Source organism: Manis javanica, chromosome 6 (genome assembly GCF_040802235.1).
Source record: "Manis javanica isolate MJ-LG chromosome 6, MJ_LKY, whole genome shotgun sequence".
NCBI lineage: Eukaryota > Metazoa > Chordata > Mammalia > Pholidota > Manidae > Manis > Manis javanica.
Window position 1 is genome coordinate 21518595 of NC_133161.1, and position 121896 is coordinate 21640490.

Sequence of the window (121896 nt, forward strand, 5' to 3'; positions counted from 1 at the left end):
GTAAAGGACTCTCAGATCCTCAATGTGTCAGATCATCCCTCTGCTGGCTTCTCAGATGGCCCCCAAGATGGTTGACCCAGTTCCAGAGTCACATGCAGACTCAGCAACATCTCACAGAAGAGGAGGTGCTATTTCTTCCAGGGCATTTTAAGAGCAAAAAAATCTTTCCCTAAAGGTCTGCCCTTGTCCCTTCACGTCTCAGAGGTCAGAGATTGAATCACATTTCTGTTCCTAAAGAAATTTCTAGCATGGGGGAAAAGATGATTGTGATTTGTTTAAAAAAGCACATGTCTCTATGGAAAAGATGGATTTCCCAAACAAAATGAGTTATTCTAACTTGAAAGAAAAGAGACTGTGTGCTTGGTACTTCCTGCTTCAAGGGATGGCTTATACTTTGAGTAGGTCGACCTTCAGAGGAAAGTGGGAGAAGAAGTAGTTTGGGAAAACTCCTGAGGTCACCTGGCCTACCTCCAGACCCTGTGGAATATGGGGTGTGGAACCTCTTCTCTCAATCCTCCTTCCCTGCACTCCATCCACACTGAACCACCAGTTCATCTCACACATTGAGCTGTACTCCCTCCAAGCACCCCATTTTCTCCCCTCCTGCCCTTTAACTTGTGCTTCAGCTTCTTTCCTAAATGTCTTTTCCCCTTCCCCCAAACCTGCCTTAGCCAGGCTCACAAAGATGTTCTTAGGTCTCAGTTCAAGGGTCACCTCCTCCAGGAAGCCCTCTCTGAATTCCTCACTTTGGGGTAGGTCTCCAGACTGAGCATCTCACTCATGCAGCAGGTATTAACTGTTCAACTACAGTGAGGGTGCCAATTATGTTACTTAAAAAAAAAAGTTCTTGGCATTAATTAGAACCACTCTAGTCTAGTCCCTGGATTGGAGAGACATCTGATATCAATTGTTCCAGAGGTAAGTTCCACTCCCTTCAATCATCATGCAACCCTAGAGTGCTTAGGAGTCCCCCAGTCCCAGTCCTCCAGCAGGAAGAGGCCCTGGCTGGCTCTGCTGTTTCTACTCTGTGAGCCAGAGTTGCTGCCTGAGGCTGTTCCCTACCATCTCTCTGTCACGGCCTTTCCCCGGGATCCAGCAGCCTCCGGTTAGGTTGCCTGCTCAGACTTGAGCCTCTCTACCCCTTCTCCTCCCCAAGGCCTTTACCAACCTAGTTCCTCCTAGTCTTTGATAACTCTCCTGGGGTCTGGCAGCTGTCCCTTTTGAACCCCTGAACATACCACCCCTTTCTGAGACAAGAAATTCTAATCTCACTGATGAGAGATTATACAAAGGACCCTCACTCCCTCTTACTGTCACCTCTGAGAGGTAAACATTTTGTAGGAATCCAAATAGATCCCTGCTTACCATACTTGGTGGAGGGGGTGGGAAATCCCTTCCATTCCCTCCCAAGCATTTGCAGCAGCAAAAGCTAACACAAGTTGATTCTCAATAGCTTATACTCAGCCACATATATCATGCATTTACATCTCATCCTAACCAAAAAACGAAAAAGAAAGATTTGCCTGTACTGTAATTAGGTAGGCTTTAGGCTACCTAGTAGCCTTAGAAATATCTTGAGGACAGATACCCCATATTACAAACCTTTCTATTCCCAAATTGAGTGCTTAATAAATGCTGGATCGATGAATGAATTGCCTGTGGAGTTCAGAACTCTCAGAACGATACTGTACTTACTGGCCATGTTACAAGGCTTAAATATCAAGGCCTCTGCTTATCATTCTCTTTACAGAGAGCTCCTGATTTTCAGAGCGTGATAGCAGCTGTATACCAGGGACAAGTTTGTGTAAGGCTGAATGTTTGTACTGGGATCTTCTATCATATTTGTACAAATCTTTGCCAGCTTGTGAAGATCAGTTCTGTGGACAGTGAGTAGACTTCACCTTCCTGCTTCCAGGTAGTTAATAGTCAAAGTGTTAATAACTCAGCAAATACAGACTAATTTGAGAACATTTCCACTCAAGGAAAACATTGGAAGGCCATTTGTGTGATTGGGTGGGTTTTTTGTTTGTCTGCTTCTGTGCGTGGGGGTGGGGATTGTTTTTGTTTTGTTTCTGTTTTGTTTGGGGCTTGCTCCATCAAAACCTTGATTGCAAGGTGTTAACAATAAATAACAAACAGCTGAACGGCACTGCTCCAGCAACTGAGGTGTCATGGGATGAAATGTTTCTGCATGTGCTGAAAATGAGCATTATTAGCACAACTGACCACTGCAAGCAGGGTGATTCCATTCCCCAAGCAGGCTGCCAAAGGAGGGCTCCTTGGCACAACCTTCTCAGTGCTTTGACTCAAGATCTCCCTCCCTTCCCCTAGACACAGAGGAGGGCTTGGAAACGCACTCAGGTACCTCAATACCAGACACATTGTTATCCCTCAGTGAGAGAAATTCAATTCCAGTGATCTGTGTGGAGCTCAAGGGACACCAGTCAAAACCCAGCGGGGTTTGAGAGAAAGGAATCTAATAACCAACAAATAGTTATTTCTCCAAAACAGCTCGTACCAAACACATTTACAGATTCTTTTTTTTTGCTCCCTGACTTAATTACTGATCTGCTAGATAGCCACAATGCAGTGGGAAGCTGACCCTCTGACTATGATCAGAAATCTTGTCCTCTCGATGCCAACACAGCCAGGTCCGGTGGGACGTGAGGTTGTCCTACATAGGTGACAGGGGCGGAGGAGCACCAGCTGAGGCTGTGAGCAGAGGCTTTCCCACCGAAAGGGCCATGTGGGAAATAAATTCATGGTGGGGACGCTGTATATCTGGCACAGACAGAGTCCAGTGGTGAGGAAATGGAGTGGAACAGGGAAATGGAAAAAGGATGGGAACCAATACTGGGGGATTGCGCGCCTGCGTGGTGCGGGAATTCTCAGAGGCTTCCTTAGGTGGCAAGGAAAGTCAGGAGAAAAATCTCCATACAGACCTCACCATGGTTACCTGGGACTGAGATCTAGAAATGAAAAAGGAGGTGAAAGACACCATCTATGCCTTTATTGACAAATCGTTGTTGAGACTCATGTATACAAGCCAGGGACTCTGCTGGGCACTAGGAATACGTTGTAAGAGAGATCTGATTTTCACCTTCATGGAGCTACTCATATGGTCAGACAGATGGACATCATCAGTTAATTCCACAAAGACAAGACAACCATGACCTTTGACATTCCACAGACACTGTCATCTGCTGGCCTTGCCTTGGCCACACGCTGGGTGTTCTCCAGCCACGGCCAAGGACAGTCAGCTCCAACACAGCATTCCCAAGGTCTCAGAGGATGTACGCTTTCCTCTCCTAACATCCCAGATGGACACACTGTTGTTAATGAGCAAGGTTAAGTTCCCTTGGGGGCAGGGGGTGCTGATGATTTATTTCAATTTTATTTAAACTTCTTGTAGCTGTACAACCTTTCTGAGAATCAAGGATCTTACAGGGTTTCTACCCTTTGCCCAGGAGAAGTCCTGCCTTATGTGGGATATATCCTCATAAGTTTTTAAAAATAAGAGTGTTATTTGCAAACACGCAGTGTTAATTATAACAAGAAAAAAGGATGCAATGAATATCCATAAATCTATCAACTGTAAACACGTCATGGTGCAGTCACACAATGGAATAGTTGGTAACAGCTAGAAACAGTGATGGGGCAGGTACTCGTGATTTAGTGAGTGAAAAAAAGTTGATACAAATTCTATATACACTATACTTCAATTATGTGAAAGTATGTGAACATAAAAATTAAAATATGCCAAATATTAAGGAATTTTTCTCTGGGACAGAGGATGATGGATGACTATGATTTTCTTTACACTTTCTAAGTCTTCACCCCCTGGGGAGATACTACTTTTAAAATCAGAAAAGGCTTACTACAAATGGAAAATAATAATTGCAAGCCTATGAGCAGCTATGGTTGGGTTTTGAATTCTAAATTTTTCTTCTGTAATCCTGCGCATCTCCCTCTTTGTTTTGTTTCCATTTGAGGAACTAAAAACCTACAAGGTAGGTGTGAACTTCTGGTTCATTAAGGTTCGAGGGGCCTCCTGGCACCCCTCAAAAATAACGGCTCCCCCAGCTTTGCCCTCCCTCCAGGGACTGGTAGGCACACAGGTGAACTTACACGTGGCAGGAGCCTGGCAGGAAGCCTTAGTTTTGTGGTGGCCTCAGGAGGAAGCCAATAGCTTGGAGACTAGCCTGGGAGCAGGGGAGGGACTGCAGGATGGGGCGGAGAAGTGTCTGGGGCTTGAGCAAGCAGAAAGGCCTCTGAGTATTTTGCCTGGCACCTTTCCTGTACTAATGACAGGCATTCCCAATAGCTGCTGCACACCTTTCCTCCCTTTCAAGTTTGGGGAGGAATATTTGAGAATTTGGGGTAACCTGGAGGTCAGGAGTATTACAAAGGAAATATCAGTGAAGACAGAGAAGTCCTGGCTGAGTTTAGGCTGTGCAAAGCATCATACCCAACTGGGTAACTGATAACCAGCCTTGTGGGTAGGAAAGGGCCCGCCAGTGGTTCTGAGACTTCTTAGCATGTTTCCGGAGCTCCTGGGTAAAAGATGTTGGAGGTTTGTCTCCTGTATGTGCATTGGTCAAAAATCCAGGGCAAGGAGGGAGTTTAGACAACATAGCACATGCTCATGCTGGGGTCTTTCCAAGCTGCGAAAGTGTGTCCTGTCTTTCTCTGGTGCCAGCAAATACCAGGCAGCAAATACTTGAATTTTGGAGTTCAAAATTCAAGCAGCCCAGAGGAGAACAGAGTGGCAGACAATGTAGGCACTTGTGGGCATGGCACAGCCCTCCACTGAGGGGAGGGGCCTGGGGCCCTCCTGGGGACTGAAGATCATCTATTTCCAGGTGGGGGGAGAAGGGAAATGGCCTCTCAGGACCAGGAAGCCTACCACTAACTTCAGAGAAGGCAGGGCCAGACTCTACGTGAGATAACAGATAATGAAGGAAAGGAGGAAAGGTCTCTTTAGAGCCTGGGGGGGAAACGCCCACATTCTCTTGTCCTTCCTTGGTGTTGTCCTCTGTTCCAGATGAGCTCTTAGATACATCAGGTTGATTCCTCACCTATTTCCCTGCATGGAGCCACAGTAAGACACAGGGTGTCCTCATTTCATTGATTCACTGATTCATTCAACAAATATTCCTCTGACCTTCTCCGTACATCAATAATTTGCAAACATTTTCAATTAGCAGGCCACTTCAGAGGAGGCAAAATATCCCTTATTAAAAGCATGATTTCTATCAGCACTTTTCAGACTTTTTCAAGTCATGCTCATGTCTGGTGAACCATGCTATTTATATGACAGGAAGGATGAACCGATTGTGTAAGCCTGGGAGCAGTCTCCAGGCAGCAGCCAGTGGGAGTCCATCTCTCGTGCACACATCTGTAACCCACATCTTGGCATGCCATTGGGAATCCCGTGGTGACTCTTGGAGCCTAGCCACCAAAAGAAAAAAAATCCCTAGAATTAGTCAACATAAGGCCTGTTAGTGATGCTGTGATGACCTAAGCTATATGTCTTAAATATTGTGAACACATTTAAATGTATGCCCCAGGTGAAATCTGGACATTTTAATAGGATGCTGTCATCCCTATTGCTGATGTTATTCCTATGGAGTCCCCACCTGCTACACCTGGATTACCCTTGGAGAGCCACTGGCTAGAGGCAGCTGCTCTGGGCCACCAGAAGACTTTGGAGTCTTTAGATATCTACTCTAGCCTGTGGGGGTACAAGGGCTCATTATCACTACAGTAGGACTCATAACAATATCCTCCCCAACTGCCACAGGTTCTGAGCCAAATGAGAACAGTGTTCAGGAATCAGATACATGGAGATGGAAATAGCTCTATCACCGATCAAGCTGGATTTCAAATGGGATTCCTATTATTTTCCTCCCAGAATTGAACTTCCAGTCCTTGGCAAAGCAGCTGGATAACTGCAGGGCAAACACCCCCATCCTTCCTACCAAGCATTGGTGGCTCACCCCATGGATTGCGAAGGTCAGGAGAAGGAGGACAGTTATTTTTCCAGTACCATTCCCTGCCAGACAAGTGAGCAAAGTTTCTATTTATTGGGCAAGGTAGTAATGCAAGATGATGAAAATAGCCCAAGGAGCCTCTGAGGGCTTATAAACCACTTACCCTGAAGTAAATGCAGAGTTTGTCTTGGTTTCCTAGAAAACAGAGCTTGAGGCAAAGCCTAAGGGTTAATGTTTCATTGCAGAGGTGCAATCCCAGGGCAGCCGGAGTAAGGAAAAGAAAGGGAGGCAGGGAAGGAAGGAAAGCAAATAGAAGTTTGTGCATTATCAAGCTGGCTAGGGCGTCGGAAGAAAATACACATGGTTGCCGCTCACTCACTTGGGGTGACTCCCAGGACTGGAAGAGTCTGCTGGGGAGAAAGCAGGGCCAGCAATTGGCAGTTCCTGCTGATCTGCCCCTCCCTTTTTGGTCAAAGTTTACCCCTTGGGTGTTAACTCCCCATGTCTAGGTTGTGGGCACCTCTCTGAGCAGCTACTGGGAAGCCAGAGGCTCCTTGAGTTCAGTCGGGTTGGACTTGGGTGCTAGAGCTGCTGTGCCCTGGTTCCCCAGGGGAGACTGAGGCAGCGCCTGAGCAAGAAAGAGTGACAACCCCAGCTCTGATTGCAGGGCCACAGGAGGAAGCTGGTGCTACCAGGCCGCTCTAGCGGGGAGGCAGAGCAAGCCAGGGACTGGGTGGGGCCTAGCCAATCTAGGCAGGTGTATAAACTGGGTCCAGAGCTCTAACTTGGAAAACAAAGTGTTGATACCGAATTTGCTCAGGACATTGAGCTCTGGGCTTCAGGTGTCTTGTGTCCACAACTTTGGTAAGCAATGATATTAAAAAAGATGCGAACTGAGAGATTTCTTGTGCTCTCTCCTCATAATGGAATGATACCACTGTCTGCAAGGGCCCGAGGCCTTGCAAATTTGAGCTGGGCCTTCAGTTGTGCCAAAGGCCTGGTTCATTGGCCTAACCACTGACCAGAGAGCCAAAAACATGGCACTGGAACAGCATCATTTTTATTTTTATCTTTTCAAACTGTATATGCATTATTATTTTTATTAATTATTGAGATATAAAATTCACAGACCCTAACATTCACTCTTTTAAAATGTAGAAACCATTGGTTTAGTATATTTATTCACACAGCTGTACAAACACTGGCACAACTAATTTTAGAACATTATTATTACCGCAGAAAGAAATGCCATACCCATGAGCAGTCTCCCCATTTCCCACTCCCCCAGCCCAGGATCCACTCTCTATCTCTATGAAGTTGTCTATCCTTGGCATTTCAGAGAAATGGAATCATACAGTGTGTTGCCTTGTGACTGGCTTTTTCAATCAGCCTGTTTTCGGGGTTCAACATGTTGTGGCACGTATCAGAACTTCATTCCTTTTTATGGCCGATTAATATTCCATCATATGAATAGATCACATTTATTTTCCCTTCACCAACTAATGGACATCCAGGGTGTTTCAGCTTTTTGACTATTATGAATAATGCCCCTATGAACATGTATGTGTGAGTTTTATGTTTTCATTTCTCTTGGGTACCTACCAAGGAGTAGCATTTCTAGGTCATATGTTAACTCTGTGTTTAAATATTGGAGGAACTGCCAGACTTTTTTCCAAAGTGGCTGTGCCATTTTACTTTCCCACCCACTATCTATAAGGATTCTAATTTCTACATAGTCTCACAATGCTTGTCTGTCTTTCTGATAATAGCCATCTTAGTGAGTGAGAGTGGTACCTCACTGTGATTTTGATTTGCATTTCCCTAATGAAGAATAATGTTGAGCATCTTTTCATATGCTTAATGGCCATGGAGAAATTTCTATTCAAATCTTTTGCCCATTTTTTAATTGGGTTATCTATTTATTATTGAATTGTTAGGATTTTTTATATATTATGGGTAGTAGAATCTTGTCAGACATAGACTCGCAAATATTTTCTTCACTCTGTGGGTCGTCTTTTCACTTTCTTCATGTGTCCTTTGAAGTACAAAATATTTTTAGTTCTAAAAAACACATTGGTGATATCTTTTTATTACATTATGTCTGCATATATCAATGTATACTTTTTAATTGAGATATAATTAACATACAACACTGTATTAGTTTCAGAAGTACAACACAGTGATTCAATATATGTATAGATTACAAAAAGATAGTTTTTAGCCAAGAAGAATGTGACTGAATCAGAGCAATCACCATAGAACTCCAAAACAATCCTCTCCCTTCTCCCCGCCTGCCAGCATGGGCCAGTCAGCTGAGGGCACATTTCCTGGACCCTTTGCCATGTGACTACTAGAGTAAGGCCAGGGCAGCCAGCATACCCTGGGGAAAACCAAACTGCCTTTTGAGCCACTGGGAGATAAAGTCAGAGGAGAGAAATTTAGGAAGGAAAAGGCACCAGGAGTCTCAGTTTCTCACGTTAGCTCTCTTCCTTTGCACAGAAAAAACTAAGCAAGTCCACGTATCTCACTTTCCCCTAGTGCAACTCCATTTCTCCTCCAGCTAGAGGAGCAGAAGAGCTCTGGCTGGCATCAAGAGGAATAAGAAAAATCTGGTTAAGACTTTTCACACTTAACCAGTTTTTAAAGTTCCAGATTCAGTGTAAACTATCCTATGTGTAACCTTCCTAGTATGAACCAGTTTTCCCCAGTCTACCTGGAGTGAGTAGATGAATTTTCCATGTGATAGCTGGGATTAGAATTAGAACCCCAGATTTTGAAGCCATCTCCTTCAGGGCCAGAGCCTCCCCATTCCTCCCCAGATTGATGAGGTAGGTGAGGAAGCCCTGGTTCCACACATTCTGCCTCTTAAGTGCAAATGTCTGTTTTAGGCACAGAAAATGCCAAGATGAATAAGACAATTCCTGCTCACAGTGCAGTAGGGACCCTAGATGGGAAACCATGTGACACCCACAAAATGGAAGTACTGTCTACACGTGGAGTCTAGCAAGGCTGCCCTTGACTCTAGCTGATGTTCTCGGATGGGCAGCTGTGTCCCCTTGTGGGGGACCTTGACCTGCGACAGCCCTGCAGGCTGGGGGTAAAGAGCTAGCCCCACATTTGGTGGGACAAAACAAGACTGCCCCTGAGAGGGCAAAGAAGTACATTTAGGGGAAAGAAAAGTTGTGATTCTTTTCAGTCAGCAGACCGGAAGAGTTAGGGACTTCCCACCAAAGCAGGTGAAGCTTCCTTGTCTCCACTCCTCAACACCCCTGCCTGTTCAAAGGGGTGGAGAGATCAGAGGAGCTGGGGAAATGGGAGCAGAGGGAAGAGGATGTTTGGTAACATTTCTTCTGTGAATCAGAGCAACAAGAGAGAGTAGAACTTTAAAAAATAATGATAACACATTTATTGAGCTATAATTCACATACTATACCATTCACTCCAAGTGTACAATTATGCGGTTTTTAGTATATTCACAAAGTTGTGCAACCATCACCACAGTCAATTTTAGAATATTTTATCACCTCCAAAAGAAACCCTGCACTCCTTAGGGGTCACCCCCATTTTCCTATTTCTCCCAGCCTTAAGTAACCACCAATCTACTTTCTGTCTCTGTAGATTGGCCTAGTCTGGACATTTGCTGTAAAAGGAATCATACAGTATGTGTTATTTTGTGACTGGCTTGCTTCTCTTTGCCTGATATGTCAAGGCTCACCCATGGTATAGCATGTATCAGTAACTTGTTTCTTTTTATAGCTGAATGATATTCCATTGTATGGATATACCACATTTTATTTATCTGCTTATCTGTTGATGGACATCTGGGCCATGTTCACCTCTTGATATTATAAGTAATACTTCTTATAAATATTCATGTATAAGTTTTTGTGTGGAGGAGTAGGGCTTTTCAGTTAGTCATTATTAATCATTTATTCCCCACCTATTGTGTACATAACATGGAGATGAGAATAGGGGTTAGGGAAGGGATATCAGAGGGCTGAGAACTCAAAAGAACAATACATTCAAAATGTAATTTCCCAATTGTCCTCTGACTAGATGGAAAAATATAAAATAAAAATACATTATATGTATCTGGATTTGGGATCAAAAAAAGCCATAGAGGGGCCAGTTAAGATTATCTGATTATGGACTGGAAATAAGGTGACATTAGGGAATCATTGCTCATTTCATTATGTCTGATAACATTACAGTTATAATGGAAAATGTCCTCATTTGTAGGGTATGCATGCTGAAGTATGTAGGACTGGAGTGTCATGGTGTCTAAAGGGTATTTTCAAAAAGTTTAGCAAAAAAAATAAAATACACATACACACATGCCTACATGTAGGTAAAGCAAGTACGACAACATGTTAATAGTTGTTAAATCTGGATGGTGGGTATTGGGGTGGTCACTGTCATATTCCCTCAACTTTTCAGCATATTTGAACATTTCTAAAATAAAAATCTAAAAACATTACCATAACTCAACAATCTAAAGCAAGACATGGAGATAAAAGTAAGGCATGTACCTTTTAAAACAGGGAAGGCCTTTTTGAATAAAGGCCTGAGCGCAGAAAGGAGGGAACTAGCCTGAGGACCTAGGGGAAGGGCATTCCAGGAAGAGGGAAGAGTCGGCTCAGAGGCCCAGAAGTGGGACGAGCTTGGTGTGTCCAGGGACTCTCAGCTGTGAGGGAGACAGGAAGTGAGGTTGAAAAGTAGCCTAATCCTAGGTTATGCATTGCAGAGGCTGCAGAATCGAGATTTAAGTCTGAGTTTAAGGATGTCCCACTGAAGGACCATGAGTGAGGAGTGACTTGGGCTGAATTACTCTTCAAAGCGTCTCTCTGGCTCCTGGGTGGAGAACAGCCTTTGAGGTGAGGGCGAGGGTCATGGTGGGAGAGAGTGGAAGCAGAGCAGTCAGTAAACAGATTCATCGCAGAGAGGCAGGGATCTCAGTTTAGGTGTCAGATATGGAGAGAAGGGCTTGCTTGGGTTTGGCAAGCTGGGTTTGGAGAGCTCATGGAGTTGTTGGTGAACTGGGTGTGAGAGTGAGAAAAAACAGTCAAGAGAGACCCCCAGGCAAGTCTGAGCAACTGGCCAAATGGTGGTGCCATTTGCTGAGATGGGGAATGCTACAGGGGAGGCACAGACTTTTCTTTTATTTTTTCACTTAAATTTTTTTAAATTTTGGTATCATTAATATACAATCACATGAGCAACATGGTGGTTACTAGATTCCCCCCATTATCAAGTCCCTACCGCATACCCCATTACAGTCACTATCCATCAGCATAGTAAGACGCTATAGAGTCATTACTTGTCTTCTCTGTGCTGTACTGCCTTCCCTGTGCCCCCCACAGACTTTTCTTTTTCAGAGGAACATTCATTTGGTTTAGGATGGCCTAGAAGTCTTCATGGTCACAAAGGAGGTAGAATTTGGGTGGAGCCATCACAATAATGACTTCATCAATGTCCACAAATTAAGGTTTTCATTTGAGTTCACTTGCAGAGGGGCACAGCAGTCTCAAGTGGCATGGACTATGAAGTTGGGGACCTGGATTTGAATCCTGATGCTACCATCTACTGGCTATGTGACCCTGGGCGAATCACTTAACTTCTTTGAACCTGAGGTTCTTCATCCACAAAATAAGCAAAATAACATCTGTCCTGCTAGGTTGTTAGGTTGTAAGTAACACACCTTGGCACACAGGAGGCGCTCAGTAAATAAGGTTTCCTGCCATTCTATGGCGACTGTTAGGAAGAACTGACTTGTGAGCCTCTAAGGGACTGTTTTAAGCTGTTGATCTTCTGTTGCCCTTTCAACTAGAGTCTTCCTTCCTCCTTTTTATTCATTCAGTATTTGAGCACGTCGTGTACACCACATGCTGATCTAGGCATTGGCTGTAGAGAAGTAAATGAAACGGATAAAATTCCTGTCTTCGTAGAGCTTTCATTCTGGTAGAGAGAGGAGAGAAACAGATAGCTAAATAGAATACAGTATGTAGTATGTGACATGGTGGTAAGTCCTAGGGTGAAAGGCGAAAGAGGGAGGGAGAAGAGGGAGTGCTGGGGTGGAGTTGGGATTGCCACTTGAAATAGGGTGCTCAGGGAAGGCTCTACAGAGAAGGTGACATTTCCACAAAGACTTAAAGGAGATGAGGGAGTAAGCCATGCATTTATCTAGGTGAAGAATGTTGCAGTCTGAGAGAGTGGCAAGCACAAAGGCTCTGGGGCAGGAGATGCCTGTTGTATTTGAGGAACAGCAAGAAGGTGGCTAGAAAGGAATGAGAGAAACGAGAAGGGGCAGCTCCTCTAGGGCCTGGGAAGCCTGTGATGGCTTTGGTTTGACAGAGAGTGGAATGGGAAGTCCCTGAAGGGCTTTGAACAGTGGGGAGGCAAGACGTGATTTGTGGTTTAAAAGGATCACAGGCTTCTATCTGAGTAAATTTGGGGGTTGAAGAAGGGAAGCCAGTTGGGAAGCAATTATAGTAATGATGATAGCTTGGTAGAGGTGGTGAGAGAAAGATTCTGGATATATTTGATGGTAAAGCCAACAGGATTTCCTGATATATAGGATGTAGGATATTAGAGAAAGAGAAGGGTCAGGGATCCTGGTTTCAAGCCTTTGGTCTGAACAGCTGAAAGGATGTGTTGGATTGAACCAAATGAAGTTGCCAATATCTGACTATTCTTAACTTAAAAAATGGCAATTTCATATATTTCAACGTAATAGTTGCTATTTACTGAGATGGGAGACACTGAGAAAGAGGGAAGGAGGGTGTCAGAAGTTCAGTTTTGGACATGAGGAGATGTCGAATAGGTAGCTTTATATATGTGGCTGGAGTTCTGGGGAAAGGGGCCCCAGTCAGAAATGTACATTAGGGAGTCAGAATATACATAGCAGTTTCGGCTCTGAGACTGGGTGAGATCACCTAGGGATAAAAGTTGATAAAGAACAGAGGCCTGAGGACTGAGCTTGCAGCCTCCATTTCCAGATCATGGAGATGAAGATGCAGCAAAGGAAACAGAGGAGGTCACCACTGGCAAACAAGGGTTCCAAACAGGCGAGCTAGCCCAGGGGAGGGCTCTCTGCATGTAGCTGTGAACGGTGTTGAGCTTTTGTCCTTCCCTGAACCTTGGCATTGGCGAGTGTGTGTGTATGTCTGTGTTTTGGTGGGGAGGGCTTTAGGGGGGACACGATATATATGACTAGCGATTTGGACAGCTCTTCTCCTATTTGATCTACATAAGGGCAGTGCAGGTGCTGGCATCCTATTTTACAGATGAGTAAACCAAGGCACCAAGGTTGAGTTACTTGCCCAAATTGTATCAGTAATATGTAGCAGACCTGGGACTGGAAGGGGTTGTCTGTCCCCAAGTTCCATCCTCTCACTGAATCCCGCTGCTTTTTGAGGGCTGGTCTTTGCTCAAGGAGCCTGCTGCCAGAGGTAGCAAGCACAAAAATCTGTGAGAATGATAGTGGTATGGGAGATGAACTCCATCTGTCTTTGCTGCCCTGCAGCCTGCATGTTCCTGAGCGACCACTGACTGCTTCTGTGCAGACAAACTGTAACATGGTCCCATGCAGATGACTTGGAATGAGGTTACACTTTTATTTCTGTAGTAGCAAGGAAACTGCTGGTTTTATTGCCCTCTAGAAGGGTTTGGACCTGTGATCTCAGATGCCAAGAGTGCCAGCTTAAATAAACCCATTTCCTGATAGAAATGGTCAAACAGAAGCAGGAAGTCTTATCTGGGGGACTTTTGGTGAAGACAGTGCTAAATTCATTTAAGAGCTGTTGGGTTGACCAGTACCTTCATAGATAGAGCAGCTTCTGGTCTGGGCTCCCCCACTGGCTGCACCACATGAGGGTTTCATCTTACTCCCTCTTAGTGTCTTGCTCCAAGCATTATATTCTCTCAGAACTTATTTTCTCACCTTTGAGAAGCTGTTCCTGAGATCAGAGGATCCTTTGGTCAAGCTTGGTCCTGCCCTAGGGAGAGATAAACAGGCCTGAATACATTTCCCAGATTGCAATACTCATGAGTCAGGCAGGGTCAGACAGCTGTTCCCTCACAGAGCCCCTGGTTGCACCTGATAAGGAAGAACGTGGCTCTTTCCAGAGGACTGCTGTGTGTGCGCACATATAAACAGACACTCCCAGTCCCCAGTGTTGTCTTAGAGTAAATTATTGACATTCTGAATGGCTGAAACGTTGCAAAAATGGTGAGTGCAAACTGATTTAAGAAGAGCACTGGGTTTCAAGCCAAAAATACTTCAAACCAGGGCTGTCATTTAGCACTATTGTGAAGCCACCTTTTGAACCTACCTGGTCAAGGGCAAGTTCAGAATCCTATGAAACTGTAAAGAGGAGAGGAGGTTTTCAATGGAGGAAGGGGGAGGAAGTCAGAATAGGGGAGATGGATTTATGAAGGAGTGAGTGGCGAAATGCCCAGAGAGAAAAGGCATATCATAAAAAAATCTGAACATACCCTCACCATGAAGAGAAGTAATTGATGATATATCTTAAAAAAAAACAACAAAAGGAAAGTAAATGTCCTTCTCCTTAAATGATACATACTGTACAAGGAATGGGGTGAAGGGGGTTTGATATTAATACCATAATACTGCCATCAATATCATATTATACCTTATAATCAACATGTCATGTTAGCTTTATGAAAAGCAATTTATAGTTTACAAGGGGCTTTCACATTCATCTTTTCCATCTGCTCTATCAAGCTATTCAAGTGGGTAGGGGATTATGAGCCACATTTTGCGGTTGAGAAAACTGAGGCTCGAGAAGGGTGTATGCAGTTAGTTAATGCCAAATTAAGAGCTGGGGAGGGTAGGTTTGTCCTGAGTAACCTAGAGGTAAGATACTTGCTGGACACAATTAACTCTTCTCTAGGGGATTCCTCTTCAATGATTGCTCAGAGGGCTAAATTCCCATAGCATTTCTAGGTAGAACAGCCCCACCTTCTCGAGTGTTGTCCAGAACAACTTTCTTTAAACACTTCTCTAATTATTTTGGCATAGGCTTTAGATCACAATGGCACAGCATCTGGAAGATTAAAGCACCTTTAACAAAGTGGCCAAATAAAGGGGTTAGAAATCTCTTCTAACTCCAGTGCATGCCCTTCTTTCTCAAGCGTCCCATCCTTGATCAGTTTTTTCTGTTCTTGGAACACCTTTGGGTCCTTGAAATGTGCCATCTTGTTGGCAGGTGGGGAGGAAATGTCCTTATTTGCCTAGGGCATTAAGGAGGCACAGAGTCTGCCCAGAGGGGTAAGGCAGGTGTTTTGAAAGTGCTGCTGCCTACTGGAATTTTCAAGCACTGGTTTTCAAACTTTGGCCTGCCTCAGAATCCTCTGGGGAACTTTTTAAAGACGTGGACAGCCAAGCCCCAACCCAGGCCTTCTGAATCAGAATCCCCAGGGCTGGGGCCTGGACTTTGGTGAGCTTAACAAGCTCCCCAGGTGATTCTAAAGCAGACCAAAACTTGAGAACCACTGTCTCAGTGTGGGAGTGGGAGCTCCTCAGGTGAGGGAGAGCAGAGTGGTGCTGGGGGAGGAGGCGGCAGCACCAGCAGCCGCAGAACCTGGAGGAGACAGTCAGAAAAATTCTCTTCTCTGTGCTTATCTCCTTTTAACAAAGTGGCCAAAAAAAGGGGGTTAGAAATCTCTTCATTCAGACATGACCTCCTTCTGACAGAATTGCTATGTGCAGTAAGAAAGAGCAATGCACCCCTTTGAGAAGCAGTTAAAACAGTGTGTCTTTTTCAGAAAGTACAATAGAAGTTACCAGGGGCTGGGAGGAGTGGAGAATGAATGAGGAGTTACTGTTTAATTTGCACAGAGTTTCTGTTTGGCATGATGAAGCAGCTCTGGAAATGGATAGTAGTGATGGTTGCACAACATTGTGAATGTATTTCATACCACTGAATTGTATGCTTTAAAATGTTTTAAAAGGCAAATTTCATGTTATATATATTTACCATATACACACAAAAAATAGCCGCTTTTTGAGGGGTGAGTGGCGCAAACAACGTTCGACTTGAGGTGATTGTTGCTGCCTCAGGGGTGTGTGTGTGTGTGCGTGTGTGTCTGTTATGGGAGGTTATGTAAGGGTGCACAACTCATAGCACACAGTCTGGCAAAGTACACGTGTATTCATGGGAACAAGGGAATAGAAGAAAATTTTGAGAATAGAAGGCAGGGAAAATGTGATGTAAATATAGGAGATGCCAGAACACTTTTTCCCAACCCCTTAGTGTAGCTGACTCCTGGGTTCCAAATCACTTCTTTAGGAGTGCATTGTACAGCAGTGTCTCTCAAACTTCCCTGTGGATAGGAATCACCTGAGGACCTTGTTAAACTGCAAATTCTAATTCAGTAGGTCTGAGGTGAAGGGCTAGCCAGCATTTCCAACAAGTTTCCAGCTGATGCTGACACTCTAGATCCCCAAACCATATTGGGAGGGCCGTGAAAATGTAGTCTTTTTTAGTTCACCATGACTTCCTCATGTCTAGCAGTGGTTAGCATACAGTGAGTGCTCAATAAATATTTATTTGAATGAATGATGAAGTATATAGGGTTAGTATAGGAGTTTGGAGGGCAGAATAATCTTTTGTCTTGCACTAAAGCATATTTGGGGTGTTTCTGCTTATATCAGTCATTCACTTTGTGAAATTAACTCATACTCAGTGGAGTGAGGATGTTAGCACTAATTTATTTCTGGCCTTGCCTCCTTGCTGCCTCAACTCCTAATCCTTGAAACAGTGGCCTTATACAAATGGAAGGTAATGAATCCTAGTTTGCAAGCTCTGAGTAAGCCTTGCTATCTATAGTCTACAATCGCTGCAAACAAATTCTCTCTATTCAAGGGAGCAGAGTGCAGGGAAACTGCTGATCTGGGAGTTTCCAGATTTGATGCCTGAGTAATTGCCACCTCGGCCTCCCCAAATCAAATAAACTGCCTTTTCACAGTGAGAAGGAAGTTCATTACCCTAAAACACATGAATGTAATAATATTGCCATTATTTGCTGTTATTGTGTATGATGATGATAACACTGGCAGTTGAGCGATTAGGTATGTAGGGGTTTGGGGGAGGGGCAGAGGGCCATGAGGACAGGAGAAAGAGGAACTACATCTCCCAGAATCTCCCGGGAAAGTCCACGCCGCCGCCGCTGCGGCGCCCCACCCCTTTCGCCAGCTGAGCCCACCCCGCAGATGACATCACAGAGGTGACATCACGGCGCCCAGAGCGAGGCTGGGGTAGAGAGGCCGACTGAGCAAGAGTCGCTCGCTGGTCGTGGAGGCTGCTAGAGAGCCGGCGAGAGGGTGAGCGGGCAAGCAGGCGAACGAGTTAGAGCAGGCAGGAAGGAACGTCGTGAGGCGCAGAGAAGCGCCGGGGCCGGGCCGCGGCGGAACCCACAGCCGGAGAGGGGCAGCCCGAGTCGGGCGCCGCGGGGTCCCCACCCCCACTCGGTTGGACAGTGCTCAGTGTTCCCCCGTGTGGGGGGCGGCGGTGGCGGCGGCGACTGACGGGACCCGACAGGACCGCGGGGTGTTGCCACCTCCACCGAAGAGCCGGCGCGGCCGCGGGCTCCTCAGAGCCGGGGCCCGGGGCTCGTGACAGACGGACGGAGGAAGGGAGAGAGGCGGCGGCGCAGGCGACGGGGAGGCAGCGGCGACACCATGTCATCCCCCAGTCCGGGCAAAAGGCGGATGGACACGGACGTAGTCAAGCTGTATCCTTCGTGGAGGGGGATTTTGGGCTGATTGTGGGGGGCAGCGTGGGGATGCCCAGGGCACCTCCTGAAACTAGAGCAGGGGCCCTGGGGCACTCCAGGCCACTGTCCGAGGCTCCCAACCCCCCTCCTTCCCCCTAGTGCCTACGGCGGCTCCTTGGCACCTCCTAGGAGCCTAGAGCCTTTTCACCTCCCCCTTTATCTGCAGCACCCCGAAATGAGCATCGTTCCTCGCTTTTCCTGCTCCCCCAGTGCCTATGACTCTCCTCCACGACGTTTGTACTCCCAAGTCGTGCTTTTTTTTTTTTTTTTTTTTTTTTGCAGGACCAGCCACCTTTACCTCTCTAAACCGAGCCCACCTTCAGGGTCTCTGCTCGCTCTAGATTTAAGGATTCGAGATAGAAATTCCCTAGAGTGAAACCTTTCTCCCTTTCTTGAGTTGCTCTCATTCCTTCCACTCACAGTGTTTCTTGAACTGGGGTAACTCAAGTGACCTCCTTTATTCCTAATTCCTTTCTATATTAGGAAGAGAGTAGTCTGCTCAGTGCCCCCTCTCTGAGTGTTTTAAATCAGAGACCCCTGTTAAGCTTTCTGGTACCTGGAAGAACCCCCGGTTTTTTTGTTTTTGTTTTTTTGTTTTCTCCACTGACAAAGCCTATCTCACCCATAGCTGTATGTGGTGAGGACCCCCAGGCCCTCCAGCAAGTCACCCTCCATATTGTGGCTATGACAGCTGGGGGGAGGGAGAGAAAGAGGATCTCCTTCACAAAATAGCCTGGTATTAGACACTTAAGCAAAGGTTCTTGGGGAGTGATTGCCCAGATCTTGCCAAGTGACACCCTTTATTTTCCTGCCCCCACCCCCAGCTTTCTGTGCTCTAGAGGTAGCAGTGGGAAGCTGTAACTGATAAGAGTCCTTCGAGCAGTGGCTTTGGTTGGAATCCAGACTGATTATTTCATGACCAGCGAGAGAAATTCGCGAAAATTCCTGTGACAAATGGAGAATTTTTTTTGAGGGGTAAAGGGTGGGGGAGAGAGGAAATGAGCCCAGTGTTCTGAACAACTAATCCCTGGGGATAGGGGGAACCCGGGGTGGGGAGTGGTAGTGTGTGAAACGTAGTTAGAAAGTCCTGTGCCCTGTTTCTTTCTCCCTCACCCCCATCCCCCAACCATTTCCCCCTGTTGCAGGGTTTTGTTTATATAACTCAAGTTGTTTGGCCAGATTCTTCAGGTGAATTCCTTCTTTCTTAGCTTTTATTTGTTAGTGTTTTTGGATTGGGTGTCTTACCTCTTTTTAGAGATAGATGATTATTGTCAAATACTCAAGTTACGGAATTCGCTGAAGTTTTTAAAAAGTAGTTTTTGCATTTGGTTTGGAAGTGGGGGATGGGAGGGAAGTTGCCTTGGCAAGAGAATTTTTTTTTTCCCCATAATCTGTTAAGGAATAAGGTGTTTTTTCTTCCGGAAAATTTGGCCAAAGGAATTCTGAACAGTAGATAGCTTCTAACTTTAAGGGTTTGAAGTTTAGAATTTTGGAGAGGTGGGAGTGAGGATTAGAAGAGCAGATAATAAAGTATATTTTATGTACCAAACATATGTCTAGGCACAAGTGAAACTGACTGAGCTGTGATTGAGTTTTGTAAATGTGTGAATGATACAGTACTGTTGGCTTTTCATAAGGTTGCAGGAAGACTTGTAACTGTAGCTCTGTACGTTTTACACAAAGCAGTTTCTGGTTTTATTTTTGTTTAGAAACTAGGAAATGACATGGTGGCAGAACCTGAGTTATTTTTGTCTTGAATTGAGAGTTACTGTCACACCTAATGCAAATTTCTACCTAATGTTTAATTGGGATGGAGGTGGGAGAGAGAATTCCAGCTGTTTTTGATGAATGTCAGATTCTCAAATTCTATACATTACGTATTTTTAGAAGATTGAGGATAAAGGGCGAGGCCTAACTTGACCTGATGCCTTTTCCATACAGTGCCTTTTGTTCATTTAGTAGTTGTGGCATCTAGAATGATTACCGCATTTAGGAGTCAGGGTGTGGGGGTTGGAAAGGGAGAGGAAAACAGACAAAGAACAGCAGGGTGTCTTTTTTTTCTTCCCCTAAGTGGCTTATTTCATAGCTTATTTTTAGTAGAAGATGAAGAAAGGCAAAGATGCTTTGGCCTTCTGTTCTTTCCCCACCTTCCTCCTTTCTGACAAAAGAAAGCAGAGGCGCTTTAAAATTGCAGATCTTTGAGATAGGAGGACAACAGCTACAGAATTTGAAAGCCAGAGGTTATCTTTGTTTCATGTTTTTTATTTTCTGGTCTAGTGTAGTTTGGAAGTTAAAATTTTCGTATTTGCTTTTGTGTGTGCATGTGTGTTGTGGGGGTGAGAGATTTTGTGGCTTCTTTTCTCTATTGAATTCACATCAGTAGGCCCAAATGGAGCCAACAATTTTTCAGCAAGCTATATTTAGCAAAACATTTAAGGAAAAATTCTCCAACCCACTACTAAATTGTGTGTACAATTGTGTGACAGGGCCGCCGGGGGTTGAAAATGAAAGATGGTGGAGAGGAAGTAGAAAAGGTCTGAAGGAATGTATTTGCTTTTTGCCCCTCTGTGCCCCTTGATGGTTTCTTTGGTGTAGACGGATAGCTGGTTTCATTGCAGTCTCCTGTTTCAGCCCATTTTTGGATGTCTCCTGAGTGTAATTATGCCACCACGATTTACAGCTTGGCAAGGAACCTGTGTAGTAGGAAAGTAACGGTGTGGGGGTAGGGAGAGAAGAGGAGTGTAATTCCCACTGCCTTCCAGCTCACTAGGTTCTTTTGGAGACACGGTCTTTGGTTGTTATTTGGAGGCAGTGATAATTCTTTTGTGACGGGTTGGTAGAAGGAGAGCTGACTCCCAAGTTATGCAGGGAGTGAGTGATTTGCACCAATGCACTTAATAATCTGCTGGGTGATTATGTTCTGAAACTCTGACTCATTCATTGTTTCTCTTCTGATCCTTTGCTGAGGGTTGTGCAAACCTCTCCAAAACCCTAGAAACTGATGTACATGACTTTGGGGCCCTGTAGGAATGTGGCCCCATCAGAAAGCTTGCAGTTAGCCCAAATCCTGTGGAATGGTGGAATGGTCTTGAATAGTGTGACCGTTTGTTTGCAGTCAGGTAGATTGGTGATAATGTGCTGTTCCCAGCCTGGCACCCTTTGAGGTTTCCATCTCAAACCTGGCTTATTATTTAGGTTGTCTGAGAACTGGGACTCTGGTGACCTTAAAAAGTGATTTGCCCTAAAGGAATATCAGTTTAAGTTCTCCCTGTGAAGGAACAAACAGCTCAGATTACACGGGTTTCCTTGTTGGTGGGGGTTACTCGTCTCACCCTGTTGCACAGCCTAGTGATCCTTTTATCTGTGAACTAGTGGCCCTTGCTGAAGGCTGGAGCTGCTTGTTTTGGAAAAGCATATGCAGGGGAAAGGCCCCAGACACAGCTCCTCCCAGCTCATTGGCTGCTCTGTTACTACCCGGAAAAGGAGGAGGGGCGGAGCTACCAAACAGCTGATGGAGTGTGTGACCAGAGTGTGTTTATATACGAAAGAAGTAGGGGCTGGGGAGGCCTTGTGAGTGGTGTTACAGGATGAAGTGTGTTTTCAAGGGGTAAAAAGAGGAGAGGAAAACCCGACCTGTTATAACTACAAGAAGTGTTCAAGGTTAAATCAGAAAAGTGGATCTGATAACAGTGGGGACCTGGCATATACTGTATTTGTAACTGGTGGAACTTATTTGATAATACCAAAAGTTTCGACGATTCCCTTTTTCTGAGTGAGTGCAGTAACCTAAAACGGAGTATACTGCCACTTTAAATGTACTTAACTGATTCATGCCAGGATTCAAAAGTACAGTAGAAATGCAAGCATCTTCAAAAAAGTTTAGGAGTGAGAAAGGAGGGGCAGTGTCTTATACTAAGTTCATTAACAACATTACTGAATCTTAACAGAATCCTGGGTGTCTGCTCTAGGGTTTCAGAAACTTTCAATAACAAGTTCATCCCCTCCAACAACCTCTTTATTCTAGGCTCTATACTGGGGGTTTAGTAGTGAAAAACTCCAGTGTGAGTGGTCATGATGCTTATGTAACTAGTTAAACAATTTTTAAAAAATCTAAGTGCAGGCTGTTTATAGCAGGTCATCGCTGTATCACTTTATAAATAACTTGTATTTACTTTCAGAATTGACTTTTCAAGGAAGAGGAAGGTTAAAAAGTGAATTTTATGTGATGGGATATATAGGGACCTGTATTCCTGTTATTTAGAAGGTTGATGTTAAAAAGAGAAACAAAAATACTAAAATGTGTAGCTATTTATCTTTGATATCTTTACTATTTTGCTGTTAATCAGTAGTTATTCTACTTCTTAGTAGTCTTTGTTACTCTTTAATTTGTGCTCAAAGTGTAGACAATGCTGTAATCTTTTAACTAGCATCGGTGTCAGTTGGGAACCTGTGTTTTGCCTTTTATTTCCTGTGATATTTTTTTTTTTTTGCTATGATGAGATGGAAGGTGGAATGGTTTCATGGTTTTCAAGCTAGAAGTTAAAGCTTTGGTAACTCCCAGTGCTCTTGAATTTGTATTCTCTCCCTAGATTTTGGTGACAAATGTAATAACATGGTGGTACACTTTCCTTAAGCAGGAACCTACATGAGTAAGCATTCGCAGCTTCAGAATATCTTGTTCCTGCAGTACAGTTCTAGTGAATTACATGCAGGCTTAAAAATTCAGCTTTTAGGAAAAATACCTTTAACAGATGTGACCCATATATTCCTTATTGTGTATGAGAGAGAAAAACCTGGATCTGTTGGTTTTCTAGTGTTGTGCAGTTTCCCCAAGACTGGTATGTGTGTGTGTATATAAATATGTGTAATTTAGTATCTTGTTCAGTCTTAAAGAGATTTGGTGGTCCCAAGAATCATTGGGTTTTTAGGTATGCAATTCAGACCTGCAAAAGTGCTTATAACAGCTTTTTAGCTATAGACCCACATTATTCAGTGTATGTTTTAGTAAACTATTTTAATAAAAAAAATTTAGTTGGATTATATTAGTAAGATAATTGAGGATAGTAGAGGTTACAAAAAGGGAAAGAAAATAGTCATCCATAGTCCTGTCCTTTAAACAGTGGTTCTCAGGTTTTAGTGTGATCTTAATAATGTGGAGGGTTTGTTAAAACAGGTTTCAGGGTCCGCCCTTAAGAATTGTCCGATTCAGTAGGTCTAGAGTGGGGCCCGAAAACTTGCATTTCTGAGAAGTTCCCCAATGATGCTAATGCTCTTAGACCACAGCTTAAGAATCATTGTCTTCAAATGTTAACGTTATGGTGTTTTTTGTTAGTCGCCTCCTGCCATACAGTATTTTCAACCTGTTGATCATACTGTATATGCCCTGTTTTTGCTTAATTTTTTGCAACATTTTTCCCAGTTAAAAATATCTGACATGAATCGCTTGTGTAACACACCATTCCATTCCATGCCTATGCCATTGATTTAATTCTTCGCTGTCTTTCTGTGTTAAGATTGAAATTAACATCTTGTACGGAAAGCTTTTCTTGTATTTTTAGATTATTTACTTTCCAGAAATGGGATGTTAAATCATAGAAGATAAACATTTGAATTAAAATATTTGATTAAAAGTCTTGGGGTCCCACATTCTGTAGGCTCTCCTTTTGTTCTGATGTGTTTTAGTTGGTACCCTTTCGGCACTGAAGCAGTCCACCTTTAAAGTGATGAAAGATGAGTTCTAATCTCTTTTTGAAAGTGTAAATTTGCATGTTTTTTTGAAATAATGGTGAGCCTTCAGTTTGTACTTTGGACTTCTCAAAGTGCCTACTGTGAGTTGGTAAGGTTAAATATTAGATTCATGAGCAGATAGACCTGACTGGCAAGAGCTATAGACTTAGTTTAGGTGTCCTGCATTTTATTTATTTTTCTTATTGAGGTGTAATTGACCTAAGATAACTATACATATTTAAAATGATAAATTTGATACATTTGACATACACATCACCAGTAAAGCCTATCACAATTAAAATAGTGAACATACTCCTCTTCTCTAAAAGTTTCTTGTGCCTTTACCTAGTCTTTCCCTCCCTTCTCTGCAACCATTGATCTGATTTCTGTTACTATAAATTATTTTGTTTTCTAGAATTTTATATAAATAGAATCATACAGTATATACTCTTTTTATGTGGATTCTTTCATCCTATTTGAGATTTCACCCATGTTGTTACCATGTAGTTCTTTCTTTTTTAGTGCTGGGTAGTATTTCATTGTATGGCTATACCACAATTTTCTTATACATTCACCTTTGTGGACATTTGCTTTGAGATTTAGCTAAGAGTTTTATAAAATGTAAACCATATATGTATCAGGAAGACTGTTGGTCATTCATAAACACTATAATTTCATTTCACATATTTCAGTCTATCTGGTTATTTCCAGCTTCGGGCTACTGCAAATAGAACTGCTGGGGACATATGCTTTCTTTTCTCTTGGGTAAATATATAGGAGTGGAATAGCTGAATCATGTGGTAGTATCAGCTTAATTTTTTTAACAGGCAGCTTTAATTTAACTTTACAGATGATGGTCTGTATTTCACACACAATTAGATTGTGACATTACACTGTTGTTGCAGTTGTGTTTTTTTAAAGGAATCCTATTAAATGTCATATCCTAAAGCATTGATTTTTAACCTGACTTTGTAAAGCTAGTTTTATAGCTACTCTTCCCTCTCACCCATTCAAAAATTAGGGAATTAAATTTTCATTCTGAAATATTTTTGGTTTTATGGCCCTTTTGAAATGGTATTTCAGGAATTATGGTCACAAAAACCTTTTATTTTGGCTAGTAAAACTATACTTTTTTGAAAAGGTAACCACACTTTCTGTTGATGGTACCCTTTTCTTTTTGTAAAATAGTGATAAGATTTTTAACATTCAGTCTCCTCCAGTTATGTTGATAACAGTGTACAAATATTTTCATAGAACTCTATTGTGGACCAAATTCAGATAAAAGGAACTAACAGCACCTCAGTGGCAGAACTGGAAACAAATTCTGAGAGTTAGAGTATCCCTTAATGTATTTTCCCTGGGATCTTTTTTAAAGTTAATTTCTAACAAAATGGTGGGGTTTTTTGTTTTTACTTTTTTGGCATCCTAGGTGAGTTATTTGATAGGTTAATAGATACTGCCATAATAAAAAATCAGACATTGTAATAGTTACTATCCTATTCTTTCTCTTTCTGATAAATTACAAACATTTGAACTTACATATAAGTGTTCATGTGTGTTTAAAAAATTAATATCATTACTGACAGCTGAAACTTTTAGCTAACAAGAAAAAAAGACCTGGTTTATGCCTATTTTGAGTTGGAATCAATAGTTTATTCAGTGGGTAGACTTTGATTCAGTCATCAGACACAAAGATGGTGCTCTGAGCCTATATTGCAGAGTGTAGTGTTTTCATAAGTATAATTCAAGTGCAGTGTTTAGAAACCTTTGAAAACACAGAAAAGTCAGAGTGTACTTCTGAGAGGCTGTCGTTACATTAGTGATTCTTGGGTGGTCTCACATTTGAGAATTGTTAATATCTTTATAGGTAAGTACTGTGGTTATTGTCATTTTTTCTTTCTCTGTACCTCACCAGATGCCTGGGATAGTGGTTAGTTGGTATTCATGCTCCAGGATGCCCTGCCAGGCTAGAACCAAATCCTCCAGAGCCAGGTGGTGGAAAGCCTGTCAGGGCAGCTTTATGCACCCAAAGGATGAAGGATGCTTTTTTGCCTTCCCCTATTCCTTAGGTATCTAGGGTATTAGGTAAGATGGCTTTTAGGTATTACTGATCTTTTACCTTGCCGTCCTGCAGAGAAGTCAGGGAGGAGTAGGAAACCTGTATGAAGGGGAGAGGCTTGGGTGGACTTTGTCATTCGCAGGAAGACTGGCATGGCTGGTGGGTCTGTCCTTGGACTCACAAAAAGTGCCTGGGCTATAGTACTTGGAGAACTCTATTGAGGGATTTAGAATCAATTACTTATTGGGAGTAGAATTTGTATTTCTTTTGTTCTACTTCCTGGTTTCGAGCTCATAACTACTTTAGGGAGGCATTATGTATAAAAGTAAGTCCCTACTATGAAACTGTTATTAATATTGTGAATTATGTATTTTCTTTTCAGTATTAGGCAACATGTTTCTTTTTCCATGTTTCATGTTTTTATCCTGTATCCTTTTTAAAATTTCTTGGATTATCAAATCTGAGTTGAGGTAATATAAATAGAAAATGAGATACACAGTGTGCCTGGTTTGTGTTATCTCAGAGGAAGTGGGTTACTACTCTGCTTAGTGAAAATAAATTTAGTTCTTTTGTCCGAATGATGGCAGTACAACTTTGGTTATCTGGATGTTGCCCGTCAATCAGATGACTTTATATTGCATAGAAAATTTCTGAAAGGTTGATTTATTAAAAAATTCAAAAACGTGGGTAAACATTTCCATTGCAGTGTCTTACTTGTAGGAGGTTGATTCACTTAGAACTGTGTCCATAAGAGATCACCAGGTGAAATATAATGGGATATATTTTACGGTTTTACAGACTACTTAATGTTTAGTATCCTTTTGTTACTCTGTCTAAATCTGTAAATAATAAGTCTCCTTGACAACAAAGCTTAAAGTATATACCCTTCTTGTTTCACTCCAAAGGAAGGAAACTGGATTTGCTTTTTTCAGTAGAAAATAGTCATTTTCATATGGCCTTCAGGGTTGCAGAACTGTAAATTCATACCTGATCATATCACTAATCCAAATTTAGGCTCATATAATGAAATCATCCTATGATATAGATCTTGGACATTTTGTATTTTTATTATAAATTATGTTTACATTCAAATGGATGAACACAGGAGGGAAATGCGTTTTAAATGCTTGTGGCATTTTCTGGCAAGAGGAGTTTTAGCTCTTAGTGGCTGATCTCAGTGTTGCATTAGAGTATATTTAAGTAAGTATATTAAAATGTAGAACATAATACATTTGATAACATAATCACTGATCTTGGCAACACAATTTGATATTTTTAGCATCTGTTAATTTTATCAACTAACTCACCCAATTCACCACAGCCACCATCTTGATAATGCATAAAGGAAAAAAAATCCTGTATTTGGTTTCTCTATTCTTTTGTATCCTTAGAGATTAAAATTTTTCTTTAATGTCATTGTTTTATGGGTGGAAGAAGAGGAAGTACACCATTGAGTGTGTTCTTTAGTCTAATTATCTGGATTGCTGCCCATATCTCTTGTCAGTAAAGAAAGGCAGCTTTTGAATGATGTCTTTGATCATCACATGACATATATTTTACTATACCTGTATTTAGTTATTCATGTTCTTGCGAATACTTTTATCCTTTCTATAGGCTCTTGGGGTAGAATAGTTAGGGATCAGATTCTGTCTCTGAATAATTAATATGGCTTTTACTTTGAGATTTAGCTAAGAGTTTTATAACATGAAAACCTATTGGTAGCTCATAAAAAGACTGTAATTTAATTTCATATATTTCAGTCTGTATGTCTGTTTTCTATTAGTGTTCCTAGCTTATACTTTGACTAATTTCTAGAAATCAAGTAAGACGGTTAAATTCACTGGCAGGGAAGTACACAAAAAAGCCTTTGGAGAGAAGGTATTTCCAGATCCTTTACAACATCTGACATTCAAGTTTAATTAAAAGTAGTAGTGAACCCAGGCCCTTTTTTCTGGGAGTTTGGAAATCCAAATAGACTTGGATTATTTCACTTTGTATAGTTTGGCAATAATTTATCAAACTAAGAATTTACTTAGGCTAAAAATGTTTACTAGTTTAGAACTTTGCTTTGTATCCTCAGAATGTAAAAATAGGCTACGCCTTAGATTTGTCTTAACTCTGTTCAGAGGTGAAGTCAGACATAATGGAACCTGGTACCTGAACATTGTAGTCTTATACTTAGGTCCTGGTCTCTCCTTGCTTCCGAAGAATTTGTTTTTTCTAAACTAGTTTTACACAGTCTGATTAGGGTATCTGAGATTCCGAAGCTGCTTACAAGTTTTAAGTCCTCAAGGTAGGAAGTTTAGAGGCTCTATCATCCAGCATCCTCTTGTGCTGTTCAGGCAAGGTAAATTGGGGTAGTCACTGGGCCCTATGGGAACTTAATCCCAGGGTTAAGCCAGTCCCTCTGCATCTTGTAATTCAAAGAATGACAATGAAATACTATGTCTACTTGTGTTTATTTTCCATTTTTGGGGTGACCCAGTGTATATACTCAAGCCTTTGAACTGGATTATCCTAATTGACAGATACATGGCTTACACATTTTTGTTTAATGGAAAATAAAATCAGAAATTAGTGTATGACTTGTGTTCTTTTAAATTAGGGTGGGGCTTATCACTCATTTGAAAGAATTGGGTAAAATGTAGTGATTGTAGTCTCAGTTTTGCCTGTTTTCTTCTTAAATTTCATTCCTACAATGTTTTATCAGCTCTGATGAAATTATGACATTTTAGTATTTAAAGTTAAATTTTAGTAGATAATTACACTTACATACGGTTCTAGCATAGATTTTTCTCTACTTGGGAGAAAACCTGGGATGCAAATAGTTGTATAACAGAGCAATAGCTTTGTGAATAAAGGCTCTTTGAGTTGAAATTAAAAATTGTATTTGTGGGCAATAATGTTAGTGGCCTGAAGTAACAATTTGAGAAATACTAATACTTGGCTGTACTGCTGCAGATCAGGAGAGTAAACTCTGGTAACTTTGTTTTTGATAGAAAAAATAGAAGCCAAAGTTGAAGTAAGGAGTCTGCTTTTCATTTGTGACTTAGAAAATCATTTTTGCTACTTAGTAATCATGGAATTTGTTATATGAAAAATAGAATTAAAACAGTGTAGTCTAATGCCTTATTTAATATAAATATTCTGGTATCTCTTTAGAACAATAGATTTAATGGCGTTACATTTTGTATTCTTGAGGTATCTGAATTGTATGTGCCTGTGAATAATTTTAAAAATTACATAAGCCCTGCTAAGTGCCTGATTTATGGAAGCTTTTATTAGGATAGAGTGGCAGTATGCTGTTCCTTTCAAAACTTTATGTAGTTAATTAATAATATTTATGTGTTACAATATTTTGATTTTTAAAAGGTAAATTTAGGGAATGGGAATATAATTGAGTAAAAGAATATGCCCAGAGCCAGGGTAGGATCCCATTAGAGTTTGAAACAGTTCAGTACTTAAGCACTTAAGTATTTTACCTTTGTCTTTTAGTACTCTCAGGACATTCTAAATGCATCTTTCACAGAAAATTTAAGTTGCCAACATTTTTATTGATGTTTACACTCTGAATGTCTACAGTGGATCAGATTTGCTCTGAGTTACAGTAATTATAATTTACTAGTCTCAAGGCAGCTTAGTATGTATAAAACTTTAGATGCTTAATTAGTTTTAAAATTGGGATGATTTTATAAAAGAAGCCATGTGGTGTAAGCAGCCCTTTTCATTTTCTACCCTTTTTGCCTTAATGTTTGATAGCTTTTTACTTTTTTTAGCTAAACTTTTCATTGTAGGTTTACGGAGAGGCTGCAGAGGTTATACAGAGAGTTCCATCCTATACCTCACCTAGTTCTAGTTATGCCTGTGTCCTCATTTTATATGACCATGGCACATCTGTCAAAAGTAGGAAACCGCCATTGTCATGTTACTATAAACTAAACTCCAGGCTTTATCCAGATTTCACCAGTCCTTCCATGAATTTTCTTTTCTGTGCCAGAATTCAATCCAGGATAGCACATTACATTTAGTGGTCATGTCTCAGTATTGTCCAGTTGGTGAGTTTTTCGCCTTCTTTATTTTATAAAACTGACAGTTTTGGGGTACTGGTCAGGTCTTTTTTGGAGTGTTGCTCATTTTTTTCCTTCACGAGTAGACCTCATAGTAGTAAGGCATTAAAATTTGGCCAAACTCATTGTGGATTTTTGGAAAGAATACCACTGAGGTGAAGTGCCTTTCTCATGACATACACGGTGTTTGTGGGAGATACATGTCCTCATGATGTCACTGGTGATGTTGACCTTGATCCACTTAGCTAAGGTAGTGCTTTCCAGGCTTCTTTACTGTAAAGTTACAGTTTTCCCCTTCTGTATTCTATTTTGGAAGCTAGTCACTAAGTGTAGCTGACTGATAAGGGGGCCAGAGGAATTGGGCTCCACCTCCTGGAGGGAGTAATTGTTTTAGGCTTTTGATTATAACGTATTAGTGCATTAATCTTAGTTTTTACTGGCTTTTGTATGGAAGTTACCTTTGATTTTGAATGTAGTGTAAGTTGGTACTGCCTTTTTGGAAACAAAATGGGTCGTACATATATAAGGTCTAGGAGCACATAGAATTGGTGAATTGTTTATTAAGCAAATTGCATGGCAAATTTAACTTCCTACATTTGGCTATTTTTAGGTCTATGATAGCATTTATAATGTGAAAATGAAGATAAACTTAGGATGAGTTGCATAAGTATAGTTAAGAGCCCCATTAACTCAAATAATTCTGGAATCTGAGAAGTTTTAGACCAGAAAGAGAACTTGAGGGTGGGGTAGTGATAAAATGCTGTTATGTTTTGCACATCTTGCTATTAACTTGTTATAGCATTAACAGAAAGGGAGGAGAATATATGATCAGCTACTAATTCTAGCAAATTATTTTGGCTCATAGAAACACTTTATTTAAATAAAGGTCTTTTGCACCATTTTGCTATCTTTTTTTCCTTTTAGTAATTCTATTTGTTAGTTTTGAAAATCTTGATAGAATTGTACTTGTCAGTTTTAACTAGAAATTCACTTATTATGGAAAGATTAACTGTGTAGCACTTCATTTTCCTGACTTTACAGTAGTCTAAGCAGTTGAAACTTGTACCTTTAAATGAGAAAACTGACTTTGAAGGTTTTTGGTATGTTTTTATTTTGGCTGATATGTTTGCTGTTTTCAACTTTCTCCCTAGGATTAACACTGACTGATGATGAAATGTATATACAATATGTTGTTTTCTTCAGCAGAGTATATTTATAGTTGAGGCTGTGGGTATGTGACTTCTAGAAAAATAATAGTGAGATATTAAAGTTTGGCCAAACTGATTTGATTTCTAGGCTACGTTAAGCTAAAGTATCTCTCAGGGGCTTCCTTGAAAGTAGTGAGGAAGAAAGGTGGAAATGGAATATATTAATGGCAATATCCTGCTAGTTATAACTATAGTGGTAATAAATTCTTTAAAGCTTGTAGAGGGTAGTTTGGAATTTATATATCAATTTATGGGGACACTTGGGTTTTTGTGTAATATATAAGTCAGAAGTGTTTGTAACCAGCTGTTTATTGGTGGTGCATTTTTAGACCTTTGGCCTTAAATAATGCCTGCACCTGGATGTCATATAGGTGCTAAGAGTCAGTAGTGTGGCGCTTGGGCCATCTTTCTGGCTAGACGACTCTGAGCCAGATGTTCAACTGAATCTTTTATACCCCCGTTTCCTTTCCTCACTTTCTTAAGTTTGAGTGCCCCAATGGGACTTTTCTTTTTTAATAAAGACCTCATTTTTTTTTAATAGCAGTTTTAAGTACACAGCAAAATTGAAGGGAATGTACAGAGTTCCCGTAGCCCCCTGCCTCATATCCTTATGCATAACATTCCCCCATTTATCAGTATTCCCTACCATCTTGATGCATTGGTTACAGTTAGTGAATCTACATGGACGTATCATATCACCTGAAGTCCATTACATTAGGGTTCACTCTTGGTGTTCTGTATATATATATAATGACATGTATCTATCCATCATTGTGGCATTATACAGAGTATTTTCTGCCCTCAAAATTCTCTGTGCTCCACCTTTTCATTCCCACTCTACCCCACTTCTGGCAACACTGATCTTTTTACCGTCTCCATAGTTTTGCTTTTTCTAGAGTGTCATGTACTTGGACCCATACAGTAGTTTTTTCTGACTGGCTTCTTTCACTTAGTCATATGTATTTGTTTCCTTTATGTCTTTTCATGGTTTGATAACTCACTTCTTTTTAGCACCAAATAATATTCCACTATCTGGATGAGTGATACCTATTCACCTTGGTGAGTCATTTTTTAGTGAACAGAGCTAACCCAAATACTCTTAATGGTTTCTGATTTTTCAGATTTGCCTTCATACTTTTTTCAGAAAAATCTTAGTAGCAAGTAGGTAAATACTGGCCCATTCTATCATCAGTTCTTTCTTATCCCCTGACAGTTGTTCAATAATGTGCTACTTTTCATTCTAATATATTTTATAATCTTGTAGAATTCTTACTTTGAGATGTTATGGCCTACTTTCTATGGATTAAAAACCTGGACTACACACATTGGTTGAAAGTGCTGACATCATAGAGTTTAAGTCCTTCTAGTGATGGGTCTAAGGCTGGTAAGGGTTTCTCATGCTTTTGTCCCTTATAACACACATTTAACTTTGCATATAAAAGTGCTCAGGAGACACCAGTTAACTGAATTTCAGTAAATAATATGCCACAGGCTTTCATTAAGTCCTTGGATCAGTTTTAGAATAAACTTTGGCATTTATATAGAAACAGTTTGAAATCATGCTAGAGAGGAGCAAATCTGCCTCAAATTACAGGGATTTAAGAATATTTTATGCGTGGATGCCATTTGCCATTTGTGTTTTTCTACGTGTAATGTCTGTTTGTCTTCTAAAACTGTCCTAAATGCTAATACTTTAGTTTATTAAAACATTTTCAGATGAATTCACATTGAAGATTCTTTGATGACTGGTTTTATTGAGATCAAAGGAAATTGTTAAAATTGTGGACTGCAGGAAAAAAACAGCTGAAACTTCCATTACTTTACTTGTAAAATAGAACACCTTAGAATCATCAAATCATATAGCTTATTAAGTCTGTTTTGTGCTTAGTCAAATGTCTTATGTTTCCCCTTACAAATTAGTGGTTCTGAAGGTGGATTGTACTAGTTTTAAGATTTGATGCTATGAACTTCTAGGTCTGTTCAGGACTTCACTGGGGACTGTTACTGATTTTCTATTTATTTTTACCTTTCATCCATACTCTGGAAGGAAAGGGAAGATTTTATTTAAGAAATACTGCAACAGCTCTCATCTTCTGTAAAAATTATATGTGGCCTATTTTTAATTATTCATAATGGGAAAATAGCCAGATATTAATACTTGTAATTGCCAGATATCTTTTTATTTTATTAAGGTATCATTGATATACAATCTTATGCTCAGGTTTCACATGAGCAACATTGTGGTTACTACATTCTTCTCCCCTATTATCAAGTCTCCATCACATACCCCATTACAGTCACTGTCCATCAGCATAGTAAGATGCTGTAGAGTCATTACTTGTTTTCTATGTGCTTCCTTCCCTGTGCCCCACCCTATATTATGTGTGCTAATTATAATACTCCTTAATCCCCTTATTCCTCCCTTCCCACCCACCCTCCCCAACCCCTTTCTCTTTGGTAACTGCTAGTCTATTCTTGGGTTCTGTGAGTCTGCTGCTGTTTTATTCCTTCAGTTTTTGCTTTGTTTTATACTCCACAGACAAGTGAAGTCATTTGTTACTTGTCTTTCTCTGCCTGGCTTATTTCACTGAGCATATACCGTCTAGCTCCATCCATGTTGTTGGCAAATGGTAGGATTTGTTTTCTTCTTATGAATAGCAGGATAACTTAAATCACATTTTACAGATGCAAAACTTGAGGTTTGATTGTGTATTTAAACTGTGCATACCTGTAAGTACAGCTCTTTTCTTTGTGCACAATTGAGCTGTTAGGGAGGAACATATTTGTGCTTCTTGGGTTATTGGTTAGTTCTTTAATCATTTGAATCCTGTAACACAGGAAGATCTGTGTTAGTGAGGCAGTATTTTCCAAACGGTTAGTGGATGAAAGTAAATCATTCTTTGGTAAAAGATTCATTCAAAATGCAAGGTAGACCAGTGTGTTTTAATGTAATAGTATGAAAAGTTCATTGGTGGTAATTCAGATTCCACATTGTAGTTAACCTTTAGGTAACTGTCAAGTTTTCATGTAATACCAATGAAGAATGTCCGGAATTATCTGAAAAGTATTAATTGCTCTTCTAACTACATTCAAAACACATTGTGCCAGTTTGAATGCAGAAGTGCATGTGAGAATCCAGCTCACTTCTATTAAGTCAGACATTGAAAAGATTTGTTAAATTGTTTTAGAAATTAATTTTCATAAAAATGATATGTTAGCATGCATAAGATTATTACTTTTAAGTAAATTAATGCTTTTAATTTCTAAAATGGTAAATGTTAATAGATATTGCCAAATAAAAAAGCTCTTTGGAGTCATCAATTTTTAAGTGTAAAGGGTGCTAAGACAAAGTTTGAGGATCACTACTCTTAACACACATATGTTGGAAGAGAAGTTGTCATGTTATAAAGTCTAAGATGTGCTTTATTTGTATCTAACATAGTATTGACATAATGCTAGGTTCTTTAATAAAATATTTGAGTCAGATTGAATTATACAGTAAACAGTGTAAATACACATTTAGCCAAGAAGAAAAATTGATGTTGTATGAAGATGTCAAGTGTTTTTATGTTAGTAAAGAATGTCAGTCTTATACCATATTTTATAGATTCTAAGACATTTTTTCCCCACAGCTTAACATCTTTAAAATTGAGATGTCTTGTAAATTGGTGGTGAGTCAGTATGATTGTCAGCTTTTTTTCTTTCTTGGAGTGTTGTAAAATAATGGTGTATCATAGATATGATAAAATAAGGGAATGCGTCTTTTTATGTGGAAAGGAGGAGGAAATGCTCTGGATAGCAGTTTACTTCTTGGGCTACAGGATATACTGCATTAAATATTATTTTTATCAGGCACTGAGTTGACTCTGGGCAGTTGACAGTGGGCCTGTTATTAAAATATTCCATCCATAAAGCAGTTACCAAAGCTAGAAGACTAGACTGTAATGTGGCTGGAAATTCAGGCTTTTAAAATTAAATATAAAACATAAGCTAAGTTTTGTTTTTGTGTATGTAAAGCTTTTGTTTTTCGTTCTATCATATTGATGGGAACACAATGGTGAGTAGTGAGTTACTCCCATATCTGTTGTAAAGGAGGCTAGGGAAGTCTTACTGTTTAGCGCTTGGAAAATTAATGAAGAGTAGCAGAATTAAAAATTTTTTTAAATTTCTTATAATTAAAAAAATTTAAATTTATTAATACTTCACTGAAGCTTGAGGAATTCACAGCTTTACTTTTGGCTTCTGTTACTCTGAGTCTGAGCACTGTTAATATTCTACATGGCATTTATGGAGGATTTGGGAGGCACAGATGCTCATTTCTTCATCTTTTAGAGTTTTTTCTGTTACCTTGAATAGGCCTCTTGAAAGATAAGTTAGGATTTTATTATTAAGGATTTTATTATTAACCTTGTTCCTCTGTTTAATTCTTTATAAAAACAAATAGGACCATAACATAGAGATATAAAGATGCTGTATAAATAAATATCTTTGAAAATAAGTTTAAAAAGAGGGTAGGACCTTGGAAAAGTATGGAGTTGAGTCTATGAGAGAATGCTGCCTTGAGGAATTTGACTGTCATAGAGACAGGTGGTAAATAAGTAAGATGGCACTCATGAGGTTGGGAGGCGGTTGGTGTCTTGATTTGACTAAAGGATCAGAGGTTGTCCATTAGTCACTGTAAGTGTATATGTACTACAGTGATAATTTGGGTTGCTGTGAGGTGAATAGGTTGAGCATTTTGCTTTTTATGATCCAGTGGATACTCTAGAACCAGTAGGGCCACAGCTGATACTTTGCTGGAGGTATGATTTCTCATCATCTGTCAACCAAAGTAGATCTCTTGGTAGAATTTACCCATAGAGGTTGTTGAAATCTGATCATGGGTTGGCAGAGTTTTAATGGTGTTTGTGAAAAGGAATGTATGGATTTGTGGCACATATGGGAATGATTAAAATAATATTTTGAAATGCATATACCTTTTCAGTTATATACTACATTTGAAAAGTTAAATATAGTGGAATGACCATAGGCTTCAATCACATATTTGGCTTTGCTTCTGTGTTTGTTTTCCTTATCCAGTAAATGAATAAAACACCACATTATAGGATTGGTTGAAGGATTATGTGAAATAATATATGTGACAGCATTTAGTAAATAATTACTTAGTGAATAATTCAGTTAGGAATTGTAGTTGGCTGCTAGTAACAGTTCTGAAATAATGTAGCTGTAACATGGCGTTAGCAGGTAGGTAGATAAGGGCAGGGCTGCCAGATCTCTTCTTTTCATCCAGTTATCTTTAATATATGGCCTACTTCCTAAAGGGGTTGCTCCTATCATCCCATTAATGTTCCCTGCAGGAGGAAGAAAGGGGTTGAGTAGGGCAAGGTATAAGAACTAGCTAAGACCACTTCCCCCCACAACTCTAAAGGGGTTTTTTCTGAGTGTCCTTCCCTACAAATTCCACATACATCCTGGCAAGAAATGTTAACTGACTAACCCTAGTGCAAGAGGCTGGGAAACATCACTTTTTGACTGCTGTTAATAAAATCAGAGTTTAAAGAAAGGAAGGGAAATAGATACTGGGTTGTATCATTGGCAGTGTCTGACATAGTAAATGTAAGTTTTTTTCTTTTATTTACGTATCTGGGAGCATTATATTATCATTTAGGCCTGGCTTTTCATGCCTTAAATTTTGGTTCATAAAATTTATCCCTTATCTTCATCCCACATCTTCTAGGTTTTCTGCTTTGCTGGAGGACTGGCCTCACGTGATAAAATCACTTACTCTGAAGCATTAAGGGAGAGGAAAAACCATTAACTTGGCTCTTTTCTTTTATAGTTTAGTATTTCCAGACTTCAACTCAGAGGGTGGAATATGGGAGTTTGATACCTGTGGGAGGTTGGTAGAGGAGAGGCAGCATGATTGTGTTACCCGGGAGACCACCTGGGGTTCTTGCCCTTGGCTCTGCTTCTCAGTGTTGTGGAGACCTTGCACCTTTCACTTTCTTCTTGGGTATTTGTTTCCTTACCTATTGAATAAGGAGTTGGCTTAAACGATTCTAAGACTTAGCAATTTGGGTATTCTGATCTTATCTGTAGACATTGTGCTTGTAACTCTTAGTATGTGTGTGTAATCTAAAAGACCTTCACAGCTATATGTATAGCTGGCATTGCCTTCTAGGGGATAGACAGTTAAAAATAGCTTTATAACATAAATTTAAAATCTTTTTTGTATCTTATCTTTGCAGATAGATATGGATAGTAAAAATATAAATAAGTTCTGCAGGTTTTTACTTTGTGTGAAATTTTACTAGGGCTTTTACAAGTAGGAAATAGGAAATCTTGACATCTTCATTTCTGACTTTGAAATATGGTGGTAAAATGTTTCTTCATATTTAGAAACCTACATTAATGTTAAGTCTGAGTGGGAAAAGCCTTTATGTTATGTAACAGTTGTTGCCCTTTCATTTCTAGAAATGGATCCCTGGAATTAAGTGATGTATTATGAAAGTATAATTTTTAAAATGCTATCCAGTGTTAACTCATCACCGGCGTACCTGAGGATTCAGACCCTTTACCATATTTAAGTCAAACTTTGAACAACTCTGTGAATGAACCAGTTACCGTTATTAAAGGTGGTAGTGTTAAAGCAAGATGTGTGGTCCTTATCTGGTAATTGGAAGCCGCCAAGTTAGGAATGCCTTCTGATTTTGTTCTCTGGAGTGAGTGTATCTGTACTGTGTATTTCAGGCAGGAGAGGGAAACTTGTGGTCCCTCATGTCTTGTTTCACTTTCGGTTTTTATGGAGAGTTTATCTCCATAAAATTATCAAGCAGTTAGTTTCTCTTTGTTCCCTGGGCCCTAGTGTTACAAACAATAGCTTTGAGAATGCTTTCATGTTTTAGAACCAACCCTATCCAACATCTGTTGTCTTAGGTCTTTGTAATTAGTAATTGGGATATTTTAGCTAATTATTAGATAAGAAATTATAGATCCTTTTACTGAAATTCGGCTTAGTTGGAAATTTGATTGAGGAAATTAGTTATCAGTTTTGTGATTTTTTTGAATTACTGCATAACTTCTAACCATGTAAGAAGTGTCTAAGCTTGTCCAGGCTGCTTTAAATTATGATAAATAATATTGCAGAGCCAGTTCTAGATTGGCAGTAATATTTACTGTTTAAAATATAGTGGTAAACCTTTTTTAACTTGGCCATTTTGTAGATCTTTGTCTTTCAACTGCCACATTTTAACTACAAAAACAGGTACACTTCATTTTATTCTGGAAATAAGTTGATAAGGGTACTTCAGATAGAATGGCATACTGTTGGCAGTATTAAGTTTTTTGGTCAACAGATATTGACTGGAAAATTTTCTTCATAATTGATTGAAAAATCTCAGATGTGGAAAGGTGGAAAGAAATAATATAAATGAGTATACCTGTGTATCTTGCACAGTGTAGACTCAGTCATAAATTTGTCCGTATTTACTTAATCGTGAATATTTTTAGTTGTACCATTCATAAGTTGCTAATGCCATGACACTTTAGCCTAAATACTTTAATATACATCTTCAAAGAGTCAGAACTTTTCCTATATAACCACAGAACTATTATCACACCAAAGAATATAAATAATAATCCTGTTAATATCATGTGATGTCCATAGAGGAAATATTTAACTGATGAGATTGTTAGTTTATCCATTTTTAGAATTAGAAAGCATATGTTCTTACTCTTTAAACAGCTTAACACAGTATTAGACAAAGTTTGTGCCAACGTGATTTAAAATCCATGCTATCCTATTAGGGAAGATATTTTTCACACATTCTAATTTATGAACTCAAGCTTTTAGGTTAGAGTTTAAATAAGCTCTGACAGCTGCAAATATTTTTTAAGTTAGCAATTTATGTAGAATGAAATTGGAGTGGACCCATATTCGTGAATTGATTTTTTTTTTAAAGCAAAGTGATCAAAGGGAACCTAGAATTAGCATTCACTGTGTATGTATTTATTTTATACAAACTGCAAAAGTAGGATGCATTAATAAAATTTCAGTTTGTTATTTTGGAATAGATTTTTTGGATTAACTGAAAATTGAGCAGAAGAAACTCTTTTGATTCGAATCCAGATTAAAATCTAAAAACAGATAAGCCCATTTTTCTGCCCTTAGAAAATGTGAAATGAGTATCACTGGACCCTCAAGATTAAAGACCACAAACAATGGTGCAGTCAGTCTAATGCAGTCAGAAAAATAATTGAAAAATAACCTGCCACAGAAGGCCATTGGACTAATTGATAAGCAAGATTGTGTATCTAGGGCTTAACATGGTATCTGACACATAGTATTCAAAATGTTTGCTTAAAAAAAAGTGGAGTTTGTATTGATTTGGAGGTATAGACATCAGGACATTTTCAAGTTCACTTAAAAAAATGGGGTCTAGTTATTTGCTCATTTAAAAAAATGTTTTTAAAATGAAATATTTTGAGCACCACAACAAATCTGAGGAATAACATAATAATAATAGAACAGGATCCATTACCAAGTTTTGTCAGATCTTAACATTTTACCTTGCTTGCTTCAGAAATTTTATTTTTTAAAAAGATCTAAAGTTAGAGGAAGCCCTCAGTGAAATCCTCCCTAATTTGACTCCTACTCCCCTCCTTCTCTTCATGAAGTAGAGGTAGCCACTTTCTTGAATTACCTTTCCAGTTTTTGTTTTACTTTCCTATGATACATTACTGTATCCATAAATAATATGTAGCATTTTTTGCATGTTTAAATAGTACCACAATATTTTCAGTATTACTTTTGAGATGTGCTAATATTAATAGAAGTAGCTCATTTCATTTTTGACTAATTTATGTACCATATTTTACTTACCATTTTGTTAATGTACAATTAGGTTATTTCCAGTTTTCACCCTTACGTATAGTGCTGTAAAGAACATTTATGGATGTCTTTTTGAGCCCATATGTGTTTCTCTAGGGCAGTGTTTTCTCAGGGTTTTTTGTTCATTAGATACAGTAAGAAATGTACTTTCACATTGAGACCCAGCATCTATCTTGTGTGTGTATGTGTATGAAACAATAGTTTAATAAAAATATTTGCCCCCCAAAATATTTACCCATACAATGTGATGCACACTTGATATATCTCTCTATATAATCCCCTCATTTACAAACTGCTAACCATGACCCACATTTGACAAATAATTTGCCTAATGTATGTAACTGGAAGTAGAATTGCTGGTCTTAATCGTGCTCATCTTCAGCTTTACTTCAGATGAAAAAATTACTCTTCAGAGTTGTACCAAATTTCATATTTCCATCAGCATTTGAGACTTCCTGTTTATTCATATCCACAAAAACACCAGTGTAGCTTTCTAAATTTGCCAATCTAATAAATGTGAAATGATATCCCAGTGTTTTCTCAGTCTGTTTTCTAATCAAATACTTGGAGTGCCTTTTCTTTGTCACACCCTTTGCAAAGTTTTCAAGATGCTACCAACAGAAGCAAGACATGGCTTCTGTATTCTAAGAGAGATTGGTGAACTTTGTCAACCTGTGAATGGCAGAGGGACACAGAGGAGAGAGCAATGTACAGCCCACTCGGAAACACAGCTGTTGCAAGAGATGAAGCTTGACCTCAGTCTTGAAAAATGAGTAGACAGCACATAGATTTGAAGGACATTCCAGGTGGAGAGGATGGAGCTAGGCATAGGCATGGAGGTATAAAACCACATCTTCCAAGAACTCAGTGTTAATGATGGTGCATAGAGTACTAGGACTGGGGGAATCAAGAGAGAAGTAAAGGAGAGTCTGCAGACTGAAAAGCTTTGTGCTTCAGACATCAGAGGTCACTGGTGAACGTTTTAGGCAGAGTATTGCTGAGATTTTTTAAGTCTAAAAATGGATTTGGGTATTGTAAATCAAGGTATTCATTGTAAATCAAGCTTTTTTTAAAATTTCAGCTTCAAACTCATTAGCTTGGCTCTTTATTATTGCCCTTTTGAAACAGGTAGATGAAATTGATATTTTCCTTTGAATTGTAGTGATTTGCTTTCCTAAATAGAAATAATTGCAGTCCAGCATGTGTGCTTTGTTCTCATTCGTGCTCCTTGGTTTTCATGGGACATCAGATGAAGTCTTCACAGTATTTTCCATCAAATAGGAATAGACTGAGTTTTGTACAGGGTTGATAATTTAAAGAGTTTGTGTTTGGGGGCAATGTCTTTCAAGAGGATATTTTCAGTCTTTGTCTCTCTTGCTATATTGCAGCAATATGAAGATAATTGAAAGGACTTCTTTAGAAAGTTTGAGCACATCTTGGTAATCAATTCTCTGTGTCTGTGTAGATCATGATATGAGAGAGCCCTAGGGTCCTTGCCACTTCTGGCATTCCAGAGCTGCCAGTCATTTTTAATATAGGAGCATTTGTCTTGTTTTAAAGCATGGAAGTTGAGGCCTGCCAACACTTAATTTAAATAGAAGCAGTTGCAGAGACCAAATTGGAGAGACTTGTGGTATTTTGAAATTCTCAGTACCTTAAAAGAATAGATGTTAAACATACAGCACAGAACAGTAAACACTTGTTGGTGAGTGCTTTTTTGGTTTTAGCGCTTGGTGACAAATCTCACACCTGTGTTAACTTTTAAGGAGGGTATTCAAAGGTATATTCGTTGAGTTGTTGGGGCAACACTGAGTACTGCATAGATGTTATTGCAAATATAGTTGACTTGGTTTATTTTGGTATCAGTGTACAATCACATGAGCAACATTGTCATTACTAGATTTCCCCCATTATCAAGTCCCCACCACATAGCCCATTACAGTCACTGTCCATCAGCGTAGTAAGATGCTATAGAGTCACTACTTGTCTTCTCTGTGCTATACATACAGTTGAGTCGTGAACTGTGGGGTTAGTGCTGTCCCTCGTGTAGTTGAAAATTTGTAATTTTGGGGGGAATCAGATGTTACCTACTAATAGCCTGTGGCTGACTGGATAACTTAAACAGTTGCTTAACACATCTAGTATGTTATATGCTGTATTCTTAAAGTAACTAGAGAGAAGGAAATCTTATTTCAAATTGCAAATCTCCAAAAAGTTTTCCAGTATAGAAGAAACTCTATGTGTAAGTGGACTCATGCTGTTCAAACCTGTGTTCAAGGGTCATCTGTATTTTTAAAAACGAACTTTTCTAAACTTTACAGTTCAAAGTTTTACTTGTCTTTCCTCACCACTTGATAGTTTAAAAATACCTACTTCCCTCCATGGTATCTCTAAAAGATTTTTATGAGTTTAGGACTTAATCCAGGGAGAGCTCTTACTGAGAGAACCATACCTGGGATTTAAACAATTAGACAGAAGTTTGTGTTGCCCAGTATTCCTGCCTCTGCTCTGCCCTTTCCTCTCAAACTCCCACAGTGTTGGTGCTCTCAGCCTTGTCATCTCCTGTCAGCCACCCAGGCCCCAGCACGCACTCATAGACACACAAACACACATGTGCACACACAGTTTAGCAAGTGGGGAAAGAGTATGAGCGTCTGTCCTCAGGGTAGAGGATGAAACTGTTGTATTTGCTTTCTGCCTTTACCGAATTAATAAATGTTAACACCTTGGCAGCAGAATGAGCTGATCAGTTAGAATGCAAGATAACTGTTCTAAAATAAAATGAAACAGCATGATCTTGAATTTGTGGGTACCATGTGAGACTGAGCAAATGAGAGTTTTGCAGGTGATTTGACCATTGGCTGTGAGCATGCTAGGAGTGTGTTCGGCAGGTGGACAGGATGTTCTCTGTGTATACTGTCTAACCTTGAAGATTTGCATCTATTTCCATTTCCCCAGGAATGAAATCTAAAACAGAAAAGCTTTCCTTACCCTTAGAACAAAAGTTAAAGCTTATACATCTGAACTAGACTGTTAGATAGAGCTAAAGAGGATGGCTTTGGACCTGGATTTGATTTTGGGTGAAGATTTATTTTTTAAATTCTGGCAGAATTTGAACTTTAGAATTTTTTTTTTTAAGTGGGAAGAAAGCACAGAATCATGAATCACATAAATCATATTCTGTAGAAAACTGCTGAGAAGTTTAAATAAAATCTGTTAAGGTTTGTATAAACGGAGCATGTTCTCTGATAGATAAAGCTAGTGCTGTATATGAAGACTTTTCCTATTTTTCCATAATGACCATTAAAACTTTGTATTTAGAGTATTAGGAATCCTGGACTAAATAAATGTGATTATCTGCCTATAAAAAAGATGAAATCATTTGAAGAGAAATTAACAGGTGCAGGAATATAAGCTATTTGAAAACTTAAAGTGCATCAGAGAGTCAGAGGGTTTTATGGATTTCTTTCTGTTCTGCCATTAATAATTGAACTTGGTGTGAAAGGTACATTTTATCTAGATGGACTTACTAGGCTGGTAAAGGACAAGAAGTTTTTACATAGATTATTTTTGCATTGCCTTTGATCTATTTCTATATCCTGAACTAATGATTAAAAGGAGAATCTGTGGAACTCAGTATTTTTATGGCTTTTGAGATGGGGAGGGGCTCAAAGGTGACTGCATGTTGGGGGCAGGAAGGTGTTTTGAAAGCCAGGAAGATTGGGGTCCTGGGGCCACTTAGCCTGTTTACTTTGCTTTGGCCCCAGGTGCAGGCAGGCTCTCCTACAAAGATTTAAAAAGTTCTGCTTCTAAACAGATGCCTTTCCAGTGTTTCTTAGAAGTACTCTGAAAACCAACCGTATGTGGGGAAAATAGTCTTGTTCTGTTTAGAGGTTAAGGGTGTTGCCCACCTGCAGGCACCAGTAGTAGTATTTGATATTTACTTGAAAGTTGGAGGCATGAGATGAAGAAAACTTCTTGCCATTTAACAAAATGGAACCAAGCCACTGGTGTTTTTGGGAAATGTGTTTCTGCCATTCCTTTAAAGCTATAAAAGTTTATTTCATAGCCTCAGGGAAAGATGTTGCTTCCCCTAAAGATCAATTTCAGGAGGGTTGGAAGTTGAGCTGTCATTTGGTCTGTAACCTAAAATAAAAAGCTTCTTCGAGTGCTTGCTATGTACCAGGCACTGTGCCTTTAGCACTTTAGATATCTTATTTAATCCTCAGAATAACCCCCAAAAATAGATCCTCTTGTCATTTTTCCTGTTTTACAGATGAGAAATGTGAGGCTTAGGCCCCAGTCTGATGCCAAGTAAGTTGCAGAGCTGGGCTATAAACTCAGGCCATCGGACTCTGAACCACTAAACTGTACACTACAGTGCTAGTATTTCCCCAGACCGTGGGGCAGGGAGGGTGGTCTTATTTCCCTGAGAGAATGGGCTCAGAGAAGATAAGTAATTTACTGTCATAAGGCTAGTATTGAAACCAGAATTCAAGACCAGATCTGTTTGAAGTGAAAGCCTGTGTTCTTTTCACTGAGTGTATCCTATTACTCCTTAGAGTACAATACTGTAATACCTGATTTACTAAGATCTTTTTATTTATTGTGTTGGCTACCCTCAGTTTATAGAGGGGGTTGTTTAAAAAGTTCATTTGTGAGGTGGTGGTTTAGAACTTAGAATACATTGTCTGCTGGCAGTGAGTGCTGTACCTCGTTGTGGTTCCCAAGCCAGAGCCCAGTGGGACAGTCGACAGGCTTCACCTTCTTACTCTAGTGATATCAGCCTGGGAACTAAGACCTGCTCTGAGTTCCCAAGGGAGGAAGAGAAGCATTTATGTGTTCCTGGTTGTTTCCAATTCCATTTGTTGCTTCACAGATGTTATCTCCCCTGTTGTAGGTAACAAACTATAGATTATGGAGCCTCTGAGGTCAGACATGGTTCTCATTGTGGTTACACCAGTTATTGGCTCTCCCACCCACTCTCTGTGACCTGAGATGAGGCCCTTAACCTTTCTAAGACTCAGTTTCCTCCTGTGTTAAATGGATAAGTGCCCTCATGTAGAGCTTGAATGAGATAAACAGGCATTAGGTGCTCAGCATAGTATCTGGACATGGTAGGTGGTCAGGTGATGATGGTGACTTACTCTGCTTTGTGGCTCACCTCTTCTGTAACTAAAGGTTTTTGTAGCGGTGAATGCTTTCTAGAGTAGACTGGGGTAACATTCTCATTTGGATATAAGGTGAAGTTTGGTATTTTCTTTATTTTGTAGTCACATGTAAATCAGTAAATTGCTTTGTAATTTAAATACTATATCCTCAAATTATATGTTGTAAATTTTTACATGCTTTAAAATCCTGACTTTAATTGGAAGTTCACTTGGTTGTGTTACACAAAATTTTTTAAGGGTGGCATAAATTTTGATGCATGGCTTTGATATTAAATTAACTTTCATGAGCCTTTTAAGTGCTTGTTGCATTTCAACATTAATGTCCTTTTTGTTTCTCAAATGGAGAAACTGAGGTGGGAATAGGGATGGGCTTTCCACAAGAGCTATTGACTAAAGCAGGGGTGAGCCAAATAGTAAATGTTTTAGGCTTTGTGGGCCAGTCTTTCACAGCTACTTAACTCTGCTATTGCACAGAAGCAGCCTCCAGCAATACACCAATGGATGAACTTGGCATGGTACAGTGTGACTTTACTTACAAGGACAGATTGTAGGCCGTTGTTTGTGGGCCCCTGGACTAAAGAAACATACTCAGTTGTGTCTCATCATAAAGCCCTACTTTTTGGTCCTACATCTCTTTCTGTAGGTTGATGTAGATTTATTAAAGGCTGGTTTTCCCAGGGGCCTCATCCTTTCATCTGACACATCCTTTACCATAAAATCACTCATACGTGTATCTTGGGTTGTTCCCCAACTCTCAGTTAGTATAACTGCTTGCCTCCCAAACTTCTCTGAATATCCCAGTTGGTCTCTAAAACTTTAGCATGTCTGATACTTAATTCAGTATGAATCCTCCAAGACCAGACTATAGACTTGTGTATGTGTGTTCACTCGTCTGTTACCCAAGTGGGAAACTGGGATGTCCCCATAACTCCTCCTCCATCCTGTTTATTGTGACCCATTGAGATTACTTTCCCCCTTCTCCCAACATCCCTACTACCACTGCTTTAGTCAGGCCTTCATGATCTTACCTGGACTGTTGCAAATCATCATATAACTTCAGGACTCCCTGCATCTAATGTCTGTCTCCTCCTGGGCTACCTTTCATTTTGCCTCTACAGTGATCCTGTTTGCAGTACATCTGATTGGCCACTTCCTGCTTAAAACCCTCTACTAGTTCTTCAGTGCCTGTGGTTTAAAGCCCAATCGTGGTATAGAAGTCATTTTGATAGAGAGGGGTGGTGCCTTCCTACTGTGAAGGTCCAAGATGGAGTGTTGCACAGAACAGCAGCCCTCTCTGGGGACAGTTCTGAACTGCTCTGCATAGTCCATTTCTCTTCTAACTTCCATTCATTCTTTGTATTCACTGCAAGCTTTGATCTTCCTCACAGCCTTCCTTGAGAACAATGGTAAATTTTATTAATGAAGAGGAGGACCCACATCTACTTTTTTCTTTCCTTTCTTTGGGGAGGGGTTCTTATTTCTCCTCTTCCTTGGGAATTAAAAGCCTAAGGAAAGTGGCAAAAGGAAAAAGCCCTTTAGCTAGGGTCTGTATAGAATGAATGCTGAGTGGACAGGGTTGGGGCTCAGAACTTGTCCCCTTGTAGACTCTTCATGGCCTGGCAGCTCACTCCTAGAGCAGTGGTTCTTAATTTGGAGTGTACATCAGAAACTCATGGGATACTTTATCAAAGGATACATGTCTGATGAATACCTCCCACCTGTCCAGTTACAGTGGGGCACAGGATGTTAATACCCTGCTGATTCTTTTACATATTTCTTTGCATTTCTGGTCATTTCTCCCACCTAATGTTTTTTCCCTGCTCCTAATATTTCATAGTTCTTCATGATTATTCCTCTTATGTCATTGTATTTCCTTCTGAAGGGAGCCCTAGGTGCAGTGTGGTTATGTGGTTCAAATAATGAAGGTGTTAGCATCTCAGTTTAGAACTCCAAATGTATTTGTACTTTCTAGTAAAACTGTTGGTATAGATGAGGATTAATATTCTAAAGTAAAATAGTGTGCTTTGGATACAAGTAAGTTAAATTGGCTTCTATTTGTGAGAAATTACATTCCGCATTCTGAGTCAGGATTTAAGAGTTTTGGAAACACAACTTAAGTCTGTTAGCCTAAGGACATGGAATGAGACCTGCTGTGGTTAGCACCATCCTGTACCTCTTGCTGTATATCTCCTATACTGCATTTTTTTACCTTTGCAGATAGAGACCCAGGAGCTCTGTAAAGGCAGCCTTTCTTGGGAGGAGACCCAGGTTGGCCCCTGGAAGGTGGGTTGGAAAATGAAAGGAGGTGCACATTTTATTTCTCTTCAGTTAAATTAGAAAGGTTCAAACAGTTATTTGCTGTCATATTTAGAAAGTACACTTTGCTGGATTTGAGATTGAGGCTATTCAGATAGTTAGCTGGAGCCTCTAAAGAAAAAACGTTTTTATTCTTAAGTGACTGTTTAGTAATCTGCATAACAAATGAGCCATTTTGCCTCAGAGATGTGACTAGGCATCTATAAGTGAATAGTTTTTGAAAGTAAAGTTGTTAAGACAAAGTTCATCTTTTCACAGTAGGATTTCTCCAGAAAACCCTCTTTACTCTCTTTACTCTATTGAAATGCAGCTAGTTGGAACTAGGAAAGCACATTCCAATAATGGGCCCATGCAATTAGCCTGTACTAAAATGGGATGAATGCTGGAATTTTTTGTGCATTATCATCATCAATTGGTGTTAGTCCCAGGGGAACCACATAATAGCTAGAAAACCTTGATTGAGAGATGCAAACAAAGGTTTCTGTCGTATTCATAGACATGTTTTAGTTCTTGAAACTAATAAAAATGTTAGCCTCTTACACTTTTTTGGTAACCATCTGCTGTTGGTAAGATTAAGAAATGGCACTTCAGAATTATGTTATTGTTTTGAATTAGAAGAAAATGTTGAGGGACTTTTCATTTAGTGCCATGTTCATACCAGACTTTATAGAAGTGACACAGTGGTGTGCTGGTGAATGTTGAACAACTGCCTTTGGGGACTGAGGGGACTGAGGGGGGTGGATAAAGCCCCGAATTTTAGCGTTTGTTGATTACTGAGCTTTAAATACTCCACTATTGCTGATTTCAGACTACAGATATGACACTAAACTTGAGGTTGGGAGGTATGTATAATTACTGTTGAATTAACATCAGCTATCAAATGTTAAAAATTTTATAGCCTGTATTTTTAATACTTATCTTATTCCTGTCTTTATCTTTGTCTTTGTTTTTTTTTTTAGTTGGCCTTACTGATATATAATTTACATAAAATAAAATTCTGCAATTTCAAATGTACAGTCTGATGAGTTTTGACAAATCTATACCCCACCACACTCATGATACCTTATCACCCCTTGTACACACACATTGCCAGATTAATTTTTCCAAAATCTTGCTTTGCATCCACCACACACCTATGCATAAAACAATCACTGGCTGTATACCAGGATAAAGTGTACAACTCTGGCCTCGTGCTCTACTGTCTTTCCCTGTGTCTACTTCTCTGGCCTTATTTACTACTGCCTGGCTGCATGAATCTCATTCCAAAAATACTGATCTACTGGTTCTTAACAGGGTTCTGTATCTGTGCCTTTGCTCATATCTGGACCCTGTTTGCAATACTCCAGTGACCTCGCATTCCTTCTTGTCTTGCCTTTCCTTGAAAGTCAGGCTCACATCCCATTTCTCCTTACACATTCCGGTCTTTAATGATTATTCCCTCATCTGACCTATCGTACCACTGTTTGGCACCTAACTTTGCAACTTGCATTTTAATCCCTTGTTTTTTATGGAGTCGTTGGGTTTTCCTCAACAAAGCTGTAAATTCTGATAGGGTAGGAAATATACAGCTCAATTTTTAGCACTTGGCTTTGCTCAAATAAATAAATAAGTGGTTTTTGATGACATAACTTTTCAGTGGCTCTTGGAACTCAGAGAGACACAAACTCAGTGACCCTGTCGGGGAGAGTAGTGCTGTGCTGTATTATAGATCTCTTAGAGGATGAAGATTTGGTTTGTCACAGTATAAATGTGTAGTAATGTCTCTGAAAACCAGTGTTTGTCATTAAAATGCACATTAGTGTTTTTGTCTCTGCCTTGAAAATTCATCCAAAGGTAGGTAGCGTCATGGACTTTGACTTGGCAAAGTTTAAACATTTAAAGTAGGTCCTAAAAGAGAATCTTTTGTTCCTGTCAACCAACTTTATTTCACTTTTTTGAAGTGCTGGTAAAAAGTCAGTAGGGTGTATCTCACTGATTTCCTTCCTCTCCCAGGAAGCCATATTATGGTATTCTGAAAGAAATTTTCTGGTTTTGTGGATGACTTTACTATAAGCAGATTGTTTTTATTTTGAAACTTGTACTTTCTCTAACAAATTTCACATGTGCTCATTGAGATCTGACATTAGATGATAATCTCATAAATACTTAGAACAATTCTAGATGCCTAGGTCCTCTTCCATCCTTTAAATAATGGGTTTACTCAGGTTCCATAGTTGGTCCTCATCTCTCATTAGTTGACACACTTTTCTTGGATGATATCTGAATCATTCTTGCCGAATACTATTGCTAAAATACAAGTGTCTCCAAAATTTAAAAACTCCGTGTCTCTTGAGTTCTGCTCTTGGATGGCCAAATGTCTACTGGACATCTCTTAGTGACCCTTCAGAGACTGCAGATTGAAGATGTCCTAAATGAGACATCCCTCTACAAAGTTGTATGTCCCTCTTACTGCTGTTGCTCTCCTGCTGAATGGTATTAAAATCCACAGGTATCTCTGGGCCGCTCCTCCCTCACCTTCTATATCTTGCCAGATCCACCTCTAACATCTTCCTTAAATCCTTTTCCTTCTCAATGAAGTCAGGCTAACCTCATCCTTTGTTGGGAGGGTACCTCCCCTATCGCCCAATCATTTAATCTGTGAACTAAGAGCAGGTCAGCTTCCCTGGCCTCAAATTAACCAAGCTCAGGAGTCTGGATCTAAAACTAGAAAGCCAGTGTATAGTTTTCAGGGTGAACCAGTGTATTTGGTAGATTTAGCTAGGAGCCCACACCATCACTAGAAGGTTATCTGAGAAGGAAATCAGAACAAAAGCAATGAGGTGTGAATCAAGTGTTTAACACTTTGTCATAATTTGATGATGCCACCAACTCATAATAGATCCCTTGTGACCAGAAAACTCATGTTTTTGAGCAAAGATGACTCCTTCCCTGCCCAGTTGCCTCAGTGGCCCCTGATGGCCTTTAATTTTTTTTTTAAGAACATTATGTTTACTGGGCTCCCCCCTTCACTGAGTCCCCCCCCACAAACCCCATTACAGTCACTGTCCATCAGCATAGTAAGATGCTGTAGAAACACTACTTGTCTTCTCTGTGTTGCACAGCCCTCCCCATGACCCCCACCACCACATTACACATGCTAATCGTAATGCCCCCTTTCTTTTTCCCCCGCCCTTATCAATCCCTTCCCACCCATCCTCCTCAGTCCCTGGCCTTTCATTTTTTAACTTTTCACTGCTTGCAGGGCTGACCCTTTACTGTCCACACCTTGTTTCTTTACGTACATTCAACCTATCTCAGCTTGAATATTGCTGTATGAGAAACCAAGCTTTCTCTTTCAGATGGCTTGCACACTTTCTCAGTTATAATATGTTGATTTCTAATTGAACGTTAAGGGTCATCTTATTTTGTGTGTTCAGAGAAAACTTCCTATACCTGCTGTATAAGAACAGAAGGATAATCTCCCTTAAGTTTTCAGGTGGTATCACAACCTCCTAAAAACCCCCCTTCCCCACACTCCTATAGCACCTTCAGTCTGCCTCTTCAGCACTCTCTGGCAACCTTTATCAGAGCAGTCCTTCATTTCACTGTTAGGTAATTGTTTAGATTGTCTGTTTTCCTGTTGGAACTTGAGCCGTCTGAGGGCAGGCATGCTTTTATTTCCAGATCCTGCTGTCTAGCACAGTGCCTGGCACCCATTCACATTATTCATTTAGCCGGTATTTGTTGAGCACCCACTGTGTGCCCAGCAAAGAAAAGTCATGTAAGATGCCTGCCTTCTTGGAACTTGAATTTTGTTGGAGATGAGGGAGAATGTAAACAGGACAGTATTTAGGGTATGACCTACAAGGAAACGGACAATAGGCTAAAGTAGAGAATAATTGAGAGTCTTTTGGGGTGTGTACTTAAGGTGATCAGAAGGGTCTCCGAGGAAGTGGCATTTAAGGCTTATCATATAGGATAAGAAGAAGCAAGCTATCTGTAGAAACAGGGAAGTTTCTAGCCAGAAGTAGTAGCCATTGCAGAGGCCCTAAGAAGTTTAAGAGTGTGTTGTGTTTCAAGAAATGAAAGACGACCAGTGTGGCTGGAAAGGCAGAGAGGAAGAACGTGGCATGAATATACTCTATCCTTGTTATAATAACTTGTTTCCCTGGCTGTTGTGAGGACTCTGAGTTAGTCCAAAAGGTTTAGAACAGTGCTCAGCAAATTTGAAGTGCTAAAAGGGATAGCTGTTGTTAATGTCACTAAGAAGGGGAAGTAGCAATTTAAAAAATTAGGAAGGGGCTGCACCAGCATAGAAGTTGGGCTGAGTGCCATCTTTGGAACAAATTATAGTTTAATAATCCCCTTGTTAGCAATTGCTAACATCAATATAATAAGGACCTAAGCATATTAAAGGTAAAAAGTCACTTGTGTACTTCTCTCAAGACTGGAGAGAGAGATCAGTTTCCTAGATTAGTGACTGAAGTAGATTAGACTAATGGATGTACCCTGTTAAATCTGAGTGTACTCTTTTTGGAGTATCTATAATAGCAAATTCTGAGCCTTAGTCCTGTGATATATTTATTATTATTTCCTTTTTACATTGAGGAAAACCAAGGCAAACCAAGGTTAAGGGACCTGCCCAAGATGATACGGCAAGTAAATGATTGAGTGGAGATTCAAACTAATGAGCCCACTCTGACCATTAGGATTATGGACTTAATTGTGAAACCTCTCTTCTTAAAAAAGAGCTCTCTTGTAGAGTAGGAGAGCTCCGAAATCTGGTGGTTTTTGTGAAACTGAGTAGCAAAGGGGGATGTTAGGACTCTGCTGTCCTTTGTCAGTCTCTGTTTGTGACTGTTCAGTCCTGGATTTTATGTCTAGGTAATGCTGATGTTTAATTTTTTCTGTTTATTTTAAAGTAGTGTCAGAAGTTCCTTTTTAATGAAAAAATTACTAATTATTCCTGGGCAGATTGCAGTCAGATGTTGATCTTTATCTGGCTTTCTTCTGTCAACTACCATATTCATGGGTTACCTTCCTTTGCCACCCAGCCAGCATATGCTCAGGGAATGCATGCTTCCTGCTTAAGCTGAAAAGTAAGAAAGGTAAACCTATGAGGGGAAAACATTCAATTACAAATATTCATGTTGCTGTGTTTAAACATGTTCTCTCAGAGTTGAGGGACAGATTAATGATACATGAGTTTCTTATTCTTTTTAGGCAGTGATTATTTCCTTAAGGAAAAAATACTGAAAAAAGTTTAATCATACAGTACTATATAGCTCAGCAGTGAATAATGTTTACATGGTCATTAATAATGTAATCTCTGACTCTATTTGACCAACAGTGGTGATAAACTATATTCATGGATAAGGAGAGAGAATGTGGGGGTAAGGTAAAAATCCATAATGAGAAAGTCATTTGATACTATTTGTAACTAGAAAACCAAATAATGTGTATAAGGATATTATTTAGATATATAGAAGGCAAATACTATTCCATATGTTTTAATTTCTGTAAGATCAGTTTTGAGTAGTCAAGGGTTAACTATGGCTTTATTTTATTTATTTATTTTTTTAGGTGAGCAAGGTACAGGTTTTTATTTAGAGATACAGTGAAAGGACAGAGCTCACGCCAGGAGGGGCAAGAGAGTCCCTAACTATGGCTTTTAGTAAATTGGAGACTACTGTGTATTAAAAACTTTAATATCTCTTGAGAGATTTAAATTTGAATTATTTTCTGGAAGGTCTATTTGAGTAAAGTGTTAATAACTATGGCTTTTAGTAATTTGGAGACAACATGTTTCTTAAAATACTTAGTATCTGTTATTGAGGGATTTAAATCTGTGTATAATTCTTTTGTGAGAATTCATTATTTTATAAGCTGTAACAGCAAAAGTAGTTTGGTATAAGGAGCCATTTAAAATACCATGCCCACACAAGAAATGAGAAATTAACTTCACATCCTGTTTGAGGCATAGATTTAGAAGTACAAAGAACTTTAACTATTTAGAAAAGTCGGGAAGATATTACTCCTTTCATTGATGATGCCAAGACTAAATTCTTTCCTTGTTTTCACTTTTTTCTGTCCAGTTAACTTATCTTAAGGGTAAAGTAAGATTTAATTGGCTAGTCTTGCCTCTGATATAGTTAATAAAAGGTGCTTCATATCTTAGTTTGTTTTTTTTTCTTTATTTTTTTACTTTGTTATCATTAATCTACAATTACATGAAGAACATTGTTTACTAGGGTCCCCCTTCACCAAGTCCCCCCCCACAAACCCCATTACAGTCACTGTCCATCAGCGTAGTAAGAATTTGTAGAATCACTACTTGTCTTCTCTGTGTTACACAGCCCTCCCCATTCCTACCCCCCACATACATGCTAATCATAATGCCCCCTTTCTTCTTCCCCGCCCTTATCCCTCCCTTCCCTCCCATTCTTCTCAGTCCCTTTCCCTTTGGTAACTGTTAGTCCATTCTTGGGTTCTGTGATTCTGCTGCTGTTTTGTTCCTTCAGTTTTTCTTTGTTTTTATTTTCCACATATGAGTGAAATCATTTGGTATTTGTCTTTCTCCGCTTGGCTTATTTCACTGAGCATAATACCCTCTAGCTCCATCCAGGTTGTTGCAAATGGTAGGATTTGTTTTCTTCTAATGGCTGAATAATATTCCATTGTGTATATGTACCACATCTTCTTTATCCATTCATCTACTGATGGACACTTAGGTTGCTTCCATTTCTTGCTATTGTAAATAGTGCTGCGATAAATATAGGGGTGCATCTGTCTTTTTCAGACTGGGCTGCTGCATTCTTAGGGTAAATTCCTAGAAGTGGAATTCCTGGGTCAAATGGTATGTCTATTTTGAGCATTTTGAGGAAACTCCATACTGCTTTCCACAAAGGTTGAACTAATTTACATTCCCACCAGCAGTGTAGGAGGGTTCCTCTTTCTCCACAACCTCACCAACATTTGTTGTTGTTTGTCTTTTGGATGGTAGCCATCCTTACTGGTGTGAGGTGATATCTCATTGTGGTTTTAATTTGCATTTCTCTGATGACTAGTGATGTGGAGCATCTTTTCATGTGTCTGTTGGCCATCTGAATTTCTTCCTTGGAGAACTGTCTGCTCATCTCCTCTGCCCATTTTTTAATTGGCTTAGTTGCTTTTTGTTTGTTGAGGTGCGTGAGCTCTTTATATATTTTGGATGTCAAGCCTTTATCAGATCTGTCATTTATGAATATATTCTCCCATACTGTAGGGTACCTTTTTGTTCTATTGATGGTGTCCTTTGCTGTACAGAAGCTTTTCAGCTTGATGTAGTCCCACTTGTTCATTTTTACTTTTGTTTTCCTTGCCTGGGGAGATATGTTCATGAAGAAGTCACTCACGTTTATGTTCAAGAGATTTCTGCCTATGTTTTTTTCTAATTATGGTTTCATGACTTACATTCAGGTCTTTGATCCATTTTGAATTTACTCTTGTGTATGGGGTTAGACAGTGATCCAGTTTCATTCTCTTACATTTAGCTGTCCAGTTTTGCCAGCACCATCTGTTGAAGAGACTGTCATTTCCCCATTGTATGTCCATGGCTCCTTTTTCATATGTTTGGGTTAATGTCTGGAGTCTCTATTCTGTTCCAATGGTCTGTAGCTCTGTTCTTGTGCCAGTACCAAATTGTCTTGATTACTATGGCTTTGTAGTAGAGCTTGAAGTTGGGGAGCGAGATCCCCCCCCACTTTATTCTTCCTTCTCATGATTGCTTTGGCTATTCGGGGTCTTTGGTGTTTCCATATGAACTTTTGAACTATTTGTTCCAGTTTGTTGAAGAGTGTTGTTGGTAATTTGATAGGGATTGCATCAAATCTGTATATTGCCTTGGGCAGGATGGCCATTTTGATGATATTAATTCTTCCTAGCCAAGAGCATGGGATGAGTTTCCATTTGTTAGTGACCTCTTTAATTTCTCTTAAGAGTGTCTTGTAGTTTTCAGGGTATAGGTCTTTCACTTCTTTGGTTAGGTTTATTCCTAGGTATTTTATTCCTTTTGATGCAATTGTGAATGGAATTGTTTGCCTGATTTCTCTTTCTATTGGTTTATTGTTAGTGTATAGGAAAGCCTGTGTTAATTTTGTATCCTGCAACTTTGCCTTAGTTTGTTTTTATTAATGAATCCTGAAGGACCACTTTCATGTGCAGGTGTTCTATTAGAGAGGTTAGAAGGAAGGTTGGTAGAGTGAATCCTTTTCCCTTGGGTGACAATCCGTCAAGGGCTAATGTTGAATTGGTGAACAGCACAAGAGAACAAGAGCACTGGACAATCTGAGGTACGTACAGATGGCAAGTGGGGTAGTGCTTAAAGATGAACTTCATTTCACTTTAAAAGCTTTAACACCCTCATTGGTGTGATTCTGTTAGAGTAACTGGATGCAACTTTTTTTAAGGACCTTTTGGCCCTGTATCTCAAAATTTAGGTATATTATTCCTTTCACTCAAAAGTTCTAGAATTACAAACAGTAACATGAAAAAGTATAGCAAAAGATGTAATGGAGTATTCATTGTAAAAAAAGAAACCTGACAACGGGCTGCCTGTTCACTAACGGGATGCTTAGTTAAATTATGGTACATCAATATTCTGCAGACGTTGAAAAGTGGGAGGAGCTTCAATCTGTGCTGATAAAGAAGTCCTTCGTACTGCATGGAGAAAGGTGTTTATGGAACAGTTTATGCCTGTGTGTATGTGATGTGAATGTGTGTATGGATAAATATTTCTGTATAAAATACACAAAACAGTGGTACTGCCTGGGCAACATTGTATCTGAGCAATGGGACTAGAAGGTTAAGGAATGGGAAGGCTGGTTTAAGCCTCTACTCATTGTAAAGTACAATTTTAAAAAGTAGCCTGAGGCTCAGTACTTCACCAGAAGAAGTTATTTAGCTCTATTGAAAGGTGTTTTCAGAACCGCACTCTGCCCTGTGATTGTGGCTCTAGCGAGCTGTTTGTCTTCGTAGCACCTGAGCCTATCAGTCCTACTCAACCCCATGGTACAAACACGGAAGAGAGAAACCTAATAGTTTTGTCACCTTTTCAATGCCAAATTTTCTTTCTATATATACACCCACAGTCATGTGTGTCTAGGTTTGTTTTTCTCCTGCTTTGCTAAATAACTTTGATTTTTTTTTTCACATTGTTTAATTATTCAGGAAGCATTCCTTGTGAGAACCTGGCCCTTTAATTTCCTTCTGCTACCTTATAACAATACAGCCTTTATTCTCTTACTGTTTATGCATATTTAAATCTCAAGTTTCTGTTTATTTTAAATTACTAGGCTAGCTTCCATGTTACTTATTTATCACTTCTCTGTCTGTGTCTTTTAATTGTATCTAACAGCCTGTTTCTGACTGTGTTAACCATGTCTATGTGTCTCAAGCTAGCAGTCTGCCAGTACAGTGAGAAAGCCTCTGATCTCACTGTTACCTGTTGCTTATATGTTGCAGAAAACAGCTCCCACCACTCCTGCTGTATTACATGCACACCTCATTTACAGTACTTTTCATTTCATAGCTCTCAACTTGTAAGAGTTTTCTGCTTATTTAATTGTATTGGGGTTATTTTCTCATGGTAAGGTATTATTTTAAAAGCAACTTTTTTTTCCATTTTAAAATTTCATTTCTAATGCTTATTTTCACTGTGGCTGCCTTTTTTTTCTTTTAAATTAAGGTATCATTGATATACAATCTTACAAAGGTTTCACATGAGCAACACTGTGGTTTCAACATTCACCCATATTATTAAGTCCCCCCACCACTGTGCAGTCACTATCCATCAGTGCAGTAAGATGCTATCTCTGTGCTATACTGCCTTCCCTGTGACCTACCTATATTGTGAGTGTTAATTATAATGCCCCTTGATCTTCTTCTCCCTCCTTCCCCACACCCCTACCCACTTTCCCTAACCCCTTCCCTTTGGTAATTGCTAATCCTTTCTTGGAATCTGTGGGTCTGCTTCTGAGTGAAATCATTTGGTACTTGGCTTTTCCACCTGGCTTCACTGAGCATAATACCTTCAGCTCCATCCATGTTGTTGCAAATGGTAGGATTTGTTTTCTTCTTATGGCTGAATAATATTCCATTGTGTATATGTACCAAATCTTCTTTATCCATTCATCTACTGATGGACACTTAGGTTGCTTCCATATCTTGGCTAATGTAAGTAGTGCTACAATAAACATAGGGGTACATATGTCTTTTTGACCTTGTTTTCTTTGGGTAAATTCCTAGGAGTGTAACTCCTGGGTCAAATGATACTTCTATTTTTAGTTTTTTGAGGAACCTCCCTATTGCTTTCCACAGTGGCTGAACTAATTTACATTCCCACCAATAGTGTAGGAGGGTTCCCCTTTCTCCACATCCTTACCCAGCATTTGTTGTTTCTTGTCTTTTGGATGTTGGCCATCCTAACTGGTGTGAGGTGATATCTCATTGTGGTTTTAATTTGCATTTCCCTGATAATTAGTGATGTGAAGCATCTTTTCATGTGCCGGTTGAACATCTGAATTTCTTCTTTGGAGAAGTGTCTGTTCAGATCCTCCGTCCATTTTTTAATCAGATTATTTGTTTTTTGGGTGTCAAGGTGTGTGAGCTCTTTATTTTGGATGTTAACCCCTTGTCAGATAAGTCATTTATGAATATATTCTCCCATACTGTAGGATTCCTTTTTCTGCTGATGGTGTCCTTTGCTGTGCAGAAGCTTTTTAGTTTGATGTAGTCCCATTTGTTCATTTTTGCTTTTTTTCCCCTTGTCCGAGGAGATGTGTTCATGAAAAAGTTGCTCATGTTTATATTCAAGAGGTTTTCGCCTGTGTTTTCTTCTATGCATTTTATGGTTTCATGACTTACATTCAGGTCTTTGATCCATTTCAAGTTTGCTTTTGTGTATGGAGTTAGGCAATCCAGTTTCATTCTCTTACATGTAGCTGTCCAGTTTTGCACTATGGGCTGCTTTTAAAAAGCAACATTCCAGTTCCTGTTGGAAGTTTTCATCCCACTTCTTTCTTCCTGATGACTCAGAGGATAATCAGTAAGTAACAGCTTATAATAAAATAAAAAACAGCATACAGTAGATATTTGAACATATCAAATAGGACATTTTGCTTACTAATTACCCTTTTGTATAGTTTTTAAGCCAAATTCCAATCAAGAAGATACTACTTTTCCTATCACGTTAGATTACTTTTTAATCAGTTGATCCAGGTATTAAACTTCCAACAGATAGTTGTTACTACCTCTCATTTAAGTCTTCCAAATGGGTAACAGAAACTGGGTTCAGCTGAATAAAGGCATATTCATTTGTTTTGGACCGCAGAGTTCTCTGCATGGTGGACCACCCTTTAATTTTGCATTTTATCCAGTGCATTCATCTGTAGTTCTGCTTTTTTTCAGTATAAAATATTGACAGTGATCTTGAACCTCTTACTTCTTTGCACATATATTGCTTTAAAAAGCTAGTGTTTATGCGGCTCTCTTACCCCTTACAATTTTTGTGAAATCAAGGTTAAGTTGTTACTAATACTTGACACCTGCCATGCCTCAAGAACTTGGAGTAGTAAAGCTCAACAACAGGTGTCAGTCATTCATGTTCTGGTAAAGAACTAGGGAGTGAGGAGGCACTGTGACCAGAGCTTAGAACCATAATTTAAAAGGGTAAACTAATTGTCTATGCCTATGTATTATCTTTTACCCTTTCCTCTACGTTTATAGGCAGTTATATCTGAAATTTAAAGAGCTTGCTTTAAGAAATTCTCCTTGAGATTATTGAAGTCATAAAAATACTGTGGGGAATCATTGGTCTCTAGAGACACAAACTCATAATTCCCTGGTACAGAGAAGAAAAGGAAAAAAGAGCCATGGCCTGAATTGTGGGTCTGGGTCCATCAGTAAGTAGCTCCATGACTTTTGAGATATGTTGACTGTTATATAAAAAGAATAGGATTACCATATCTAAAATCTCCTCCTCGTTTTCTGTGACCCATTGTTTTTCACTCTTCCATAATCTTCATGTGCTGAATGGCGACCACTGTTTGGTATTTATTAATTTTTACACATCACTTTGCAGTTTTAACATGCTCGTGTCACTTGGAGAGTGCCAAAGAAAATATTTCCTTTTAAAATATCACTGTTTACTGTGAATGACTCACATATGCCTTGATTAGAATGTCTGTGGTAGTGATTATTAAATTTATTTAGCTTATTTCTATTTTCATTGCATGGCATTGCAGTCTACATGTAAGGCATTAAGGTAAAAACTGTATTTAAAACAAAGGAAGTAAAGTTCTCAAAGATTTTCAGAGAAGAGAAAGATGTTGGAAATGTGAATATCAAATATATTGAATAGATAGTCCATAAAGCCATACTAACTTTAGCCTAGTAATTCTGAAAAACTGCTTCATGATGCACTTTGTCCGAGGCACTCTGGATGGCACAGCAAAGGAGCTTAGAGCCCTCACTCACTCACAGGTTGTTTGGCACCTTCAGAAGGGGAGGTAGCATGTATGTAAATAGATGTTTTCATTAGGATTTTTGCAGAGGGCCACCCAACTATTAACATGTTTTTGTATCTTTTACGGGGAAGTTATATGTTGTGTGTTGCCTGTGACTTTGAAGTTTTAAATTTCAGGTGCTATTGTCATCCTTAAGTTATGATTCATTCATTTTTCTTCTCTTGCCTACTGTGATTAGGTAGTCTGCCTTTGGAATGACAGGGTTCTTTCTGTTCTCTCTAACATGTGGACTATGGTTTCATGTAGCTCTAGACTGAGGACAGAAAAACTGCAAGTTGTAATTAAATACCACAATCTTCTCATGTGTGAACTTCTAAAATTCCCACCCCCCAAAAAAATTGTTTTAAGCACCTTTTCTAGATCATTTGTTTGGATTTTCACTGTGGACTTGATGTCTCTAGGTATCTTGTGTTTTGAGAATCTTTCAGGTCTTTATTTTATTTTACTCTCCACTGTTCACACTTTTATTCCAAGTTCACAGATTTTAAACTGGTTGTTTGACTAAGTTCTTTGAAGGTGAGTGTGTCACCTTCCCAGAGAGATGGAGTATAGTCCAGTATATACAGTCTAATTTTCTAAAATTTTAAAACTACATGCTACCTTTTACCTCTTACACAATGAGTATTGAAGTGTTCAGTATTGGAAATTAAAAGTAAATAATTAATTTTTATTAAATTTGCAAGTGTACACAAAATTAAAGATTAGTTTAATGAATCCCCATTCACTCAAAATTTTGCAAATAGTATTTTTTCACACATCTGTTTCTCTTTCTTTCAGAAATATTTTAGGGCAAATTCCAGACATTGTTGTAATTTAATACCTACATGTAATCAGTAGGCTTCTCTTAAACATAAGGACATTTTCTTAAATAACCATAATGCCATTATCACACGTATATAATCAGTTCTTTGGGAAGGTGATTTATTTTTAACATACTGTGAGTTTTACCTTTGAATCAAGAACAAACCAAATGGTGAAATTAAGCTTTTGATTAACCTTTCATGAGCTAACGAGTAATATAACTGTTCAGTTAGCTAATATACTGTTAATTTGTGGACATGGATTTGTACATTTTCAGTTAAAACAATGCACTATTGCTATAAAACAGCAAAGCAGTAAAGATTGTTTATTAAGAGCTATTTGTATTTTGTTGATAGCCTTCTAAATATTTTGAGGTATCTGGAATTTGAACTTTTAAAAATATATATAAATATCTTCTGTTTTAACTATTTCCTTGATCTGAAGATGGCATTGTTTTTCCATATTTTCCTTTGCTTGTCTCACTTTTTCAGTATGTGGGTCACATCTGACATTGTAAATCAGCTTTATAAAACATTTGTTGGGGGTGGAGTGGAGCTTAGATTTCCAGTATATCTTCCTGATTCACTTCTTTTTCTAAAAACCTATTTGAAAAAATTGTTTTCTATAATATATGATGCTTAGTTTTTTTCTTTTAATTTTTTACTTTATTATTTGGCAAGCTAGTAGCAAAATAATGCATCCAGGGAAGAGCTAAGTTATGATGATTTCCCATTTAAAAGAATAACATTTACTTAGATCTTGCCAGTGTTTACTTTGGTTTTTGACATGGAAGCTTTAAATGAAAGCATAACCCTTGAGGGAAAAAAATCTGCCTCTCTTAAGACTAGTGTGATTTATAGTCTCCCTGGTAGTAATGTACATGCTTACTGTTTAACTCTGCTTTTACCTGTTTAAATTTTTTTTACTATCTTTGTAAAATTTTAAAACTACATGCTACCTTTTACCTCTTACACAGTGAATATTGAAGTGTTCAGTGTATCATAGTTAAGGTGTCAGATTTTTTTCTTTACTTCTGGACAATAATGCATTCTATTTTGAGAAGGCTATTTTACAATGAGTGATACTTCTCTCTCTCAGGTTGTTTGGCAGCTTCAACCAACTAAGTTGAAAACTGCAAGCAAATATTAATGTATTTTATTTATTGGAGAATATCTTTTCTTAAAATGTATTTACCCTTATTTCATCAACTTTGGTTATCTAATTTTTGTAATCCAGCAATGGATACATTTTAAGGGATGGTAGCCCAGTGACAGTTCTCAAACCTAAAGAAAGAGAAACTAGGAAAAGAACCTGCCAGTCCCTTCAGCATAACCACATGGGAAATTTCTGTTTCAGGAAATTAACTGTATACTGTATTAGTTCCTATGGCATCACTATATGTATTTCTTTATTAAGGTATTACTGATATACACTCTTATGAAGGTTTCACATAAAAAAACAATGGTTACTACATTTACCCATATTATCAAGTCCCCACCCATACCCCATTGCAGTCACTGTCCATCAGTGTAGTAAGATGGCACAGATTCACTGTTTGCCTTCTCTGTGCTATACTGTCTTCCCTGTGACCCCCACACCATGTGTACTAAACATAGTACTCTTCAATCCCCTTCTCCCTCCCTCCCCACTCGCTCTCCCCAACCCCTCCTCTTTGGTAACTGCTAGTCCCTTCTTGGAGTCTGTGAGTCTGCTGCTGTTTTGTTCCTTCAGTTTTGCTTGGTTGTTATATTCCACAAATGAGGGAAATCATTTGGCACTTGTCATTCTCCACCTGGTGTATTTCACTGAGCATAGTATCTTTCAGCTCCATCCATGTTGTTGCAAATGGTAGGATTTGTTTCTTGCTTATGGCTGAGTAATATTCCATTGGCATCACTATGTTTTGTAATATCATATAACCATTATTCGTAATGATGACTAAACATCAAGAAAGGGTGTGTTTTTTTAGTCTTCTGGTTAAGACTGTAGAAGAAAACTTAATATTTTAGGTATTGTAAAAAAGTGTTAAGTAAATTTTAGTCATATGGAAATCAGTTTTGTATGTTTATTTTTCATTAAAAAAATTGTGTCAAGTGCTGGACCAGATACCCTTCAACTAGATAACTTAAACTATCCTGTGACTGAGGTAGTAAATCCTCTCCAACTTCCCACCCACTTCTCTTTAGAGATTAAGAAACAGGCTCAGAGTTAAGTGATTTGCAAGGTGACTCCTTTTAAATCACAAGTTTTCCAGCTGTCTATAATCGCCACTAGGTTTATCCATTCATAATTCAAATGTAGTGGTTTCAAGACCAAACTTAGCATCATGCATAAATCCCTCGTTCCTTCTGTCCTGTGTTTCACTTTGCCATTAATAGTATTACCTCACATGTCCGACAAGGCTAAAGCTATACTTAGATCCCAAGCTGGCAGCTTTAACTATGTCTCTCTTGCAACTTTTCCTGTGTTCGTTGTACACATATTGATTGAGGGCCCACTTTTTGTTGGGTACTGTTCTAGGATCTAGGAGTGTAGCAGTGAACAAAACAGATAATCTCTGCTCTTTGGAGCTTGCACTGTAGTAGTAGGAGACAGGTAATAAACTGAATGAGGTGAGATACATCATACATCCTCTGTTAGTTGGTGGGAATGTGGCAGTATGTGATTGCAAGCAGTGCAGTTCCAGAAAGCTTCACTGAGAGACGTTGTAGCACACGGTGCTTTGTTTACATTCAGAAATTAGGAAATTGACATAGAAATGTAGGTTTTTTTGGTTTCATGAAAATGTGACACTCTAGCAACACTGGAACTCAACTGGCTATGTGCCATGTCTGGTCAAGTTATGAAGCCTGTGAGGTCTCCATTTAAACTCTACCCATCATTCTGACAGCTCTTACCTTAGTTGAGCTCTTGACCATTTCTTTTCTGCTCTTTTGCTTCAACCTTGTTTATGGCACCTTCAGCCAGTCCTACACACCACAGCTCAGTTATGAAGTACAGTTATGTGCACTGTGCATCAAAATACCAACTGTCTCTGCGTTCACCACACAAAATCCGTGCTTTGTAATCTGATCCTGACCTTTTTAATACACCCTGTGGTCCATCAAATAAAATGCAGTGGTCCCTGTTGTCTGGACTTACCCTGTGCTTTTCTGTCTTAGCTTTAAATTCCTCCTCACCTCTGCATGTCTTGCCTGTGTAAATCCTTGCTTTCCATAGTGGACCATCTCTGTCTCTATCCACAAGCTGGAAGAATCCCTACTCTAAACTCTAGTGGCATTTTATGCAAACTTTTTTTTTTACATTTAGTACTTGATGTACGAATCTCATGTTCCCTTGCCAAACTTTTAGCTTCTGGAAGGCATGCTTTGTTTAAGAGTAGTTTTTGTTTACTACTCTTGTAACATTGACCATTTCTTTTCTGCTCTTTTGCTTCAACCTTCTTTATGGCACCTTCAGCCAGTCCTACACACCACAGCTCAGTTATCATGAAGTACAGTTATGTGCACTGTGCATCAAAATACCAACTGTGCGTTCACCACACAAAATCCACACATGGCACTTGTGTGAAAGGTGTGTTGAAAATTGGTAAGCCAACTTTTAATAAAAATAAAGTGTCTGATCTTACATGGATTTAATAGGTGTTAGCACTATATTCTCCATACCTCAACTTAATAGATTCCTGTTAATCCATGTGGAAAGCTTAAAGTATTTTTGGAGGGGATAAAACTGCTTGAGTTGAGATACAACACAAGTGTTTTGTTTTGTTAGATTGCTCTTGACATTATATTATTGCCCTACGATTAAGATAAATGAATAAAAATATGCCTTCATTCTTTATATATGTATTTCATCAGTGGTAGAAGCCTTTTTTCTTCCCTTTTACTGCCTTTCATCGTTTTCCCCCATGCTTATTTTCACAGTAGCTTTTATTTCTATTTTCATTATTTCTCCTTTGATTAAAAGTCCCCACTCCTAATATGAAGAACACAAACCTTTAAAACCCCCTTTTTTTTTAAATTTAAACTTTCATCTCAACCAGGAGCCTTTCCTATTGTACATGACCATTTTTCTTATAATTTAAATAAAGGCATATCTGTAATTACTGTTTTGCTCAGAGGTTATTTGTCATGGATATGCAAAAAGCCATGCTCTGCTTCCTTCAGTATGGCTGGATTTTTCCTTAGACAGCCTTTTGAATCCACTTAAATTTAATCCTTCTAAAATGTCAGCTATTGATTTACTATTTTGGCAGAGTTTATCTCTTTGAATATGAATTCTTTGTTTTCTTAAATACTACATCACTTGCTATTTTTTCCTTCTTCAGACTATTCAACCTAAGGAAAATATTGGATTAGTTCATAAGCTCCTAAGAAAGCTATAGTAGCTAAGTTCTAAACTATTAGGCTTGTTAAATGCTAAAGTTCTGATAACTGACTACATTATTAATTTTATAGGACTTTATTGTGGAAAATTTCGAACAGAAAGAACACAGTGAACCCCAAATATACTCATCACTCAGATTCAGTAATTATCAACTAAGGCCCATACTATTTCTTCTGTACCTCTCTGTCCTAACCCTACCCATACTGGGTTATTTTGAAGCAGATCCTAGACATCATACTTTAATTAGTAATTATTTCAGTTTATAACTGATGGAGAAGGGTTCTTCATAAACATAATCTCCAAAGTATTATTTTCTGATATTTTTTACATTAATGAATTAGCAGACGTACCATGTTTTTATCAAGAAAACTTCGTAGGGAAGGTTGCCGAGTTTCTTCAACTTTCGTAGTGTGGTTAATCTCAAGGAGAGTTGGGAACAGACTGGTCTGAACATATAGAAAGCCACTCATATTGCTTCTGCCTTCTGCACAGAAGTACATTCTTTACCTCAGTCCCTTACTGCCATGGGCACAGCTCAGGGAGGCCACTCTCTTTTATTTTATAAATTCATTATCAATAAACGTAGGAAACAATAATGTCTGAATCCTAGGTTCTTGACTTATAGCATCAATCCTGTAGCACAATTTTAGCCATTGGCTCCCTTTCTGGAAACTCATAAACCTATATGAAAATCATTTCTAAAATCCCGATAGACACATTTTGCCAAGAATGTCAGTTACCTCTTGACAATTTGGCATTAGCTTTTAAATATTAGATTATGTAATAATAATTCCATTCAGGGAAAATAAGCTGGTAGGTGGCTGCTGGCATTTTAAAAGTGAAATAAACCTCGTTTCCTGGGAATGTTAATGATTATTCTACTCAAAATGCTGATACTTCTTAATAGTGAAATATGCTAAGTAAAAAACAGTTTTTTGCAAATAACTTAGATCAGAGGTGAGTACAATGTGACTTGATGAGTTTAACATTTTTACCAAAACAGTATCTGAAGGATATTTTATTTTTCAAGTTTTGAAAATGAGAAGGTAAAGAAGGAACCTTCTAGTGTTTTTCTGCCAGTCTACTAGCCTGACCTGAACCTCTCAGAAATAGATCATTATTTTTGCCATTGTAACCTGTCTTCTCTTTTGTCTTCCTTGCCCTTGACTTTGCAGCAGAAAGGAGAAAGAAACTTATGGTCTCTACCATAAATACACATGGTAACAGAAGTCAAGTAATTTTTTATTTTTTGTGGGCAAGTCATTCATTCGTGGTAATGGAATGACTTATTTTTAATACAGTGTTTTTCTTTCAACTAAACTTAAATTCTTTTTTCCATCTGATTCAGTGTTTGTACCATTCCATGACAGCATAATTTTAGCACAACTTCTTCATTTTACCATCTTGGTAGAAGTTTTAAAAGGTTTCATTCAGTTTACTTTTAGCTTTTCTTATGAAATGGACTGTACAGACTCTTTAATTTACAGTGTAATGTGCAATTAAAGACAGGCCCAATGTATTTGGCATGAAGGTTGTTCCAGGGATCATGGGAAAGAGGAGGTTTGTAGCATTGATTTCTAATCTCATTTTAACATTCCTGGAAAAGAAATCTTCTTTGGAAAGTAGATAAAAGCATGGACTAAATCCCAAACAGATCACAGTGTAGAAGAAACCAAGATTTATGGCATCTGTGTAAAGGACAGAAAAGATATCTTCAGTTGTCTGGAAGAGACATCCCTGGGGGTAACTCATAATTTTAAATGATTAAGAGTAATTGCTGTAGATCAGTATTGTTACTAGTTCTGATGGGGAATGCTACCTCTGCAGATTTTTTATATTATAAAATTAGTTTAAGACTTCTTTTGTTAAACTCATTTAATCCTCTTACTCTGTTCTTTCATTATTCTTGTGAATTTATTTAGTCTTGTTCAATGGCTGGGATATCTTTATTACTGTACTATACTATATGTATCTGTATTAGAATACTGGATAACTATACTACTGTATTCGGGTGATTGCTTCTGGGAGGTGGGAATTCTGCCACTGAGCCACCAGTGTCTGAGCCAGCTGACTACTTTTGGATACCCCAAGTTGGGCAGAAACAAGCATTAAGGAGCCCTGGGTTGGGAGAGGGCACTGGTAAACACTAGTAGATACTGGTAGCAGCCTACTGCTTTATAATTTATTTAATCAGTTTTCTATTGATAAATATTTAGATTATTTCCATTTTAAAATTTCAAATAGTCCAGTAAGTGTATCTGCACATGTATCAGAACCACTTACTTTTAGTAAACTTTTTATTAAACAATAACATATACCAGAAAGTACACAAATCATTTTGTAGCTCAGTGATGAATGGAACAGTAAATAAAGGTGTAATCGGCAGCACCATAGAAGTCCCCCTCAAACCCTTTTCCAATTAGCACAGTCCCCAGTAGGGTAACAACTATCCTAATTTCTAGCACCATTGATTCATTTAACTTGTTTGAAATGTGCATAAATGGAATCATATGTGCCCTTTGGTATCTGGTTCTTTGACTCGCTATAATATCTGTGAGACTCACACATGTATGTGTAGCAATTTGTTTTTTATTGCTATGCAACATTCCTGTCGAGTTACTGTACCATAATTTATCCTCTTTATTGTTGGTGAACCTTTGGGTTGTAACCTGAGTTTTGGGAACTGCAGTGATATGAGCGTTCTTAAATGTGTTTTGGTGAACAAAGCTTAGCTTAAAATATAGGCAACTGGGAGTGGCACTGATGGACATAGGGTATGCGTATGGTCAGTGTTTCCATGCCAACAGTTTTCCAAAGTGCTTGAAAATGTATCTTATGCCCACTAGCATGGAAGTGAAGTTTGAATAAAGGAAAATTCATACTAAGTTTTGGAATATAGTGCTAAATTTTTCCTCAGGAGTACCAATCTGTATTCCATTGAACACTAGGTTTTATCCAGCTCTTTTTCATCTTTATGAATTTATAGTAGAAAATTTCTTACTTTTAAACTGTAATAAGTTGAACATCTTATAGCTTAATTTTACTTCAGTTTTCTTACCTTCTCTGGCCTCTTCGTTTCAGTGTGTTTCTAATTTTTCTTACTGCTTTATAATAACTCACTTTTTAAAAATCCACATTTTTTTGTCATCTGTTATTTTTTCTTCCTAGCTTGTTTTAACTTAAGTCTTTTACAGTATAAAAGCTTAAAATGTGTGTGCATGCTTGCAATCTGCTAATCTTTACCTTTGTGGTTTATGGCCTTGGTGTCATTCTTGGGAATTATTTTTTTAAAAGTCTGTTTTTCCCAAGGTTTGGCATTTAATTTTGTTTATTATAACTAGATTTGACTTTTAACAGAAGGGTATTTTTTTAAGCTTTAAAATAAAACGTGCTATACTTTTATTTATTACATTAGCATTAGCTTTAGAATATTTTTCAGGGTGTCAGAGGGTGAATTGTCAGGAAGAATTTTGTACACCAAAGCATGCATGTGTATGTCTTCTGAACAAGTGAGAAATGAAGCCAATTCCAGTGTGGCTACTATTTGAATCCTTTCAAGGTGCATGTTATTAAAATAGTTTTCATTTAGAAAAGAATGACATCAAATTAGCATAGACTAAATTATCTTATTTAATATCTCATTCATCAAGGACTGCCAAAAATACACCTAGCTTCTCGGTTCTGTGGCCTACAGGACAGGATTGGAGAACCAAATACTTAATTTCAAACCTTTAAAAATACCATTTTTCTCTATTTAAAAGGTCATTTAAAAATTACTTCGGCTTCTTTCCTGTTGTATAATAGTGCATGTAATTAAGATGTAATTTGTGCCTCTGAGAAAGACAGGCTTAGTCTATCATATCCGGTTAGTTTTTTGTTTTTGTTTTTAAATGTTACGGTGGGATTTGACAGCTGCCCAAAGCCCCCACCCCTAAGTTCCCTGTCAGTAGAGTCATTATTGAGTTAGACCACAAAGCAGAGACATAAAACAGATAGTAAACCAGTAGCGCTCTCTGGTACTGATATGGATTGGTTTGGTTTCTATAATTGAATCTTAGCACCTTAAAAGAGTGGGAGTCTCCAGGATAGGTAAATTTCTGAGGAAGAGAACACTAAAGTGTTATTCCCTTGTGATTAGAGTCCTAGAGCACACCAGAACCTAGAGGCCAGTCCAGGAAGGATGGAAGTTTAGAAGGAAGGGGAGAGTAGTTGAAAATTATTTTACTGTTGGTTCTTTTTTTTTTTTTTGGTATCATTAATATATAGTTAAATGAGCAACGTTGTGGTTACTAGATTTCCCCCCATTATCAAGTCCCCACCACAGTCACTGTCCATCAACATAGTAAGATGCTATAGAGTCACTGCTTGTCTTCTCTGTGCTATCTTGCCTTCCCTGTGGCCCCCCCCCACATTATGTGTGCTAATCGTAATGCCCCTTATTCCCCTTCTTCCTCACTTCCCACCCACCCCCACCTCCCACCCCAGTCCCTTTCCCTTTGGCAACTGTTAGTCCATTCTTGGGTTCTGTGAGTCTCTGCTGCTGTTTTGTTCCTTCAGTTTTTGCTTTGTTCTTATGCTCCACAGATGACTGAAATCATTTGATACTTGTCTTTCTCCACCTGGCTTATTTCGCTTTGCTGTTCGCTCTTAACATGGGCTTTGAACTATGTGGGTCTACTTATAGAGAGAGTTTTTTGAATAAATATAGTAGAAAATTATTTTGGAAATTTGCAACAGTTTGAAAAAACATTTCTTTTTTTTTTTCTAGCTGACTTTATTGTGAGAATGTAGTATATCATACATGTAACAGAAAACATGCACTCACTGACTTTATGTTATCTGGTCAACAGTAGGCTATTAGTAGTTTAATTTAGGGAGAGTCAAAAGTTCTATGTGGTTTTTCAGTGGTGTGGAGGTTGGTGGTGACATGGCTAACCCCATGTTGTTCAAGCCAGCTGAGCTGCAGGCAAGATTTTAGGGGGAAAAAAAAATTTCTGGTCTTTTGCAATTGGCAGTACTACTTGTAGCAAGGTTGTATCCCTAATTATTTTGATTATTCTCTAAGCCAGGGAAAAAATTGTGGGGACTTTCCCTAATACATAATTTTAGAAGCACAACATTTCAAGTTTAGGATAATCAATGTTTTACTTAGTATTTGAATTTGACTAAAGGGAATACTGGACTTATGTTAAAGGCTCACTGGGGATAAATTAGGAGAAGAGAGTACACAGAAAAATAAAGTGCCTATTTTTCATTAACATATATACAAAATGCAGTCTTATACATTTTATAAATTTAACCCATTTAATCCCCACAAATCCAATGAAGTGGTGTTTTTCTTATTTGCAAAGAGAACAAAAGCTCGGGAAATGAGTTTACGTTATTTTGTCTAGGCTAACTAACCAACCTAGTAAATAACAGCCATGGGGTTGGAACACCAGTTTCTCTGCCTCTAAAGCTCATTCATATTCTTTTCACAAGAGTATATATTGCCTTCTAAATAACCAAAGTTGATAAGTATATTTTATATTCTATCAGTGTCTTATCAAATGTTGGTAATACTTCAAATGGCATATCTTGGGGATCTCACCTTTAGTTCTCCCAGGTAATATAAAGTCTGTGTAATTTCCTTTACCTTCCATCTTAGCATTGAGAGTAAGCATGAGGTTACGATCCTGGGAGGACTCAATGAATTTGTAGTGAAGTTTTATGGACCACAAGGAAGTAAGTACCCATGTTGGTATGTGTTCTTTTATTACAGACTTTTACTCTACTCCTTAGTAGACAATGAGAATATCAAAGACAGATGGTAGTATGTGTAGTTTCTGAAAAGTAAATTTAATTGAACTCATAACCAGTAAGGAAGTCTTACTCTTACCATAATTGCCTTATATGCTTTTCTCTTTTATATCTGTGTGACAGTATTAAACATGAATTGTAAATACTAGGCTTTGTTATGGATGGTTGGAGGAAATGGTTTTTGTTTTGTTTCTAGGGTTTTATTTTAGGGGTTAGTGCAGTGGGATAGATTGAAATAGGCTATTATTTACCAACTAATTGAGTAGTATTTAGTACTTTAAAGAATCAGGAGAAAATGAATCTTTGCTTATTTTCTAACTTTGGATCTTTTAAAGAAAAGTATATTAATCTGAATGTGGAGTATCTACTAAGAGGTCCCTGGCATTTGAAGGAGTTAATTCACAAGAAAAGAGATTAGGATTTAATGTTTGACTGAGGCTTATTTTCTAATTTGGAGACACAGTTCTAATGTTGAACATTTTTACTTCATTTCAGCACCATATGAAGGCGGAGTATGGAAAGTTAGAGTTGATCTTCCTGATAAATACCCTTTCAAATCTCCATCTATAGGTATGTAACTACCCAGATTTTCTCCTTTGAGAGTGTTGCAGTCAAAAAGAAAAAGGCGGGGGGGGGGGCGGGGGGGGCGTAAATCCTCTATTTGTAGGAAATAATTCCAGAAATGGTTACTTAACTGAAATTTTCCTTATTTAACTTTGGTTAATTAATTAGTAACTTTTTGGAGTACTTTCATTAAATATACTCTTTGCTATTACAGCATGGAGAATATAGCTAGTGATTCTATAACATCTTCCTATATTGACAGATAGTAACTGCACTAGTGAGGGTAAGGATTTAATAATACAGGTAACTGTTGAACCACTGTGTTCTATACTTGAAACCAATATAAGATTGTATTTCAGTGATAGTAAAATTTAAAAAATTACACCTTTTGCATGTTCGTGCCTACCCTCACATGATCATAATGACTATATCATCATTTTTCTATTTTTCAGGGTCAGATTAAACAAATAATTGTAAGGTTCACTGTCCATTCAAGCTATTAGCAGTAAGATAATAAACATACTGTAAATTGCATTTTAAATGCCAGATTGTTGGAATTAATATTCTATAGTGTCTATCCTAATTCTGTCATTTAAAAATTATCTCTATATCCTACTTTGCATTTGTTCACTCCAAGTCTGGGGTACCTAACAATGAAATGACCGTCCTCCATTCTCAACGCTCCAATCTTTATAGCCTATTCTAAACAGCTCAAGAAAGTAAAGTAGAAACCTCAGTGGGACTGTATAAAGAGGTAATTTTTCCTCACCTTATCTTCCTTGTTCCCTAATCAGTGGTATTCATCTGTCACTCTGATTAAGGCACTTAGTGACAATTTATGTATGTTAGCATTGATGCTACAGAGGTATGCTTGATTGAAGGTCAACGCATATAAATATTTCCAGATTGTAGAATGTAGTAATTTAGCTAACAAGCAAGCTTTTAAAAGTTTCATTCTGTAGATGATTTTAGAATATCATAAAATATTGACCCATTTTAAGAAAGCAGAAAATAAAATTGGAATATATTGCACATTCTCTGACAGTCATGCTAAGCCATGGCCAGAATGGCCAGAGTTCAAATATCTTATCTTTGGCACTAATGCCAGGTGTCTTGGAATTTAAACACCAGCAAAAGGGATTTTGAAAACAGGGAGATCAAAAATATTCTGAACTTTGTTTTGATTCTAGGCCTTCACATTTCTGTCTAGGATTAAAGTTGTGGAAAAGTTAGGATAGTCACAGACTAATTCCTGGTCAAATGCAGCAGCTACTTCACATGCTTTAGAGCTTTGTGCTATAAAAATGCTATAGAGCATCTAATTCCTTCTTAGGCTGGGAACTTGGTAGTGCCCACTTTAAGAATAAATTGGTGATTTCCTCTTAAAGTCCCTTAGGTGATTTTCTAAGCTCAATAATCAAGAAAATACTTTACTGAAAATTGAATTGGAAATTTCCCCATTGCTGCAAGGGCCTCTGAATTTTAGAGTCATCAGGCAGTAAAATAGAAAGGAGTTGTTGAGGTAGTGTTAAGACAATCTTAAGTGACTTAATACTTGTGTGGTTGGGGCAACAGCCCCTTCCCAGTTCCAATCCAGGATGGTGGAATGGAGGTTTTTCTCAGTTTGGGAGTGCTTTTCTGTCATGTTGTGGTTCCCCATCTCCGTTAGGGTGTTTCTGTAACAGGCATTTTATTTTAAACTTTGATGTAGGTCAGTGGTATGATCTTCAAACCTTTACAAACAGGCTGTTCAAACCATATAAATTCATTTAAATATGTTTCATAAGTGCTTGGTAAAGACTAAAAGTTGGCATGCTAAATCTAGTTTTGTCAGCCTAGAATTCCTAGTCAGAAAGGAAACAACATAGCCTTTTGAAACCTGTAGTAATGCAATTATATATCCTGTAGAAAGGTAGTTACCTCTCAGATATCCTCTTAACATGTTCTTCCAGGTGATAAAATTGGTGCATCATAACTTTCAAAATAAAAATATCTAAACTTTAGACATTGTTTATTTATTAACTAATAACACAACAGAAGCCTAGAAACTTTCTTAAATTAGTGATGTAATTAGTGAAATTGGTTGGGACAAATGACTAGGCTAATTTAACTTCTTCATAAATTTTCCTTTGCCTTTCTGTGTGCTTTTAGAACTTGGTAATACCTACAAATGTGTACTGTCTTCTCTTAGGGAAGTAGATCTAGTTGAAATATTTGTACAAGCTGTTCTTGTTTCCTCCAAAGGAAGATTGCATAAGAGAGTTTTAATCTGTTGTGTAGGATGACCCATATTTAGGTCGTCAACAATGTAATTACTGTTGGAATGTGCTTTAAACATTTTGAGAGGTAGTAGCTTGCTTAGAATAGACAAGATTTCCTTTTTGAGTTGTATAGATAGTTGTAGAATTTTACAGAAGGGCAAGGAGATAAGATAAATCCAACCTCTGTGCTTTTTTTTTTTTTTTGACAAATGTTTGCTTGTTTTTATTGATGAGATGTATACCCACAATCAAGATGTGGGATAGTTCCATCACCAAAAAAGTTTCTTTTGCCTCTTCCCAGTCAATCCTCTGCCCGACTCCTGACCCCAGGCAACCATTTATCTACCTCCTGTTGTTGGAGACTAGTATTTTGTTGTTGTTGTTGTTGTTTGTTTACAGCTAATTTATTCAAACAGAAAACAGGAACAAAAACACTTCAATGCTATATATACTCTGTTAATGTGGTCAGGCTAATTTTGCCAGGGGAAGAAACTTAACTTTTGAATCTTTGAATGTCCAGACCTTTAATCCGAGTAGTCTATTTCCTTGCCTGTTACACAATTTCTGTTCATAAAAGACAGAACAACAAAGGAGTTTTCCTCTCTTCTCCTTGCTCATCTCTAAGAGAATAGGCTGTCTGCACCCTGAAGGCTGCTCCAGGGCATGGCCACCTTTCTAAATTTTTTTTTTTTTGGTATTATTAATGTACAATTACATGAACAACATTATAGTTACTAGACTCCCCCTATTATCGAGTCCCCACCACATACCCCATTATAGTCACTGTCCATCAGCATAGTAAGATGCTATAGAGTCATTACTTGTCTTCTCTGTGCTATACTGCCTTCCCCGTGTCCACCCCCGTCCCCTCTCCCCCACCCCCGCTACATTTACATTATGTGTGCTAATTGTAATACCCCTTTTTCCCCTTATCCCTCCCTTCCCACCCATCCTCCCCAATTCCTTTCCCCTTTGGTAACTGTTAGTCCATTCTTGGGTTCTGTGAGTCTGCTGCTGTTTTGTTCCTTCAGTTTTTTCTGTGTTCTTATACTCCAGAGATGAGTGAAATCATTTGGTACTTGTCTTTCTCCGCCTGGCTTATTTCACTGAGCATAATACCCTCTAGCTCCATTCATGTTGTTGCAAATGGTAGGATCTGATTTCTTCTTATGACTGAGTAATATTCCATTGTGTATATGTACCACATCTTCTTTATCCATTCATCTACTGATGGACACTTAGGTTGCTTCCATTTCTTGGCTATTGTAAATAGTGCTGTGATAAACATAGAGGTGCATATGTCTTTTTCAAACTGTGCTCCTTCATTCTTAGGGTACATTCCTAGGAGTGGGATTCCTGGGCCAAATGGTATTTCTATTTTGAGCATTTTGAGGAACCTCCATACTGCTCTCCACAATGGTTGAACTAATTTACATTCCCACCAGCAGTGTAGGAGGGTTCCCCTTTCTCACATCCTTGCCAACATTTGTTGTTGTTTGTCTTTTGGATGGTGGCCATCCTAACTGGTGTGAGGTGGTATCTCATTATGGTTTTAATTTGCATTTCTCTGATGATTAGCGATGTGGAACATCTTTTCATCTGTCTGTTGGCCATCTGAATTTATTCTTTGGAGAACTGTTCAGCTCCTCTGCCCATTTTTTAATTGGCTTAGTTGCTTTTTGTTTGTTGAGGTGCATGAGCTCTTTATATAATTTGGATGTCAACCCCTTATCAGTATGTCATCTCTGAATGTATTCTCCCATACTGTAGGATGTCTTTTTGTTCTACTGATGGTGTCCTTTGCTGTACAGAAGCTTTTTAATTTGATATAGTCCCACTTGTTCATTTTTGCCTTTGTTTCCCTTGCCCCGGGAGATAATGTTCATGAAGAAGTTGCTCATGTTTATGTCCAAGAGATTTTTGCCTATGTTTTTTTCTAAGAGTTTTATGGTTTCATGACTTACATTCAAGTTTTTGATCCATTTTGAGTTTACTTTTGTGTATGGGGTTAGGTGATCCAGTTTCATTCTCTTACATGTAGCTGTCCAGTTTTGCCAACACCAGCTGTTGAAGAGGCTGTCATTTCCCCGTTGTATATCCATGGCTCTTTTATCATATATTAATTGACCATATATGCTTGGGTTTATGTCTGGGCTCTCTAGTCTGTTCCATTGGTCTGTGCATCTGTTCTTGTGCCAGTACCAAATTGTCTTGATTACTGTGGCTTTGTAATAGAGCTAGAAGTCAGAAAGCGTAATTCCCCCTGCTTTATTCTTCCTTCTCAGGATTGCTTTGGCTATTTGGGGTCTTTTGTCATTCCATATGAATTTTAGAACTATTTGTTCCAGTTCGTAGAAGAATGCTGTTGGTATTTTGATAGGGATTGCATTGAATCTGTAGATTGCTTTAGCAGGATGGCCATTTTGACAATATTAATTCTTCCTATCCATGAACACAGGATGTGTTTCCGTTTATTGGTATGTTCTTTAATTTCTCTCATGAGTGTCTTGTAGTTTTCAGAGTATAGGTCTTTCACTTCCTTGGTTAGGTTTATTCCTAGGTATATTATTCTTTTGGATGTAATTGTGAATAGAATTATTTTCCTGATTTCTCTTTGTGCTAGTTCATCATTAGTGTATAGGAATGCAACAGATTTCTGTGTACTAATTTTGTATCCCGCGACTTTACTGAATTCAGATATTAGGTCTAGTAGTTTTGGAATGGATTCCTTAGGGTTTTTTATGTACAGTATCATGTTATCTGCAAACATTGACAGTTTGACTTCTTCCTTACCAATCTGGATGCCTTGTATTTCTTTGTGTTGTCTGATTGCCATAACTAGGACCTCCAGAACTATGTTGAATAAAAGTGCGGAGATTGGGCATCCTTGTCTTGTTCCCGATCTTAAAGGAAAAGCTTTCAGCTTCTCACTGTTAAGTATAATGTTGGCTGTGGGTTTGTCATATATGGCCTTTATTATGTTGAGGTACCTGCCCTCTATACCCATTTTGTTGAGTGTTTTTATCATGAATGGATATTGAATTTTGTCAAATGCTTTTTCAGCATCCATGGAGATGATCCTGTCGTTTTTCTCCTTTTTGTTGATGTAGTGGATGATGTTTATGGATTTTTGAATGTTGTGCCATCCTTGCATCCCTGGGATGAATCCCACATGATCATGATGGATGATCTTTTTGATGTATTTTTGAATTTGGTTTGCTAATATTTTGTTGAGTATTTTTGCATCTATTTTCATTAGGGATATTGGTCTGTAATTTTCTTTTTTTTGTGGTGTCTTTGCCTGGTTTTGGTATTAGAGTGATGTTGGCCTCATAGACTGAGTTTGGGAGTATTCCCTCCTCTTCTACTTTTTGGAAATCTTTAAGGAGAATGGATATTAGATTTTCACTAAATGTTTAATAAAATTCAGCAGTGAAACCATCTGGTCCAGGAGTTTTGTTCTTAGGTAGTTTTTTGATTACCAGTTCAATTTCTTTGCTGATAATTGGTCTATTCAGATTTTCTCTTTCTTACTGGGTCAGCCCTGGAAGGTTGTATTTTTCTAGAAAGTTGTCCATTTCTTCTAGGTTATCCAGTTTGTTACCATATAATTTTTCATAGTATTCTCTAATAGTTCTTTGTATTTCTGTGGTGTCCATAATGATTTTTCCTTTCTAATGCTTTTTAAACCTGCCTTTGTAGTATTTAGGCTGGCATTCCCTTTTTCCTAAGCCAAATTTTGAGCTCTTAAGTATAAAGATGTACAGATTTAGATTAGCATCTTTAATGCTTAGGTTTTGGAGTTTTAAAATATGTATGCATACTTTTTTGAGATATGTATGTGTTTTTTAATTGACTAAATGCTCCATATCCTTAGAATTATAAGAAAGTCTCAGGCGAAAAGAAATAAAGGAAAATCAAAATGTCTCATAACCCTGTCCCTCAGTGCTTATCATTATTGACATTCTGATGTATGTACTTCAAAACATTTTCCTGTGCATATCTCAGTATATATTCAATATAATTTGGTATGTTCTTTGGGATATCCACTGAATAAAGTTCAGAGAGTTTTCAGTAGTTACATGATTGCATGAGATGTAACTAAAAACGTCCTTTTAAAAAACAAGTTACATCATTAAATGTGGCTTTTTTGTTTTTCAAAATAGTAATAAAGCCACCTCAAATTCTCATTGGAAGCACAAGGAATATGGACAGACACCTTATGAGGCTATAAACCTACTCTTACAATGCCATCATTGTTCAAACATCTTAAACTCATTTTCTGGAATTTTACATTATCTTTGTCATAAATCATGGCAAATTTTGATGCTTTGAAGCTGGATAAACATTTCTGAAATGGCTAAATGTTATTTAATCCCAGAGAATAAGGTGAATGGAAAAAATGAGTAACATCAATTGGCATGTAAAGTGATATTATGATTATGACTTAAGTTCAAGGGTTATGATTTTCTTGTAAACTGACCCTATGGGTGCTTCAAAGGGAAATTAACAAAAGTTACTGCATCAGTTGTGACATCACTGAAATATTTGCATAGCTTTCCAGAGAGACTGCTTTGAAATAAATCACATTGAATCTTTAAGTTCTGGATTTATTTGGAAGCTCTGGCTTAACTTTTATCTATTTAGAAGCATTCCTAGAATGCTTAGCAGTGCCAGTGGGTATCACCAGCTATGTAGTTAGGAGAATGTGATTGGTCAGTGGACCGTTATCGAGCAAGAGTGGTCTGGTCCTTGTTCTCCTTGACTGTGAGAATGATAATCTGAACCATTGTTTCCTCTTCTAGAAAATGAGATACTGGAATTAAATGATCTCTACATGTTTGATACTGACCACTGTACTAAAAACTCAGGGAATATGTGGCATTCTAGGGGATCATTCAGAAGGCTCTATTAGGCTTTGACTAAATAGAAGATCAACATAAAGGAGAGGTGTGAGTCAGCACCTCAATTGAGGAAGAGAGTGTGTGGAAGAGATAGGCTTTTACCAGAAAGGTTGTGTTTCCTGTGTTGAGAATATAGTCTTTACAAAGCTTCAGATGTGAAGGTACACAAAAGGACTTTAGAAATACTCTTTCAAAACCCCAAGTAATCCCCAGTCCATTTTGTTTTGTGCAAAGAAGTTGCTACAGAGACTGCCATATTCCATACTTCTCCACATTCAGTTTTCAAGTCATTACACATGTGCTCATCTATTAAGAGAAAGCTTTTGCCAAAGAAAACAGACTTCTACAGTTGCTCTGCACATGAAATAAAGATGATGATCACGTACATAAAGAGGGTAATATAGAGCAGTTTTTTATAAAAATAAGAACCAAACAAAAACAAGAAATAACCCATATTTTTCACCAGCTTCCTTTATTTTTTCCTTTCAATTTTATGTGTGCATGTAAGTGTACACAGTTGTAAGATGCTGTTTTGCTGTCTTTCTGCTTAGGTTTAGTTTTCTCTATCCTGGGTACTACCTGTACACTTTTACACACACACCTATTCTTCCCTCCTTTCCTTTTTCCTGGGCTATTACTTGAAGCAAGTCTTGTCTACTTCCCTTTTCCATCTGACTCTTCCACTTGTGTTCCCCTTCACTCCATTTTCTCTTCATATGACCCAAGAAAGGCCCCTGCTCATAGCTCATAATATTAACAGTAATATTTTTGATAAACCTAAGCCAAGGGAGAAAGAAGAATGTCTCTTAATAAAATACAGGCATATATATTAGAGACTTCGAGTTTCTATAGGTCTTGAAAGTACCTTGAAGTCCACCTTGCAGGACCTCCACCAGATCACACCTACTGAAACACTAGCACTCAACAGAAAATTAAGTTGTCAAGGAACTGCATCTACTAATTTAAAAGAGAACTATAGAATATTTTAGAATCTTCTGTAAATAACTTTAAGACCAACATGGGAACTCTGTTGCCGTTTATACTTTCTAAAAATAGAAAACTATGTTGTAGGATCCAGCTAACAAGTCTAGGAACTACTTTTTTAAATACTATCCATATTAACAATGAGGAGGAGAACCCTCTCCTAGGAGCAAGCTGTATGTATTGTTTGTCTGCATTGCAATTTGAAGATACCAAAGCTGAGTGCTTAAGAGGACTAGTTTGTTGACAACAGGATCCTGGACAGACTGCTAAATTATTTGCTGAATGTTGATAGCATAGCCAGGGGGAAAAAAAACAAGCTCATCCACAATGGGATTTGATATCAGTAAGCATATAGCAAGAGCTAGCAAAACTCATTTGAATAAATAGAGACAAAATGAAAAAGTTATGAGCAGTAACAATAGTTAGAATACTATCTTGAGCTATATATACCAGTGGTCTTTACAGTAACGTCAGGCTATTATCTTAAATAGGATTACTTAGATTATCCTGTTGCAAGGGAAACTAGACTAGATGACCTGTTAGATACCTTCTAAATTTCCCAATCTGCCATAGATTCTTAATTACAGATACTCTAATAATCAGTGTACCATATTCTTTTTAGTTGTACCAGTGATGAAGGAAAGTGATTTGACCTCTTTGATTGTCAGAGTAGCAGGCTGTTACGGCATTATAAATTTATTTCACTATGTCCAGGAAAGACCTTACAGTATTTTGGGAGTGGAGTTTTATAATATGGTCTGGTTATATTAACTGTAGAGTTTAGAGTGTTTATCATTTTATTACTTTGTGTCTTCCTAGATGGAAACATTGTACAATTTACCCCCTCAGGAACTACTACTCCCAGTAACTTCAGTGAGGCCTTTGTAGTTAGGGGTAGACCAGGATTTGCAGTAGAGTGTGTCATTCATGATAGGTTTTGGGTTAGTTATTTAACAAAGGCCTCCTTGGACCATTGTATTTCCACAAATAGAATGAATTCTCAGACTGAAGAAGGAAAATTCCATTAAGATCACCTATATACTTCTCTATTTTCATGACCTTGGTTTTGAATTTGGTTCCTGTCTCAAATAGTTACATAATTGCTACTGTGTAGTGATCTCTATCTTATGAATTCCTGTAGAGAGAAACAAGGTTCGAATAGGAATGTTTTGTAATATTTTAGATAACACTTTGAGAATGTAAGTTATTGTTTAAAGCTCTCTTTTTTTATTGGTGTTCTGAAAATGAAGTTTTTCAGGATGGATCTTTTTTAAAGATGATGTTTGGCCATGGAGGCAGAACTTATGTCTCAGAAAATGGATACATCTTATATAATTTCTTCTAATCAGCTCTACACATTATTCAAATACAGACTATGTACAGGTTGTTATTCAAGGTGCTTAAGGATACAGAAGTGAACAAATACCTCCTGTGACCCTTACATTCTTTGAGGGGCAGAAGATAAAGCAAAACTTAAAATGTCTTCATAGCTTCAGCTTTTGCAGAGAAATGATGTGATGGAATTGATACAATAGCTGCCTTAGATTAGGTGTTCAGGAAGGGCATCTCTGACAAATTTAAGCTGAGATTTAAGTGAAAAGGAAAAAAAAAAAAAGTGCCAGCCCTGATGCTCCAAGATCACGAATGAGAGCATTCCAGGCAGAAGAAATTGTGAGGACAAAAGCCGCAAGGTGGATAGGCCCTTAGCAAGCTCAAGGGAGAGAAACGTGAAGAGTGAGATGTAGAGAGCAAGGGCCAGGTTATTTTTAAGGTCATGAGAAAATCATTGCAAAGTTTTAAGCAGGTTTTAATGATCACTCTACTGTTCTGAGGAAAAAATATAGATAACGGTGGTTTGGATCAGGGTGTGAAGGCTGAGAAACTCTGGTGTAGGCATCCATTGCTTTGAAGTAATTTGGCTTTAATTAAGGAAAGCATACCAATGTGGTAAATCCTAAAGGAAGACAAAAGGAAGGTTTTGTTTTTTTATTTCTTAAATGGGAGGTTCTGAAGGATGTTTATATGCTCATTGTAGGAAGTTGTCTAATAGGGGAGAAGGTTTGGTGATGCTAGATGTCAGGAGGAAAGTTGAAGGAACAGTGCTTTTGAGACAGAGGAAGGGACAAGATGAGAACACAAATAGAGGACTGGTGTTTGAGAAGATGGAACATCTGGATGAGTTACTGAGGCAGGAGAAAAGCGCATGTGTGCAGGGAAGATTTTGTTGGGGAAAAGGAGGGTCCTGCCAACTGGCTCCCATTTTCTCAAAGAATATGGGCAGAGCTATTAAGTCTGTGTGAGAAATGGAGGAACAAAGGGAATGGGAGATGTGCAGAATAATGATAAATGTGCCATTGAGTAATGGGAGAGCTAGCTGCCAGAGAATGGAGAGAGGGAAATTGACAAAAGATACAGAGCATACTTCTTAAAGTTGAGATATTTGTTTACTTGTTTCTTCCTGGCAGCCCAGTAGATACAGACTCCATGAAGGCAGGCAGTCCCTAGGTCTGTTTTCCTAAAAACCCTTCTGCCCAGCTCAGGGCTCTGATTCGTTGCCTGTTTTGAGGAAGCATACTGAGTGAGTGCATGTCTTCCTAGTGTTACCCTCAAGTCCAGATGTACAGGATGTGAATGATTGGTTTCCTGCAGTTGAGGATGGGCATTTTGGAAGGGAAGGGCAAGGGATTCACAGAAAATTACTAGAGAGGGATGATGGTGATGGCTCTTAAATCTTAAGTAAGGAGAGGGTAAGGATAGGAAGGCTGGTAGGAAGGAAGGAAAAGGCCCAATGGATTAGAATTCACAGGTAAAAGAATTGTTCTTGGGAGGGAAGCTCTTTGACAAGGATGGGAGTTTGCTAGGAGAGAGAATGTCTGAACTTGTTACTGTGGAGGTGAAGCTGTTTGTAGAGACAATGAAGTTCAAGGTATGTCCTAGGAATGGGAATAAAATGGAATCGAGGAGTGATCACCAAGTAGAAGCTTATGGGAATGGGAGGCCAGGGTTTTAACTGTGTGGTCTGTATGGGTGATCATGTTGCTAAAAATGACAGCAGTTGAGGGAGAGAGCCTACTGGAGGCCATGTGCTGAAGTTCTCAGCAACAGAAGCCAGTATCAACATTGGCCCTATTAATGAAAAACCTGTTAGTGGTCTATAATATCTAAATTACTCAGTCATCTTGCTATTAGCCAGAGTAAAAATAGTAGCTTCACCTCCCCCTCACCCAGGCCTCCTCTAAGGGTAGCCTTGCCTTTGTATATGGCTTGCATCTATCAGAAAGTCTGTCCATTTCCTTCTTGAAGCTGGCTTATGTTAGTTTAATTCTATATTTGGCAATTCATTATTATATAATCTTTCCATTTGCTATTTAAAAGTTCCATGTAACTTGCTGTTTGGTTAGTTTTTATTTGATCATAGTAGGTGACCTTTTGAGCTGGTTATTTATTCCAACAGTTTTCAGCATTAAATCCATTCCCTCCCCTTTAGGATTACTATCATAATGAAAACATGTATTCTTGGCTTTTTTTTCTTTAGTTAAACTGAAATTATTTTAAAAACAAATACTAGTAATGCCCTAGTTCCCTTTGAAAAGCTTATTCACACCATCTAAGATTTGTTCATATTCTTTTGTTGGTGAAAACTGTATTGCCAGAAGGGACTTGAGAGATTATATCATCCAGTTGCCTCATTTTAAGGATAGTAAATTGAGGCTCAAGAAGGCAGAGATATAATTACTACTAACTAGTTGGAGAGTCTGCCTTCTGGTTTCCACTCTAATGTCTTTTTTCCTCTATACTAAATGCAATCAGAACGGTCTCCTTAATGATAACACTTAGAGTCACTCGTACTTTCCATTTCCAGGGTGATGGGGTTTATGGAAACCAAATACTCCATAATCAAAATACCCTCTAATGCTCTTGACAACTCCTGAAGGATTAAGAGATGGATATGTAGGAGCAGGTATTTTCATTTTTCACATGAGGAAAGTGAGATGAAATTCCTTGCGTGAGCTCATGAAGCTGATAGTGACATTATTGAGGCCTTACTATACTGTTACTGGTCAGATGTTGAACACACATTGACGTTTAATTTTCATGACAGTCCTGTGATGTGCAGATACCATTATTCAACCTAGCTTTATGAATAAGGTAACAGAAAAGCAAAGAGATACAGTAACTGTCAACTTGCCCAAGGCTCCCAGGGTGGAACATAGGCAGTGTGACTGGAGCCTGATCTTTGACCATGACTTTGTTTACTAAGAATGGCAGAGACTTGAAATTGTGACAATTTCAAGTCCAGTGTGCTCTACTGCCTGTGACCAAGAAAATAAATACTGCCTGCTGCAGTGTGGTTATATGAATGACCAGGAGAGTGAAAGATGTACTATGGAGACAGGAAAGAAATGACAATCTTCCAAACATTAAACTACAGAAGAGTAGATTTAAGGTTGCAGGCTTTGGTAATTGGCTAGGTTGGTAGAAGGGTTATGCTATTGAAGGGTAACACTTCACCTTTTCTTAGTTATAAATGAGCTTTTATTATCCAGCCAGCCCATTCCTCAGATTCCATATTATCAGAGAGAAAGGAAGAAACAGAAAAGAGGACCCCTTGTTGAGTTTAGATCTCTTGAACACACACAGGATCAGTTCAGAAGTTCCCATGACACAGGGCATTGAGAGTGAGCTCCTTGCTTGTTCCTCACCTGGGAAGAGACCTGCCCGGGTCCATCTCTCCTGAGTAGGAAAGGCTCAGCTCTCTGAAGAGACTTCTGCCCAGGTGCAGGCTGTCACGGGCTGGGCTTGGCTGACTGGGGTAAGATGAAAATCTATCCAACTGTGCACCAGTTCACAAAGCTGGCAGCATCCCCACCCATTTTTTTAGCTGAAACACCCCAACTCTGGTCACCTCCTGCATGCTAGGAATAGAGGTCCAAGTTACTTTCCCTAAAAAAATGTATGGCCTGAGATACTCCTAAGGGAGATAAGGTTCAATTTTTGATAAATAAAGTTTAAACAATTATATCTACTTAAAAAAAATAGAATTATCAGTTCGATTCTGAATGGCCTACTTGATGTGGCCATTTGTCCTGAAGATAGAATATTGGAATAATTTGATATATTCACTAAACTGTTTTCTCACAGGAATCCATAAGCTTAGAATTAAATTGCGTCAGCCACAGCTGCCTCAGCCTTGTGCAGTAGAGGTGGTTTTATCCCTGGGATAGAGCTATGGTTTTTGCCTTGGGCGCTTTTCACCTGTTTGCCTTAGCATAGATTTACTCTGTTTCATGAATCACTTGTTTAACTTATAATTTCTCCAAGATTATTCTGAAGGACATTTTTGGGTACATGCCTAGCCCTAGGGATTTCATTCTGTCCATAAATTTGATCATTAAAAATATCCTCACAAATGAAGGAAACAAAAGTAGAAAATATGGTAGATTTGCCTCTTTTGTTCACATATTGACCCACTGTATAAAGTTACTAAAAAATGTGTACAGCTTTGTACAGATCCCCTAGCGGGATTGGACACAGGAATAGGCTGACATAGAAACCAGTTTTCAGCATGACTCGGCATCACATTACTTTCTCTGCCTATTAGCCCATGGGTTAAGAGATTTGTCATTCTAGAGATGTTGAGTATTCGAACATGCAAAAACATGGCATATTTTTCTATTTTAATCTGTACTTTTATTTTTTAAATAATGTAGTTTTGTATCAGCTAAGTATGATTTAGATTCTTCCTCCAGAATTATAAATCACCTAATTTCCTTCTGTGAAAAGATAGGGGACAGAGATGGTGAGCTTTTTAGCTAAACGTTTGTTCCTGTTATCTCCCTTTTTACAAGTGTTTGAGCCTTGCTAGAGAATGCTCATCCAAAAGATTTAAACAAGAATTTTAAAGTTTGTCTGGTCAAATCACTGAAACATATCATTAGAAAATGTAGTGAATAAGTCTTAAATCATATAGATTAAAAATGACTTGCTTCCACTTAATCATGTTTTCATTAAAGCAATTTTCAAAATGTTTTCTTAAAATATCTTCAAAATAGTTCCTGGTTGAATGGAAACAAGCGTTGGGAAAATTCTCCTGTTGCAGACATGTTCATTAGTGTGGTGATAGCATTGCCAAAAGGAAGGAAAACATGCCAGGGCAAACACACTCAGTCCTGAGAACTTTCCTTCTGTGAATTCCTAGCCTGTTCTTTCTCAGTTTCCTCCCCTCCTCTTCCAGAAGTTCCTTTGTTGCCATCATTATCCAGAATGTAAGTGGCTGTGCCAGAAATGCTGCCCACAGCTAGTACCAGAACAAATGTAAAGAAGATACATATGCTCCTTTCTGTTTATTTGCTGTGGGTATTTTTCTAACAGCTGAAAAAGCCTGGTATAGTAAGAGATTATTGTAGTCTGGAAGTTGTTTTTGTGGTAGAATTAGTCTAGCTGTGCTTATTCCTCAAAGCAAGGTTATAAACTCTTGTTTCTGCCTACTTTGAAATAGTCAGCAGATTTTGTGTCTCTTTTTAGTATTTTAGTATGTTGGTAGTTTTTATGCTCCAGAATATTTCTGTACCTAAAAATGTGCCTTATAAAATTAATTTCCTTGGTGGACATAACCATTGGACATTGCCCCTTAAATCTTCTGTTCTCAGCACTCTGGCCATTGTTATTAAATCATAGATTTTTTGAGCTGATAGTCTCTTTATAAACAGAGTAAGAAAGGAGGTTTTGAAGATGATAAGAGTCCAGCCTTTTCTTTTTGCAGGTAAAGAAACAGACCCACAGAAGTGAGGTGACCTGCCCTGAGCCTTCAGTTAATAGCAGAGTTGGGAACTAGACCCCAACTCCCTGTTAGTGCCTCTCTCTTTCCAGTCTGAGTCTGCTGTCATTGCAGAACTCAGATGGTGTTTAATACTTAGCAAGGGCACTGGGGACTGGGCTCCAACCCATTTATTACTAAAGAATATGTTTACTAAGTCCATTTTGGCTCACTCTATTATGTGCTCTTGGACTCAACCAAGCCAGAATCTAGATGGAGTTGAAAACAGTGTGGAAACTATATTGATTCCAAATATAACCTCCAAGCTTCCTATGAGGAGGGAGGCACCTTAATCTTTCAGAGACAGTTTTACTGTTTCACTCTACCTGTGTTTCCTTGATTAACACCTTTGAGGATTCCCTGTGGCATCAGATTGCTGAAGCTCCTTTCTTACTGTACGAGAGACAACAGCCTGTCCCCAGCACTGAGGAGCTGAGACCTGATTCAGCCATTCACAGTAAGCCTTTTTTAGGAGAGGAGACTTAAAAAAAAAAAAAAATTTTAGGGATTTGTATATGTCAACCTTTGTAGTACTTGTCTCCATGATTCCCACCCTACCTAGAATGAAAGCCAGCATCCTTCAAGGGCCCACCACTCTCATTACCTCTGACCTTCTGTCCAGCCTTCCGCTCCTCACTCACCCTGCCACCCTTTCACCAGTCCTTTTGCTGGTCTTCAAGCACATCAACAAACTCCTGGTGCACTTTGCACTTGACTGTTCCTCTGCAAAGGCACTCTTCCCCTGGACACTGAATGGCTCCTACCTCACCTCCTTTCACTTCGTTTTGAGGCCCTCCATCACCAAGCATCCTATGTAAAATTGCAGCTCCTGACTCAGCAGTTCCTTTTCTGAGCCCCTTCTTTGTTGTGTTTTTCTCTGTAACACTTGTCACTTTCTAATATAGCACTTCTGTTTTTAAAGTACACTCCAGGTGCTTCTGACATGCAGCATTGGGAACTTCTGCCATAGATGTCACTTCACTAGGTGTTACTTAGGGGAATTATAGCAGAAGCAGGATTTTACGTATCAAGAACAAATTATAATCGGTCCTTAATTGTAGTTCAAGAAAAATACTTTACACATAATAGAACAAGTCTCTTGAATTAAACCATATATGCCTAAACATTAATTAATGTTTCCCACTCATCAGAAAAGGTTCTTGGCAGTTGTGATAGCATATTCCAATGTGTAGCTAAATCTTGAGGACCATGTACCTTATGAGGATCTTCTAATTTTTGTATGAATTTGTTATTTAAACAAGAGTATATAAGATACAAGATTAAATAAATAGTGGATTTAAATAACTCTTTCCCTTAAAAGGGTTCAACACTAGATAACCTATGTATGATTAAGTCTACTTTAGAATGTTTGCTACTGCTTATAACTTAAATTTGAAAGTGGATTTTTGTTTTTTGACTATTAAAATTACACCTTGTAGAAATTTTGGAGAGTTGACGAGTAGCAGTAATAATGGGGGAGTCGTCTCTCAGAGTTGATTCTTGTTGACACTAGTTGTGTCCTGGCCTTTTTACATTTCTGTACAAATGCTGGTGGGGGTGATGTGATTTGAAAAGTATAATGGAGAAAATATTCCCACCACAAAGGGCTAAACACTGGTAACGGTTGTACATATTTATATTTGCTTCTAGTTCCCTATGTGCATACTTTTTAAAAAACAGAGCAAATAATGTCTTAAGCATGTTACCCCCTTTTTTTCAAACAGAAGATCTTATGTTTAATGTCAGCATTTAAGAGGACAAAACAGGAAAGAGACATTTTTCTGGGGAAAATGGGGAAATTATCCTATTAAGAAAAGTTTGAAAACCTGCAGCAGAGCAGATAGGTGCAGGTGAATATCTGCTTATGTCTTTTATTTTTTGTTTATTTATTTATATTAGGATATCATTGTACACTCTTATGAAGGTTTCGCATGAAAAGCAATGTGGTTACTACATTCAACCATATTATCGAGTCTCCCCTCAAGCCCCATTACAGTCACTGTCCATCAGTGTAGTAAGATGCCACAGTCACTACTTGTCTTATCTATGGTGTCTTCTCCATAATCCCCCCCACACCGTATGTTACCCCTTTTTAAAAGGAATATAGTGTTACAGAAAAATTCATCTCTAATCACCATCCTCCATTCTGTTCCTGTGCCCACCATGTCCTTGGCCCCGCACCATAACTGAAATAATTACTTCCGTAAGTTTTTTATATAGTGGTCCAGTACAATTTTCTGTAGTTGTTACCATAGAGAACATGTAATGTTGCTTTGCTTCAGTTTAGCTAGATATATCCTGCTGTAAACATACCACTCTGCAACTTTTTTTTCTCCTCAGCTTTGGAACTATCCAATTTGATACTTAACTGATCTAGCTCTTTACCTTGGCTGTAGAGGACTCCTAATATGTGAATGCACCACAGTTTCTTCATAGGGTTGATTTTTGGTTCTTGGCTTTTATAAATAGTGCTGCAATGAATATCCTCATGGGTCTTAGACAAACATATTAGTGTTTTCTTAGAGTCACATAGAATTTTTATCCTGCTTCTCTTTCTCCTCTTAACATTAAGACATGTACATTTCTATCGGCTTAGTATAACCTCTTCATAAACACATACCTCTTAAATCTAGATGTTGAGGCATCTTTGATTTCCTTAATGAAAAAATAATATAAAATAGTAATTGGACACAAGACTTTCTTTTTACACCAGAGTAATTTTAAACATTGCATGTGCTCTCTTGATAGGAGTAAATAAAACATTAAGCTATCTCATCACAAACATTAAAACAAAAATGAGCAGTTTAATTTCATATTATTTTCCCCATTTTCTATGTTTAGAGAGGTTTTCTATATTTTCTGAGATGACCTTTGTTGTAACTTGTCCTTGAGGATCCTCCTTTGATGCCACTTCTCTGCATCTTTCCTGACATCTTCCTCTTCCCATATGTACTTGCCTGACCATTGTGCACATTGCAGTTATTTCTTCATGCCTCTTGTTCGACTGCCACAGTGACCTCTTTGAGAATAGTGTATTGTCTTACTTATTTTGTACCCTAGACAAGCACAATGCTTGACATGAAGATGTTGACCAAATATATGTTGAATGAAGGAAAGGGAATTTCTGAGGTGGGGGTTAGCAAGGGTGGGATTGGGACACAGTGATGGTCACTTTAGTAAGGAACTTCACTTATTCAAAGTATGGAATATAATATGAAGTCTTCAAAAGGAAATGAGGTGATAAGGACCACAGAATGATGGTGTTGACAGTGGATCTCTGCCTTAGAATATTGTCATTTGCATATATACAAACAGATCACCAGTTTTATGCACGAAAGTAAATAAATTGCTCCTTGGAATCTAAATATCATTGTATTTGCTAAAGTTTATGCTTGTTTTTCTAGGAATAAATAAAAAAACCTGAATCCCTGACAGATACAGACATCTTACAGAATTTTTTTTTTTTTTTTTTTTTTACTCCTTGCCTCATTTTTTTGGTTGCCCCAATTTTAATCAAAACGGGTTTCCTGGAATGAGTAGACTAAAGTTAAAAGAAATATTTTGGTCGCTGTTCTTACGAAATACTTCGTGGTTTGGAAGTGGTACTGCTTTAGTGTTTCAACAGCTTCATTCATGTTCCGCACCCAGTGTAGCAGTATGATACCAGTAACTGAGCTTGAGAAGGAGAAGTGCAAATGCAGAACCTCCAAATTTAGATAATGAACAGTACAACTTTTGGGAGGGGAGTCAGAGTAGTTTTCTTAACTTTTATCATGACCTAGTTATAAACCATTTAGTACTATGAATTTTCTTGGTGAGTGCCTTCATAGCTCAGAAAACAGTTTCTTTTAATGATAATTTTGTATATTAAGCTGCGCTGCTCTCAAAGTTTGCTCATTTTTTAAAACGGAACTCTGGTGTGTTTTAAGTAATGACACTGTCAGGAGAATATAGTCTTACTAGTAGCCAAAGAGCTAAGATTGAAAGGAGTTACAGGTATCATCACCTTTTTCCAGTATGGAAATTGTTTCCAATCTGGAATACTTTAAAACAGATTGTTCTCTGGGTAATTTTTGCTGCTAATTAACATCTCTTTTTACAGGATTCATGAATAAAATTTTCCATCCCAACATTGATGAAGCGTAAGTAACTATTTTAAAATATTTAAATCTTAGCAGCAACTGCTCTTAAAGTTCATCTCTCTCTTCATTATAAAAAAGCCTCAGTTATCTTTTTGGATTTTTTCAACAGATAGGATTATATTAATGGTCATTTAAAACTATAGAATCTCAGGGATATGATACTCTAACCCACTTAAGTTAAACTCTGCCATTGGACTGTTAGCTTTTCCATTGTCGTGAATGGATCCTTCATGTCCCCTGATACCCAATTAGTATTTGTAATACTCCACATTTCTGTTCTCTTTGTATAGACACAAATCTGTTTTCACTATACAGATTTACTATTTTCAGCCCTGAGAAAGTATTTCTCAGTTCTTAAGAATAAAGCAAACACGAGTAACCATAGTTTCTGTTAATAAATCTCAGTTGTCCATTTCTTTCCTTTTAAAATGTGCTATCAGTGCCTCCTATTTTATAGTTTCGGTGCTGTTAGATACTTGATTATTTGTTCTGCAGTTTTTCCTTGACAGGGCACTAAATGTTGCTATCACACACACACACACCTGGTATCCTGAACCCTGTGTGTGAGTATACCATATACATACATCATGCTCTGTTATTCTTTAATACTTCCATGTATCAGTCATCTGAACAACAAGGATGTTTTCTTATGTAACAGCAGTATAGTCATCAGGTTTAAGTATTAATGCAATACTTTTTAATCTACTGCCATAGTCCAGTAACATAACTTTTCTCACTTTCCTTTCAAATCCAGTCCAGGATCATGCATTACATTTAGTTGTCATATTTCTTGAAACTACTTTAATTAGGAACATTTAACTCAGCATTTTATAATAAAATTGACATTTTTAAGAAGAGAAACCAGTTATTTTATAGACTGTCCCTCAGTGTGGGTTTGTCTGACGTTTCCTTATCATTAGATTCAGAGTATGCACTCAAGGCCAGAAAACCACACAGTGAGATTGTGTTCTCCTCAGTGTGCTGTGTTAGGAGGCACATGGATCTGTCTGCCCCTGATTGTTGGTGATTTTCCTGATCTGGCCAAGGTGTTGTCTGGTTTCTCCTTGGTATGGTTACTGTTTTTCCCTTTCAATCTGTGAGGAGACACTAAGACTTTATATATATATATTCTTTTCTCATCATACTTTCCCTAAAAAGTATCATTTTTTAAATGATGTATTAAAAATATTTTTCTTGATAAATAAAATTAGTTGCCACAAAGCTGCAACTAACTTTCTAATCTTTAAAAAAATGCCATTCTTCCCATCTGTTTCAGGTCAGGAACTGTGTGTCTAGATGTAATTAATCAAACTTGGACAGCTCTCTATGGTGAGTTTGGCCATGGAATATTTTTTAGAGATGCTTGAGACACTTCCTAAAAAAATGTTGTTTGGCTTTTCTTCTCTGGTTTAAGATATTTTTTGGGGAATGGGAAGGGATGTTGAGGACCTGGATGGGAAGTTTGATAAGTGAAAAAAGAACTTTTTTTTCTCAAGTACAAACTTTAGTTTAGCAGTGGAAGTTTAAAATGATCTTGTGAGATTCTGAAATGAAGGTATAGTGATGTATATATGCAGGCATACCAGTACATATAGAAACATTTTATATGTGTGTGCATTCAGAAGCACGTTGTATACATTTTTATCTGTAATACCTTTTAGTTTTAGAAAAACTCTTAGGAATGTCTCAGTGAAGTGAGATGATGTATTGAGAGGTCTGAGGAATCATCTGTTTCAAAGGCCAAAACCTCACTATGAAACAAAGAATGATTTAGCCTAACCTTCAGTGCTGAAGTTAACATCTCATCTCTTCCAGGGAATCAATGTGTGAATTACCCAGCTCTGTCACATATACTGTGACGTGCTAAATATCAGAGAGAGAGAGAGAGGACTATATGGCCTTCTCTTCCTGAGTATATAACTTGGTTGGGGAGCTAAAAATATTGTAAAGTATATTTAAAGTTAATTAGGAATACAGCAAATCACTATGTTTATTATTCTACCACGGGTCCAAGTCATCAGGTACCACAGGCTCTCCCTGCTCTGAGGGCCCCAGGAAGCTCCCCTGGTGTTCCAGTTGGAAGTAATCTCTGGACACTCCTACATTACATAGCTCTTTTTTGTGGCCTTTTACTTCCTACCCTGTGTTTGTTGTTTTATGCTGACCTTTTCCTGTCCTAGTAGATTATTTTTTGCCTTACGGGCAGTTTGGGGTGCATGTCTGATTTGTTTTGAAGGCCTGATACTCCTGGCACAGTGCCTCATATGCACATGGGTTGGAAGAAAGCATGGTACAGACAACAAACCTGTTGAGAGGTACAAGAAGATGGGGGAGGATCGCATAGGTTGGGGTTAATCAGACGTGGCCCTGTCTTGTTGAAGAGTTGAGAGACCGTTTAACTGTTTAAGGTAGGTAAGACATTCCAGCCACCAGTCACCTTGTCAGACATCCTTGTGCTAAAATGGTACATGGGAACCTCAGCAGGAGGTTGTTCTCCAGCAGCACACAGTTAATATTTTTGTTTTCCTCCTCCTGATTTGACCATTCAAGAACTGTTGCCTGGAGTTACGGTCCCTGATCTTGTGTGGCTGGCAACTTCTTTTCTCATCAAACATCACTTCCTCAGAGAAGCCTCCTTTCATAGCCACTCCATTTAAAATAACATCGCTCTATAGCACCACACCCTGTTCTAAAAGCCTGTCTTTAAAACCTGTATTTGTTTATTGTTTATCTTGTCCTATTAGATTGTAAGCTTCACAAGAGCCGTGTACACATATATACACACACACATGTCTAAAATGGTGCCTGGTGTACAATAAAGGTTCACGTATTTGTTGAATTGATAAGTGAAACAAATCATGCCTAGTACTGTTCATCACGGTAGTTTTAGGAAAACAACGACTTATAAGGAGATAAGGCAACAAGAAAGAACATATACTGTGACGTTGATTAAATGGATTCCTTTTAAGATTTTTTTTTTTTTTGGTAAAAATGTCTCATGGCATGCTGCCTGGAATAGCTGATGTAATGATGTGTTTCCTTAAACTGCATTCACATCTTAGAAATGTACATAACAAAATACTGCAAGCTGGTTCCAATTACAATAAAGTAAATTAGACTTTAGTTTAACCAATTCTTTTACGATGGACCAGAAAAGCTTTGTGGAAGATGTTTGCTGATTCTCAAGTACCTTACCTCTCAGAACAGATTTTGTTTTTCATAACAGCTTTATTGAATTAAAATTCACATACATAAAATTAACCCATTTGAAATTTGTGATTTGACAGTTTTTAGTATATTTGCAGTTGTGTATAATAACTACCACATTTTCATCGCCTCTTGAAAGATACCCCATATCCTTTAGCTATTATACCCTTATCTCCCTGACCTCCCTCCCCAGCCCTAGGCAACAACTAATCTACCTTTAGTGTCTATAGATATGCCTATTCTGGACATTTATTATAAATGGAATTTTACAGTATGTGGTCATTTGTGACTGGCTTTTTTTGCTTGATACAGTGTTTTCAAAATCTACCCATGTTGTCCATACATCAGTACTTCATTCCTTTTTTATGGCCAAATAATAGTCCATTGTATGGATACCACATATCCATTTGTCAGATGATGGACTTTTGGGTTCTACCTTTTGGCTATTATACCTGTAAAAATATTTGTGCCCATGTTTCTATGTGGACATAACATTTTCATTTCTCTTGGGTATGTACCTAGGGGTGGAATTGCTGGATGATAAGCTGACCCTTTAAACATTTGAGGAACTGGCAGACTGTTTTTCCAAAGTGGTTGAACTATTGTACATTCCCACTAGCAGGTATATGAGGATCAGAACTGACTTTAAAGCAAAAGCCCAACATGACTAAGGTTTTTTGTTTTTTTTTTTTTCTGAGAGGGCATCTCTCATATTTATTGATCAAATGGTTGTTAACAACAATAAAATTCTGTATAGGGGAGTCAATGCTCAATGCACAATCATTAATCCACCCCAGCCTAATTCTCATCAGTCTCCAATCTTCTGAAGCATAATGAACAAGTTCTTACATGGTGAACAAATTCTTACATAGTGAATAAGTTCTTAGGTGGTGAACAGTACAAGGGCATTCATCACAGAAACTTTCGGTTTTGATCACGCATTATGAACTATAAACAATCAGGTCAAATATGAATATTCGTTTGATTTTTATACTTGATTTATATGTGGATCCCACATTTCTCCCTTTATTATTATTATTATTATTCTTATTTTTAATAAAATGCTGAAGTGGTAGGTAGATGCAAGATAAAGGTTTAGTGTTGTAAGAGAGCAAATGTAGATGATCAGGTGTGTGCCTGTGGACTATGTGTTAATCCAAGCTAGACAAGGGCAATAATACATCCATGTATGCAGAAGATTTCTCTCAAAACAGGGGGGGTGAGGTTCTAAGCCTCACCTCGATCCCCAATTTCTCACCTGATGGCCCCCCTGCGACTGTGCCTGTCTTAGGTTGTTCCTCCCTTGAGGAATCTTACCCGTCTCTGGCTAACCAGTCATCTTCTGGGGCCATACAGGGAAATGTAAAGTTGGTAAGTGAGAGAGAAGCCATATTGTTTGAAAAGCTTAGCTTTTTACTTCTTTGCAGATTTATGCCCTGTGGCTTCTATGCCCAGCATTTGTCTTGAGGACTAAGGTTTTGTCTTGTCTATAAAATGTTAGAGTATGTTCTTATGTGACCTTCCAAAGCATTTAGTAAGTAACAAGAATTAAATCATGTGAGTCAAAGTGGACATTTATTTCTATATTACATGTGTACGAGTTGTCACTGTCACATAATACAAGAGCATGGAAGACACATTTACAGGTAAGTGCAGGAAACCAAGAAGAAATTAAATTTTTAGAGTGTAGTCAAAAAATATACTCAACATGGGAGATTTGGTTTGCCATTTTGCTCAAACCCGAACTATTCCTCAAGAAAATTCAATTCAATTCTTTTATGGAAAGTTTTAGGGCCAGGTAAGTACAGTTAATTAAAAGTACTGGTAGGAAGGTTTGGTGGTTGGTTCAGGTGACCTTGAAGTTTCTTTTACACTTAATCTGATCTTGAGATCTAAACTGAATTTTTATTACAAACTGTTAAAGTCGCTGACATTGAAGGTTAGTCCATACTGGTGAATTCTGAGTCAGTTAGTTTCCTGTTCTTGAGAGAATCTTAGTTCAAAGGACAAAAAACCTAACTTAATATAAACCGACTAATAGAAAGTTGGCATGTTAACACAAACATTCAACTGAGAAGCAAAAGACTTAGCCTGGCAACCAAAACTTGTTTCAACACCGCTACTATATAATATGGTGAGGAACAGGGAGTTACTTGTGAAATTTCCTGCAATTAACTTTGCCCCAGGGCATGTACTGTGCAACAGATATACGTATTTCTAATATAACAGCAATTCCCAGTGGAAATTTCAGATTTATACTTATCATAACCTGATATTAAACAATATTCATGATTGTAGTAAATTTAGTCCTCTCTTCCTACTCCCACCCCATGAAAGAAAATTGATTTCTGGTAGCCCATTTGACTCATTGCTTCTGTTCTCATCCTGTTTTCTTTTACCAAGTGTACATGCAGTTTGTTCATTCAGAATCTCAAAATAGATGTAATTGTAGTTTGATCACCCAGTAATTTTAAATTTTATATTATTTAACCTTGCTAGAGAACTAATTGGGTAATATGGTTAATTTTGTAAAGATGCTTGTCATCAGTATGGAGTTATCTATTGAGTATAAAGTTACTGTTATTACTCTTGTGACATTAAAGGTAGTAGATGCCATCAAAAAATTGATTTATTTGGTTTCCTGTATGATAGCATCTTTTTTTATATCCTCTCCTGCTATTCTAGACAGCAGTGATAAAAACTCTGGAGAACTCAAAATGCAGCCAAGGAGATCTGGGTTTCAGTGTCAAAAACAACTGTAATTTTAAAGACTGATGGAAAGTTTATTAAGGTACAGGTAGCTTTTTAAACTTCCCTTCTATTTTTCAGTTTTCCTTTTTACTCCAAAATACTTATCTAGGTTGGCTTTTCAGTCCACACTCCTGGGAGATCAGGTACCTTCACTACAGCTTTTGACTCCTTCCTGGTCTTCTGGGCCATGCATACTTGACTCCTGCAAATTGTGTTTATCTTTCCAACTTTTCATTTTACTCATTTCTTAACTGACTTAGTAAATTTCTTATTTTTTGGAGTAAGTTGTAGACCTAAGGTAGAAGACAATTTCATGTAAAATTGGGCAGTTTACAATTTTATTCTTTTTCACTCTTAGGGTTACTAGCCAGTGGACTGGATATTCCTCTTATTTTGCTGGTGAGAAGCAGCAACATTTGGGCAATCTCTTCCCCTAGAGTCACCTGGGGAGTCAATAACAGACAAGTGAAGTTGACTACAACAAAAAGGATGCTTCAGGGACTTGATTAGAATTGGGCACGAGAAACTAGTTTTTTTTACTAGGCATTTAGAAAAGTTTTAAACTATAAATTTATTTAATATTACTATACTACAGCCTAATGAATTCAACCTTTCCCATGTTAGAAGTAGTTATTCCACCCTCTTTTCAGGCAAGTAGCCTTTGAGTCTTTCCAAACAATTCAAATTTTGGCTGAAGGACGGTGCCTTAAAATAATGTTTTATGTTGCATTAGTATTTGCTAACTATGTTTCTAGACATTTTTTTTTTGGTATCATTACTCTACAATTACATGAGGAACATTATGTTTACTAGACTCCCCCCATCACCAAGTTCCCCCACTGTTTCTAGACATTTTTAGTGTAGTGACACAAACAAGAGAGATACGCATCTGTCTGCATGGACGATTGATTGGCCAACAACTGCAGTTTGAACAGGCTTGAGAACTCAGTATTGATCCATCCATGCTGGAATTGTAAACATCATCCAGCCTTTGGAACAGCTGGATGTCATTATGAGTCTGCTAGCAGAGGCCAGGTAGAGCAGTTTTTTCAGTATATAGGAGAAATGTCAACTATAGTAGATACGGAAGTATGCTGTGTTTTGGATTGAAGGCTTTAACAGTCCTTAGTCCCATGATCCACCTCCTTTATTGATCTGCTTGAAGATACCCAGATACGGTGTTGTATGTGACCCAAGAGTTTAATTAGCTCTGTACAGAAGAGTGGGTCTTGTTGGGTTGAACAGCTTAATGGAAATCCATTAAAAACACATTCACTTCACTGGTGGTCAGCATTAGAACCATAGAGTGGTCTGGGCTTTGTGGACTGTGGGATGTGAGCCAAGGTATGGCCCTGAAGATGGCCACAGCTATGTTCTTTGGGGCTCTAGTTTCAGCACTCAGCTGCAGTGATATGGACTTTTTTCTTCATTTGCTTGTAATCACTGTGTATAGGTAGTCTTTCCCTTGCATGGCCACTTGTAATTGCATGCAGTTAATCTTGTTCTCTTCTGACCCTAAAGACAAACTAAATTATTGTCTAGTAATTAAAAACTTTAATGAATTTTAGTATGAATGTAAGAATACCCAACTAGCTAATTATACATTACTGCCCTCATTTCTGGAGGGTTAATAACAAATCCTATTACCATGTTTTAGCTTACAAGCTTTTAAGGTAGGAAGGGTCATACCAGGCTTGAACTAGGGTGAATGACCTCTAAAGAACACCTAAGTAAGCTGGAGGTGTTTTGAGATTGACATAGCAACAAAGGCAATGTTTCTGATGAACAAAAGCCTGTTTGTTTGTTTGTTTTTTCAATTCTGACCTGTGTAGTAGCATTCATTTTCTTCTGTAGATCTCTATAGTTTAAATATGCTGGGGGAAGGGAGCTGCAGTTAGGCAGTGGACAGAGATATTTTCTACATTGGCGGAATGCTTGAAAGTGTTCCATGTTATGTAACTGGTTGGTGACCCAGTGATCTGGCACCTAGCAGAATGTAGCTGGTACTCCTCCAGGTTTTAGTATGCTGAGTCTTGGACATTGCCCTTTCCCACGTATGGCAGTAATACCTGTTTTTAGCTTGGAATAGTTAAAAACTATAATGCTACCACTAGTGAGATTAAGTATATCAGGTATATTGCAAAAATTCCCTGAATGTTTACCAGTTCTTATTCCTACTAATTGTACTCACTCTCTTTTTTTTTTTTTTTGAGAGGTGTGAGAACAGAGGTGTTTGGGTTTTTGCCTTTGTGACCCTCTGATGAGACCTTATTCTTATCTTTAAAAGATCCTCATGGGCTAGCATGAAAACGTGTAAATCTTACAAGTTCAGACATTTTTTATCCACACAGAAGACTCTTTCAGTTAAATAACCAGATCCATTCTTGAAGTTGTCATCTAGCAGATTGGTGGCTGGACATACTATTCCATTAGCAGCATGTTAGCATTCAGTAAACTAAATGCAGTGTTTCAAGCCTTCTGGCCAGTGCCGCAGTACCACAGAAAGTCTTTGTGGTGGTCTTCTTTACCTTGCCACATGTGTGTCCTCAAAACAACTACAGAAATAGGCTTTCCTCATTGAAATTGGGTTCGAATTAGTTATTTTAGAGAATGTTACTTTTATTTATTTATTTCTATTTTTGCTATCATTAATCTACAATTACATGAAGAACACTCTGTTTGCCAGGCTACCCCCCCTCACCAAGTCCCCCACACACCCCACTACAGTCACTGTCCATCAGCGTAGCAAGATGCTGAATAATCACCACCTATCTTCTCTGTGTTGCACAGCCCTCCCCGTACCCCCCCCTACAACACTATACATGCTAATTGTAATGCCCCCTTTCTTCTTCCCCACCCTTATCCCTCCCTTCCCACCCATCCTCCCCAGTCCCTTTCCCTTTGGTAATTTAGAGAATGTTATTTTTAATCTCAAAGCTATTTCTTCTTTCAAGTCTGCCTACCTGTCTGAGGGCATTCCTTGTAATTTCCTTTATTAAAGTTTTCTTCAAGGGAATGTGTTACCTTTTAGGGCCCACTGCTTACCAAGTCTTTTGTATATAGCAACTATTTGATTATATGATGCTGTTCCTCCAGTTAAAGACATGGAAGACTTCTCCTTTTATGGGGCAGAATTTCACTGTTTCTTAGTGTTTGCAGGCTGTAAACAGGAGAAAATTCAAGTAAAAAAACAAATCCATTATTAATACTGCCACTTCTTAAATGCTGATGAAAGAGTAGAAAAGCAAAGATCTATTAATTAATCCCAAATATTAGATAACCAAAGGAAATATGGATATTTTATGTATTCTTTCAGTCTTAGAAAAATTTGACTACATGTATGTTTGTATGTGTGTGTTTTCTACATATAGCAGATAACCACCACTACTGCAATGGAAAAAAAAAATGAGGCAAAACTAGAATGAGTGAAATGGGATTTTGTGGTTGGCTTTACTTTGGACACATATCATAAGTTCATGACTGCCCTAGCAGTTCATGATGCATTACAACTCCTTGAAAGATGAGCAAAGGTCATTTGATGGAATTTTGAATGATCAGCTGCTGATTCTCTCTAGTAAATCAAGGATATGACTAACAGTTGAAATTCCCAGGTGATCTCAATTACTTGACAATTAGCTTCAACTATAATGGCCCAAAGCCCACAGACAGAGGAGTATCTGGTGTAAGTCACAGAGAATCACCATTTCTAGACCTTAGAATTGACAAGCTGTGATTTTTGCCCATCCTGTTACCTCTCTAATTGTGATCAGGACTCTTTCTTCCTCTCCTTTCAGCCCTGCTCCCTTCTGAAATACAGAACAGATAAATACCTAAGAAGTCACAGCTAGCTCAGTGATTCTCAACTTGGAAAGCCAGGAGTCTGAGGGGTGGGGGTCCCTGAGTGTGTTTGGGTAGGATGCTTCTGGAGTATGAATAATTTGAAGGAAAACAAGAGGAACTTGTTCTAAGGAAGCTTTCTCTGATTACAGAAGCAAGAGCTTGGGGGCCTGGAAGTTCATCCAGGAGATGGTTGCCCTGATCCAGGGCTGGAATGATATATTAGGCTTGACTTAGTTACATGCCATGGGAAACAAAAGAGGAATCCGAAGCATTTCATTAGCATAAATAGTGAGTCTGGGAAACTGTATGTGCAGTAAAGAAGGAAAGCTTAACCAGGGTCATTCCAGAGGTTTGGAGCCTAAAGACAAGGATGTTAGAGTCAACCCAGGGATTAGGAAAAAGGAATAGGTTTTCAGAGAAACAATTTTAGGTGTGTCAAGTGTGATAAGACCAGAAGTATAAAGGACCCAGTAGAAAGTTTTGGGTAGTTACAAGCATAGACTTCTCTCTTTGATATTGTAACACGGTGAGCTTCCTGGAGTATGAATATATGAAGCTAATTCTGAAAATAAAAATATCACGGAATTCACACTTCTGTGCAAGTAACTGATGTTTCTCCAAACAAGTCTTTCTGTGTTTTGTTCCTTTGGCTTTTTTTTTTTTTTTTAAAGGGGAACTCAGGTCATTGGGCATCTTGGAGTCAAGAAGTAGGTAAGGGAGTGGGACAGGTGGCATTTGAGAAGGAAGGAGTGGCTTTATAGTTTTGTGACTCCTGACCGTGACTGTACTACATGATGGTGGTGGTTTCTGAGTTAAAGCATTTTGTGCATTAAACCTGAAAAACAAATAAAGATTATGCAAGTCAAAGTCTCTGAGAAGACTGCCTGCCTAATAAGTGTGGTTCCTGGGGTGGCAGACCATGTCAAGCTTTGGGCATCCACAGGGTTTTAACCTGAAGATAGCAACATGCTTTACAAAAGTTTCCATTTTAGTGTTGAAAGGAACTGTACAGGAAGAAGAAAAAATTTATGGTCACTGGTTCATAAACAGCCAAGAATAAAACATGAGATGTGTGATTCATCCCCTCCTGTGTTTTCTCCTTTAAGCCATGTGCCATCTTTTTGTGAGTCACCTGGAGTAGGGTGGCTTTACTTTAATAATTGGTGTATTTTTTTTTCAGCATGACTCGTTTTAATTAACCTGTATTCTTTAAAGGGATACAGGTAGCTGAAATTTCTACTCTAAGAAGATGGCATATTTTTATTAATATTTTAGTCTAGTCCTTTGATGCAGTTCAAAGCCTATTTTAAAGTCGTTTTTAGTAATGTGTTATTCTTCCTTGTAAGTATCCGCAGTATTATACTTCTCTTTTTGCAGATGAAGAAATTGAGATGCAGAGAGGAAGAGATCTGCCCAAAGTCACTGAGCCAAGTCAGTGGAAGGCCTGAGATTAGACTTAGGTCTTCTAGGTTTTTCATCTGTTGTTCACCTCTAAGGAGCCAGCTTCCCTTTTGCTGGAGACAATTCAGCCAAATGGAATTTGTGCTGCCTGGTATCCAGCATATTAGGTGATACCCATCACTGCCAGTTCTTCCCTACAGCAGCCTTAATGCCCCTCTGAAGTGGACCCACTCTTTCCTACCTATAGTTTGGAATACCTCCACCTGGAGGAATTGATGGTGACAGCATGTGCAGACAACAGTGTGAGGATTGCTGCCCTAGAGGCTCTGCAGCAGCTTAGCTGCTGAAACCTGGACATTGCCTTGAGCCAGAGAACCCATAAATAAATAGCCCTATTGTCATTTGGTGTCTGGGGATAGGGATGCATAAGCTAGGTGGTGTTCCCTGGCTGTGCATTTCCACACACAGACACACACATAGATGCCAGCCAGTCCTAGGTCAGAATCCCTGGGGTAGGTATGAGGCCTTGGCATGCATATTTTGAAAAAACTCCTTGGGTAATTTTGATGGGCAGATAACCCAGGTCCTAGACTCATCTAGGAACCATTGCTCTAGACTGAGTGGAGTAAATAATGCTGCTTTTAATGAGAAATCAGCATGGTTTGAGTATTTGTAAAATTATGTATGAATATAATCATTAACTGAGGTATGGGTGTTATAATATTGCTAACATTAATACTGTAAGATCAGGCTGAAGAATCAGTCTTAATGGACTGCATTTTGGTAAGTGCTGATCTCATCCAAGGTAAAGTAAGGGCTCTTTACTCATCATAAACCACACTTCTCAGGCATCTTGGGACCATACAGTTATGGGCACATGTAGTTTATGTTGCAGGGGTTCAAGGTATACTTCCTGTATAAAACTATGTGACTGCAGTGTTTCTGTTGTGTGTGTAGACATCATCTGTATGCCTAGCACCTTGTGCTGAATCTGGCAAGAAGTTAGTAAATATTCATTAAAATGACTATTAATAAATGCAGCGAACTGGTACTTACCTCTACGATTATGATTTTAAGTTCTCCATGTAGGTTCCTACCCTCATTATACAGAATATTGGAAAACTGGTTAAGTTTACCTCCACCAGAAAATGATGAGAGTTAAATGACAAGACCTATAACTGGGTTCAGTTATTTTAAGATCCGGTGCTTTGAATACTTTTCAAAGTAGAGATTTTCAAAGCTGTAGAAAAAGGCAGTGCTAAGAGAGTAACTGCTCATTTTGTAAGAACATAGAGAGGTGTACAGTATTGGGCCACATGTTTTAACTGATAAACAATAGATGTAGTATTTCTAAATTCTTAGTTTAGAAAGCACAGTGAATTACGGGAAGGCAGTATAGCAGAAAAGACAAGTAGTGACTCTGTAGCATCTTACTATGCTGATGGACAGTGACTGCAATGGGGTGTGTGGGGGGGCTTGATAATATGGGTGAATGTAGTGACCACAATGTTGCTCATGTGAAACCTTCATAAGATTGTATATCAATAATAACTTAATTTAAAAAAAAAGAAGAAGACGAAAGCACAGTAAAGGTCACATATAATGGAGCACACTTTTATGGGAAAACTTCCATGCAGTTAAAGATCTTGTAAGACAAGCAGTTTTGACTACTGAATTCAAAGGAATTTTAGGTGAACTTGCTTGTTCCGTATGAGACATATTTCTGTTTGTTTTTTCAGATCTTACCAATATATTTGAGTCCTTCCTGCCCCAGTTGTTGGCCTACCCCAACCCCATAGATCCTCTCAATGGTGATGCTGCAGCCATGTACCTCCACCGACCAGAAGAATACAAGCAGAAAATTAAAGGTAAGGAGGCAAATAGTTTACCTGGAGACAGAATAAGCTTGTCTCTTGGGCTTTGATCATTAAAAACCCTTCTTAGTTACTAATAACTTTTCTCAGGCCTTAAAAGAGAGCTGTGGGTTGGAGTACACTAGCCTCTAGTTCTGAGGGTCAGAGGTTGGAGACACCCTTGGAAGGCTGAACATAACTAGCAAGGAAGAAGGGAAGGAAAGAGAGCAGAAGGAAAGATGAGAAAACATAAGGCTTACCTGCTGGGTGGGAGTAGAAGGAACCCTGCCAGAAATCTCTGTGGACACCCATATAGAAACCTCTCTTTTATTTGCTCCCTATGGTCCTGTAAATTTAGAAAATTGGATTTGAGAGTAAAGTATCAATTGAAAGACATAATCTCACATTTGTTTACAAACAGTATCATCCTGGCCTTTAATTCAGGAAAGCAATTGGGGAGTTGGGAAATAATTGCCAAATTTATCATTAGACTTTTTTTTAATATGTCATTTTATCTGTTGAATTAAAAAATGCCCGACTGGCTTCCTTTCTTGGTCTCATTACTGATTTGTTTTATTTTGAGGAAGTTTACATGTAGGCACATTTCTCCTCTACTCCAGATACCTGGCCCCTATGGAATTTTTCTGTCAGAACTTGAAATGTGCTATTAAAGTGAAATGTGCTAGTAATAATAGCACTACTTTGCTCATCCTTATGACCTTGAATCCTGTTTTCCCATTTTTAAATAGTTTACATGCTGATGGGACATGGATTACATTAAAGTGAAAATATATTTGCAAAAGGAGATATAAAGCCCCACACAGGTTTACTGGTGTGCATCATATTGTACTTTTTACCTCGTGTGTGTGTGTTTGAGAACTTTCATAGTAAAAAGTGAAGTTCCACGAAGAAAAGGAATTCAAGGTCCATGAAAATAGGCCCGCTCTCTTAACAAACAGCAGGCGTTGATATTTACTCAGTTTTTAGCATGAGTTGCCCATTTGCGTGGCAGTTCAGAATGGCAACTTCTGCAAAATATTTGGCCCTCTGAGGTACATTTGCAAGTGATAGTAGAAATAATTTGCAAGCCCAGAATATACAGGTCTTCACTGGTAACTGAATGTATGACACAAATGGGAGCATTTAGGGCTATTTGTGGAACAACAGTTCTTCGTTTCTTTGTTTTCTCATTCTTCTCTGGTCTCTCTATTGTTTGGTACTTCTGTTGAAGTAAAGTAGAAATAAATTTACTTAATCCACTCTATTTAGCTCTCAGTTGCTTGCAAATTAATATCAAATTTATGTAGCAGAATATCTGCGTAGCCAAACAAATATGTATTTCAAGAAAAAGGCAGGCAGTTTCAGCCAGATAAAATTCTGAGACTATGTTAAAATTTTGACACAGGAATCACTTAACCGTGTCTGCAACCCACAGATACCTCACTGTAGAGCATATGTGTATTCCTACATTCATTATGCCTCAGCAATTTAACACTTCCCCTGTTTTAGTACATATCTGCTGTAGTACCAATTGCAAAAGGAACACAACCTGTGTTTTTATTTTAGACTGGCAAGCTCTGGCTTAAGATGTCTAGCTTTCTGAAATGTTAATGTTGGCTATCATTTTGTCTTCCTCAGTGATCTGAGATCGTGGCTGTCAGACCTCAGCTCACCCCAACTTTCTGTACTGTTTCATATATATATTTCCCCACACGTAATCTTTGTTGCATCCTGTGGGAAATAAGAAATGCCCTGACTTATTTCTCAGACTCACTCCCCCTGCCTGTGATCCTCCTAGTTAGCCCTTTCCCCTGACTCTGCGGGTCCTCCTCTGCCCCCAGACTGTCAGGGGATCCCTGTTTTGGAAGCTTGTATCTGCTCCTGTGGACTCTCTTCAGCAGTCTTACTGTTATTTCATTTTCAAACTTATCGCTTCCTTGCCTTAAACTGCTGAGGTCTAGTTTGTTCTGCCCCCTCTCCTGAATCTGTGAGCTCATTTCTTCCTGAGGATTTGAATGAACCCTTCCAAAGACCCATCTTCCTGTACCTCTCTGAAGCTCTGGTATTTCACCTTTCTGAAAATTTCTCATTCCATTCTTATATGTGGTCATTCTTTTAAGATTGATCTTTGGCTCCTCTCCTCCACCCTATGCCTTGGGGAACTTATTTACCCCTTGCAGCTTTAGATAGTCCCCTCTAGGTAGATGATTTTCAGAAATGTGTGTCTAGTCATGACCTCTCGCAAGCTGCCTCCTGGACATTTCCACACCTAACATCACAAGTCAGTGTATGTAACCTTTCTCACTGTGAACATAAATCAGCATTCATATTTAGTTGTTCTGTCTTGTCTTATAAATACTGGACTGCCTGTAGGGTGGGGCACCATTGGAGCTGTCTAAAGATACGTCACTTCCCCTCTCAAAAATCTTCACTAAGCGGCATCTTAGCCTGCTGTCCAGGGCTCTCTGTTACTGTGTGTGATGTACATCTTTACCTTTACTCCTCCGGATATACGAATATGTGACAGTCACATTGGATGAGTTTCAGGTACCCAACTATAGCTGTTTCCTTAGGGAAAGTTTCAATCCTACAGAAAAACAGAATAACTTAACCATGTACCACCATCAGCTATAGCAAAACCTGTAAATTTTGCTGTATTTGTTTCACATTTTTTTTAAAAGAAAACAAACATAGTTCTCTCAGTGTTGTGCTTTAACATCTCATCCATTCTGTTCTCCCCTGTGCTTTTGGCAAGGCTGTGCCTTTGCACTGGAGCAGCATCTCCTATGCTGCAGCTGACAGTCCCTTCCGGGGTCAGTGCCATGTGGCTGCCTGCCTGGCTCTTGCCCCAGAGTCTCTTCCTCCACGCTTGCCTCTGTGGCACTTAGCAGCTGGCTGCTTTTATCTTTGTCTGTCTCCTGCTCTTTAATGACTTCCCTCTTCGTTTCTTTATCTCCTGAAGGGCCTTGTCCTAGTAAGCACTTAATATATATTTGTTTCATTGAATATACTAAATAAGGCTGATAGTATCAAACTACAGTGTCAGAAACTGACATCAAAGCACAGCATTTCTTTCTGCAAAGGGAGAAACAAGGTAGCCAACCCACTGAAGATAAACTTCTAAGACTTTAATAAACATTTCTCACACTCTGCAAGATAAATTAAGGTAAGTTCCTACCTTACCTAAGCTTCTAGTCAGGAACATTTGAAATCTCATCATAAAATTTCATTGTAATGAATTAATAGGACTCTAAATCAATAGTCTGCAAACTTTTTCTGGAAAGAGCCAGGTTTGACTGTGTACTCTGTCACTCTTCTTTTTCTTTCTTTTTAAAAAAATAACCCTTTAAAAATATAAAAAAAAGATTCTTAGCTACACCCTTGCACTAAGCTATTCAAGTTTGGCAGTCCTCTTTGGCCATGTACCTTCCTTACCTTCCTCTCTCACTTAGTGGCTGCGTCTCTGTAGGAGGGAAAGCAAAGCATAAGGACATGAGGAGGATGTCTTTTTCTCCTGCTGGCATTCCAAACAAGTTGCTAACTGTCTTGTCTCTTCTTATTGTATATAGGCTGTTTACTTGAAAACACTATGCACCTAGAGTTTTTAGGAACAAGTCTGTTTATTCAGCAGTTGTTAAGTTTTTTTTTCAGCCAACAGATTCAGCCTAGGCTATAGCCACACAAATCTTCAGGTAAATAATAGATGGTAAAGTCACTCAGGCTAGCTGTGTCTCCAGATAGCAGCTCATTCCTAAGCAGATAGAAAGACTGTTTTTACCAGCTACTTCAAAAACCTGACAGAATCTGTTTAGACTAAAATCTATTCCTAAGATAATAGATTTGGGCTGACCGTAATTATATAACTGCAAATCTAATGATGGGGATTTCCTTATAAATTATTATAAAATCATAACTAGTCCTGTTCTATCTGGGAGGTGAATAGTTTAATTAACATAGAAAGTGAGGGTTTGAATTCCTCTAATCCATCAAGTTTGGAGGAGGGCACCCATGTGGGGAAGCCAACAGGGGAAGGGTTAGAAGGAGCCCTGGCTGGAGAACTGGTGGCTGGTGGACACCAGACGTCGTCCTGGAAGCCTGCTGGCTTTCCTGTGCTCCGCAGCAGAAGCCTGGGCAGTTGCCTGCCTCACACACACCTACCAGGGAGGTCATGTCTCTGGGAGTTCTAGGATGGTGGTGCTGTGTATCTATTCCTCTGCAAATCCAGTGTTCTGCTTTGCCTCTTTTACTAAGGGGGCAAAATGTATAAACTCCAAAGATGATTTCTTTTGGGATTCCCCGCTTAACTTTAGTAACCATAACAACTGTCATCTTTGTTACCGTGGGAACCCCCTGGGACTTGCCAGCTCTGGGGTTGCGGAAGCACATGGCTGCCTGCTCACTGCCCTTGTTGTTTTCTCTATCCCCACCCCATATGCAGAGTACATCCAGAAATATGCAACGGAGGAGGCACTGAAAGAGCAGGAAGAGGGCACCGGAGACAGCTCATCGGAGAGTTCTATGTCTGACTTTTCGGAAGATGAGGCCCAGGATATGGAGTTGTAGTAGAAAGGCACCTGCTTTTCAGAAAGACTATTATTTCCTAACCATGAGAAGCAGACTATAATATTCATATTTAAACAAAGCAATTTTTTTTATTACTAAACAAGGTTTTTATGAATAATAGCATTGATATATATATATTATATATCACCCTTTAGATCTTGATTTCTTGGTCATTTCTCAACCTGAGGTGCATAGCATATTCCCACATTCCATTTTGGTAGCAATATGCAGTCCAAATGCATGCATTCACAAGTCCATTTGGCCAAGTCAGCCTGTGTGCTACTGAACTGTCAAAAGACAAAGCGCTCTGATAGATAGACATGGATAAGAGTAAAGGAAAAGGTTGCTTCTTTTTTTGATGGTTCCAAAGAAACAAACCAAACCAGCTCTTGGACATGAAGCTAGAATAGCGCTTTTTCAAAACGGAAGGGAAAACACTGGGGAGGAAAGGCCTGCTGCTGTGGGAGCTGTTAGAGCCACCACGCAGAGTCAGAGCTGCTCCTTGCTGTGAATCCTAGCTGGCCCCGTTTCTGCAGAATAACCGTATAAAACAGGGAGCTAACTGGAGTATTGAAACGTAAAACAATTTTTTTGACTCAGATTTTAAGTACAGTTTTATATGTAGATTCCTGCCCTTCTGGCTACCAGGCCCTGCAGCCACAAGTGTTTTGCTTTCAAAGAGAACCTTTTGGAAGTGTTTTCTGAACCTTTCTTTTTCTTGGGGTTGAGTTTGTAATCCATACCTTTTTTGAGAGGACAGGACAGGAGGAGAAAAGTGGCTGGGAAGATGTTTCCTGTCAGCAGGTGCAGAGTCATACCCTCATCCTATTGCTGGCCACTCTGAGATGGCTACCCTGGACTAAGAGCTTTACTTTACATTTGAGGATGGTTGTGGGCTTGTTTGGGGTTTTTTGAGGGGGGGTGAGCGCAAATTGTGCTTAGGTTGCGGATTTAATCTTCACCTCCCAAGAGAGGGCCTCCTCCGTGGAAGGCCCTCGGTGGACCATTAGCCTTGGAGAGAAGCCCCGTCCAGTGGCTGTGGCTCCTGGGTGCTCTCATCCATGTTCTGGTTTTGTTTTTCCTTCTGCTGCTTGGCAGCAGCCTGGGCATCGCCTGCTTGTGGGAGTGGGAAGTGGGTATTTTAGACACAACACACATTCTGAATTTAAAATGAGTAATATTTGGAACAAATAAAGGTTCTTGTAACCAAAGTGACTCTGCATGGGGCAAACACAGCTTTTTTCAGTGTGTGACTGAATAGGAGGAAAGGATTTAGAAATACGATACAGTAGAACAGATTTTGAAGGAAGAAAATTTTCTCTCCTGTATATGCTACGATGAAATCAGACAGTTTATCCAGTGCCTGCTGATCAGATGTTTACTCAGCTAACCCTATATCCAGGTTGCCGGCAGAAGTGTCTTTCAAATATGAGTGTTGCCTGCTGAATGTGGAGAACTTTAGAAAGCAACTCTCTTCTTTTTTGGCCACAACCAATAGGACAATAGTAGAATTAGTCAATCCTAAAATCTAGAGACAATTTTTGAATGTCCCAGTGGGATAATTTTTCTTTCTGGTGTGTGTTTCTAGTTTAGAAGTACTATATTCCACAAGATGTGAGTCAATGAGGTTGGAATCTATCCTCTTTTTTCAAAAAGCACAATCAATCTTTTCTTTGAAAATCTGTATAAAGTACAACTTTTAGCATGATTATTTTCCTAAATAAAAAGACAAAAAATTTACTTATTTTATGTTAATTACGGGCATGAAGCAAAAGATTTTCTTTAAAAAAAATGGAAAGTGCAGTTCTTTAGGGCTGTGGTTAGTTAACCGTACTGAGTTATCTCTAGCATTTGTGGCTGTGGGAAGGGTAGTGGTGACTTGAACATGTAATGGTATACTCTTAACTCTAGCACGTTTCTTACTACTCTGGGGGAGGGAGGGTCTCTGCCGGCACTGTCTTGCTCACCTGCTGGATTAGCAGTTGGCTTGTTCTGTGACTGTTCTTGTAGGTGCGATCTAGGGTAGGCTTGAAGTGCTGGGTGGTGATTTGAGTTCAAACAATAAAAAATTGTATTTTTTCAATATTGTATAAGCAATAGTGTTCTAATTACCTTTCAGAAAAATAATGTCCAGATAACAATTGCTTTTCATCTTGTCAGAAAACCTAGTGGAACCAAGCTTAGGGAGGAAGGCATGTGAACAGTGCCACAGCTCTGTTCCCCAACTAAATCCATGTTTCTCTAACAAAAAGACATCAGTTTGCCTCCACTCGAAAACTCCAGCACTAGAAATCTGGAGGTGCATAATTCCTAGATGAGGACACTGGGGAAGATTGCAGGGGTTAAAAAGCACATCTGAGTGTGGCTGCAGAGTGTGTGTGTGTGTCCATCCCAGTCTGTGTGATGGTGTAATTAGGCTTCTCTGTTAAACATCAGAAGCTCCTGGAATTGCTCCCCAAATCACGCTGTACTCTCTGTGCAAGTCTGACTTTCTGGGTACTAATCTTGTTCTTATGAATGTTTCTGGCTCTGTGTGGGACTTCTCCTCTCCACTGGGAAATTGACTTTTGGTGAGTTGAACAGAATCCTTTCTTATGCTAACTTTTGTCCCTTCCCTGTACCTGGGAAAGGTAGGTAGTAGTAGGAGACCATACTTACAGAGGATGGCAAAGGAAGGCCTGACTGTGAATGTAAGGACACTCAGCCCCCAATGATACGTGGTTGAGTGAGGCTGGAGAAGAAGGGATGTACCAAGAGCTTTTCCAAGCTGTCTCATACCAACCGTCAACAGAGCATCCAAGAGACCCTCAGAAACACTGAAGGTTATTTCTTTGAAAGGCAGTGGTAGCAGGTCAGAGTTGATTCCAGCAGTTTCCAGTCCTTTCTTACTTAGTACCCATAGTTTTTGAAACCCTACCTGTGGTTTACCAGCCCAAGCCAGTCTTTGTCCATTTGAATGACTGAGCTCAAGCAAGATGGCCACAACACTGAGGCCTTGTGGGTTGCCTTTAGTGGTAGCCAAGAGAGATTCTGGTGTTTGTGCTCTTTTGGCTTCATACTCATTGTCCTCCTTGAGGTTACTGTGCAGTTTGAACAAACATTTTTTACTAGTGAGATGCTTTTCAGAAGTTGCCGTATTTCTTTCCAGTACCTACCATTGTTCGTCCACTTCAAAAGCTGTTCTGTTTGCCAACTGGCTCATCTAAGCTGAGGAGTGTCTCCCCTGGAAGGAACTTTTTCCCTCAAAAGGCTCCCTGAAGCCCTAGTTAGCTTTGACATTTTTTATTAGGCCTCCTATTGGAATGGCTGAGAATCATGACAGACCCTCTGCAAACCTCTGTATGTCAAATTTGTAGACACTGGGAACTATTATTTGATTTTAAATGGTGTGTGGCCCTCCTATATTCTAGGGACTCGATTAGAAAAGTGAAAGTAACAGAAATTGGCAAGAGTCTTTTTTCATCGACTTCCTAACTGGATTCATGGCCTTGTTGACTAAAATCAAATCATTTCTAATTGGTTGCAGAGACCTGCATTTCTTTGGACTTCTGAATCCATGTACCCATTTTCTTTGGCCACCGAACACCTGGGCAATCCCATTAGGGACTGGATGGAGTGGGGACCCCTGGAGGATGGGTGGAGTTAACAGCATTCAGGTGGGCTGGTTCTCCACTCACCTGAGGAAGGGCCAGGACCCTTAATTTGGCACATACCTGCCTTGGCTGTGGGCTTGGGAAGAAATGGCCATTATTTACTGATTGTATTTGGTACATATTGTGTGATACTTGAAGAGATAAAAGGGACTTAAGCCCCTAACTGAAATTAAGCTTTTACCGCCTATTTTTTCCTTGCCCTGTCTCCTCCCTTCCACCTTTCCCCTTGCATTGTGAGATCTAGTGGGCACTTACGTCAACAGGACAAATGCCTCCTCTGACTATAACCTCTTATAGTTGTGTATAATGAAAACTGTAAACTTTTTTAAAATAAAATGTGTATATACCTTGGCAAATGGCTGGACCTTGATCAATAAGATAATCCCATGACTATTTAGCTCTCTTTTTAAAAACGCTCTCTGTGTTCATCCAGCTCTGAGCAGCAGACACTGCCTTTTGAGTGAGAAGCTCATAATAGGCAGTGACTACATTAGGCTGGGAAGGGAGCATCACCTGTCGGCAGTAAGGACTAAGAGGCCCTGCCCGCAGAGTCCTCGCCTGTACCTGGAGCAGCAGGTGACCCCTGGCTGTGAACGGGGCTGGCTGAGGCTTCACTGGAGCCTTGAAAGGCTGCCTGAAGGACTGGTATAGCTAAGTAGGTGTGGCCCCCATGTTGCTGTTCAGCCCAAACCTAGACCCTGTTGACTAATGCTGAACAAAGGATACCCACTTGGCACGCAGCTTCCTGCCAGACAGGTCTGCTTAAGGAGGTACCCCTCTGTGCTAAGTGCCAACCTCAACTGGAAGGGTGGGGAAGCAGCAAGTATTGCATCAGAAATTGATCAGATCAGTGGGTTGGCCTTTCAATTCCTTTCTAAGGCATATGCCCTCAGTGGCCACCAGATGGCGACATTGCCTAGTTTCTCCAAGAAGCTGCTTGTGTTGAATTTTGTTAGAAGGCTGTTGGGGCAAAGGGACAGTTAGGGCTGTCACTCCCTTAACTCTTAACGCAGTTTTCCTTATTCACTTTTTCTTCCTTTCACTGCATCCTAAGGTATTCTCCAGGAGGTCCAGTTTTTATCCAACAGGGAGCAGGAGGGTGAGACCACGGAGGAACATTCGCTGCTGCAAATAAACACCTCACCCTCTCCTGTGGCAAGTGAACCCTCCACTGCCCTGGCCGCCTCCAGTGCTCAGAAGCAAAATATTAAACAAGTTCTATGCAAGTGGTCCTCACTGATCCCTCAGCGAAGGGTGGAAGTAGATCAAATGCTGGCACCAGTGCTGTGAGCTCCAGGCCCATCTCCAGGAACCAGCTATGTGGCCTCAAGCTCCACAGGCCTCAGGTTCATCTGTAAAACGAGGTCCCTCAACTAGAAAGTAGGTTCTGACTGACACTAGTGACTCAGAACTCCATTCAGGCTCTGAAATGCCCACACCACAGGATATAGTAGCGTCTTGAGAGAGGATAGTGTATCAACATTTAAAACACCAAAGTTTCAAGGTCAGACAGTTTCGGAACCCAAAGAGTTGGGCCATGTAAACAGTCATTCTGTCGATCCATACAAGGCCGCTGCTCTAAAGATTCCATGAGTCTCCGTGCATTCAGTGAAGCTTGGGCCCCCCTCACCCACCAGTAATCTCACTGGGCATCATTCTTACCCCTCAGCTCAGTCCAGCTGCTTCCTAAGTGGCAGGGGGCTTTGCACTGCTTGCCAGAGGCATCGCCCCTTTCCTGGGAATGGGGGCCTGGGGTTAATGAGGCATACTGTCCTGGAAAAGGAAATTGTGGGCTCAGAGCCCCAGAACTTCTACTCACCTTAAATTCTCTTGCCATCGCTGGAGGCCGTTCTCTACCCCAGGGAATGAGTTTCTGTGACATTAGACCCTGGTGTTCCCTGCTCCCCGCCAGACAAAGAGGATTTTTATGGCTCCCACAATCCCTGGCCCTGCCAAGGCCCAGGAGCTACCTGAGCAGTCTTGCTTGTGTGGAGCCCACAGTCTTCTCAGAGGCCCAGATCTCTGGAGGACAGTCACCTTGGGCCAAACCTGCTCTCCAGTGCTGCACGTAGGGTTTGTGCTCCCAGAACTTGGAACTGAAGAGTTACCCTGACAAGGATTTTCATGTTAGAAGGTAGACACAGGAGCAATTCCCCTCTTGCTCTGTGGTATGTGTGTGTGTACATGTGCTTATGTGTGTATGTTCATAATTTTTTTTAAAGGCTGGACACTTCCATGGACCTGCATTCCTCAGAGCTCTTTGATGCTCAAACTTGGCTGCTAGGCCCTGGTGTCAAGTGGTTGGGTGACAGGACCAGACAAGCTCTCAAGAAATAAACTCAACCCTTCTGGCTGCCCCGTTAATGAGAAGCAAGGAAAAGGGATGCTGGACACTGTGGCATTCAGGTCTCCCTCAGTTGCCCTTCTTGTGCCCCCTGCCAGCTAAGTAAGCTAGTACAGAGAAAGCAGCTCCCTTGAGAAGCTGCAGCCTAGTGCAATAAAGCTTTTGAAAGATGCACTACTACAGATTTTGGAAGAACTCTGTGCTGGTAGCATCTGCATTCCAGAAATATGGGAGTTCCATAATGCTCTTCTCCAGAGATAACGCCCATCAGCAGTGACTGAAGGGGGCTTATCCTAGTGATACATTGGCCCAGGAAGTCCTTTAAGAAGTGGACCAGGATTTGGTCCATTTCATATGAATTGCTTAATTAAATAAGAGACTTGGGCACACAGATAGTGAGTGGAACAACCAATGAGGAACGTAGGTCTTCAGGCCATAAATGAGTGTTCTTTCCGTGAGCTCATGCCATGCCAAATCCCATGCCCATCTCCAGTACCTTGGGGCTCTGGACACCAGTGCCTGTGTGAGCCTCCTCCTGCCATCTATGGGATGGATGTCATTTATGGGCTCGCCTTGTGAGATGCCTCCTACTTGACCCTGTGAGCCTAGCTGACCTCCTGAGGAGGGGTCACTCCCACAGGCTTGGGCCCTGACGGTCAGGCCTTTGCCCACACATATCCCCATTTCCACTTATATCAGTGTCCCCAACCTCTGGGGCCTGCAGTGGAGTTAGAAAATAAAACTTAGATTTAGGCCAACCCACTCGTTAAAGCAGAAATACAGAAATAGAATGCTATAGACCTAAGTAATTTAACACTTTCTAGTAGCCACATTAAAAAAAAAAACAGCAAGATCATTTTATTAAACTCAGCAGAATATTATTTCAGCATGTAATTGCTATTTAAAAATGAATCTTTTGTATTCTTATTTTTGTACTCTTTGAAATCTAGTATCAATTTTACACAGCACATCTCAGTTTGGACATTTTTATTGTTTGAATGGTAGGCATGTAGTCCTACCAAAAAAAGTTGTTACAGAAATATTTATACTGCTTGTTCTTAAATTATAAGATTTAAAAAATTGGGTTCCAGAATGGAGTAACAGTTACCAAAGAGAAAGGGACTGGGGAGGAGGGGTGGGAAGGGAGGGATAAGGAAAGGGGGGGGAGAAAGGGGGCATTTTGATTAGCATGAATAATGGGGGAGGCACGGGGAGGGCTGTGCAACACAGAATACAAGTAGTGACTGCAGCATCTTACTAGCTGATGAACAGTGACTAATAGGATTTGTGGGAGGGACTTGGTGATGGGGGTGTCTAGTAAACAATGTTCCTCATGTATTGTAGATTAATGATATCAAAATACAACAAAAATAAAATTAAAAAAATAAATTGGGTTCCTTGGTGGCCATCCTTCAAGGGCTCAATAGGCATCCATGCCTCGAGTTATCTCCCGGACAACGCAGCCTTGGAAGTCCATAGGTAGAACGAATTTTTAGGATAAGCAAATAAATCACCAGAGCGACTTTTATTGGGATTTGGAGCGGACGCCAGAACCTCACACACCGCAGACAATGTTCTGCGGTCCCGGCTGCCCTCGCGCGGGGGCACGTTTACAGGGTCGGGAAGTAAACCTTGGAGTAGTAAAAAGCGCCCAGTTCTGTGCCCGCGTGCGGACCCCGCGGGCTGGGGGCCAGTCGGGGCGTGAGCGACCCTCGGGCTCGGCGCGGCGGCCGCGGAGTCCCCGGGGACGTGACTTCAGGCTGGGGCCCGCGTCGCTGCGGTCACTCCAGGGGCTCACGGCTGTCCGCGCGGAGAGGCGGCGGCACGTCCCCGCCTCGGGGGCCCTTCCCGGAGCGGGTCGGGGGGAGGAGGGCGAGGCGGGCGCCCAGCCCGGCCATCTTGGCCCTGCGGAGCCGCCGTGGCCCGTCCCCACCTCCGACACCAGGGGGCGCACTGGCCTCGCCCTGCGGCCCCCTGGCTCCCAGACCCGTCTGACCCTGCAGCCCCTGTGCGCGCCGCGCCGGGGTGGAGCCGGGAGGCCCCGAGCGTCTCCCCCGCCAGAGACCCTTCGGCCCCGCCCGCGGTGCTCGTCAGCTGCTGCAGAGAAAACGACGGAGGCCAGCCGCTCCCCGAGCCCGGCAAACCGGCCCCGCCGGAGTCCCCCGTGTGCCGCCCCCTGGGGCCCCACTCTGACTCTCCTTGCCCATCTCGGCAGGAGCCAGGGCCGCCCGGCCTGACTGTCCCCTCGGCCGGGGCTCCAGGTGGCCAGCGACAGATGTGGCTGCGGAAGCAAGCAAAGGCTTGGGAGGTCAAGGCGGGGCCCCAGAATTCCGGGGAGTATGGACAGGACCTGGAGAACGAGAGGCGCTACCCTGGAGCCCGACTTGTGGAGAACAAAGCCGCCCCAGCAGGCGGCCCGGCCACCCCGCCTGAATCTAACCACCCCTTCATCTCTGCCGCTTCTTCCCTCCCGCCGCAAAAGCCACCGCAGCAGCCAGGGCCTCCGTGCAGGGGCCGGGGGCGCGGGGGACCCAGAGAAGAGGGATGTGGAACCCCTCAACATGATCACTCTAGGGGAGGAGCCCTCAGAGCCGAAAGGAGTTCACAGAGGCGCCAGAGCCTGCCTCTTACTACCACTGTGCCCGGCGCTCGCACGCGTGTCGGGAAGAAGGGAGAGGCTCCTCCTACCCCCATCCCACCTGTTGGGCAGGGAGGAATAAAGGTCATGAAAGCACCACAGACCACAACGAGGGGGCTTCCTGAAGGAGGGGGCTTGATCAGGGCCCGGCTGGATGGGGGAGGAAGAGGGCAAGACTGCCCAGATCGGGTGTGGCCAGGTGTGTTGGGGGGCTGCCCGAGAGGAAGGTGATGGGCGTGGGGCGTGGTGGGCGAGGAGGTTGAATGGTGGCTTAGGGCCAAGTCAGACAGTAGAGGCGCAAAGCCAGAATGCAGAGGAGAGACAGAGACAGAGACAGCGAAGTAGGGACCTGAAGTGTTCTCCAGAAGCAAAGGGGCTGGGCAAGAAGGGTAGATGGGACAGCTGCAGGGGCGGTGGTCAGGGACAGCAGGGCAAGAGGGGAGGGGGCTGGGAGCACAAGGGCAGGAGGAGAAGGGACGTGGGGCGCTCTCCTGCGGCGCTGAGCGGGAGACTGCCCCTTCTATCCTGAGTGCTCCCTCGTGCGCCCTCGTTCAGTCTGGGACCTCCCTCTCTGGCTGAAGCTGCCTGATGGGGTTTGAGCTGCCCTGCCCTACAGAGAGAGGCTCGGAATTGAAGCCATAACCGGTGGTTCCTCCAGACCTAGTCAAGCTTAGAATGACTGCAGCTCTGAGCTCATGAATCCCAGATTACTGACCCACAGAAATGGAAACCCATAATCAATTGTTGTTTTATGCTTAGAAGTTTTGGGTATAATCAGTCACACAGCCATAGATAACTAATACTCTGTGACTTTGTGCAACCACCTTATTAGCCCTCAATTGCTTATCTCTAGATTTATTTTATGAGATAGAAAAATAATTTCTATCATGTTTAAAACATTGCTTTAAAATTTTTGTTTTGTTCTCTATTTACTACCACTGAACCTAATCTTAAATGATTTGATAATAAAGACTGGAAATAACGGTGGAGTGAGAAATTAGGTTCCTACTCTGTCTGTCATCCTAGCTTTGGACAAGGAAACTTCATGGTCCAATACATCTGCTAGAGCTCCAGAAATCATATCCCAAGTTCCAGGCATCAGGAAGAGGGAATGAGGGAAGAATAAAAGGTGCTCATCTACCAGGAGACACTTCTGTGGCTACAGTGAGACACATGGGCCCACACTGGATCAGAGAAGTAGGAAATGTACTTCTCCAGCTGGGTACGTTGCCCCTTTGAATAAAATGGAGGTCCTACAAATACAGTATGTGAATCATGTGTTTTTAGAACCTGTTGGAACAACTCAGCTCTTAAAAAAATTGAGACAATTGGGGAAATTTGAATAAAGAATGTTATGTAATATTAGGAAGTTATGAAGTTATCATTGTTTGTAGATAATAAAGGTGCACACATATGTTCAAAGTCTACCTTTTAGAAATACATACTGAATTTCTGGATGAAATGATACCATGTCTAGATTTGTTTCAAAACAACCCGGTGGTGGGAAGGGATGTAATCCATAAAGCAAGATTAGCCATGTGTTAACAGTTGGGGAAGCTGAGTGATGGGAGTACATTATACCCTTCTCTCTACTTTTGAATAGGTTATAAAAATTTCATAATATAAGTTTCTTTAAAGTTCCGCTGTGATGTAAAACTACTGGCATTTATATTTTTAGAATCGGTGTTCTATAATATCGGAGTTCTGTTACTAAGGAATAGGGGAAGTTGGCTGTGGGGACACACAGGGCAGTCTCCGCCACAGTTAGAGCAGCTGAGCTCAGTTCCTAACAGGCCGAGAGTTCCCGAATGCGCGGTGATCTGATATCCTCCACCAGGCCTGGGCCCTGCCCTCCTGGCCAGGGTACCAGCTAGAGTCCTTGATCGCTTACTGGATCCTGCTCTGTGCCTGCATTTGCATTTTGGCCCTGGGAGGAAGGAGGTATAACTGAAGGCATGTGAGACCCAGGCCCTAGTCCCAGGCAGTATATTTGAGCAGTGCCGATGCAAGGACTCCCTCATTCTACGTAACCACTCCAAGATAGGAGACAGATAGGAGGCACGTTGTTTCACATGTGTTTTTTCAGCAAGAAGAGTGAGGCCAAGGTGTGCAGGAAGGCTGCGTGAAGAAGGCAGAGATGAACTGGGCCTTGAGTTGGCTTGGCAAGGGGAGGAGGCCCGTCTGGGAGAGGAGCATGAGACCCAGAGGCTGTGCTGAGCCTTACTGCCAGCTCTGCGTCTCAGGGGACTGAGGGAAACTTCGGCTCTGGGCCTCTTTCTGGCCCTGGCATAGGAATTAATTCTTAAGGATAAAAAGGCAAGCAGTGAAGTCTCTCTGTTAATAACAACAATAATAACAGCCAGGGCTTTAAGGTTCCTGCATCAAGCTATCAAGGCCTGCGGCTGGGGTGAGCACCCTGCTGTGAACACCTGTTGCTCTTGCCTGCCCAGCATCTGTTCCTTCTTCCTCTGCTATCAGTACCGCTCTGCTCTTTGGGGAACTACCCCTCCTCAGTCACTCTCCTGCAGGCAGTGTTTGGAGGCTAACTCCCTCTTCCCCTTCCCTCCAATGGTGGGCCCGTGTGACCCTGCCAGCCAGTCGGATGCCCTGCTCTGTGTTCAGAGAGGCGCCCGTGTCTGGGACTTCTGTGGAGTCCTTTAGGAAAGAGAATATTCTTTTCCCTCTGAGGTTGCTAAGCTGCTAGGAGGTGAGCTTGGGAACGTTGGAGAGCCTACCTGAGAACCTCTCTCCAGACTTTTCCTTTAGATGAAAACGTAAAACCCCTTTTTTGTTGAAGCAGAGTTATGGCAGCTTTCTGTCCTGGACAGTCAAGAACCCTGACCAATACATGTCTCCATTATTCAGGTGAGGAAACTAGAAGGAACAGGAAATTATGTTTTTAAATGACATAGTAGGAATGAAAAAGAACCAATTGGCACTTTAAGAACTTTAACAATAACTTTACTACAATAAAGGATTAGTTAAGTCTATCTTAAAACAATAGAATATTATATGACCATTAAAAAGAATGAGACAGCTCCCTTTATGCTGATATGGAATTATTACTTCATAACAAAGCAAGATGCAGAGCCTGGTGTATAATTTGCTTCCATCTGCATACAAAGAATCCATTACTTTATGCTTATATATGTGCAGGGCCCATCTCTGGGAGGACACCCCTGAAGCTACAAAAACTGGTGGCCTCTGGGAAAAGAAACTGAGTACAAAGAAGGACAAAAGATTTACTTCTTCAGGATGGAGCTAGAGGGTATTATGCTCAGTGAAATAAGCCAGGTGGAGAAAGACAAGTACCAAATTATTTCCCTCATCTGTGGAGTATAACGATGAAGCAAAACTGAACGAACAAAACAGCAACAGACTCACAAACTCTGAGAAGGGACTAGTGGTTACCAAAGGGGAGGAGCTGGAGAGGTTGGGTGGGGAGGGAGGGAGAATGGGATCAAGGCGCATTATAATTAGCACTCACAATATAGGCAGGTGACTGGGAAGGCAGTACAGCTGGAGAAGACAAGTAGCAACTCTATAACCTGTTACTATGCTGATGGACAGTGATTGCAATGGGGTGGGAGAGGACTTGATAATATGAGTGAATGTTGAAACTACAATGTTGTTCATGTGAAATCTTCATAGGATTGAATATCAATGATACTTTTAAACAAAGATTTTCTTCTTTAAATAAATTAAGTTAAATTATTAAAATTAAGACTTTTTAAAGAGCAGTTTTAGGCTCACAGCAAAATTTAAGGGAAGGAACAGAGACTTCCTATGTACCCCCTGCCCTGAAACACACACAGCCTCCCCCACTGTCAGCACTGGATGGGCACATTGGTTACAAGACGCATTTAGAAGGACACATCATTATCACACAAAGTCCACAGTTTACATTAGGATTCACTTTTGGTGCTGTATCTCTGTGGGTTTGGACAAATATATAATGACATGCATCCACCATTATGGTATCAAACAGAGTATTTTCGCTGCCCTAAAAATCCTCAGTGCCCCACCTATTCATCCTTCCCGGGGATACAGCTATTACAGATTCTAAGCAGACCTGGTAACCTTGGTTTGTGATTGCACTTCTAGTTGCCTTACCTCAGTGATGGTGGTGTGCATCAGGATTCTTAACTGCAAATGACAGAAAGCCAGCGTAACTCAGAATTTATGTTTGGGATGATTAAAAAAAAATGTCTGGAAACGGGTAGTGGTGATGCCTGCACAACATTGTGAATGTACTTAATGTCATTAAATTGTACACTTAAAAATAGCTTAAATGGTATATTTTATGTTGTGTGTACTTTACTAAAAAAGGAATAAAAAGTGTATTAAAATATAGCTGAAGGGGATAAAGAGGCACAAAATCTCAATGACAATATAAATTAGTCATGGGGATGAAAGTACAGCAGACAGAATATAGTCAATTGTTCTGTAACATCTTTCTATGTTGACAGATAGTAACTACATATTGGGGTGAGCATTTAATAATGTAAATAACTGTAAAATATATATAGGTAGAACACCTGATAAACACATAATGAAAAGTTAAAAAACAAAACAAAAATACAGACCAAAAAACCTCACATACCCTGGCGAGAAAGAAACACAGGACTGGATATTTATGAACTTTGCAGAAAGGGCTGTGATAGAGACCCAGGCAGGGCAGAGTGAGGCCCTGGTGCTCAGGGAAGGTTCCTTGCGGGAGAGAGGCCTGTGGAGCCTGACCAGGTGAACTGCCCCTGGGCAGGGAGAGGGCATGGAGGGTGATAGTCCAGGTGAGGAAGAGGCCCACTGAAAGCAGAGTGGCTGGGACGGCACGAGGGAAGCACGCAGCTTGTTTTCCTGGGTCCTGCAGTGAGAGGCGGTGAAGGGCTCTGGGGTGGAGGGGCAGGCAGGGCCAAGGCCCTGGTCACCACGAATGCATCTGAAGCAGGAGCCAGTGTGTCCTGGGCAGAGTGAATGGAAGCTAGTCTGCAGGCAGGGAGCCTAGCCAGGGGCTGTCGTTTAGTCTGGGAGAGGGTGGTATTGGCTTGGACTGGGATACTGCCTGGCAGATGGAGAAGTGCCAACGAATTCAAAGAGCTTGCGAGGTTACTTATGAGGTGGGGTCTTGGTGAGGGGAAAGGGGAGAAGGATGGCTCTGGCAGGGTCACAGCTATAGGGATTGCAGGGTTGGGGAGCAGGTTTGGACCTGGTGAGGGAGC

General features: G+C 39.5%; 2 protein-coding genes across 3 annotated transcripts; both read left to right on the top strand.

Moving 5' to 3' along the window:
- Positions 1 to 17237: 17237 nt before the first annotated feature.
- Positions 17238 to 110125, top strand: UBE2H (ubiquitin conjugating enzyme E2 H). 2 transcript variants are annotated; one of them, XM_073238468.1, is made up of 7 exons: positions 17242 to 17747; positions 70604 to 70680; positions 71251 to 71325; positions 90388 to 90427; positions 91704 to 91756; positions 103366 to 103494; positions 107918 to 110125. In XM_073238468.1, exons 1-7 carry the CDS (start codon positions 17695 to 17697, stop codon positions 108040 to 108042), a joined length of 552 nt encoding a protein of 183 aa, XP_073094569.1. In that variant the 5' UTR covers positions 17242 to 17694; the 3' UTR covers positions 108043 to 110125. The 2 variants fall into 2 exon arrangements, with proteins under 2 accessions (XP_073094570.1, XP_073094569.1); XM_073238469.1 differs by lacking the exons at positions 90388 to 90427; positions 91704 to 91756 and having other exon boundaries at positions 17238 to 17747.
- A 5670-nt stretch (positions 110126 to 115795) lies between these two features.
- LOC140850066 (uncharacterized) lies at positions 115796 to 119320 on the top strand. Its single transcript, XM_073239870.1, has 2 exons — positions 115796 to 116876; positions 117704 to 119320. Exons 1-2 carry the CDS (start codon positions 116315 to 116317, stop codon positions 117790 to 117792), a joined length of 651 nt encoding a protein of 216 aa, XP_073095971.1. The 5' UTR covers positions 115796 to 116314; the 3' UTR covers positions 117793 to 119320.
- The last annotated feature ends 2576 nt before the right edge of the window (positions 119321 to 121896 follow it).

Bases quoted from the DNA above. Each gene is read 5' to 3' on its own strand.
- UBE2H (XM_073238468.1), top strand. From the start codon at position 17,695: ATGTCATCCCCCAGTCCGGGCAAAAGGCGGATGGACACGGACGTAGTC. The intron at 17,748-70,603 runs GTATCCTTCGTG...CTTCCATCTTAG, and splicing joins GACACGGACGTAGTCAAGCT to CATTGAGAGTAAGCATGAGG. The intron at 90,428-91,703 runs GTAAGTAACTAT...CATCTGTTTCAG, and splicing joins CATCCCAACATTGATGAAGC to GTCAGGAACTGTGTGTCTAG.
- LOC140850066 (XM_073239870.1), top strand. From the start codon at position 116,315: ATGTGGCTGCGGAAGCAAGCAAAGGCTTGGGAGGTCAAGGCGGGGCCC. The intron at 116,877-117,703 runs GTGTGTTGGGGG...CTGTCATCCTAG, and splicing joins CCCAGATCGGGTGTGGCCAG to CTTTGGACAAGGAAACTTCA.